General features: G+C 44.3%; 2 protein-coding genes across 3 annotated transcripts in view; both read right to left on the reverse strand.

Annotated features, from left to right (window-relative positions):
• Positions 1-19,925: 19,925 nt before the first annotated feature.
• SGCE (sarcoglycan epsilon) lies at positions 19,926-114,319 on the reverse strand. 2 transcript variants are annotated; one of them, XM_030200655.1, is made up of 10 exons: positions 114,221-114,318; positions 111,701-111,858; positions 100,178-100,250; positions 82,818-83,016; positions 67,482-67,644; positions 47,424-47,635; positions 46,545-46,571; positions 45,541-45,729; positions 36,473-36,516; positions 19,926-20,207 (listed from the first exon to the last, which is right to left on the reverse strand). In XM_030200655.1, exons 2-10 carry the CDS (start codon positions 111,815-111,817, stop codon positions 20,191-20,193), a joined length of 1,041 nt encoding a protein of 346 aa, XP_030056515.1. In that variant the 5' UTR covers positions 111,818-111,858; positions 114,221-114,318; the 3' UTR covers positions 19,926-20,190. The 2 variants fall into 2 exon arrangements, with proteins under 2 accessions (XP_030056515.1, XP_030056524.1); XM_030200664.1 differs by lacking the exon at positions 46,545-46,571 and having other exon boundaries at positions 114,221-114,319.
• Positions 114,320-130,943: 16,624 nt separating this feature from the next.
• LOC115470140 (epsilon-sarcoglycan-like) overlaps positions 130,944-132,128 on the reverse strand; it is a 61,311-nt gene continuing 60,126 nt past the window's right edge. The window contains exon 5 of the mRNA XM_030203120.1: positions 130,944-130,975. Coding sequence (XP_030058980.1) covers positions 130,944-130,975 — 32 coding nt within the window. The remainder of the gene's footprint in view (positions 130,976-132,128) is intronic.

Here is a 132,128-nt window from a genome sequence, read left to right on the forward strand (position 1 = left end):
TTTTAAAACGGGGGCAGTAAATGCTTGTGCGTTGAAATTAAAAGTAGCGCACGACTGTTTACTGCCTGAGTCCTTACCGCCACCCATTGACCTAGAGGTAAGGGCGCATGCGCAGTACTTATGCAGTATGCACCAATGTGGCTGTGCTGCCAATTACTGCTGGGATGCACCCTGCAATAGAAAATAGAAAAATATTTTCTACTGTGGGAAACTGTGTGCCAAATTCAAAATTACCACCGGGTGGGCGCGCTATCCAGGCGGTAGTGTCAATTTGGCGCACACTACAAGCACGATAGTCCTACCGCCGCTTTGTAAAAGCGCCCTATAATACACTGTGAGGGCAATTTTATAACAGCACGCCTATTTTATAAAGGTGCCTACTTTTCTTTCTAAAATACCAGCGCAACAGCATGCTCACACCTAAATTGCTGAAACAAGTATGTAAAATGAAGTATTCTATAATTTACATTTGTAACTGCACCCTGCCCATGTTACACCCATGTACATGCCTTCCAACTAAGCACATTGTCTTTAGGCACATTTTAATAGAATAGCTTGTAGCTGAAAGTTTGGCATTTCCATGTCTATATGCTGGTAGTCTAATCTTGTGTGTATTTGGTACAAAAGTGTTAATGCCTTATTTATAAAATTGCCCCCTATGTATCTGAGCATTATAAGGAGTTAAGAATGTAAGAAAAGCCATACTGGGTCAGACCAGTGGACCATCCAGCCCGTATCCTGCTTCCAACAATGGCCAATCCAGGTCACAATTACCTGGTGAAACCCAATTAGTAGCAACAAATTAGTTGCTTGAGTTTCCTTGAACGGGTATGTATCTGTGAATGATTTTTTTATTTTGTTTTATGGTTTTGTTTTGGTGTTTTTTGTATTCTTTTTTTTTTGCTGGACCTTATACCCTATAAATATTATTTATCTGTTGTAAGTATTGTTTGAAGTTTATTTTTTAATATTTTCAAATATACCTTTCTGCTGTTACTATATGTGTGGTAAAATATGTTATTTTTTGTTATGATTATGTAAAATATGATCTAATTTAAAGATCCAATAAAAGTTTCCTGGATGCTTATTTTTCTAATTAACAAACCTTTGGAGCAGAGCAAATGTTAACAGCACCTGGTCTGTTTCTGCTGTAATTTTCACAAAATGTCTCTTCTTTTTGGTTTCCATATAAACAAATGTCAGTCCTAACTCCCTAGATCAGTGTTTCCCAAGTCTGGTCCTGGATTACCCCTTGCCAGTCAGGTTTTCAGGATATCATAGTAACATAGTAGATGACAGCAGAAAAAGACCTGCACGGTCCATCCAGTCTGCCCAACAAGATAAACTCATATGTGCTACTTTTTGTGTATACCTTACCTTGATTTGTACCTGTCCTTTTCAGGGAACAGACCGTATAAGTCTGCCCAGCACTATCCCGCCTCCGAACCACAAGCCCCGCCTCCCACCACCGGTTCTGGCACAGACCGTATAAGTCTGCCCAGCACCATTCCCGCCACCGGCTCTGCCACCCAATCTCGGCTAAGCTCCTTAGGATCCATTCCTTCTGAACAGGATTCCTTTATGTTTATCCCACGCATGTTTGAATTCCGTTACTGTTTTCGTTTCCACCACCTCCCGCGGGAGGGCATTCCAAGCATCCACTACTCTCTCCGTGAAAAAATACTTCCTGACATTTTTCTTGAGTCTACCTCCCTTCAATCTCATATCATGTCCTCTTGTTCTACCGCCTTCCCATCTACGGAAAAGGTTCGTTTGCAGATTAATACCTTTCAAATATTTGAACGTCTGTATCGTATCACCCCTGTTTCTCCTTTCTTCCAGAGTATACATGTTTAGGTCAGCAAGTCTCTCCTCATACGTCTTGTAACGCAAATCCCATACCATTCTCGTAGCTTTTCTTTGCACTGCTTCAATTCTTTTTACATCCTTAACAAGATACGTCCTCCAAAACTGAACACAATACTCCGGGTGGGGCCTCACCAACGACTTATACAGGGGCATCAAAACCCCCTTTCTTCTGCTGGTCACATCTCTCTATACAGCCTAACAACCTTCTAGCTACGGCCACCGCCTTGTCACACTGTTTCGTCGCCTTCAAATCCTCAGATACTATCACCCCAAGATCCCTCTCCCCGCCTAACACATATGTCTCCCGTGGATTTCTATTCCCTAATTGCATCACTTTGCATTTCTTTGCATTGAATTTTAATTGCCAAACCTTTGACCATTCTTCTAGCTTTTTCAGATCCTTTTTCATGTTTTCCACTCCCTCCGGGGTGTCCACTCTGTTACAGATCTTAGTATCATCCGCAAATAGGCAAACTTTACCTTCTAACCCTTCGGCAATGTCACTCACAAATATATTGAACAGAATCGGCCCCAGCACCGATCCTTGAGGCACTCCACTACTCACCTTTCCCTCCTCCAGGCGAATTCCATTCATCACCACCCTCTGGTGTCTGTCCGTCAACCAGTTCCTAATCCAGTTCACCACTTCGGGTCCTATCTTCAGCCCATCCAGTTTATTTAAGAGCCTCCTGTGGGGAACAGTGTCAAAAGCTTTGCTGAAATCTAAGTAGATTACGTCCCTAGCTCGTCCCTGATTCAATTCTCCTGTCACCCAATCAAAGAATTCAATGAGATTCGTTTGGCACGATTTCCCTTTGGTAAAACCATGTTGTCTCAGATCTTGCAACTTATTGGCTTCCAGGAAATTCACTATCCTTTCCTTCAGCATCGTTTCCATTACTTTTCCAATAACCAAAGTGAGGCTTACCGGCCTGTAGTTTCCAGCTTCTTCCCTATCACCACTTTTGTGAAGAGGGACCACATCCGCTGTTCTCCAATCCCTCGGAATCTCTCCTGTCTGCAAGGATATATTAAACAAATCTTTAAGAGGACCCCGCCAGAACCTCTCTGAGCTCCCTCAATATCCTAGGGTGGATCCCATCCGGTCCCATGGCTTTGTCCAGCTTTAGCTTTTCAAGTTGTTCATACACACTCTACTTGTGTTAGGACATTCTAGATGAAGTTTTCCACATGCCAAAAATAATTGTGTTTCCAGTGATGGGGAAATGGTGCTTAAAAGTCTAACAACCCACTGAAGAATGCTATACAGAAAAAACTAAAATAATGAAATCTCACTGGCAGGCTGAGGGTGCATAGCACACTAGGCTCTTCACACATATGAAAGAATCATGGAAAGCTACAAAGACACACCATATTAAATGCTTGAGGTTACAGGTTAGTGATTTGCCTTATTTGTTTTTAAGCAGAATGAGAGAGATTAACACATACACATTAACACATATATCCACAATGAATATGCATGAACTTGATTTGCAGGCACTGCCTCCATTATATGCAAATCTCTTTCATGCATATTCATTGTGGATATCCTGAAAACCTGACTGGCAGGGGGTACTCCAGGACAGGACTTGGGAACACTGCCCTAGATCAGTGATTCTGTACCAGTGTGTCAAAAGAGCTGGGAAGTTTCACCAAAAATTTGAAATAGATACCAAGCCCATGATTTCGTTAAGAAATAAATGTGCCTGCAGGCTGGGGAGAATTCAAAGCACACAGCTAGGTATTTTAAATCCATATAACTGTTCTCTAATTCTGCTTCCTCTACATTCCAAATGGGAATGGGACTTGATATACCGCCTTTCTGTGGTTTTTGCAACTACATTCATAGTATACATTCATAGTGTATACAGGTACTTATTTGTACTTGGGGCAATGGAGGGTTAAGTGACTTGCTCAGAATCACAGGGAGCTGCAGTGGGAATCAAACCCAGTTCCCCAGGATCAAAGTCTGCTGCACTAACCACGTGGCTACTCCTCCACTGTTGCCTCCAGCCCAAGGTGGAAATATTCAAGATTGATTCCCTCTTCATCCTCACTGGCAATCATCATTACTGCATCCAGAACCTAGCTATGCTTCCACCACAATCACTGCTGCCACCAGCCCAGCCTGGAAATGCTGTATTCTTGATGTTGACTGTAAGTTTAGTGAGAATTAGTTTTTCAATATGTGATTGAATGGTAAACAATGAGGCACATCAGTATCAGATTATTTTTGTGAGAAAAATAAAATTTTATAGCTTTTATTCAATAACAGCTCATAAAGTAAATTTTGTTAAGAACAGTTTATATTTGCCTTGCATCACTTTTAACTATGATTAAATGCTATCTGGGCTCTTCTGTTCAGCTGTAGCTTGCAGCATTCAGTGGGTTACACACATAAACATGGCCTGTCATAGTGAGTCACAACAAGAAGAAAGGTTGAAAACCACTGTCCTAGATTAGATGTTGGGTTGTTTTTTTCTAAGTTGTAAATTTAAAGAGATAGCTTTAGAAAACATATTTTAAATGTGGAAAGGGATTTATAAAATTGTGCAATCACATCCATAAAGAGTATACATATGGAATGTATGTGTGTATGTTTACATGACCTGTCTGTAGGTGTTCACAGGGGCGGAGTTTTAGACAGAATGGAGGCTGAGTTGTTGATGTATTATAAAATACATGTATACATCCAGGTTGGGACATGAGTTTTGCTAGTATTTTAGAACAGGATCTACAGACATATAGAGCCTGTTAAAATACATGGAGGAATGGATGTGTGTGCACTGCTTATGTGCAGCAGTAACATCCGTTAGACAAAAATGAATGTGGATAATATCAGCGGAGGGAACATGGCTACATAAATGTCTGTGTCAGCACATAGAAGTGTATGTAGGTATTTCAGAACATATACATGTTTTCCAGCACATAGATCTGTGTTTGCTGTTTTGGAAACTCACATGTCTTATTTTTCACCCAAGCTGTCACAGAGCCTGATATCATTTCATCTGACCCTTGATTTTCCTGCTTATTTGAATTAGTGGGTGATTGATTTTGTTTGCAATAGCAACAATGTGAGTGAAGGGATGGTAGCATTTGAGAAGCTGTTCCAGAGGGGATGTGTGAGATGCTTTAGGCTCCACTGTGGGTATTTTTTCCTTTATTTTTAATCCAATTTTTAACAGAATTTTTTCAAGTAACATACGTGGGATAGCACAGCACACAAAGAAAACAAAGTATAGCGTAAGAAAAGACAAAATAATGCTCTAGTGACAGTGCTTTTCAGTGTACTATGAAAATGGAGGGAGCGAAATTCCACAATTCAAAGAAACTTGTTCTAAAGGAAAACATAGGAAACTACATGACGGAGTTGCTAAATCTGAGGGGACACTATTGACAATTCAGTAAGCCTGGAGCAGGGGTGGGCAGTCGAGTTTTTAAAATTTCTACAGCGACTATGCTTAAGATCGATTTGCATACAATGGAAGCAGTATGCAGTATATTCATTGTGGGGCAGGCTCTCCACTGAGTGGATGAACACTAAATCCCACGGGGTTATAGATGCACAAAAAGAAGTGGGAAGTGAACCAATGACTTCAGGACGTTGAGACTATGATGATGTGTAAAGGAGTATACTTTATTGTACACTCGACACAGTACTGTGTTTCAGCCATAGACCTGCCTCAGGAGTCTAAAAAATATTTAAAACAAAAATATAAACATAGACATAAAATATAATTTGAGTGGAGGAGTAGCCTAGTGGTTAGGGTGGTGGACTTTGGTCCTGGGGAACTGAGGAACTGAGTTCGATTCCCACTTCAGGCACAGGCAGCTCCTTGTGACTCTGGGCAAGTCACTTAACCCTCCATTGCCCCATGTACGCCGCATTGAGCCTGCCATGAGTGGGAAAGCACGGGGTACAAATGTAACAAAAATAAAAAATAAATACATGTTTCTTAAAAGATGTCTATAGTTATAAAACACATAAAACAATGGAATACGTATGCACACATACAGAATAAAACAATACATCAATGATTCTGAAAAATTGTAAACAGACAGAGTATAATTTGAGTTTTCAGATACAAGTTTCTAAAAAGATGTCTGTAGTTATCAAACGCATAAAACAGTAGAATATGGATATACACATATAAAATAAATCAACACATCAATGATTCTAAAACTTTAAGGTGTTGGTAAGCAAAGCACAATAAATATATGGATGACATATATAAAAGATTAATTAGATTAATAATGTGTAAAGGATGTATATTATTAAAATTTAGAACAAATCTTAAATTCATCAAAATGTTAATATGCTTATAAATATATTGAAAAACTAATAGGACAAAAAAACTATAATATAAGTTCTTATATACCTAGATTCATGTTTAATTATACAAATATGTGGTTGCATCAAATATGGTTAAGGAGAAAATATCAAGACGAATCTTATATAGAGATATGACAAACTTATATAAACAATCCAATAAAGCTACTTGTATTGCCAAAAAAACTTTTTGTAGATTGCCGTGAAATAAGAATTTAAAGCAATCTCATTAAAAAAATTATTAAACAGGAAAAAAAAAGGAAATAAATATATTATGAAACAGAAAACGTTTTTATTTTGCACATCATGCTTGTTTCAAGGATACAGATGTTCCTCCTGAGAAGCAACCAGAGAATTCCCAGCTGTTGTAGTATCTGATTATAGGGATATCTATATCATGTCCCTTTTTAGAAATGCTATTTCTCAAGGTTATTCATCATTGTAACTTGACAAATATTTCAAAGGCTTGATAGTTCTACATATGATAATTAGCAACAGCCAGACATTTGTTTAGATTACATTTTTGAACATTCGCTGTACATGAAGAATTTGCTGTGTATTTTTCTTTGTGCCTTGTGATGCCAATGATATATCTTTAAGGTTATAATGCCAATCATGTATCTTTAAAGTTTGGACATCTTTGATATAAGCAGAATATCTGTATCCTGATTCTCTAGTCTTTTTCTTAAAGCCATTTATCATCTTAATTTAGCCAGTTAGCCAGCCAATATTTTGTGTATAAAAAGAGGAGCTTTGCTATTTGTATTTCAAATGGAATCGGATTTAGAGAGATTCTGTGTGTCCAAGAATTACATGACTGACTTTCTAGTCTAAAGTTCTTTATTTCATTATCATTGAGGATTTTTTCTCCAGAATCTACAATTTGCTGCATTGGCCAGGAATACACTCAATTCCTTTGTTCCAGAAGACAACTTGCACTGACTGCCATCCCTTTTTTTTTTTAGGCTTTTGGATTGAGTTAGGCTTTTACTTTTGCTTTGCTTGTACCCAGGAGGCAGTGCAGTTGTTTTATAGCTTGCGGTATGTGGTTAGAACACAATTTTATATTGCTTTACTGAGTCAGTCAGTCTGTAATTTGCTTTTTAGCTCAATGAGGGGATTTCCCCACTTTGTTCTGTGTAACTGTGTGCTGTCCATAACTCTTTGGGCTTATTTAACTGCTCACTATCTTCTCTGTCTTTTGTCTTTTCTCTGTTCTGAATCAGTCTCTGTCTCGTTTGTCTTTGTTTAACTAAAGTCTCTGCTGCTCGTTGATGTTTTACGCAACACTACCATCTTGTGACTAATTTGAAAATTGAAGTTTCATTTTTCCCTTTCTTTGAAAGTTTATAGTATCTGAATGCCAATTGGACAGGAAATGCTTATTCTGTTACATCCCAAGGATCATGTGATCTTTCTCCAGCAAGTGGAAATAGAGAACTCTAATGAGTTGTGCCTCATAAGCTGCTGCGCTTAGCAACCAAGCCAGTATTCTGTATCTCCAGCAGATGAGATAGCAGCTCCTGAGTGCTGTTGTGACTTCTGTGTGCCCCCCCCCCCCCCCCGTCCTGCTTGCAGGTTCAGTTGAGTTTGGGGTTGAGAATATCCTGTGCCTCAGGTGTAAACCTAGTGTTCTAGGTCTCTCCCTGCTCCCCCGTTGCCTCTATCTTAAAAAAAAAAACCACTGCGGTTCTTTTTGAGAGCAATTGTGCTGTAGGAAGATTATGGGGCTTCAGTGCCTTGGAGGTCAAGAGACTGGCTCTTTTCATTTACATGTTTCCTCCGTGGCCTCTCGTCGGAAGGACATTGCACAGGATTGCGCCTCATCCCAGGAAGGTCATTCTTGTAGCTCCAGACTGGCCCACACATCCTTGGTATGCGGACTTCATCTGTCTTCAAATCGCTCCTCGGTTGACTGTTCCTCCACAGACGGGCTTATTGCACCAAGGTCCAGTACTTATGGAGGATTCCTTCCGCTTTGATCTTACTGCCTGGCTCTTGAGGCACGATTGAGGAAGAAGGGCTACGTGGATGATGTTATTACTACCTTGCTGCAAGCCCGAAACTTTTGAGAGCTGGTCTGCACAGAATCGTGTTTCTCCATTTTGTGCTTCCTTGTCTCAAATTTTATCCTTCCTTAGGAGGGATTCAGAAAAGGCTTGGTTCTCAATTCGCTCAAGGTTCAGGTGGCTGCGTTGTTGTGTCATAGAAGCAAGATACAGAATGTCTCATTGGTTGCTCACCCTGACATAGTGCAATTCTTCAAGGGAGTCACTCTTCTGCATCCCCCTCTTTGCAATAGTGGAGTCTTCAAGTGGTTCTTAAGGCTCTTCAGTTGGCCCCCTTTGAGCCCTTTCATTCGGCAACTATCAAAGATCCTACTTTACAGGCAGTATTTCTAGTTGCCATTTCATCGGCACAGAGAGTTTCAGAGCTTCAAGCTCTCTCTTGCAGGGATCCCTTTTTTCTGACTTGGGAATTTCCATACGGACAGTTCCATTCTTTTTGCCGAAGATTGTATCTCCTTTTCATGTCGATCAGACTGTGTGTTTCTTCCTTCTTTTTCCAGGGAGGTCTATTCTGCAGAATGCGCTTCCCTGCAACTGTTGGATGTAAAGCACGATCTTACCGCTACCAACTATTTCAGGTGGTCTGATAATTTTTTGTCCTGTTTGCGGGACCCTGGAAGGGTTTACCGGCCTCCAAAGTGACAGTGATTTGATGGCTTAAGGAGGCTGTTTCTTCAACATACATTCTGAGGGATAGATCTCCCATGCACATCAAGGCTCATTCTACTAGGTCTTTGACGACTTCTTTAGCAGAGTCTAGGGCAGTTTCGGTGGCAGAGTTCTGTTGGTCAGCAATGTAGTGGTCTTCTCATTCTTTTGTTAAGCATTACTGTTTGGATGTGTTTGCTCGAGCAGATGCTTCCTTCAGGGCCACAGTTCTCACTGCAGGGATATCGCAATCCCTCCCCTCTTAAGGATTGCTTTTGTACATCCCATTTGTCTGGACTGATCCTTGGGATGTAATGGAAGGAAAAAGTAGTTAATTACCTGATCATTTTCTGTTCTTTAATCCCAAAACACCAGTCCAGAGCCCGCTCTTCTGTGATTGTTTGGTTTCTCCATGTTCTATGGAATTTCGGGTGTTTGTATTATTCTGGTTCCATTTCTAAGGTACGAGCTTTGCCCTCTATTTCATAGTTTTTTCTATCTAGAGGCTGGAGTTTTTTCTCTGGAAATCACTCTGTTTCTTTGCTTTGTTAATGAATACTGGCTTGATTACATAGAGGGGCATAATTGAACGGGGCGCCCATCTCTGGGGACGGCCCTGGAAAGGGGCGGAGCCAACCGTATTATCGAACAAGATGGGTGTCCATCTTCCGTTTTCATAATACGGTCGGGGCTGGCCAAATCTCAACATTTAGGTCGACCGAAATGTTGAGATTGCCGAACTTAGAGATGGCCGGCTTTGGTTTTCGCCGATAATGGAAACCGAGGCCGGCCATCTCAAAAATGACCAAATCCAAGCCATTTGGTCGTGGGAGGAGCCAGCATTCCTATTACACTGATCCCCCCTCACATGTCAGGACAACAACCGGGCACCCTAGGGGGCTCCGCCGTGGATTTCACAAATTGCTCCCAGGTGCATAGCTCCCTTACCTTGGGTGCTGAGCACCCCAAACCCCCCCCCCCCCCAAAACCCACTCCCCACAACTGTACAACAGTACCATAGCCCTCAAAGGGTAAAGGGGGCACCTACATGTGGGTACAGTGGGTTTCTGGTGTGTTTTGGAGGGCTCCCATTTACCACCACAAGTGTAACAGGCAGGGGCGGATGGGCCTGGGTCTGCCTGCCTGAAGTGCACTGCAGTACCCACTAAAAAACTGCTCCAGGGACCTGCATAGTGCTGTGATGGAGCTGGATATGACATTTGAGGCTGGCATACAGGCTGGCAAAAAATGTTTTAAAATTTTTTTTGAGTGGGAGGGGGTTGGTGACCACTGGGGGAGTAAGGGGAGGTGATCCCCAATTCCCTCCGATGGTCATCTGGTCAGTTCGGGCACCTTTTCAAGGCTTAGTCGTGAACAAAAAGGGACCAAGTAAAGTCGGCCAAATGCTCGTCAGGGCCGCCCTTCTTTTTTCCATTATCAGCCGACGGCCATCTCTTAACCACGCCCCCATCCCGCCTTCGGTACACTGCCGACGCGCCCCCTTGAACTTTGGCCGTCCCTACGGCGGAATGCAGTTAAGGATGGCCAAAATCTGCTTTCGATTATACTGATTTGGCCGCCCTTAGTAGAAGGGCGCCCATCTCCCGATTTGTGTCGGAAGATGGCCGCCCTTCTCCATCGAAAATAAGCTGGATAGTAACATAGTAGATGACGGCAGAAAAAGACCTGCACGGTCCGTCAGGTCTGCCCAACAAGGTAAACTCATATGTGCTACTTTTTGTGTATACCTTACCTTGATTTGTATCTGCCATTTTCATGGCACAGACCGTAGAAGACTGCTCAGCACCAGCCCCCGCCTCCCACCACCGGCTCTGCCACCCAATCTCGGGTAAGCTGAGGATCCATTCCTTCTGAACAGGATTCCTTTATGTTTATCCCACGCATGTTTGAATTCCGTTACCGTTTTCATCTCCACCACTCTCTCCGTGAAAAAATACTTCCTGACATTTTTCTTGAGTCTGCCCCCCCTTCAATCTAATTTCATTTCCTCTAGTTCTACTGCCTTCCCATCTCCGGAAAAGGTTCATTTGCAGATTAATACCTTTCAAATATTTGAATGTCTGTATCATATCACCCCTGTTTCTCCTTTCCTCCAGGGTATACATGTTCAGGTCTGCAAGTCTCTCCTCATACATCTTGTAACACAATCCCATACCATTCTCGTAGCTTTTCTTTGCACTGCTTCAATTCTTTTTACATCCTTAGCAAGATACGGCCTCCAAAACTGCTAAGCACAGGAGCTTATGAGGCATAACTCAGAGCTCTCTAGCTCCACGTGCTGGCGGATGGTCACAACTAGTGCTGTCCAATTCACGATTCAAATCAATTCGTTTTGGAAAATATGTGGCTTCCCGATTTGGGATTTCTCCATCTCCCTTCCTCCCACCCACCTGCTGTCACCGATGATAAACTATTGGCGTGTTAGCTGAAAAGTGGCCCTGTAGGGTTATGTTCTTTTTTTCCTAATAAAGTGATTGTTACCATACAGCTGTTGACTTCGATTCCAACTCCAGCTTGTGCACATTTGTTGGGATTTGCCTTTTTGTATTTTTCTCGACTGCTCAAACCCTTGGTGCCCTTTTTATTACTACACCAGGTTCAGCATCCTGCATGAGTTGTAAACCCAATTAGTAACTTCAGTTCCCAGTGCCGTGATGAGCCAATGACTACCCTTCAGGTGTGTTCTGGCAAGATGCATTTACAGATACCCGATCCAGAGTCAATTCTGCTCAACTGCCTCCCAGTGCCTGCTGACCTTTGGTAATGGTCGATGTACTAGCTTCTAGCTATGGCGCCTTTAGATTCCATCTCTAATCTCAGGGATACTCAACCAGCAGGGAGAGCCCATCTGGTCTGCTGCAGGAACTAGGGTCACTAAGGGAATTTTTTTTCAAATCAGTACATTTTTATTAGAACTCCAACACTCACCACAACAAATGAAAACATATAATAAAATGTAAATGCCATACTCTAACAGTTGACCCAATCAACCCAATTAGAAGCAATCCCACCCACACCAAACTCTACAGTTATCATGTCAAACTGTACATAAAGCCCACAACCTTGCTCTCCCTTACCCTCCCTAGCCTCAAAAAGTCCCCCACATTCGACTAGAGCACCTTGTTCCTTCAAGGTACTTTCAGCATTATTCTCCCCCCCCCCCCCCCCCCCATCCCTCAACCCCAGAAATTGGAGATCCACTCTTGAATCCTTAAAAAGTCCAGACGATGCCATGCATAACATCCCCTTCTTTTGTCCATGAGACCTTCCAGCTTGATCAGGGTACACAAATACTGTGTCCAGTCAGACAAAAGAGGGGTACTTCTCCATTTCCAATGAGATACCGCCAGTCCCAAGCAGCATAGTTTACTTTCCCAACGATAGATCCAGTCATTAGAAAGCCCCAGTAAGCAACATTGAGGGGTAACCCGTAAGTCCTCCTGAAGAGCCCCAGATAAAGCCTGCATTATCCTTATCCAAAAAGAATGAATCAAAACCACAGTGCCACCAAATATGCAGAAAAGTCCCCACTAGTAAACCAACATCGATCAGATACAGTAGAAAACATTTTATGTAAATAACATAACATTGTAAGTGACAGCAAATAAAAGACCTGAGTGGTCCATCTGAACCGAGGTATAATACCACCGAACAAGAACTTTGTAGGCACATACACAGAGGCCTTTTATTTTAACCTCAGAACACATGCGCTGCCATTCCAACTCAGTGTGAAGAGGATTTGGGCTGTTTTTACAGAGTCATAAATGTAAGTTTCCCCTGATCACCCCCCCCCCCCCCCCCTCCCCCCGAGGTAACAGTATAACACAGATATTGGTTGAGGAACCTTCCGTGGTGTAAACCATAAATTTTCCAAAATGTTCCCTTCCCATTGGATTCTCCCTAACCCCCCCCCCCCCCCCCCCCCAGGGACGCCATAAAATGTTGCAATTGCATGCGAGAGAGAGAAAGTCTCCAGATGGTAACCATGGTGCTTTTGCAACTCCCCGAACAGGACCAGCTCCCCCCCCCCCCCCCCAGCACATCTCTAAAGAGTCCCAATACCAACTTCTCCCAGTGCCCAAGTGCCTTCCTAAAGGTCCCCATTAAAAATTGAGGCTCCAAACTCTTGGGCACCAAGGTGTATATCCTCCCCATTTGTCCCCCCAATCCCCCCACACTGCTAATAAATGCCACACAAATGGACTGGCCATGATGTGACAAGACTATTTAGGTACCAACAACATCCAGAGCAGGTGCTGGAGTGGAAGTGGAATAAAATAGCCCTGCTTCATCTGTACCGCCAGTTTCAATCACCCCATTGACCAGTCTAATAGCATTTGCAACTGTGCAGCTAAATAATACCAGAAAAAATTGGGAACAGCCCTCCGTCCTCAATCTTGTTCTCTCCAAAGTACCTTTTTAGCCAAACATGGGAACTTTCCATTCCAGATAACATGAAAAAAAAAACCATAACTGCTGGAATACCTTCTTAGGGGTACTTAAAGGAAGAGTCTGGAAATGGTACAAAAGTTTGGGAAGAATGTTTATCTTAATAACTACAATTTTACCCCACCAAGATAACCATAAGCCATGCCACCGCCCCAAGACCCCTCAAATCTGGTGAACAATTCCCAAGTAATTAAGGTCATAAAACTGGGACAAATCTCTAGGCAACTGAATCCCTAGGTAGCAAATATCAGACTCACCTGGTGAAAAGCCTTCTCTGCATCTATAGCCAACAAGGCTACTTTCTCCCAGGATCGCTGAGCCTTCCAGAGCAAATGCAGAGTGCGGGGAATATTATCCCCCACCTGTCTACGAGCAGTGAAGCCTGATTGGTCAACATGGAAAATGGCCTGGCAGAACCAGAGCCAAACTAATGGCCAGAACTTTAGCTAGTATTTTTGCATCCACATTCAGAAGCGAAATAGGTCTATACAACCCATCTGAACCGAGGTATAATACCACTGAACAAGAACTTTATAGGCACATCCACAGAAGCCTTTTTTATTTTTACCTCAGAACACATGCGCTGCCAAGGATCTTTCCCCAATTTTAATAATACTGTCACCCCTGCCTCTGACCAAGACTGTAGCAGGGGAGTCCCTTCCAAAACCCCATTACCAACTCTCACTAAGAGCCCCCCCCCCCCCCCAAATTCCCCAGCAAAGGTTTATAAAACTGTCCCATATAACCATCCAGCCCTGGGACTTTCACCAGTTTAAGAGCACAAATAACCCTTATTACTTCCCCCAGTGTAATGGGTTCATCTCATTGGCTCTGATCAGCTGCAGAAAGATGGGAAAGATTTACTGAATCTAAGTACCTGGCTATATCTATGGGCTGCTCTCCAATCTCCCTCTGATACAGCTCCTTATAATACTGAAGAAAACAGGATTAGATAGCTTGATCTGTATAACACCACTCTCCTCCCCTCACTTTTATCTTCTGAATATTTGCTTCTGCAAGCAGGGCCCGCAGGTAACAAGCCAGCATAGCACCTGACATTCCCAAACTCAAAAAACCGTTAAAGTTGAGTCCTATAAAAATTGACATCCGCCATTTGAATGTCATGCAGTTCCAACCGCACCTGATGCAATTCAGATAAGACCTGCGTGTCCTGCGTGCATTTATGTCTGGTTTCCAAATCTAACAATCACTGGTGCAAAAACGGGGAATGCTTGCCCCTCCGCTGTTTCTTCCGAGTCCCCCATTTAATGAGCGCGCCATGGAGAACCACTTTCAAAGAATCCCACAGATTCCATCGCTCACCTTCCCATTATTGTTTTCCTGACAAAGAGAGCCATAACCCTGCTCCCTGCCAGTATTTCTAGCTACTGGAGCTTCAGCCATAGTCCTGTTCTCTGCCTGTACTTCTCCGTTACTGGAGCTCCAGCCATAGCCCTGAACCCCTGTCTTGATTTCAACCCTGTCTGCTTTCTACCTAGTGTGGTATTTGTTTGAGGGTCCTAGTCTAATATTCTGCCTAGCCTCCCTTGGGTATTCTAGATCCCGTGTGTTTCCTGTTGGTATCCAGTTCCTGCCCTGTCCTGAAAATACTCCCGGCCGCCTGCACCCAGGGGTTCAACTCCTCGGGAACGGCGGTCAAGCGCAGGTGAAGTCTAGCTGTTTCTGCTCTGCCTGTTCCAGCTGTTGCCTCTGCTGCAACTCCAGTCCGGGGTTCCAGTCCTGTTTTGCCTTGTCCCTGGTTTGGAGGTGATTTTGCCTGCCACTTCCGCTCCACGGCAGTGGTCCAAGGGCTCACAACCCAGTGCTTCCAAGAGAAGCCTAACACAGACTTACCAACCAGGAACACAAAAAGGTCAGCACGCACATTCCTGAATCTCCAGTACCCCAGCTGCAAAGGACTAAAATATAAATTAACATATGCATCCAGCTTCTCCTACATAAGCACGCAACTACTACTACTACTATTTAGCATTTCTATAGCGCTACAAGGCGTACGCAGCGCTGCACAAACATAGAAGAAAGACAGTCCCTGCTCAAAGAGCTTACAATCCAATAGACAAAAAATAAAGTAATCAAATCAATTAATGTGTACAGGAAGGAGGAGAGGTGGAGGCGAGTTGTTACAAGTGGTTACGAGTCAAAAGCAATGTTAAAGAGATGGGCTTTCAGTCTAGATTTAAAGGTGGCCAAGGATGGGGCAAGATGTAGGGGCTCAGGAAGTTTATTCCAGGCGTAGGGTGCAGCGAGACAGAAGGTGCGAAGTCTGGAGTTGGCAGTAGTGGAGAAGGGAACAGATAAGAAGGATTTATCCATGGAGCGGAGTGCACGGGAAGGGGTGTAGGGAAGGACGAGTGTGGAGAGATACTGGGGAGCAGCAGAGTGAGTACATTTATAGGTTAGTAGAAGAAGTTTGAACAGGATGCGAAAACGGATAGGGAGCCAGTGAAGGGTCTTGAGAAGAGGGGTAGTATGAGTAAAGCGACCCTGGCAGAAGATGAGACGGGCAGCAGAGTTTTAAACCGACTGGAGAGGGGAGAGGTGACTAAGTGGGAGGCCAGCAAGAAGCAGATTGCAGTAGTCTAAACGAGAGGTGACATGGGTGTGGATGAGGGTTTTGGTAGAGTGCTCGGAAAGAAAGGGGCGGATTTTACGGATGTTGTAAAGAAAGAAACGACAGGTCTTGGCAATCTGCTGGATATGAGCAGAGAAGGAGAGAGAAGAGTCAAAGATGACCCCAAGGTTTCGAGCTGAGGAGACAAGGAGAATGAGAGAGCCATCAACAGAAATAGAAAACGGGGGGAGCGGGGAGGTGGGTTTGGGGGGGAAAATGAGAAGCTCGGTGTTGGTCATATTTAATTTCAGGTGGCGTTGAGACATCCAGACAGCAATGTCAGACAAGCACGCTGAAACTTTGGTTTGGATGCAAGGTGAGATATCAGGGGTAGAAAGGTAGATTTGGGAGTCATCAGCATAGAGATGGTAGGAAAAGCCATGGGATGAGATTAATGAACCAAGGGAAGAAGTGTAGATAGAAAAGAGGAGGGGACCAAGAACAGAACCCTGAGGTACGCCGACAGGCAGAGGGATAGAAGTAGAAGAGGATCCACCAGAGTGAACACTAAAGGTGCGGAGGGAGAGGTAGGAAGAGAACCAGGAAAGGACAGAGCCCTGGAATCCAAGTGAGGACAGGGTATCGAGAAGTATGCTGTGATCGACAGTGTCAAAAGCAGCGGAAAGATCAAGAAGAATGAGGATGGAATATTGACCTCTGGATTTAGCCAGTAATAGGTCATTGGAGAATTTAGTAAGCGCAGTTTCGGTTGAGTGGAGAGGGCGAAAACCAGATTGTAGTGGGTCAAGAATAGCATGTGAGAAGAGAAAATCAAGGCAGCGGCGGTGAACAGCACGCTCAAGTAATTTGGAGAGAAAAGGAAGGAGGGAGATGGGTCGGTAATTAGAGGGACAAGTAGGGTCGAGTGAAGGCTTCTTAAGGAAAGGTGTGACCACAGCATGTTTAAAGGCAGCAGGGACAGTCGCAGTGAAAAGTGAGAGGTTGAGAATGTGACAGATAAAAGGAATAAGAGCAGGAGAGATGGCATTAAGAAGGTGGGTGGGAATGGGATCAGAGGAACAGGTGGTACATTTTGAGGAAGAAAGGAGAAGTGTAGTTTCCTCAATAGTAACTTCAGGAAAGGAGGAAAGGGAAGGAGAGAGAGGGGAACGGACTAGTGGAGGGGAGAGGTGGTGAGGTAGAGAAAGCAAGGTTTATCTTTTGAACCTTGTTGTGAAAGAATTCAGCAAGGGTCTGAGGAGATAATGAAGGGGGAGTTGGGGGAGGGGGCACCTTGAGGAGAGAGTTCAATGTGGTGAAGAGAAGTCGAGGATTAGAGCGAAGAGAGTTGGTCAGTTGGATATAATAGTCCTGTTTGGCACGTAAAAGAGCAGATTGGAAGGAGGTCAGCATGAACTTAAAGTGTAAGAAATCAGCAAGGGCCCGAGATTTCCACCAGAGGCGTTCGGCAGAGCGGGTACAGGAACGTAGGTAGCGGATATTAGAAGTCAGCCAAGGTTGGGGTTTTGTATGCCTTACAGGGCGGGTCATCAAAGGTGCAAGAGTGTCTAAGGCAGAGGATAGAGTATTGTTGTAAGAAGAAACAGCCTCGTTGACAGACGTGGATGGTGCCACAGTAGAGAGGAGGTTTGAAACATGGGAGGATAGAGATGAAGGGTCAATATCGTGAAGATTCCTAGATAAATTAGATAAGATAGGACGGGACTGGGAGGGGGGAGATTTAAGTGTGAAAGTTATAAGATGGTGATCAGAGGAGGGAAGATCAGAGGCAAGAAAACTAGAAGGTGAACAGTTGGAGGAGAAGATGAGATCAAGACAGTGACCATTTTGATGAGTGGGGGAGGTGGAGCATAGTTGGAGATTAAAGGAGGACGTTAAAGCGAGTAACTTGGAAATATAAGAGTTGGAAGGATCATTAGCAGGAATATAAAAGTCACCAAGGATGAGAGAGGGGGAGGAAGGATCATGGAAGAAGGCAAGCCAGGCGTCAAAGTCACTGAGAAAGGATGAAAGGGACTTATCAGGGGGACGATAAATGACCGCTATTCGAAGAGGCAGAGGAGAGATAAGGCGGATAGAGTGGACTTCAAAGGAGGAAAAACAGTGAGATTGAGGTGGAAGAAGGGGTTGAAATCTGGAGGAGGGAGAGAGAAGTAGTCCAACACCACCCCCACGGCCAGCAGGGCGAGGAGTATGTGAAAATAGATAACCGCCATGGCACAGGGCTGCGACTGAAGCAGAGTCATCAGGGCAGAGCCAGGTTTCTGTTATGGCGAGCAGATGGAGGTGACGTGAGATAAAGAGGTCCTGGATATAGGGGAGTTTGTTACAGATAGAGCGGGCATTCCATAGGGCGCAAGAGAAGGGCAGAGAAGAGGAGGGGAGTAGAGGAATAGAGATGAGGTTAAAGAGGTCACGGTGAGATCTGTAGAGTTTGGATAATAGTTGGTGAGGAGGGCCAGGATTGGGATTGATGTCACCAGCTGAGAGTAAGAGAAGGAGTAAAAGAGAGCGGAGGAGAGTAGGAGAGGTGTGGCCACAAAGGCGTCGAAGGCGAGAGGTATTTAGGTGGAATGGGGAAGGCAAAATGGAGGGAAGAAAGAGACGGAGATTAAAAGCCAAGAGGGAGGAAGAGGGTAGGAGAGAAGGTGAGATGATGAAGTCAATGGATGGGAAGTGAGTTCCTGTAGCGGAGAGAGGTAGGGGGTGAAGGAAAAGATTAGGAAGGGACAGAGCTAAGAAGAGAATGTGAATAGGGGCCATGAACGATTAAGGTACTTTAGCAACTGGAAAAAGATTAGATACAAAGAGAAAAATGCCCCGGCACGCAGCACCTAGAGGCCCTGAGTGGATCGGAGTGGACCTGGGTGTCACCCCAGAGAAGGCTGTAAGGATATGCAGATGAGCTGCAAGTCCTCCACAACACCTGAAAGGCAGCCGGTGGTAGAGCTGGGCACCTCTCAGCTGAGGAAAGGCTTACCAGGGGTTAGGCCGAAGCCAGCATTCCTCCCCCTGAGGGTCGCCTGATCCTAGCCAAAAAGCACCTGGAAACTCTGTGCACTTGGAGCGAAGGCCCTGGGAAGATCGGGGTGGAACTGGAGTCACCCCGGATACAGCTGTGAGGAAATGCAGAAGGGCTGCAAGTCCTCCACAGCACCTGGTGGGAGCGCTGGGCACCTAGAGCGGAGGCCCTGAGTGGATCGGAGTGGACCTGGGTGTCACCCCGGAGAAGGCTGTAAGGATATGCAGATGAGCTGCAAGTCCTCCATAGCACCTGAAAGGCAGCCGGTGGTAGAGCTGGGCACCTCTCAACTGAGGAAAGGCTTACCAGGGGTTAGGCCGAAGCCAGCATTCCTCCCCCTGAGGGTCGCAGCTATGGAATGCACTACCAAACGCCATAAAAACAATGCACGACCTAACTTCCGAAAATCACTAAAAATCAACCTGTTCAATAAGGCATACCACAATAATCTACCCTAAACACCAGACAACGAAACATACCAGAAATGGACAAAACAGAACTCTCTATACTTGACTACTCCAGTTACTTTGTCACTAATGAATTTTAATGCAATACCACTCTATTTCTCATTCCGAACATGAATTCTCTACACTTATCTTACTCTGTCACTTATGAACTTTAATGCAATACCTCTTTGTATTTCTCATTCCAGAAATGGCGATCACCATTACGGAATAATGTAAGCCACATTGAGCCTGCAAATAGGTGGGAAAATGTGGGATACAAATGCAACAAATAAATAAATACTATCTGATCAGGAAACAGGTTGAAGAAAATGCATATAACTCTTTATAAGATGTGTTATGGCATGAGAAGGCTCTCATTCAGTATTCCAATATACAGAAGATTCTATAAGATCTATGAGCACATATTTAATTGTTTAATAAGATATTTATTCTGAAAGACCACAATATAATAAATGTATAAAGTTAACCAGGAAGGTATTTTATTATTAATTTTGTTTATAAATGGTATATGTTCAAAATACAAAAAAATGCAGCACACTAGTGTATTAGAAATTGTAGACTGTGTTTGGCAGTGAAATAGTTAATGCTGCAATACTGGCATGCACATTATATACTGTGCTGTTAAAAAAACAAAACAAAACCCAAAAAACCCATGCATTAGTTTGTTAAATAAGACCACATCATTTAATTACAAATTCATTGCTTCTGTCAATTTTCTTTCTTCAGGGATACCATTTACCTGTGAACAAGTACAAATTTGACATTTACTTTACTGTAGATTCATAGTATAAACATAGGTGTAGAAACAACTCATTCACAAAAGCATGCTTACACTTCAGCATTAGCAGCAGCACTGCTATAGAAGAGGCATCTTTAACTGGCCCTCTTACTAGGGGCCAGGAAGGGTCATGGAGCAATTAGACTGAGCTGGGAAACCTGGAGATTTTAGTTTGATTCTGCTTTCCATCTTTCACTATGTTATACAATTTTAATGATAATACAAGGCAAAATCTAGTTTTATTAAATGTAAAAGAAAGTACCATAAATTCTCATTCTTGTGTCATTCTATTGTGTTGATTTGTAAACCATTTTGGAAATGTTTCTTTTCATTGGGAAGGCACTCTAGCAATATTGCTAAACAAACAAGTGGGGAAAGCATACATAGCAAGGCTCATGGAATTCTTTTCAACCTCTCTCCATGTAAGTGCATAGGTGTGTATGTCAGGGAGGGGGTACAGATTTGGGTGTTGGTATATATGTGTCTGCTTCCTGTATGTCTGTGATCAAGAGGACATGAGAGAGGAAGGCAGGGTGAAAGGTGAAATTCCTTTAATCACAATGTTACAGTGAAGTACTGTTTCTATGCTGCAGCTGTTGGAGCTGCTTCTCTTATAGAAAAGTACTGTGACATTTTTTTGAGAGTGTTAATTTATCTCCCGCCTGATGTAGAAATTCACTTCCATTGCACAAAAACTTCCTTCAGATCACCTCCTCCTTTTCTGTGGCTAGAACTGCCTTCTAGTCCTCTGCCGCCACTGTCTTCTCATTGGCTGGATCCTACCTACAGCCTCTGCTACTAGTTACAATGGAAGCAGGCAGGGAAGGCTCACTCAAGGATGGGAGAGGCAGGGGGCAGAGGGAACTAGAGAACTGTAGCTTTAGAGGTTTTAAACTCAGAAAAAAATGTCCAGATTCAAAGTATGTGCCAAGTTAGCCAATGGCTTACGCCAGGGGTTCCCACACCTGGTCCTGGAGGCACCCCAGCCAGTCAGGTTTTCAGGATATCTACAATGAATATCCAAGAGAGATTTGCATATACTAGTTCCACTGCATACATAGTAACATAGTAGATGACGGCAGAAAAAGACCTGCACGGTCCATCCAGTCTGCCCAACAAGATAACTCATATGTGCTACTTTTTGTGTATGCCCTACTTTGATTTGTACCTGTGCTCTTCAGGGCACAGACCGTATAAGTCTGCCCAGCACAATCCCTGCCTCCGAACCACCGGCTCTGGCACAGACCGTATAAGTCTGTCTCGTGACTATTCATTGTGGATATCCTGAAAACCCAACTGGCTGAAATGCCTCCAGGATCAGGTTTGGGAACCACTGGCTTAATCTTTATGTTCCATACTGTTCGTGATGGGTATGTGTTATTTGTAGGAGAGGTAGGTGGGGTTGGGGGCACTTGTGGGGCAGCAAATTTAAAGGGGAAGGGGTAGTTTGGGGAACTAGTTTTGGGGTGAAGCAATTGTGGAACAGTGGGTTAGTTTATAGGGAATCATATTGTGGGGGAGGGGCAGTACAGTGGTGTAGCCAGACCTGACTAGGCATATAGGTGTGAGTAAATAATGACACTGAGTGCACTTGATGGATTTCTAGTAAACAGTCTGTCCTGCATCAACATAAACCCCATACACACTTATGGAAATACTGACATTTTTAAATATAGTTGCATTATCCCATAACTTAAACTTTGCCATTATAGTAGACTTGTGTCTGGTCAACATCTCAACACACATCATAGTATCCTGCAATACAAATTACCACAATGGCACACACATATGCTTCAACTTTGCTTTATAACAAACAAGGGCAGACTGACAGTGGTCGGGGGCCCCCTCTTTGGCCACTGCTTACCACCCCACCGCTGTCCCCCTCCCGCACACTACAGCCTCCCCCTCCCACACACTAAAGATCCCTGAGACAAAGTGGGCCCTCCCCAGTCCTATATTGAAGGGCCCTGGTAGTCTAGTGGCTTCTTCAGGGGTAAGAAAGAGCCCCACTCTTTCCTGCCCTCTATTGCTACTGTGCCTGGCACCACTGTGTTTTCAAAATGGATGCCAAGACATCCCACAGTAGAGTTTCTGGTCTCGGCAGTCTCACAAGACTGCCCCAGGAAGTCTCGGCAGCCATTTTTAAAACACATTGGCGCCGCTAAGCAGAGTAGCAGCAGCGGGGAAGAAAGAGTGGGATTCTTTCCTGCCCCCACAGAGGCCTCTAGACCACCAGGGCCCTTCAAGGTAGGACCTGAGAGGGCCCACCGAGGCTGGGAGAGCCTCTGGGACCCCGGACACTGCCCGGTTGCCCAAATGGTCTGTCCGTCCCGATAACAAATATAAATTTTTTATAAAGCTCTTAATAAAACAGGTAAACCTTTGAAGTAGCAGTTTAATTATGTAGCCTGAAAAATCTAATATAAAAAAATACTCACCCCTGACACTGCACACTGGAACATCATGCAGTTAACTTAAACATATGTTTATTTTGCATCTAAAGAAACCCCTACAGCTCCTCCTCTAAGAATGATACAACAAAATTAAAAAAAAAAAAAAGGTTCAAAGAAAGGCGACCAACATGATTAAGGAGAAGGAACTCTTCTCATATGAGGAAAGACTTAAGAAGTTAGGTCTCTTCAGCTTGGAAAAGAGATGGCTGAGGGGGGATATGATTGAGGTCTACAAAAGTGGTGTAGAATGGGTAAACGTGAATTATTTATTTCAAAAAAGTACAATGAAGTTACATGGTAATAATTTTACAATTAATAGAATAAAATATTTTTTCACTCAATGAATCATTAAGCTCTGGAACCCGTTGCTGGAGGCTGTGGATTTTAAAAAGCTTTTGACAAGTTCCTTAAGGAAAGGTCCATAAACTGCTATTAAAGTGGACATGGGGAAAGCCACTACTTATCTTTGGGGTTGACAGCATGGAATCTTGTTACTCGGGATTCTGCCATTGCTGGAAGCAGGATACTGGGTAGACTGGACAATTGGTCTGCCCAACTATGGCTTTTCTTATCTCTATATAATAAAAGGCACCTCCAACGTTCCATGAAGCCTCAAGCCGGAAACTTGAGGCGCCAGAGATATCCGGTACGGTTTGGCCAGGAGTGTCTGGCCCGTCATAACGTCATGACGTCAATGGCGGCGCAATGACACTCGGCCAAACGCCATCTCCCCCTGATCCTCAGTGGCCATTTTCCAACTCTGCAGGACTCCCATCGCCCCGCACAAACTGGGAGACACGGAGGAAGCGATGCAGGCAGGCAGCCTGAATGTCGGACAGACGCAGGGAGCCACCCTGCCTGCCTGAACGTGCCAGGAAGGGAGCCACCTTCAACGTCACAGTCCGGAGGGAGGGTCACGACCCTGAAAGGCGCAGGAAGGGGGCACTCGAACCTGAAGCTGCGAGGGGGGGAGGGGGAAAACGCAGGGCGACGGAGGGACCACCATCCTGAAAGGCCAAGGGAGGGGGGCCAACACCCTGAAGCTGGGATTCCCTCTCGCACACACACACTCATTCTTGCACACACACTCACTCTGTCACACACACACGCACACATTCACTCTCTCTCTCACACACACTCTCTCAAACATACACACTACGATGCAGAAAAACGCTGCCAGACGGAGGGCCCACGATCCTGAAGGCCGGGGGGGGGGGGGGCCACGACCCTGAGGCTGGGAGGGTGGAGGGGGACGAGAAGGAAATGGGAAAAGGAAACACGGGGGGAGCGGGAAGGACGCCAACACACGGAGGGGGGACCCCTGCGGCACACTCTCTTTCTCGAACACACACTCTCACACAGACAGTCTCTCACACACACACTCGCACATTCACTCTGTCTCTCACACACTCACTCTCAAACATACACACTTTGATGAAAACCTTGCTAGCGCCCGTTTCATTGCTCTCGGAAACGGGCCTTTTTTTTACTAGTGTTCTTATATAAAGCAGAACTTGGGCATTTCCCCAGGAACTCACCATACAAAAAGAAAAATTCTGATTTTGGTGACAAATCAGTAAAATATAGGCCCTCTCCAGTTCCAAGCTTATTATGAAGTACATGTAATACAAAATCTATACAAATTATGCAGGACTTAACTAAGTTACAGAAGTAATACAACAAGGACTCTACCTAGGAACACTCAACACAAAATATTGCCATGGGACCTAGAACATCAATATGCCTGTTGGGAAACTGAACAAGCTGAAATATTACAGATGCTTAAATAGAAACTCCATGCATTGCCTGGCCTAAGGCACAAATATTGAACACCAATTGACCCTTGCCGTGTACAGAATAAGTGATCACAACCTTAAAATATGAATATGTAGACAAAAAATAAATATAAGCCACACAGTGCAACACTAGAGAAATAGAAGCAGCCTCAATTCTGCAAAATATAAAGAAATCAGTGTAAATTTCTTGTAAAACTGACATTTTGTCCAGGCATTTTATTTGTATAAATGGCTGGTCCAACTCTGTTTTCCACTTTCTTTGGGTTATTCTTCTCCTAAATTCTTTATCACGTTGGCCTTTCCATCGCTCTCCTCTTGTCTTCTTCCTTTCTTTCTCTACATTTGTCTGGAACTGATCTTTCTTTTTATGTTTTTTTCCCACTTTTATCTTCCCTGTGTTTATATCAGCCCATTTGATTTTACGCGCATTCTCTCTTTCTTTCACCCTACATAAGTATTGCCATACTGGGACAGACCAAAGGTCCATCAAGCCCAGCATCCTGTTTCCAACAGTGGCCAATCCAGGACACAAATACCTGGCAAGATCCACAAAAAATCTACAAAATATTTTATGCTGCTTATCCCAGAAATACTGGATTTTTTCCCCGACTCCAATTTAATAATGGTCTATGGACTTTTCCTTTAAGAAGCTGTCCAAACCTTTTTTTTAAACTCTGCTAAGCTAACCGCCTTTACCACATTTTCTGGCAACGAATTCCAGAGTTGAATTACACGTTGAGTGAAGAAAATGAAGATGCATACCTGTAGCAGGTATTCGAGGACAGCAGGCTGGACATCATGATGCATGGACATCATGGCGCATGGGTCGTCGTCTGCGACGGCCCAGGAGACCGGAAGTCAAACAAAAAAACTTTCAAAAGTTCTAGAAGCGGTGTGGCGCGCACGGGGACAACGCACCACGCATGCGTGAGTGACTTCACGCCCGCGACACCCGTGCGCTTCCCTCAGTTATATGAAAAGCAAACTAGAAGAACAACAACTCCAGAGAGGAGGAGGGTGGGTTGTGATGATGTCCAGCCTGCTGTCCTTGGAGAATACCTGCTACAGGTATGCATCTTCATTTTCTCCAAGGACAAGCAGGCTGGACATCATCACGCATGGGGTATCCCTAGCACCCAGGCTCACTCAAAACAATGAACATGGGTCAATTGGGCCTCGCAATGGCGAGGACATAACTGAGATTGACCTGAAAATAAACACAACTAAGTGAGAGTGCAGCCTGGAACAGAATAGAAAAGGGCCTAGGAGGGTGGAGTTGGATTCTAAACCCCAAACAGAGTCTGCAGCACTGACTGCCCAAACCGACTGTCGCGTCGGGAATCCTGCTGAAGGCAGTAGTGAGATGTGAATGTGTGGACTGATGACCACGTTGCAGCCTTGCAAATCTCTTCAATGGAGGCTGACTTTAAGTGAGCCACTGACTCAGCCATGGCACTAACATTGTGAGCCATGACATGGCCCTCTAAAGTCAGCCCAGCTTGGCATAAGTGAAGGAAATGCAATCTGTTAGCCAATTGGAGATGGTGCGTTTTCCGATGGCAACTCCCATCCTGTTGGGATTAAAAGAAACGAACAGCTGGGCAGACTGTCAATAGGGTTTTTTTTTCCGCTCCACGTAAAAGGCCAATGCTCTCTTACAGTCCAAGGTGTGCAACTTGTCCTCACCAGGGTGGGTGTGTGGACGGGGAAAAAATGTTGGCAAGACAATTGACTGGTTCAGATGGAACTCCGACACCACCTTCGGCAAGAACTTAGGATGAGTGTGGCGGACTACTCTGTTATGATGAAATTTAATATAAGGAGCATGGAGTACCAGGGCTTGAAGCTCACTGACTCTACGAGCTGAAGTAACAGCCACCAAGAAAATGACCTTCCAGGTCAAGTACTTCAGATGGCAGGAATTCAGTAGCTCAAAAGGAGGTTTCATCAGCTAGGTGAGAACGACATTGAGATCCCATGACACCGGTGGAGGTTTGACAGGGGGCTTTGACAAAAGCAAACATCTCATGAAGCGAACAACTAAAGGCTGTCCAGAGATAGGCTGACCTTTTACACGTTGATGGTAAGCACTGATTGCACTAAGATGAACTCTTACTAAGTTAGTCTTAAGACCAGACTCTGATAAGTGTAGAAGGTATTCAAGCAGGGTCCGTGTAGGTCAAGAAAAAGGATCTAGGGCCTTGCTAAATAGTAGTAGTAGTAGTAGTAGTGCTGTCACACCAGACGGCAAACCTCCTCCATTTAAAAGAATAACTCTTTTTTTGTGGAATCTTTCCTGGAAGCAAGCAGGACTCGGGAGACAGCCTCTGAAAGGCCTAAAGAGGCAACTTCTAGGTTCTCAACATCCAGGCCGTGAGAGCCAGAGACTGGAGGGTTGGGAAGTAGAAGCGGCCCCTCGTTCTGGGTAATGAGGGTCGGAAAACAGTCCAATCTTCACTGTTCTTCGGAGGACAAGTCCAGAAGAAGAGGAAACCAGATCTGACGGGGCAAAAAGGTGCTATCAGAATCATGGTTCCGCGGTCTTGCCTGAGTTTCAGCAGAGTCTTCCCTACTAAAGGTATGGGAGGATACACATATAGAAGGCCTGTCCCCCCCAATGTAGGAGAAAGGCATCTGACGCTAGTCTGTCATGGGCCTGAAGCCTGGAACAGAATTGAGGAACCTTGTGATTGGTCTGAGTGGCAAAAAGATCCACCGAGGGGGTGCCCCACGCTCGGAAGATCTTGCGGACAACGTCCATGTTCAGTGACCACTCGTGAGACTGCATTATCCTGCTCAACCTGTCGGCCAGACTGTTGTTTATGCCTGCCAGATAAGTGGCTTGGAGAAACATGCCGTGACGGCGAGCCCAAAGCCACATCTGGATGGCTTCCTGACACAGAGAGTGAGATCCGGTGCCCCTCTGCTTGTTGGTGTAGTACAATGCAACCTGATTGTCTGTCTGAATTAGGATAATTTGATTGGACTGCCGGTCTCTGAAAGCCTTTAGAGCATTCCAGATTGCTCGTAATTCCAGGAGGTTGATCTGAAGACCTGTTTCCTGAAAAGACCAAACTCCTTGAGTACGAAGTCCATCTACATGAGCTCCCCACCCCAGGAGGGATGCATCCGTCGTCAGCACTTTTTGGGAATGGATGTCCCAAGGTCAGATTGGAGCGAATGGTCCACCACTGTAGGGAATTGCAAAAATCGGTGGAAAAACGGATGACATCCTCTAGATCCCCTGTAGCCTGACACCACGGGGAAGCTAGGGTCCATTGAGCTGATCTCTTATGTAGACATTCCATGGGAGTCACATGAACTGTGGAGGCCATGTGGCCCAGAAGCCTCAACATCTGCCGAGCTGTGATCTGTTGAGATGTTCGCGCTGAGGACACTAAGGCCAGAAGATTGTCTGCCCTTGCCTGGGGGAGATAAGCTCAAGACATCCGTGTGTTCAACAGAGCTCCTATGAATTCCAACTTCTGTACTGGACTCAGTTGGGACTTGGGATAATTTATGACAAACCCCAGCAGCTCGAGCAGTTGAATAGTAATCTGCATGGATCGTAGAACTCCTGCCTCCGAGGTGTTCTTCACCAGCCAATCATCGAGATAAGAGAACACATGCACTCCCAGTCTACATAGCGATGCTGCGACAACTGCCAAGCACTTTGTAAAGACCCTGGGCGCAGATGCTAGACCGAAGGGTAGTACACAGTACTGAAAGTACTGATTTCCCTAGTGGAGGAGGTAGTAGCAGAAGGCGTCCGACGAGAGAGAGAATCCATTGCATCATGATGCTTCTTGAGGGTATCGACCATATCCTCAACCTTCTCTCCAAAAAGATTATCCCCCCGGGAAGGAACATCCGATATTCGCTGCTGGGTCTTCTGATCCAGGTCCGAGACATGCAGCCATGAGAGTCTGCGCATCACGATACCCTGAGCAGCTACTCGGGATGCGGCATCAAAAGAGTTGTAAGCCTCCCTGGCCAGGAATTTGCGACACGCCTTCTGCTGCCTGACCACCTGGTGAAAAGGTTCAGCAAACTCCGGAGGGAGAGCTTCAACTAAACTGGACAGTTGCCTCACCGAGTTCCGTAAGTGAATGCTTGTGTACAGCTGGTATGTTTGGATCTTTGCGGCGAGCATTCCAGCCTGATACATATGCCTCCCAAAAGAATCCAAGGTCCTAGACTCTGCCAGGGGGCGCTGAGGCATAGTCTCTAGTACTCTTGGCTCTTCTGAGAGCAGAGTCCACCACAATAGAATCGTGAGGAAGTTGGGCCTTCACCATCACAGGCTCACCATGGACTCTGTACTGGGACTCAGACTTCTTGTTGACAACTGAATTAGAGAGAGGGCAAGACCAATTCCGCAACATCGCTTCCCTGAGCGTATTGTGCAGGGGGGCCGTTGCAACCTCTGCAGGTGGAGAAGGATAATCCAGGACCTCGAGCATCTCAGCCCTGGGCTCGTCCACAACCTCCATGGGAAATGGAATGTCCTTAGACATTTCCCGCACAAAAGATGAAAAAGTAAGACACTCAGATAGAGACTGTCTGACTTCAATAGGTGGAGTAGGATCAGAAGGAAGCCCACAGGAGTCTTCCTCCGAAAAATAACTGGGGTCTTCCTCTTCTCCCCATGAACGCTCCTCTTCGGTATCGGACAGAAGCTCTCGAAGAGCAGCCCGAACCCGAGCCTGTCTCGACTTCGAGGATCGACATCCTCGTGGGGGATGTCGAGAAGTCAATCCCTGCTTGGACTCCAGCGAAGCTTCCTCCACCAACGTCGAGGGAGAGTCGACCCGGGTGGCAACCGGCTCTGGTACCGCAAGCGGTACCGAGGGCGGGGACCTCCTCACAGGAGTTGGACCAGACGCCGTCTCAGCAGTAGGCACAGGAGGCGCAAGCACCTCCGGTACCGAGGCAGATGGACGAAGCAGTCCTTCCAGAATTCCTGGAAGAATGGCCAGGAGACGCTCATCGAGAGCTGCCATCGGAAAAGACTGTGGGGCCGGTGCAGGAGTCGGTACCTGAATCTGAGGGGGCTCGAGAGCCGGTACCAGGCTGCCGGACGACCGATGCATCGGCACCTCCTGAATGGAGGGTGAGCGGTCCTCCCGGCGCCGATGCTTCTCGGGTGCCGACTCCCTCGGCTCCCCGGAGCTCTCAGTACAGTGTCTGGAAGGAGATCGATGAAGATGCTTCTTAACCTTCGCCCGACGCCCATCATCAACACTCCTCGGTACCGATGAGGAGGACATGGAATCCTCACGCCTCCTCGGGGCCGGGTCTGACTCAGGTCGGTCCCGGGGAGCCTGCATAGCAGTAAGCCTCGAGATGGGTGGAGTCCCACTCGATGCCTTGCTGCTCCCAGCTCGAAGTGGTCTCTCGGCAGCCATTACCTGGACTCTCGGTGCTGCTTTCCTCGACATCGACGCCACCGACCTCGGTACCAATTCCATGCCGACGTCAAAGGTCCGGACTGATCCGAAAAAAGTCTCTCGCATTGAGCCTCTCGAGCCACCTGGGTCCTTTTCTTCATTAATTTACACAGCTTGCAAGCAGCTGGAAGATGATCGGCCACGAGGCACTGGTGACATCACACGTGAGGGTCGGTAGACGAGATGGTCCAGTTGCAGCGAGTACTGCGCTTGAAGCCGCTGGGAGTCCTCGTTGACATGGGCGGGAAAATAGCGTCCGCAAAATCAAATGGCTCGATGGTGCCACTTAAAAAGGCACAAAAGAGGGAAAAAAGACGCGGCCTAAAGGCGGCCGCAATGAAAAAGAAAGGAAACTTTTAAAAAATGAGAAAAAATCTAAAAATAAAGGGAAAAAACTACTTTAAAAAAAAATTTTGAAGTAACTATTAGAAAAAGAATAGAAAAAAAGGACGCGATACACGCGAAAAAATGATCTGGGCAAAACCGACGAGCAGCAGTGAAAAAACACCACCCCTTCGCAGTCGCAGAGAAAAAAACTGAGGGAAGCGCACGGGCGTCGCGGGTGGGAAGTCACTCACGCATGCGCGGTGCGTTGTCCCCGTGCACGCCACGCCGCTTCTAGAACTTTTGAAAGCTTTTTTGTTTGACTTCCAGTCTCCTGGGCCATCGCGGACGATGACCCATGCGTGATGTCCAGCCTGCTTGTCCTCGGAGAAAATTTTTCTCCGATTCATTTTAAATTTACTACTTTGTAGCTTCATCGCATGCCCCCAAGTCCTAGTATTTTTGGAAAGAGTAAACAGACACTTCACGTCTACCTGTTCCACTCCACTCATTATTTTATAGAGCTCTATCATATCTCCCCTCAGCCATCTTTTCTCCAAGCTGAAGAAACCCCAGCCGCTTTAGCCTTTCCTCATAGGGAAGTCGTCTCATCCAGGGGCGTAGCTATGGGTAAGCCTGGGTGGGCCTAGGCCCACCCAATCTCAGCTCAGGCCCACCCTATCTCAGCCTGTGCACCAATCAGCTGATTTATAAACTGGTTACCCTGCACACACACACATACGCAGAACTACTTTTTTGCTGCTGTTTGGGCTGCCCTGAAGTCGAGCTGGGATTCAGAAGGGGGAGGACCCTTCACTACAAACTTACCTATGCCAAGTCTGCTCTGCTTAAAGTTCCCCATGGAGGCTGCTGCTCTATTGCACGCAGCACTTCTAGCCTCTGCTCCTGCCCGCGTGCAACAGAGCTCTGGTGCTGCTTTTTAAAACTTAGCTCCCCCTCTCCTCATGCTGTGCCATGCCGCTGAAGAAATTTGGACACTCATCAGCCCCAGACGCCAGCCCCAGACGCCGGGTTCAGCGTCTGGGGCTGACAAGAGTCCATATTTCTCCAGCAGCATGGCACAGCATGGGGGGGGGGGGGGGGGGAGGGCAGAAGCTAAGTTAAAAACAAGCAGCGCCGGATCTCCAAATAAACAACTTCCTGGGCCGATTTTGCTGCAGAGTGGAAGCAGTGCTGTACACAGTGCGTGGGGGCAGGAGCAGAGGCTAGAAGTGCGGCATTCCCCACCCCACCCCACCCCCAGTCATGCCTACTCTCCCCCGTGGCCTCCTCTTCAGCACACTGCTTCAGGGCCTCATCGGGGGTACTGCATTAGACTCTGCAGCGAAGTGCTACGCAGGTTAAAAAAAAAAAAAAAATAGTTTCTGTGTAAAGTTGGATTGCTGGGGGGGGGGGGATTGGTTGGGGAGGGCTCTGCACTGGTCAGGTTACACAAAACAGTTGTATGTATAATGCTGATTTAAAAAAAAGTTTTATAATTTCATTTTGGTGGGTTTGGACTCTGCAATCCTCAGGTAAAAAAAAAAGTTTTATATTTCATGCTGATGTGTTTCTGGTTGGGGGTGGGAGATTGGAAAGGGCACGGCTGATGCTGGACTACAGGGAGTGGTGTGGGGTAGGAAATGGTAGTACTGATGTTGAGCTACAGAGAGGGATGGGGGAGTAGGGAAGGGCAGTGTTGATGTTGGGTTATAGGGAGGGATGGGGGAGTAGGGAAGGGAAGGGAAGGCTACTGTTTATGCCAGGCTACAGGTCAATTTCTAATTTTTGGTCATTTATTCTGTAACTGGCGAGTGTTGTCAGTGTTCTTCATGCTACCAAGGTCAGAGATTCTTCTGGCATGTGGTTTGTGTGGGGATCTATATCAGTCTGAATGATCTGGCTTTTCCAATGGGATGCATATTGTTCTTATGTATATATTCATTACTTCCTTTATAAAGCTATTGCTTTGGGTATTGAGTGTTCAGAATTGATGGTGTTAAGGTTTGCAGCATAGGCTCTGAGAAGCTTCTTCACAGGATTTAGCGTAACTTCACAAAGCGGATCTTTTACTAATAGCTCATGTTTTCTGCTGCAGGGCTCATAGGAATAAAATTAGTTCTATGGCAAATAACACGAGCTAATTGTTAGTAAAAGACCTCCAAAGTATCTAGCAATGAAGGGATTTTGTGCTGCTATTATTGAGGTGCTACCAGATTTGAATAAACCTTTTCTATGGAAAGCTGTACTATGTTCTGTATCCTACAGATTCCACAGTAGGTGGGAAAAAAATCTTGCTGTTGACAGTGTGACAGTATGTGGTTTATGCTGATGCAGAAAAAACAAAACAATAAAAAGCCAACATAACCCTTTTGCAAAACCAAATAGAGAAGAACAACAAAACAAAAAGGGGAACAACCAAGGAAGTGCCAACCAAGGGATTTTTATTAAAAATATCAAAAACAAAGGTTAACTAAAATGACATACAGTTTATAAGGATCTATAAAAATGGTATCAAAAGGTCAGGTCCTCAGCTGTAGCTGTTGTCATGTTGCCATCACAGCCTAATAGTGTGGGTGGCTGTTTGATTGTGTTGTGTTCATATCTGCCCTTTAACAGTACAAAGGACTTACACGTCCGACTGAAGTTGAGACTCCTGAGGCAGATGCCCCATGCACCAAAACACAGGACTGCATCGAGTCTTGATACTTTTTTTTTTTAATAGATCCTATGGACTGTATATTCACCACCATAAACACAACAAACCTGTCCCTTCCAATTTCGGACACCCTGAAAATTCTTGGAGTTACTATCGATCGACATCTAACACTGGAGAACCACGCGAAAAACACAACCAAGAAGATGTTCCATTCAATGTGGAAATTAAAAAGAGTAAGAACTTTCTTCCCAAGAACCATTTTCAGCAACCTGGTACAATCAATGGTCCTCAGTCACCTAGATTACTGCAACGCACTCTATGCTGGCTGTAAAGAGCAAATAATCAAGAAACTTCAGACAGACCAGAACACCGCAGTCAGACTCATATTCGGTAAAACAAAATATGTGAAAAGTTACATTGGCTCCCACTTAAAGAATGCATCACGTTCAAGATATGTACCTTAGTTCATAAAATCATCCACGGAGATGCCCCAGCCTACATGCCAGACCTTATAGACTTACCGACTAGGAATGCCAAAAGATCATCCCACATATTCCTTAATCTTCATTTCCCCAGCTGTAAAGGTCTAAAATACAAGACAATGCATGCAGCAAACTTTTCCTACCTGAGTACCCAGCTATGGAACGCATGGCCGCGCAACCTAAAAACGATATACGAACTAACTAACTTTCGTAAATTTCTGAAGACCCATCGCTTTAACAAGGCATACCACAAAGATCAACAAATGTAATTGTACACATCTCCTCCTCATATTCAGAATTGTTTTCATAATATCTGCTTGTTTTAAACTTCTACTATGATACTCAAGGTCTCTATGTAACACCAAGTGTCTATTTTCTAATCTATATACCACCAAGAACAATACATTGTAAGCCACATTGAGCCTGCAAAAAGGTGGGAAAATGTGGGATACAAATGCAATAAATAAATAAATATCATTTTAGTTGACCTTTGTTTTTGATATTTTTCATAAATATCCCTTGGTTGGCACTTCTTGGTTGTTGTTCTTCTCTATTTATGTTGATGCAGGACAGCTGTTGGGCAGACTGTTTACTTAGATAACCATCAAGAGCATTCTAAGGCATTATTTATATATACATACCACCCCCCCCCAATTTATATATACATACCCCCCCAATATTCAGTGCTATTTAACCAGTCAGCAACATCCACTGACCACTTAAATATCATTTAACTGGCTAACCGCAAATATTCAGCGGAAGATAGCCAGTAATCTCCGCTAAATATTTGCGGCTAGCACATAGCGGCTAACTGGCTATGTCGCCTGTTATAGCCAGTTAGTGCTGATGGTCAGTGCTGAGTTAAGCAGTTAAAAAGTACTGCATAAATAGCAGTCCTATCTAAAGATAGGACCTTAACCATTTAGCGCTGAATATCTGTTAACCATTTTAAGTTCCAGCGGCCAAAAATAAAACCAGAAATTCAATGCCGATTGCCGGATAGGGCGCAACATTGAATTTCCTGGTTCAGCACTGGAAGCAGGCTTTAACTGCATAGCCTGCCAGCAGTTGAATATCAACCCCATGGTGCCCACCCATATTAGCTCTGGGCCCACCCAAAATGTCATGTCTGGCTACGCCACTGTCAAAAACTTATCAAGGAGTTTTCTCTAGTTGTGTTCCAATCACCCAATGTCAAACTTTTTCACAACCTTTTTTTTTTTTTTTTAAATCAAGAAAGCCCCATCTAGCACATCATTGATTTGGAGAATCTGAGTAATGAGAGCAGGACAGAAGCTTTCTGAGTTGAGAATTAGACTTCATTGTTGTAAACATATATTTAAGTTCTCCTTGAACTGCATTACTGCAGACTGCAGAAATGTGGTTGTGTCAGTGCAGACAGCTTGAAACCCAATTTTCCTAGACAGTAGCTGAATATTTTTCTTTTCTATCTGACTTTAGATTCTGATGTCCCTATATGGATTACAAGTTTATGCTTACCGACTGTGCCTGCAGACCTCATAAAGTCCAAAAGTGTAAGCACATAAACCAGTTTTTCTTACTCCACAAATGTAATGCTGTTTGGTCCTTCCACAATCACAATACACAAACCAACTACTTTATACTTGCCTCAAATCTCTGAAATGTTGTCATACGAAATTCTCCTTTAGTTCCCGAAAGCAATAATAAAGAGGAAGAATTTTGAATGAAAAACACCAAACATATGTCTAATGTAAGCTCCAAGCCAGCGTAAACCTTCTTTAATGAGTAGCATTTTTGTTTCCAAGCTGGGTAACCTAGGGGCCTTTTTACAAAGAGGCGGTAGGGCATGCCAAATCGACACTACTGCCCAGGCAGCGCAGCCACCCAGCGGTAATTTCAAAGTTGCCGCACGCTATTTCCCACAGTAGAAAATATTTTTTTATTTTCTACCACAGGGGGAGGGGGGTGTTCCCACAGGTAATTGGCAGCACGTCCACATTGGCGTGTGCTGCTTGAGTACCACATGTGTAGCACATGAGCCCTTACCACTAGGTCAATGGGTGGCGGTAATGGCTCAGGCAGTAAAGAGTCACGCACTATTTTTAATTTTAGCGCATGACAATTTACTGCCCCATTAAAAAAAAAAGCCTTTTTTCCCAGCCTCGGTAAAAAATCACCCAGCACGCACTAAAAACACACGCCCACACTACTGCAGGCCACTTTTTACCGTAGCTTAGTAAAAGGACCCCTAGTTTGGGATCACATCATGGTAATGGTCCCTTGAATTGTCTGAGCAGAGCAAGAAAATCTTTTACATATTGTCTGGCAATTTATAACATTAAGGGGCTCTCTTACCAAACTGCGGTAAAAAGTGGCCATAACACATCCTCACTCGAGTCATTCTTGCATGCTAAGGCCATTTTTACCATTTTTGCTTTTAATGGCCACATACTAATTTTTCCATTAGCACATGGCCATTTACGCATGAGCCCCTACCACCACCCATTATATAGGCAGTATGGGCTCATGCGCTAATCGGTTAGCATGCGGCAATGTAGCTGTGCTAACCAATTAGCACAGAACCACTCTCTGCCCTCAGACCCACCTCCAGCACTAAAAAAATACATTTCATTTTTTAGCACATGGGTAACGCACACATGCAAAAATTACTGTGAGACACCTGAGCGTGCCTTGAGGTAAGGTATTTTTTTTTTTGCTGCAGTAAGCATGCATTAATGCTTACACAGTTTAGTAAAAGGACCCCTAAATTTACTTATATTTCATGCAATAAAAGATGCTAGACTTTAAAGACTTTATTGCTCTATTTAGGCAATATTTGGATCCTATGATCAAGGTTATGCTACTTTTAACTGCAAATTATGTTTTATATAGTTTGCATTAGTTATTTGTGTGGTATTATCTGTTATGATTTATATTCATGATTTTTTATTATATATGCAATACTTTAACTTTGGGCTGGCACCTTGTAAAAGTGGGATAATAATTCCTAATTAAATTAATTGTGGTCTCTTTAACAAATACAATATTAATGGATTTTGCCCTTTTGCAATTATACTGACCTGTAGTTTGCTGTTGTGGAATCCTAGTCTGGTGTGGTAAATTCCTGTAAAATGATAATATAGGTTATAACATGGTCTTGACTGATGAAAGCAAAAATCTGATTGGCTGATCAGCCTTGCGGAAACAGGAAATGAGGGCGGGACCACAGCCAAGAGAGAGAGACGGGCCGAGCCTGCACGCCTTTTACCGCTGCTGATGGCCGCCGTAACCCCGACTTGATAAGTGAAGATGACTTCTAAAATTCGGAGGGAGGGGTGCTGGAACTGGAAGGGAGGTAGTGAGGAAGGGAGGGACAACGACCCTGGAACTGGGAGGGAGGGAGGGGGACCCTGAAACTCAGTCCCCTGGAACTCGGAGGGAGGGGACAACCCTAGAATTCGGAGGGAGGGGACGACCCTGGAACTCGAAGGGAGGGAGGGGATGACCATGGAGCTCAGAGGGAGGGAGGGGAGGACGACCCTGGAACTTGGAGGGAGGGGACGACCCTGGAACTCGAACGGAGGGGGACGGCCCTGGAACTCGGAGGGAGGGAGGGGGGACCCTGGAACTGGGAGGGGGGCCTATGGCACACACTCTCATTCTCACACACACAGTCTCTCTCTCACAGACACACTCGCACCCAGTCTCACTCTCTGTCACACACACACACTCGCACATTCATTCTCTCTCCCACAGTCACTCTCACACACAGTCTCTCAAACATACACACTCCGAGGAAAACCTTGCTAGCGCCCGTTTCATTTGTGTCAGAAACGGGCCTTATTTATTAGTATATAAATAAACTTCTATAGCTACCAACTGGTATTCATGATCTGTTCTGCTGTTTAAGGAAACTATTCTTCCATCAACATGCAAGGCGCAGATAAAGAAGGCCAAGAGAGATTATGAAAAAAAGATAGCATTAGAGGCAAAAAACATAGTAAAAAATTTTTTCGGTATATTAAAAGCAGGAAGCTGGCAAAAGAATCGGTTGGGCCGCTGGATGACCAAGGGGTAAAAGGGGCGATCAAGGAAGACAAAGACGTAGCGGAGAGATTGAATGAATTCTTTGCTTCGGTCTTCACCAAGGAAGATTTGGGTGGGATACCAGTGTCAGAAATGGTATTTCAAGCGGACGAGTCGGAGAGACTTACTGACTTCACAGTAAACCTGGAGGACGTAATGGGGCAGTTCAGCAAACCGAAGAGTAGCAAATCTCCTGGACCGGATGGTATTCATCCTAGAGTACTGATAGAACTTAAAAATGAGCTTGCGGAGCTACTGCTAGTGATATGCAATTTATCCTTAAAATCGAGCGTGGTATCGGAAGATTGGAGGGTGGCCAATGTAACGCCCATTTTTAAAAAAGATTCCAGGGGAGATCCGGGAAATTATAGACCGGTGAGTCTGACGTCAGTGCCGGGGAAAATGGTAGAGGCTATTATTAAAAACAAAATTACAGAGCACATCTGAGGACATGGATTACTAAGACCGAGTCAGCACGGCTTTTGTGTGGGGAAATCTTGCCTGACCAATTTACTTCAATTATTTGAAGGAGTAAACAAACATATGGACAAAGGGGAGCCGGTTGATATTGTATATCTGGATTTTCAAAAGGCGTTTGACAAGGTACCTCATGAAAGGCTACAGAGGAAATTGGAGAGTCATGGGATAGGAGGAAAAGTCCTATTGTGGATTAAAACCTGGTTGAAGGATAGGAAACAGAGAGTGGGGTTAAATGGGCAGTATTCACAATGGAGAAGGGTAGTTAGTGGGGTTCCTCAGGGGTCTGTGCTAGGACCGCTGCTTTTTAATATATTTATAAATGATTTAGAGATGGGAGTAACTAGCGAGGTAATTAAATTTGCTGATGACACAAAGTTATTCGAAGTCGTTAACTCGTGACAGGATTGTGAAAATTTACAGAAGGACCTTACGAGACTGGGAGACTGGGCGGATAGATGGCAGATGACGTTTAATGTGAGCAAGTGCAAGGTGATGCATGTGGGAAAAAAGAACCTGAATTATAGCTACGTCATGTAAGGTTCCACGTTAGAAGTTACGGACCAAGAAAGGGATCTGGGTGTCGTCGTCGATAATACACTGAAACCTTCTGCTCGGTGTGCTGCTTCGGCTCGGAAAGTGAATAGAATGTTGGGTATTATTAGGAAAGGTATGGAAAACAGGTGTGAGGATGTTATAATGCCGTTATATCGCTCCATGGTGCGACCGCACCTTGAGTATTGTGTTCGATTCTGGTCACCGCATCTCAAGAAAGATATAGTGGAATTGGAAAAGGTGCAGCGAAGGGCGACTAAAATGATAGCAGGGATGGGACGACTTCCCTATGAAGAAAGACTAAGGAGGCTAGGGCTTTTCAGCTTGGAGAAGAGACGGCTGAGGGGAGACATGATAGAGGTATATAAAATAATGAGTGGAGTGGAACAGTTGAATGTGAAGCGTCTGTTCACGCTTTCCAAAAATACTAGGACTAGGGGGCATGCGATGAAACTACAGTGTAGTAAATTTAAAACAAATCGGAGAAATGTTTTCTTCACCCAACGCGTAATTAAACTCTGGAATTTGTTGCCGGAGAACGTGGTGAAGGCGGTTAGCTTGGCAGAATTTAAAAAGGGGTTAGACAGTTTCCTAAAGGACAAGTCCATAAACCGCTACTAAATGGACTTGGGAAAAATCCACAATTCCAGGAATAACATGTATAGAATGTTTGTACGTTTGGGAAGCTTGCCAGGTGCCCTTGGCCTGGATTGGCTGCTGTCGTGGAGAGGATGTTGGGCTCGATGGACCCTTGGTCTTTTCCCTGTGTGGCATTACTTATGTACTTATGCTAATTTAAAAAAATCAATAGTGTCATCATTTTCATAGTCTCGCCAACCTTATCATGTTTGGCAAGGTAAGATTATTAGCAAAAAAAAGTGTTTATTTTGGGGTTTGTTGGGATTCAATTATTATGATTGAGTTATAATACAATTGTTTTAAATTCTTTATCATTATAGCACTGTTTTTAAAAGGAATATATATTTTATAGTACGCTGCTTTGAAGACTGATAGTTGAATGGTAGGCAATCAGATTAAATCAAGGCTTCTGGTTGGATAGGTTCACAGATTGGGGTGTACCAGAGATGTGTATTTATTAGTGCGCATTCAGTTTTTTTTAAAGCTCCTTAAATGTAGTGCACGCCAAATCAACTTAACATGTGTTACCCTACAAATTAGCATCTATGAATTTTTTTTAAGCTTATCAATTGCCTTGATCTGTAGAGCCAAAGCGATGTACGAACACACCAGGAAAACACAATTGACCCCAACAAATGTGAGGGAAATCAGTAGCGAGGAAATTGTATTAATCAAGGATGATATCATGAGAAATATAGTTCTGATATTTAATTACACTACTGAAAATGTAAGCCTTATTGCTCACATATGCAACCACAATGCTTAGTTCACTTTCTAAGGTTTTATTTCCTCAGACAACTGTGGCTACAGACAATGAGCTTGTCGGTATTGTAGGTAATAGCAATAAAACTAGTATTAGTTAAGAGTTCCAACACAGTCTGTTTATCTTAACAAAGGCATTTACCCAATAGACTGTGTTAGAACTCTTAACGTAAAACTAGCTTTATCGTTATTACCTAAAAATTTAATATTAAAAACTTTAGCTCAAAGCAAAGACTTCAGCAGACTTCCTGTATTTGAGGAAAACTTATCACCAGCTGAACCCAGAACTCTTATCTGTATTGCTACTTCCTGTTATCACATAGGCGGGACGTTGCAGAGACAATACAGACACAAGACTTCTGGGGTTGGCTGGTGATCAATTCTCCTCAAATACAGGGATCCTCTACAAGTAAATTTGGGCAGATCTTCTTGCAGTGTGTCAAAAGGTAAGTTCTCCACCTGTCTGGTACTGTTCGGGTTACTTTGTCAGAGGCCATATTCTGGCAGGGGCTACATTGTGGACAGGCCATTTTGACAGTGGCTGTTATGTTGGGGGCTATTATGTCAGGAGCATTTTTGTTTGGGGCTTTATTGTCAGGCTATTTTGTGTAGGGGCTATTTTGACCACGTATCCTTTGTAAGATATGCTTATTGGTGGCTTGGTTTATCAGTTAAAGCAGGGCTTTCCAAACTTTTATCTAGTAAGACCCCATTTCAACACTTAAAAATTCATGTGACCCTGGAGGATGATGAAACCAAACTAGGAAGCCTGCACTCCCCTCCCCTTCTCTCTCTCAACTACTTATTCCTTCCCCACTTGTCTAAATATGAAGGCAGCAGTACTGGTGGCAACAGTAGCAGCACAGGACCTGTGTGTCCACGTTTGCTCACAGACCCCCAAAATCTGCATGGTTTCCAGTCTAAACTGGAAGACCATATAGAAGGGGGGAGGGAGGCAGGGCCTATGAACAGACATGTGTGCGGAGGCTATTTCGCTTGGAGGTGAAATACGGTCTTTCATTATTTAAATTATCTATATTCTGGCTTGGATACTGGGGGTATAGCAGAGGGATGCATACTGCATGCTCTGACAATCTCTAGCGGCCCTCACTGGTTCATATTCACACAACCAAACAATAGGTGATGAGTTTCTGCTACATTTTCTGTTTCTCTTAAAAAGCTTCTGACAGTTTCAGTTTCGAATCACACTGATAAAAGCCGTTTCAGTTGACCTCTAGCTCAGACCAAAGCAATTAGAAAACTAAAATGACAACAAAGCAAGAAACAACAAAGCAACAAACCAAGAAAAAATAAATGTATTATCTATTTTGTGATTATGTCAGTTTCTGCAATGTCCATTTCAAAATCTCTGCTGATCAAAGCTTATGGGTATTTGGTTGAAATTTGTTTCTGTTGTGGATTAGGAATTGGTTATTGGACAGAAGGTAGGGTTAAATGGTCATTTCTGTCAATGGAGGAGGTAAACAGTGGAGTGCCACAGGGATCTGTATTGGGACCGGTGCTACTTAACATATTTATAAATGATATGGAAATTGGAATGACGAGTGAGGTGATTAAATTTGCAGATGATACAAAACTATTCAAGGTACAGACTGTGAAATACTGCAGGAAGACTGGGTATCCAAATGGCTGAAGAAATTTAATGAGATAAAATGCAAGATGATGTACATTGGAAAGGATAATCCAAATCATAGTTACCTGATGCTAGGGTCCACCTTGGGGGTCAGCACTCAAGAAAAAGATCAAGAAGGTGTTGTAGATAATTGAAATCTTCTCTCAATGTGCAGCGGCCAAAAGAGTAAACAGGATGCTAGGAATTATTAGGAAAGGGATGGAGAATAAGACCGAAAATACTATAATGCCTTAGTATTACTCCATGGTGCGACCGTACCTTGAGTATTGTGTTCAGTTCTGGTCGCCGTATCTCAAAAAAGATATAGCAGAATTAGAAAAGCTTCAAAGCAGAGTGACCAAAATGATAAAAGGGATGGAACTCCTCTCGTATGAGGAAAGGCTACAGAGGTTAAGGCTTTTTAGCTTGGAAAAAAGACTGATGAGGGGAGATATGAAGTCTACAAAATCCTGAGTGGTGTAGAAGTGAATCAATTTTTTACTTGTTTCAAAAGTACAAAGACTAGGGGACACTCAAGGAAGTTGCATGGAAATACTTTTAAAACAAATAGGAGGAAATATTTTTTCATTCAACAAATAGTTAAGCTCTGGAACTCTGCCAGAGGATGTGGTGGCAGCAGTTAGCATATCTGGGTTTAAAAAAAGGTTTGGACAAATTCCTGGAGGAAAAGTCCATATTCTGCTATTGAAACAGATATGGGGAAGCAACTGCTTGCCCCAGAATTGGTAGCATGGAATGTTGCTTCTAATTGGGTTTCTACCAGGTATTTGTGATCTGGCTTGGCCACTGTTTGGAGAACAGGATACTGGGCTAAATGGACCATTGGTATGATCCAGTATGGTTACTCTTATGTTTTATGTTTGACTTAAGGGGCATCTGACTTGAAGAAGTTGAGAAACACTGTGCTACAGGGTCTTGATCTGGGAGATTATGTTATAAAGGCAAACAGGTACCTATGTTGCCTTTACAAAACAGGCTTATAATAGGCCACTTTCTGGACTTTTCACCTAGTCATCCTTTTATAAAATTACACCCTTTCCCCCAGATTCTATATAGCGCGCCTAGCGTTCTGCGCCGAAATCCAAGCATATTCTATAACAACGTGCGTAACTTAATTGTCTTAACAAGACAATCAGTGTTATTAACAGGACTTAACTAGCAATAATGAGAATTGGCAATAATTAGAATGTACATGCACATTCACTAAGCGTATTCTGTAAATCACTGCGTCTTAAATTTTAATGCACGCAGGCAAAAAGGTGCATGGTTATGGGCATGGAAATGGGTGTTTCATGGGCGTTCCAAATTTGCATGCATTGTTATAAAATATGGCCCTCTGTGCCTAAATCTACCTGCTGGGATTTATGCCATGTTTTCATTGGTGTAAATAAATATGCATAGTTTTAGGCGCTAGGATACTACTACTACTATTAAACATTTCTATAGCGCTACTAGACTTACGCAGCGCTGTACAAATTAACATGAAAAGACAGTCCCTGCTCAACAGAGCTTACAATCTAAATTGGACAAACGAACAGACAGCTAGGGGTGGGGAAATTGCAGTGGTGGGGGTGATAAGTGAGGGTGTTTAGTAAGAAAGTCATGGTTAGGAGTCGAAAGCAGTAGCAAAGAGGTGGGCTTTAAGCCTAGACTTGAAGACAGCCAGAGACTGAGCCTGACGTACTGGCTCAGGGAGTCTATTCCAGGCATAGGGAGCAGCGAGATAGAAGGAACGGAGCCGGGAGTTAGAAGTGGGGAGAAGGGGGACGACAGGAGACATTTACCCAGCGAACGGAGTTCACGGGGAGGAGTGTAGGGAGAGATGAGAGCGGAAGGGTACTGAGGAGCTGCGGAGTGGATGCACTTGTAGGTCAAAAGGAGAAGTTTGAACCATATGCGGAAGCGGATAGGGAGCCAGTGAAGCTAACGTGGAGAGGGCTAACATGAGTATAGTGACTCTGGTGGAATATAAGACGCGCAGCAGAGTTTTGGACAGATTGAAGAGGAGATAGATGGCTGAGCGGGAGACCAGCGAGAAGCAAATTGCAGTAGTCTAGGCGAGAGGTGATAAGGGTGTGGGTAAGGGTTTTGGTAGCGTCCTCGGAGAGGAAAGGGCGAATTTTGTTAATATTATAGAGAAAGAAACGACAGGTTTTGGCAATCTGCTGAATATGAGCAGAGAAGGAGAGAGCGGAGTCAAAGATGACTCCAAGGTTGCGCACAGACGGGACAGGGAGGATGAGAGTGTTATCTACCGAAATAGAGAACAGGGGGAGAGGAGAGGCAGGTTTAGGGGGAAAGAGGAGAAGCTCGGTTTTGGTCATGTTTAGTTTCAGGTGGCGGCGAGACATCCAGGCAACGATGTCAGACAGGCAGGCCGATACTTTGGTCTGGATTTCAGCTGAGATATCCGGTGCAGAGAGGTAGATCTGGGTATCATCAGCGTAAAGGTGGTATTGAAAGCCTTGGGATGAGATCAGAGCACCAAGGGAAGAGGTATAGATGGAGAAGAGGAGAGATCCTAGGACAGATCCTTGGGGTACACCGACTGTTAGCGGGATAGATGTGGAGGAGGAACCACCAGAGTATACGCTAAGAGTACGTTGGGAGAGATAGGAAGAGAACCAGGAAAGAACAGGGCCCCGGAATCCAAGAGAGGATAATGTATCAAGGAGTAAGGTGTGATCAACAGTATCAAAAGCAGCAGATAGGTCAAGGAGGATGAGAATAGAGTAGAGACCTTTAGATTTGGCCAGTAACAGGTAATTGGAGATACTGACTAAGCGTATTCTATATACCACGCCTAAATCTAGATGCCACTTATAGAATATGCTTAGGCAGACTAAAGGGGGTGAATCATGTGCCATGGGGGGATTGGGGGCAAAGGGGTGAATGTGTCATGGAAATGGGAGCAGCAAGCTGAAGGCCAGCCTCAGGGGATAGGGTGGTAGGGATAGCTGGTCATGAAGGGGCGGTGAGGAGAAAGAAAGACACACACACCATCCACTTTTCTCTAGCCCCCTTGCCACCAAGGACATACACACACACACACACACACACACACCACCTTCCTCCAATCCCCCCACTCATGACACACACATCCAATTTCTTCCAACCCCGAGCCATCCTCCTCCCTTAGCACAGACTACACCATCCACCTTGCTGCCCCCCCCCCCCCCCCGTGGCATACACCCCCCCCCCCCCCCCCGCCTCCCTACATACATAACATTCCAGTGCAAGAAGGAGTTGCCAGGCAACAAAGTGGCAGAGAAGGTGGAAGTAGCCCAATGTGCAGCTGGGCAGCTCTTCTTAACTTGCTGAAGTGATGTGTGTGCAGGGAGGGAGGGAGACAGCCAGAAACAAAGTATCTGTGCCGCGAGGCATTGCAGCAGCAGACTAAATGGAATTCGGCGCAGTTTGTGGAGGTTGGGAATTCTGCGTAAAATCTGCATGGCACAATAATGCATAATTCCCCCAGGAGTACCAGTTTTATAAATAACTTGCTGAGCAATTTATAAATGTGCATAAATAAAAATTCTAGTTGTTCAAGTCTGGCTTCTAGATCCTAAGAAACTTTGTCAAGCCCTGTTTTATCCTATATTTATGTATTACATGAGCTTGATATACTGTCATTAGCTTATATACTGTACATAGCACAGCAGTTTATAACATGTTAAAAAGAGAAAGAAAAAACAAGAGGCAGGGACTGTATGGACTTTTCTGATGTTCTGTTTCATTTACAACATTGTATCCTGCCTTGGATAAACTCTCTTTTAAAAAGTGGACAATATATTTTTATTAAAAATAAACAGATACAATAATAATTATGCTAAATATTTTCTGTCAACAATTGGGCCCTTCACACTGTGTGGAACAATGAACCAGCTAAGGTAAATTAGTACAGACTGCAGGGTAAGCTACCTTATGCAGTTATGATTGTGCCAGCACATATACAGAATCGAAGAAGATACTCACTGCTGTGTCTGCATTAACGGCATGCTGGTATTGTCATAGCTGTCGGGGTGAAGTGGCGTTACAATCTCACCAGTCACAGGGTGAAACACGGGCAGGGTGGAGAGCGGCCAAGCTATTTCTCGGTTCTTAGACATGTCACGGAGATCTTTGGTAGATTTCTGAATAGCGCTGTGGTGCACTAGCTGGATGCTACATTCAAATGGAAATGTAGAGGCTGAAATATACACCCTCTTTCCTACCCACTATAATGCTATTATTAAAAAAAATTTAAATAAAATAAAAAACAGATTTCCTTCAAAAAATACAACAAAAAAATCTGTCATTGGTGCATATACAAGGAAAACTGGTTGAACCTTTGAACTAGTGCAATGAGGGTGATATATATTAAAGTCATTCCATTTGGGAAACAAATCACTAGAAATTACCAGCTCTGAGTTGAGGTGTACTCTGCTATGTGTCTACCCAACTAATGCTGTCCTTGTCCTGTATTTATGTACTAATGAGAGACAGGGTGGATTGTCAGTTTATGTGATTCAGTTGCAAGGTAGTTATCAGCTCATTGAAGTTCCTTCTTAAATTAAAAAATTAAGAGTAACGTGTGCAATTTGCCTCAGGGCCCATTTTTATACAATTGGCCCTGCAGCAAATAATACACACTAACAGCATTTCCATGTACTATTAGTAAATGATCTCCTAAGCAAGCAGATGGGCCAGAAGAGGTCATTTATAGTCATGTGGAGACTGGGACATGGCTTAATGCTCATAGACTGCCCTACACTTGGCCTTTCTTTTAAACCCTTATTATTTAAATTTGCTACCTGGGTTAAACCTCCTTACACTAGCAGCAGCTGTCATGTACATAAATTAAACCATGAACTGAGATGAATGAAAAAGAGCAGGAGACATGTGTATGAAGCATGGCAAGTTATTAAGCAAAAAAATAAAAAAGAAACAAGACAGAAAATTAAAATGATGATGAAAATAACAGGAGAGGAGACACTTACTCTGATGTTTGCATGTTTCTCTTTTCCCTAGAAATAAAACAAAATTTATGAATTAATAGCATTGACAGCTTGGAACATTAAAGCTAGGCGGTGAACCGAAGTCTGTGAGAATGCTGTCACTATTAACAGTAAATGCAGGACGGCTGCTCTTACCATGATGGTTCATGGCAAGGCCCAGATGAGAGTGCATAAAGAGAGAGATGAGGTGGATGACAAGAGATAAGACATAGAAAATGGAAATGCACATTAATAAGCAAGCTTCAGGCTAAAATAAAGTCTATGGAACAATGAAATCAGGATCCATGTAAAAGATGGAATTGTTGTGTGCTGCTTTCAACCCATCCATAGCCTTGACTCTACTGCTAGCGTCTTGCCAAGATATACTAATTTAATGTCTTGACTGGGTCTTGTTTAAATTGAAATTTAAGAGATTTTGTTGTTCTTTATTTTACATGTAATTCTTATCTTGTTATGACAAATTCAATTTTTTATTATTTCCACTAAAATATCAAAAGAGTTCCTCAAGTTTCATGGCCCGGAAGACAAGCTTTCCCACTCATGCAGATAGCCATTAGCAACTATAATCCATTCCAACTATAATCCATTTCACTTACAATGAACCTCCCACATTTTCTTCCTAATTTACTTATTTTTTTCTCTTACAGACATTTACCCCATATTTAAAGAATACACCTAGGTAGCATAGTTCTTTTATTCAAAGTCTAGCTGCCATTTTTAATAAGGGTTTAGTAAAATTTCTCCCTGAGGGAAGACTTCTAATGATCCCTGCCTTTAGCATGTGTATGGTTTTAATGTGTTCCTGAGTGCTGTGGCCCATGGAAATGCTCCAGTCATTTCTCAGTGTTCAAAGGTACTCACATTCCTTCCCTTCGGCAGCACATGATGTAACCAAGAATTATAAAAAGCACCAGTGCCACTGCAGAGGGCACTGCCAGGGTGAGCAGGAAGTCGGAGTAATAATCTCTGCTTTTCACTGTGTCAGAAGGGGGCTTGTACTCTCCACCATCAGGTAAGATCCCCTCTCTGGGCATCACTTTTGGGGAGACGGAGACCTCCTTTGTTTTATCAACCTGAAAAAATGAAAGGGAAGACAGCTAATTAAAGAAGTTAACTGATAAACTGCACATATGATATTTTACATTTGCTTTTTTAAAAAAAAGCACAATAAGATTATGTTAATCAGCTGACTTAACTTGCTACTTAGATTTTCAGTACAGTTTAGTGAGCCTTTACTACTGTCCTTGGATTCTATAACTTTAAATGTACACATCATATGATTCATACTTTTCCATTCAGGATTCCAAGCCTCAACAAAATCATGGAACCCCGCACAATATGAAATGATCTCAAATCCATATGCAGAGTTCTTTGCAGCTCTTATGCTGAAACTGTGATACTGTAACCTTTGTTCTCATTGTAAGTAGTCCAGTGATCTCAACTCCAGGTTTGACAATCATTAAAGGATCCAGGCACAAACGTTTCGGACATCAATGCTTTCTGGTATTTCACAACCAAAAGATATGAAAGGATCCAAACAGCAAAGATATTTACCTATAGCAGGTCTTATTTGTTACATTTGTATCCCACATTTTCCCATCTATTTGCAGGTTCAATGTGGCTTACATAGTACCGTGAGGCGTACGCCAACTCTGGTAGAGAAACAAATACAAAATGATGTTGTGGTCGAATAAGGTTCATGTGTTACAGACACGTTAGGGAATCATAGAGAGAAAGAGTTAGGTAGTGACCATTATAAGCTTTGGTTTCGTTGTGTTGCAGGGTTCAGGCATTTATGTTGGATCAGTAGGGTGTGCCTTTTTGAACAGGTTGGTTTTTAGTAATTTCCGGAAGTTTAGGTGGTCATACGTTATTTTCACGGCTTTTGGTAGTGTGTTCCACAGTTGTGTGCTTATGTAGGAGAAGCTGGATGCATAAGTTGATTTGTATTTGAGACCTTTGCAGTTTGGGTAGTGGAGATTTAGGTATGTTCGTGTTGATCCGATTGTATTTCTGGATGGTAGGTCTATGAGGTCGGTCATGTATCCCAGGGCTTTGCCGTAGATAGTTTTATGAACCAGGGTGCAGATTTTGAAAACAGTACGTTCCTTGATTGGGAGCCAGTGCAATTTTTCTCGGAGGGGTTTGGCGCTTTTGAATCGCGTTTTTCCAAATATGAGCCTGGCTTCCGTGTTTTGAGCGGTCTGAAGTTTCTTTATGATTTGTTCTTTGCATCCCGCATAGATTCCATCGCAGTAGTCTACATGGCTTAGTACCATTGATTGTATCAAGTTACGAAATGTTTCCCTTGGGAAGAATGGTTTCATGTGTTTGAGTTTCCACACTGAGTGGAACATTTTCTTAGTTGTAGATTTCACTTGGCTCTCAAGTGTAAGGTTATGGTCGATTGTAACGCCAAGGATTTTCAGGCTATCTGAGTTGGGGAGGGTGTAGTCCGGGGTGTTTATATTTGTGGATATGTACGTATTGTATTGGGATGAGAGGATAAGACAGTGTGTTATTTCTGTATTGAGTTTTAGTTGAAATGCATTTGCCCATGAGTCCATGATGTTCAAGCTGAGTTTGATTTCATTGGTGATTTCTGTCAGGTCATGTTTGTAAGGAATATATATTGTAACATCGACTGATTAGATGAATGGGTTGAGACCTTGGTTGGATAAGGACTTGGCTAGTGGAGTCATCATTAGGTTGAAAAGGATCGGTGATAATGGTGATCCTTGAGGTACTCCGCAGTCTGCTTTTCACGGTGATGATATTTGAATTTGATTTCACTTGGTATATTCTCACAAGTGAGTGATGCCGACCTGCAATGCCCAGTCTGGGACTTATGAGTAGCATAAGTACAGCTTTGTGGAGCGTGAGACAGGCTGCACCGCTCAAGCGCAAGCACCTTCTCACCTGCAGTGAGAGCGCAGTCTCCTCAGTTATATAATACAGCAGAAAGGTAAAAATAAGAAAAGAGACAACTCCAAGGGGAGATGGGAGGGATTGTGAGAATATAAGGCCTGCTGTTCTCAGAGAATACCTGCTACAGGTAAGTATCTTCGCTTTCTCTGAGGACAAGCAGCCCTATTTATTCTCACAAGTGGGGAATCCCTAGCATCCAGGCTCACCGAAAACAACAAACATTGGTGAATTGGGCCTTGCAATGGTGAGGACATAACTCAGATTAACCTGAAACTATATACAAACTGCTCCCAGTATCCCAGGGTCTAGCAGTAGCTTGCTTACTGAAGCTCCCAATGCTGGTGCGATGCTCGACATTGATGCCGACACCTCTGACCTTGATGCTGATGCCAATGTCGAGGAACCGAACTGGGTTCCAATCGTCCGATTGCACCAGATACAGCAATTAAAGCCACTGGAAACCTTCACGGGCATGGAAGGAAAAACTTCTTGGCTAAATTAATTTAAGCGATGGTGCTGCCTGAAAAAGAAGCAAGGCACCGAAAAAAGGAAGGGAAAAACCCAGCCAAAATCAAGGCCTAGAAACAGCTGGATGACAACAGAAAAGAAAGGAAACTTAAAACTGGGCAAAACTGGGGGTTCCAAAAGCAAGAACACAAAGGATGAAAAAATTCACCAAAAGGCACAAACAAAGCTCTTTGGACCAAGCAAACTGAGGAGACAGTAAAAAAAAAAAACACACCCTCTCCTCACTGAAGTAGAAAAAGAACTGGGGTGACCGTGCTCTCACTGCAGGCGGCAAGGCACTTGCACATTCAAGGTGAAGCTTGTCTCACGCTCCACAAAGCTGTACTTATGCTAGTCATAAGTCACGGACTGGGTGACGTGGGTTGGCGTCACACACTTGTGAGAATAAATAGGCCTGCTTGTCCTCGGAGAATTTAATTTTAAAACAGGAGAGGAAAAGGAGTATGAACATAATCCTTCCACTATAAAAGTTCCTCAGAAGGCCACATTTGGTCAGTTTTGGGTGTCCAGATATAAAAAAATATATAACATAGGTCACTAAGCCAAAAAAGGGAATTAAAGAGCTCATGTATACTAAAATATTATAACACAAGGAAAAAGCGAAGGTGACTCAATGAAACGATGATGCTGTATATATATGGTCTAGAAGATATACTGATCAACAACAATGATTCTGCGGCTATGTTCTTCCAAGAAACTTTGTGCAAGGAACAATATATTTACAATCAACAGGCAATGTCTTACCACAGTGATAAAGTAAGGAGGTATCCTCTGACATTGAAAGGAAATAGAAACAGAATATGACAGTGGATTAAGACCACTAGACCTTTTTGTTCAGTCCATTATCCTTTCCCGTAGCAACTGTCTATTTGATCTCTGGCTTTACCTTCACTTCCTTTCAAACCTCTTGTTTTCTTGAACTCTTACTGTTTTGTTCTTCCTGAAATGCTGTTCTATGCAGCCAACCGTCTAAGTGTGAAATACTTCCTCACATTACTTCTCATTCTACCATCTTTGATATCATGACCAAGGACTTCCTTTCCACTGAACCTTGCTTCCTGTATATGCATTATTTAGTCCATTGATGTATTTGAAAGTCTCTTTCTCCCCCACCTCCCATCCCAGGTATTTGAGATGCTGATTCTCAATTCATAGGGCTTAGGGTATACACCCTGAACCATTCTGGTAGATCTTCTCTTGACTAACCCTATTCAGTCTATAGTTGTATTCTTTCCAACCTAACAGTTTGTTGGAATGAAATCAAACATAAGAAACTGAGAATATCTGTCTGTCTATCTTGAGGCAAAATAACTCTAAAAGTTTAATAGAACAGAACCAAATAAAGATTGGGGAAAACCAAAGAGAAGACACATTGAGTTAAAAAAAATGGGCCAGATTGAACTGAGGGTTCCAGAAAAATAAAGTCCCCAGAAAATGGCCTAGTGCATTTATATGGAAGAAGATGTGTCAGCATCTGCATCATAGAACATAGACACACTGAAACATACGAGTCAGGCTAATTGAATCCACTTTTAATACTTTGACCACAGTTCATCAGGTCCTACACTCTAGTCTCCAAGTTTTCTTTCTAATTTCCTAATTCCACATGCTCCACAGCGGACCCTTCGCTCTTCCCAACAGCATCTCCTAACTATACCTTCTCATCATCATATTTAGCTTGATGTTATCAGAAATACTTGCTTCGGCGTCATCACTCTGGAATCGTCAACCATTGTCCTTCAGGACTACATTCTCTTTTTAGAATTTTAAAAGCAACCTCACAAGAGCCTTTATTTAGGCCCTTCCGCAAGCTTGATATAATATCTTCTGCAGAGCCGATGCTTAGTCTGCAATAAACAGCCTGCTGCCTCATGTTTTCTCCTCCTCCTTTTGCTCCTTTCCTTGCTACATAGTTTGCAATCATCCTCCCTCTTGTGTTCTCCTTTTGTTCTTCCACTTTGAGGCTCATTTTCAAAGCATTTAGATTTACGAAGTTCCATAGGTTACTATCAGGCTCATTTTCGAAAGAGATAGACGTCCAAAAAGTGACATAAATCGGTATTTGGACGTCCATCTTACAGAAACGTCCAAATCGGTATAATCGAAACCTCATTTTGGATGTCTTTCTCCGAAGTCCATCGGAAGCATGTCCAAATCACAAGGGGGCATATCAGGGGCGTCTTCAAGGCGGGACTTGGGCGATCCTAAGACCTGGACATCTTTCAGCCATAATGGAACAAAGAAAAACGTCCAGGACTAAAACTTAAGACGTTTTGAGCTAGACCTGTTTTTATTACAAATACAGCACAAAATGTTGCCCCGAATGACCAGACGACCACTGGAGGGAATCAGGAATGACCTCCCCTTACTCCCCCAGTGGTCACTAATCCCCTCCCACCCCAAAAAAGTGTGCTGAAGAACATTATTTGCCAGCCTTTATGCCAGCCTCAGATGTCACACTCAGCAGCATGCAGGTCCCTAGAGTAGTTTAGTGGACTTCAGACAGGTGGACCCAGGACCATACCCCCATTACCTGTTACACTTGTGCAGGAAACTGTGAGCCCTCCAAAACCCACCGTACCCACATATAGGTGACCCCTTCACCCATAAGAGCTATGGTAGTGGAGTACAGTTGGGGGTAGTGGGTTTTGGGGGGCTCAGCACACAAGGTAAGGGAGCTGTGTACCTGGGAGCATTTTATGAAGTCCACTACAGTGCCCCCTAGGGTGCCCGACTGCTGTCCTGGGATGTCAGGGGGACCAGTCTACTAAAAATGCTGGCTCGTCCAACATCCCAGTGGCTTGACTTTGGACGTTTTAGACTTGGACATTTTTTTTTTCTATAATGGCTGAAAATCAAAGACATCCAAATCGCAAAACGAACAAATCATAGGACGTCCATGGTATTTTCAAACACAAAAGATGGACGTCCATCTTTTTCGAAAATAACTTTTTCTCCGCTTCGGAATTTGGACGTCTTTGTAAAATGTCCAAATTCTGACTTAGACATTTCTTCGAAAATGCCCCTCCACGTAACTTTGTAAGCCTAAGTGCTTTGAAAATGTGCCTCTTTGTCTCATTTGCTAAGCACTACCCTACCCTTATTCTGATTTACATAAGTATTGCCATACTGGGACAGACTGAAGGTCCATCAACCCCAGCATCCTGTTTCCAACAGTGGCCAGTCCAGGTCACAAGTACCTGGCAAGATCTCAAAAAAGTACAATACATTTTATGCTGCTTATCCTAGAAAAAAGCAGTGGATTTTCTCCAAGTCCATTTTAATAATGGTCTATGGAAGTTTCCTTTAGGAAGCCATTCAAACCTTTTTAAAACCCCACTAAGCTAACTGCTTTTACTAAATTCTCTGGCGACGAATTTCAGAGTTTAATTACTGTGACAAAGCTAGCACGCGGGGCCCCACAGAGAAGCAGCTAATCCCTGAACTACGGTTCCCAGAAGCCCTTGCAAGCAGGAGAGAGGAGGGTAGCCCCAAAAGGGTGGAACGGATTTCCAACCCCAGCAGGGGGAGCAGTGGCTCAGTGCTAGGGGAGCCAGTTACTCCCTGCCCCACTAGAGGGAGAAGGGGAGGTGAAGCTCAGTCCCTTAGCTGCATCGCTGGTATATAATTCCCTCCAGCTGTGAGGGGGGAGAGATTTCTGGGTGGTTCCCAGCCACCAGGAGGGAGAGGAAACTGAGTGAGAGAGAAGCTGCCATGGAGTAGGTGGAGGACAGAAAAGGCCTGCCACTGGAGCTTCCCTGGGGTGGGGAGAGAGAGTAAGCTGCCATGGAGGGTGAGAATGTAGATGTAACCCTGACCAGCACATGAAAGCAGTGTGAGAGGCCACAGGGGTGTGGTACTGTGAGGTAGGAGGAAAGCTGCCAGCCCTGTTTGGTACAGGGTCCTCCAGGGTGCTGTGAAGAGGACAGGGGCATTAAGTAGTGGTTTCCTTTGAAGAGACTGTTTGTGAAAGGGTTGAATTATTGGGATGTATAGAACAGCAGGCTGAACTTTGACTGAGCTCTTCTGAGGGAGAGGGGAGGTAGTCAAAGGAAGTGGGCCTGACCTGTTAAGGAACTGAATGTTGGCTGGAATTGTGGACCCAGCCTGAACCCTGTTTGTGAACTGCATTTCAATTTTGAGAGTGGAACTGAATTGAGAATAAAGCACTTTAGTCCTAAGTCCGTATGGCAGTCTGGTTCTTTTCTGGAAACCTGTGAGCCTAACCGGGCTGCCGGCCCCAACCCAGAGTGGAGGAAGCGGACCCCTTTACATTACGCGTTGAGTGAAGAAACATTTTCTCTGATTCGTTTTAAATTTACTACTTTGTAGTCTCATTGTGTGCCCCCTAGTCCCAGTATTTCTGGAAAGAGTAAACAATCAATTCACGTCTACCCATTCCACTCCACTCACTATTTTATAGACCTCTGTCATATGTCCCCTCAGCCGTCTTCTCCAGGCTGAAGAGCCCTTGACGCTTTAGCCTTTCCTCATAGGGAAGTTGTCCCATCCCCTTTATCATTTTTTTCGCCCTTCTCTGTACCTAATGTAGAACCTTGCATTACATACTATAATTAGGGTTCCTCTTTCCCACATGCATCACTTTGCACTTGCTCACATTAAATGTCATCTGCCATTTAGTTGCCCAGTCTCCCAGTTTTGTAAGGTCCTCTTGTAATTTTTCACAATCCCTTTGCGATTTAACAACTTTGAATAACTTTGTGTCATCAGCAAATTTAATTACCTCACTAGTTACTCCCATCTCTAGATCATTTATAAATATGTTAAAAAGCAGCAGTCCCAGCACAGACCCCCTGGGGAACCCCACTATCTACCCTTCTCCATTGAGAATACTGACCATTTAACCCTACTCTCTGTTTTCTATCCTTCAACCAGTTTTTAATCCACAATAGGACACTACCTCCTACCCATGACTCTCCAATTTCCTCTGGAGTCTTTCATGAGGTATTTTGTCAAACACATTTTGAAAATCCAGATACACAATATTGACCGGCCCACATTTATCCACATGTTTGTTCACCCCTTCAAAGAAATGTAATAGATTGGTGAGGCACGTGTCAGCTTTGAATACCATTTCTGGCACTGGTATCTCCCAAATCTTCCTTGGTGAATACCGAATCAAAGAATTAATTTAATCTCTCCGCTATGGCTTTGTCTTCTCTGCCCTTTTTACCCCTCAGCCATCTAGTGGTCCAACTGATTCTTTTGCAGGCTTCTTGCTTTTAATAAACCTAAAAAAAAATTTACAATGTGAAAAAAATATTGCGTTGGAGGCAAAAACAAAATCCCTCTCTGCCTTCCTTATCAGCGCTTTGCATTTGACTTGACATTCCTTATGCTGTTTCTTATTATTTTCAGTCGGTTCCTTCTTCCATTTTCTGAATTCTTTTAGCTCTAATAGCTTCCTTCACCTCACTTTTTAACCATGCTAGCTGTCGTTTGGTCTTCTTCCTCTTTTTTTAAATACACGGAATATATTTGGCCTGCGCTTCCAGGATGGTATTTTCGAACAGCATCCACACCTGATGTATATTTTTGACCTTTGCAGCTGCTCCTCTAAGTTTTTTTTTTTACCGTTCTTCTCATTTTATCATAGTCTCCTTTTTGAAAGTTAAATGCTAACGTGTTGGATTTTCTGTGTGTACTTACTCCAAAGCCGATATCAAATCTGATCATATTATGATCACTGTTATCAAGTGGCCCCAGCACTATTACCTCCTACACCAGATCATGTGTTCCACTAAGGACTAGGTCTAGAATTTTTCCTCCTCTTGTTGGATCCTGTACCAGCTGATCCATAAAGGAGTCCTTGATTTCATCAAGGAATTTTACCTCCCTAGCATGCCCTGATGTTACATTTACCCAGTCAATATCAGGGTAATTGAAATCACCCATTATTATTCTGTTGCCCAGTTTGTTAGCCTCCCTAATTTCTGATAATATTTCTACATCTGTCTGTTCATCCTGGCCAGATGGGCAATAGTACACTCCTATCACTATCCTTTTCCCCTTTACACATGGAATTTCAATCCATAGGGATTCCAAGATGTTTTGTTTCATGCAGAATTTTCAATTTATTTGATTCAAGGTCCTCTTTAACATACAATGCTATGCCTCCACCAAACGATCCACCCTATCACTATGATATAATTCGGACTCTAGTATAACAGTGTCCCACTGGTCATCCTCCTTCCACCAGGTCTCAGAGATGCCTATTATATCTAAATTTTCATTCAGTGCAATATATTCTAACTCTCCCATCTTATTTCTTAGGCTTCTAGCATTCGCATACAGATATTTCAAATTATGGGCCCTGTTTACTAAGGTACGTTAGTGTTTTTAGCGTGCCTACATTTAGTGCATGCGCTAAACATGTAGGCGCCTATAGGGATATTGTAGGCACATAACATGGTTAACACGCGTTAAAAACGTTAGCATGCCCATAACACTGCTTAGTAAACAGGGCCCTATGTTTGTTATTCCTATTTACATCTTGCTCAGTAGTTGACAGTGTCAATTTGCAACCTTTTGTCTAATTTTTATTTAAGGACACCTACTATTGTCTCTTTTGCAATCTCACTATCGGGATAACATATCTTCCTTGTTTTGGTGATATCTTTTAAAGATACCTTGTTCCAATTCATGCATTTGTGAACAACTGTCGGCCTTCTCCCAGGTTCTAGTTTAAAAGCTGCTCTATCTCCTTTTTAAATGCCGATACCAGTAGCCTGGTCCTTCCCTGGTTAAGGTGGAGCCCATCCTTCCAAAATAGGCTCCCCCTTCCCCAGAATGTTGCCCAGTTCCTTACAAATCTAAACCCCTCCTCCCTGCACCTTCACCTCATCCACACATTGAAACTCTGAAGCTCTGCCTGTCTCTTGGGCTCTGCACGTGGAACAGGTAGCACTTTGGAAAATGCTACCTTAGAGGTTCTGGATTTGATCTTTCTACCTAAGAGACTAAATTTGGCTTCCAGATTCTCTCTCCCACATTTTCCTATGTCATTGGTACCCACATGTACCAAGACAGCGGGCTCCTCCCCAGCACTATCTAAAATCCTATCTAGGTGACGCGTGAGGTCCGCCACCTTCACACAAGATAAGCAAGTGACTAGGCGATCCTCACTTAGGTATTTCTTTTATGATTTTGTGGTATATTAAAATAAATTGAACTTGAACTTAAGGAATTGCTCCTTTTAGATGGCTTCTCCCTTCTTCTTTTCTCTCAAAGTCAAGGACACACAAAGATACAACACACCCACACACAGAAGCATCCACAGACAAAGCACTAACATGCCCACAAACACAGAGATGTCTTGGTTGAGATGGGAAAATTTCAAGATTAGTCTACATACATGGGCTGCATGGAAGAATGACAAGGAAGTCGCTGCTGAAGAAAAGCCATATGGGGCTAGATTCTATAAATGGTGTCTAAAAATCAGTGCCGAAAAAATATGCTTAAGCAGTATTCTATAAGCCGTGCCTAAAGTTCGCCATGGTTTATAGAGTAATGCCTAAACAGAGAAGTCACACGTAAATTTAGGCACTGTGCCTAAATTTACATGCAGAGCACCAATATTCTATAATTATGCATGTAACTCAAAACCATGCCCCTGATCCACCCTGAAATGCCCATGACCCTCTATAGCATCAAACAAATCTTACCATGAATAATCTACTTCAGTGGATTTTATTTAAAATTGTTGTAGTATGAAAAAAACAATATGTCCTTAAGTATTATTATATCATATAAGAAAAGATGTGTGAGGCAAGGTGGATTAGAAGGCGTACTGGCTCACTATGGACTCTTTTATAACAGATGGTCTAAAAAATGGTTATCTGGTGTTGGAAAAATATTTTGCTTTTTTGTTTTTAGTAGTTGAGTATTAAATGAAGGTCAACTATTTTAAATCTAAACCTAAGAAAACAAAGGTATTATGGTGGCAGGAAGTGAACAACAAACCAAGAAGTGGGAAAGGAGGGCGGGCTAGACAAGCCACAAGTTCAAGAGATAAAATTTATTACACAAAATCAAATGTCAAGACTCGACATGGCAACATGTTGTGGCATAAAAAGTGCCTGCCTCAGGAGTCCAGAAGTAACAACAAAAACACTTCACAAATGTAAAATATAAAAAAAACTTAACAATACAATGTACATAAATGATTCATACATTTTATATATATATATATATATATATATATATATATATATATATATATATATATATGACATTAATAATACATATATGATCAAAATATCATAAAACGTGGTGACATTAAGTTTTAAAAATTAAAATTGGAATTGGAAGTAATCAGCGGTTAGTGAACTGAAGATAATAAATAATATTACCTTACTGATATGCTTATGTAAAGAAAAAGAGAACGTGAGTTCTAAAACAGTCATCAAGAAGTATTAAAACATTGGAATAGAAACATAGAAACATGACGGCAGATAAAGGCCAAATGACCTATCCAGTCTGCCCATCCTCTGTAACCCCCAATTCGACCTGTTCCTAAGCAATCCCACATGCTTATCCCATGCCTTTTAAAATTCTGGAACAGTCCTCGACTCCACCACCTCCACCGGGAGGCCATTCCACGCCTCCACCACCCTTTCTGTGAAATAATACTTCCTTAGGTTACTCCTAAGCCTATTCCCTCTTAACTTTGTCATGTGCCCCCTCATTCCAGAGCTCTCCTTCATTTGAAAAAAAGCTCTCTTCCTGTACATAAATGCCCTTGAGATATTTAAACATTTCTATCATGTCTCCTCTCTCCCTCCTCTCTTCCAGCGTATACATGTTGAGGTTCATAAGCCTGCCCCTATAATTTTTGCATTCAAGACCATTTACTAATTTCGTAGCCGCCCTCTGGACTGACTCCATCCTGTTTATATCTTTCCGTAGGTGCGGTCTCCAGAACTGTACGCAGTACTCCAAATGGGGCCTCACCAGAGACTTATCAACGGCACTATCACCTCCTTTTTCTTGCTGGTCATGCCTCTCTTTATGCACCCAAGCATCCTTCTGGCTTTGACCGTTGCTTTTTTTTACCTGTTTGAAAGCTTTAAGGTCATCAGACACAATCACCCCCAAGTCCCGCTCTTCCTTCGCACACTGAAGCACTACTCCCCCTATACTGTACCGTTCCCTCGGATTTTTGCGACCCAAGTGCATCACCCTGCATTTTTTGGGATTAAACCTTAGTTGCCAAATATCGGTCCATTTCTCTAGCTTCGCTAGGTCCTTCCTCATGTCATTCACATCCTCCAGGGTGTCCACCCTGTTGCCGAGTTTAGTATCATCCGCAAAGAGACAAACCTTACCAGACAGCCCCTCCGCAGTATCGCTGACAAAGACGTTAAAAAGAGCCGGCCCTAGGACCGATTCCTGCGGTACTCCACTGATGACATCCTTTTCTTCAGAGCAAGCTCCATTTACCACTACCCTCTGTCTCCTACCAGTCAACCAATTGTTAACCCAATCCGTTACTCTAGGTCCCATACCGAGGGCACTCAATTTATTTATCAGTCGCCTGTGCGGAACCGTGTCAAAGGCTTTGCTGAAATCCAAGTATACCACATCAAGCGCCCCTCTCACATCCACCTGTTTGGTCACTCAGTCGAAGAAGACAGTCAGATTTGTCTGACACGACCTGCCACTAGTGAAGCCATGCTGCAAATGTACAATTAAAAAAACTGAACTAATGGTGCGGAAATAAAAATGAGATTATGCAGTTGAATGAAAATAATGAAGTGGTCTACCAAAAATGATGAGGGAAAAAAGGGTTATATAGATATAATGGTGAAATGGGCAGTACTGAAGTGATGCACATACAAAATGTGAATCTGAGCCAAATATCTCAGGAAGTGTATTAATAAAGCTACCTTAGGGCCTTATTTACTAAGCAGTTTTATAGGCGTGTTAACATTTTTAATGTGCGTTAACCATATATGTGACTACAATATCCCTATAGGCGCCTACATGGTTAGTGCGCGCGCCAAGTGTAGGCACACTAAAAACACTAACGCACCTTAGTAAACAGGGCCCTTAGTGCATATATGAAAATTTTAGAGTAGGCATACCTTTAAAAAGACTGTGCATGCATGACCAATGCAGTATAGAAAAATGTATGGCAGTTCACACCTAATACTTCTTTAGTTGAAAAGAAAAAATGACAGATTTGGCCCTGAATCAATTAAAAAAAAAAAGAAAACAACTGGAACAAAAGACAAGCCCCTAATATTGTGATGCAAAAAGAGAAAGGTGACTGAAAGTGCTTGTATGTTGCAGATAAAACATTCTCCTTAAATACATAATAAAAGATAATGAAAAAAGTAGTGACAAAAAAGTAACAAGCAATACAAAACAGATCCTGCTGAATTGTGGATGTAACAGAAAATAAAAGGCAATCCAAAATAGAAGGTGTATTGAGGATGAAAACACTCAGTTCCAGCAGAAAATGACGATGAAAAAAACAAACAAAAAAAAGTGAGCGCTCTGTGCTGAACAAGTCTGCTGTGAACACGCCGCATGAAAGGAAGTGTGGGTTGTCAAAAGTACAGCTTGGGAAAAAGAACCACAAACAGTGCGGACAGAGGTGTAGGCTGGCAATTGCTGAAAGTGCAGCTCAGAAGAAAAGAGTTACCATTGGCAGGAAGTGAACAAGCAGGGAATCCAAAGTACAAGAATCAGACACGTGCAAAAAACACAATGAGCCTCCAAGGATGGACAGCACCTAAAATTTATTGAAAAGAGTCCGTTAATAAATTTTAGACGCTATCCATCCTTGGAGACTCACCATGCCTTTGCATGTGTCAGGAAGTGAACAAAATATCCCTGATAATGTTCCTTTTCTGGGGAGTATGCCAATCCTCTTATCTTTATATCTTTGTAGCCCTGGAGTGATAATTGATTCACATTTATCTATGGTAACTCATTGTGGCAACTAAGATCAATTTAGACAGATTAAAGCACATGTATCAGAATAAAATTTGTGCATATTACAAGCAGAAATGATTTCACAGTTGAATTATTGCAATTTGATATATGCAGGTGCTATTAAAAAAAATCTTTGACAAGAAAGCAATTTATTCATAATACCCCAGATTCTATATATCGCGCCAAGGTGTCCACGTGGAAATTGAAGCGTATTCCATAATAATGCATGTAACCCAATTGGTTAACAAGGTTAATTAGCAAGCAATCATTGACACTAATTGACTAATTAGATTTTACGCACAGAACTGTCTAAGCATATTCTAAGTCTCATAGTTGAAAAGTGGGCGTGGAATGGGTAGGTCTTGGGCATTTCTACAACTATGCATATTGTTATAGAATACCTAGTTCGCACCTAATTTAAGAGTCAGCATTTACACCAGTTTTTACTTGGCATAACTGCCAACAACTAAATGTAGTCGTGCGGACTGGCACTCAGCATATTCTATAAACTGCACAGTAATTTAGGCTTATTCTATAAAGTTTGCCTAAATTAAGGAATACTTTATAGAATGCACTTAGGCGAATTTCATTTCAGTGCCGAATTTTTAGGAACAAGGGGGGCATACAATGAAGGTGGAAGGGGACACACTCAGAAGTAATCTGAGGAAATGCTTCTTCACAGAAAGGGTGGTGAAGTCATGGAATGGCCTCACAGTAGAGATGAAAACAGTATCTGAATTCAAGAGAGCTTGGGACAAGTACATAGGATCTCTGAGGAAGAGGAAGGGATGGTGGATGGTATGGATAGGCCATAGGGTCTTTATTTGTCTACATTTTTCTAGCTATGTTTTTATGACAAAAGCAGAAGGCTGTCTCTGTTATTCAGATTATTTTCTGTACTTCAACATATTTTACACAAGGCTGCATCTAAGCCTCTGCACTATTATCAGGAAAAGATGTGTATACTGCACAGAGCAGTGTACGTTGATGAATCCTGAGAGGGTAATCTATCTCCTTGTTATCTAGATTAGATACAAGTAGTATGTCCATAGCATTTGTCAAATTTGACAGGTGCCACACCCAGAAATGAGGACACGCCTAAGCCATGCTCACCTATGCCCCTTTTGATGATGTCACCAACCAAACCACACCCAAGCACCACCCCCAGGGGTAATGTTACTACTATGATGTCTTGACCCCCCACCCAAAACACAACACTTTTGCATAACCACACCCTTTGCCCTACCTTATTTGCATAGCCCCTCCTCAAACTCACTCCTTTTGATGATGTCACAGGAAGTGACATCATAGCTGCACATCTTCAAGATGGCGGCCGCCACTGTATGCATCACATCACTTCCAGTTTCCACTACTAGCCACCATCTTAAATGGGGTAATGTGATAGGAAGTGATGTCAAAAAAACCCCGACACTGCTCCCTACAGCACCAGCAGAATTTAGTCACGCATGCACACCTTAACCTTTTTTTCCTCACAGGAAAGAAAATAGACATTTTTGTTTTGTTTTTCTTATTTTTTTAATTTCAAAAATGATTGTGCTTACTTTTAAAGCTGTTTTTACTAAATGACAGCCGTTTTAGGTTTTAAAACAAAAAGAATATACCAATCGTCCGCCTCCTCTTTGCTTTTAGCTCACATACGAATGCAAGAGGAGGCCCCCCTCCTGTTTTCAAGAGAGATCATGTCCTAAAACGCTGAAGTCAGGCAGAAAAAATGCCAGGGGGTCTGTTTTTGTAAGAGATGAGCTGGTAGTGTCAGGATTTTTTTAATGTCACTTCATATCACATGACCCCATTCAAGATGGCAGCTAGTCGTGGAAACAGGAAGTGACATGATGCATACAGTGGTGGCCACCATCTTGGGAAAGGGGGTGTGGCTATGACACTTCCTGTGACATCCCCCAAAGCGGAAGGGTTGGTGTGGGACTGTGCAAAAGAGGGTGGGGTTGGGGGAGGGGTTATGCAAATAAGGCAGAACAAGGGGCATGGTTATACAAATGCGCAAAGTTTGGACAGGTTCAATACTTCATATCCAGTGATAACATACCTAGGGGCGGGAAGTGGGTGTGACTTGGGCATGTCCTCACTTCTGATTGGCTGAAAACAGGAAGTGGGCATGGGCACCTGTCACATTTGACGTAAGCTATAGACATATACTACTGATGCATTTAGGTTATTTAGTTAGTTAGTTATTACGATTTATGTACCGCCTATTTGAAAGAATTCACTCAAGGCGGTGTACAGTAAATTTAGACTTACTAACTGGATTTCAAGCATGCTGACTTTAGTAAAATGGGGGAATACCTAAGGAAGGAGCTGATGGGCTGGGAGGACATACGAGAAGTGGAAGGACAGTGGTCCAGGCTGAAAGAAGCTATAAATAAGACCACAAAACTTTATGTAAGGAAAGTAAATAAAAGCAAGAGAAAAAGGAAACCGCTATGGTTCTCCAAGCAAGTGGCTGAGAAAATAAAGGCTAAAGAGTTGGCGTTCCAGAAATACAGAAAAACTCAAGATGAGGAACACGGTGAGGAATACCGAAGGAAACTGAAAGAAGCCAAGAGAGAGATACGTCTGGCGAAAGCACAAACGGAAGAACAAATGGCTAGAAACGTAAGGAGGGGTGACAAAAATTTCTTCAGGTATATTAGTGAAAGGAGAATGACTAAAAAGGGAATTGTGAGACTAAAAGATCCTGCAAACCGCTATGTAGATAATGATGAAGAAAAGGCAAATTTGCTAAATAGATACTTTTGTTCTGTTTTTACTGAAGAAAATCCGGGAGAAGGACCATGATGGACTGGCAAAAGTTCATTTGAGAATGGAGTGGATATAGCACCGTTCACGGAAGAGAGTGTGTATCAACAACTAGAAAAACTAAAGGTGGACAAAGCCATGGGACCGGATGGGATCCACCCCAGGATATTGAGGGAGCTCAGAGAGGTTCTGGCGGGTCCTCTTAAACATTTGTTTAATAAATCCTTAGAAATGGGAGAGGTTCCGAGGGATTGGAGGACGGCGGAGGTGGTCCCTCTTCACAAAAGTGGTGATAGGGAAGAAGCTGGAAACTACAGGCCGGTAAGCCTGACTTCGATTATTGGAAAAGTAATGGAAGCGATGCTGAAGGAAAGGATAGTGAATTTCCTGGAAGAAAATGAGTTGCAAGATCCGAGACAACATGGTTTTACCAAATGAATCTCATTGAATTCTTTGATTGGGTGACCGGAGAATTGAACCGTGGACTTTCTATAGACGTAATCTACTTAGATTTCAGCAAGGCTTTTGACACGGTTCCCCACAGGAGGCTCTTAAATAAACTGGATGGGCTGAAGATAGGACCCAAAGTGGTGAACTGGATTAGGAACTGGTTGACGGACAGGCGCCAGAGGGTGGTGGTGAATGGAGTTCGCTTCGGAGGAGGGAAAGGTGAGTAGTGGAGTGCTCAGGGATCGGTGCTGGGGCCAATTCTGTTCAATATATTTGTGAGTGACATTGCCGAAGGGTTAGAAGGTAAAGTTTGCCTATTTGCGGATGATACTAAGATTTGTAACACAGTGGACACCCCGGAGGGAGTGGAAAACATGAAAAAGGATCTGAAAAAGCTAGCAGAATGGTCTAAGGTTTGGCAATTAAAATTCAATGCGAAGAAATGCAAAGTGATGCACTTAGGGAGTACAAATCCAAGAGAGGCGTATGTGTTAGGCGGTGAGAGTCTGCTAGGTACGGATGGGGAGAGGGATCTTGGGGTGATAGTATCTGAGGATCTGAAGGCGATGAAACAGTGTGACAAGGCGGTGGCCGTGGCTAGAAGGTTACTAGGCTGTATAGAGAGAGGTGTGCCCAGCAGAAGAAAAGAGGTGTTGATGCCCCTGTACAAGTCGTTGGTGAGGCCCCACCTGGAGTATTGTGTTCAGTTTTGGAGGCCGTACCTTGCTAAGGATGTAAAAAGAATTGAAGCGGTGCAAAGAAAAGCTACGACGATGGTATGGGATTTGCGTTACAAGACGTATGAGGAGAGACTTGCGGACCTGAACATGTATACCCTGGAGGAAAGGAGAAACAGGGGTGATATGATACAGACGTTCAAATATTTGAAAGGTATTAATCCGCAAACAAACCTTTTCCGGAGATGGGAAGGCGGTAGAACGAGAGGACATGAAATGAGATTGAAGGGGGGCAGACTCAAGGAGAATGTCAGGAAGTATTTTTTCACGGAGAGGGTGGTGGATGCTTGGAATGCCCTCCCACGGGAGGTGGTGGAGATGAAAACGGTAACGGAATTCAAACATGCGTGGGATAAACATAAAGGAATCCTGTGCAGAAGGAAGGGATCCTCAGGAGCTTAGCCTAAAATGAGTGGCAGAGCTGGTGGTTGGGAGGCGGGGCTAGTGCTGGGCAGACTTATACGGTCTGTGCCGGGGCTGGGTTGGGAGGCGGGACTAGTGCTGGGCAGACATATACGGTCTGTGCAGGGGCTGGTGGTTGGGCGGCGGGGATAGTGCTGGCCAGACTTATACGGTCTGTGCCAGAGCTGGTGGTGGGAGGCGGGACTGGTAGTTGGGAGGCAAGGATAGTGCTGGGCAGACTTATACAGTCTGTGCCAGAGCTGGTGGAGGGAGGCGGGAGTTGGTGGTTGGGCGGCGGGGATAGTGCTGGCCAGACTTATACGGTCTGTGCCAGAGCTGGTGGTGGGAGGCGGGACTGGTAGTTGGGAGGCAAGGATAGTGCTGGGCAGACTTATACAGTCTGTGCCAGAGCTGGTGGAGGGAGGCGGGAGTTGGTGGTTGGGAGGCGGGGATAGGGCTGGCCAGACTTATACGGTCTGTGCCCTAAAGAGGACAGTACAAATAAAAAAGTAGCACATAGGAATTTATCTTCTTGGGCAGACTGGATGGACCGTGCAGGTCTTTTTCTGCCCTCATCTACTATGTTACTATTAATGCATACTATTTATTGCAAGCCTATTGTTGTCAGTGGAATCCTTGTACTGACTAGGGGGCATGTTTACTAAGCTAGTTAAGCAGCTAGCACAGCTTTTACCATGCATTAGATGTTAGCATGGATTCGTGCTAACAGCCAGAGCCACCGACAGACAAAGCCGGGCCCAGGGCAAACAATCTTAAGGGCTTCCCCTCTGCCCCTGCTGTCGCTGATGTACACTCCCACGGTCAGCCATATGTCCCTCTCCCCCTTTCCTGCTTTTTGACATCTCTCTCCCTCCCTTCCCTTGTATACAGGCTGGCATCTCTTTTACCCTTCTTCCTGCCCCCCTCGCGGTCCAGTATCGCTTTTGTCCTTCTCTCAACCCCTTGGCGGTCCTCCAGCATTTCTGTGGGCTACCAGCAGCGTTAAGAAGGAGAGCAAGCTGTCTCCAACTGGCCCTGAAAGCAATTCCTCTGCTGTATTTCACCTATGCGGACACAGGAAGTTATGTCAGAGGAGGTGAGACACAACAGATGGAATGCCTCCAGGACCAGCTGGAGGCAGCTTGCTCTCCTTATTGATGCTGCTGGCAGCCTGCAGAAATGGTGTAAGACCACCAAAGGGGAGGAGGGAAGATTAGAGTGATACTGGACTGCGCAGGGCAGGAGGAAGAGTGAAAAAATGCTGATCACATCTACCAAAACCAGGGTGGCAAGCCATTTGTTTGGGGTGGCACTTGCCACCCCTTAGCAACACCTCAGCAACACCTCTGTTTCTATGGCCAGTGCCAGACTGTTCTTGGAGGCTGGGCCCTGGGAATCTTGCCCCTCCCCCCCGGCGGCCCTGCTAACAGCTAACATACATTGTAACAGCCAGTGTGCAGTGTGTGGGTGCGACAAGGGTGGAGCAGAGGCGTGACAGCTAGCATGCAGATCAGTGCTGCATTCTAACTGCCATGACTGCAAAGAAGTGGCTAACAGCAGTGTGGTACCCGGTCATATTTGAAAGAAGAAGTGCCACGGTGCGTACCTCCCTACAGACATCTTCCCCATTCTGATCCTATTTCAAGTGTCAAAATCCCCCCCTGGAATCCCCTGTTCTGATCCCCCCATCATCAAACCCCACCCTCATCCAATCTCCCCTGCCCATCAAAAAGCACCACCTCAAAAAAACAAGCCCATCTCTCCCCAGAGGCTGACCCCACCCTGAGGTCTCCATGGTAGTTCAGTAGCCCAGGGTTGGAGTTCTTCCCCGTCACTTCCACTCTAGGACTACACTGGGTCTAAAATGGTGCTGACAACCCCTAGTGGTAGTCTATTAGTACTACCACTAGGGGGGGCACCCTTCCATATAAAATAAAAGGCTGCCCCTTGAGGTAGTACCATGAAATTAACTGCTATGAATCATCAGCGCCATTTACTGAATCTGGCCCTTAATGCAAAACTTACCACACTTTAGTAAGCATGCCTCAAAGTACCTGATTTGTCTCTTAATTATCTCATGATCTTCACACATGAGCACAGCATCCCACGGGCCTTTGGCAAACATGAAAACACTCACCAAAGAAATTTTGCACCAATCTATATGGAACTGAGCACGAAATTTTTTATCACAGCTGATGAGGGGTTCCATCTCTTGGCTGCACCGTAACTGGTTTTGAGGATTCTTCACTTCCCGTAAGCATGAAGAGAAAGAAGCATCTGCACCAACCGTTACATAAACACTAGAGAACAAAAATTAAGGACAGCAAATCAAGTTTCTCATTCATTTACTGTAATCTTATTCAAATCTTTTAGCCTTACACTGACACTAAATTTGCATATGTCATCTCTGAATAGCTTGACTTAATTAAGAATGATGAAGCATCTTGTGAAGAAGCTGATCCAAATTGTTTTTTCTGCAGCAGCTGGATGTGAAACATTTAGCAACAATGTGTGTCATGCTTTGCGTAGTATAATGCATGGAAAATATTTATGCTTATGCCACAAGTAAATTCATCTTTTAAAATGATATGCCAAATGTAAACAGAGAAAAACAATACAATCCATACAACAGATGGTTTATAAATGCAAAGCAAATACAAAAGTGGCTTAACCAACTAACCACACAACTGTTATCAATAAGTAAATTGGTATATGCAAAAACAAAGAGCAGATACTTATTTAATTAACATATATCTTCAAGCACACATCTATAAATAAAAATAAAAACAGACACAGATTAACAGCTCATACCACACATAAAATCATAATCCAAAGTTAAAAATGTAAAATTACATGCAGCATTTCACACTGGGAACAAGCATAAAGGCACACTGTTTAACCACGAAGTGCCTAGCCCACACAACTACAGCATTCTAAAACTGTTAGTACACTTCAGTATTTCTGCTACAAGGCTAAACTTTAATACTAACTTCTGGCATTCTGGTTTCTAGAGGGGGGGGGGGACGGTGGCGGGGGTTCAGTGCCCTGAAACTACCTGCCAATTGTATGCCTGGAGTTAACAGTCCATGCTTGTCTGTTCTTGGAATTTAATTCAGTTGATCCGAGAGAACCTGGCCAGGAACCTGACACCTAAAGCTGAAACAATAGATTAAGGTCCATAATGCTATACACTGTACCTCTAGCCATGCAAGCATCTTCAACATCTATGAGTATAGTACCAGTTATCAGATATGGTATCATAGAGCAGTGGCTCTCGACCGGTGTGTCGGGACACATTGGTGTGTCCTGAAGAAGTGGGAGGTGTGTTCCTTGAAATATCCATAACTGGTCTCTATTTCTGCTTCTTGACTACCATGCTGCCATCAGTCCCAAATACAAATGCTGCAGGTCTGCTTTCCATATGTTCTGTTTGCTACATAGTTTCTGAGTATTTGCAGGGTCTTATGTTACTTCACAATATCTGGCAGTAGAGGGATCTTATGTTGCTGTTACTGAGGTGACATCAGAATTTGAAAAAAAAAAACATTTGTTTTGTATGATAAGCTATATAGACTCAAGAATGGATAAAAGTTTCTTGACTTGACAGTAAGATTATTATGAAGTTGCTTACTATACAATCCCATATGGAAAAACTGCATGCAACTCATCAGTCCAAAATTTCTCATTGAAAAGGTAAAGATCAAAGAAATGTAATAACTCTTTGTTTTATAAACTGTTATTAAATTCTGTTTAAGAATATTTTATATTTATATTTGCCTTTCATAGGGCCCTGTTTACTAAGGTGCACTAGCATTTTTAGCGCATGGTAAAAACACTAGCATGCCTATAGCACTGCTTCATAAACAGGGCCCATAAATTTTAACAATCAAATATTTAGCTGTGAATTTTAGTGTTCAGTGTGTCACCCTCATGAACATTGTCAGATGTGTCACAACAGAAGAAAGTTTGAGAACCACTGTTATAGAGAAACATATACTGATGGAGAAGTAAACTCGCAGGCAACAGGCCACAATTAAGAGTGTTTTATGATACCCTCCTTCTAACAGTAATATCATTGTTGTTGTCAGTACTGGATGAGAGGTGAAAAGTTATATTTCTTGTTCTGAGTGCTGTTTCCTTATAGTACATTAATAACTAAACACCACACATGACAATTAAAATTGTGAACTCCTTTCTTTCTAAAGGGCAACTACCAACAGTATTGAAAAGGGCAGTGGTTCACCCTTTGTTAAAAAATAATAACCTTGACCTTGACAAACTTGAAAGTTACCGGCCAGTATACAACATCCCATTCCCGCTAGATCTATGTCAATCTGGATTCAAACCCGGTTATGGAACAGAAATGGTCCTTGTATACCTACTAGATGATATTCACAGAAACCGAGACAGGGGATTTGCCTCGGTGTTAGTACTGCTAGATTTCTCAGCAGCTTTTGACCTTGTGGATCATGATATCATGCTAGCACGACTGGCAGAAACACGTATCAATGAAACAGTACTTGCGTGGTTCAGATCCTATCTGTCAGACAGACAACAATCCATAATATTTGGCAGCACCTCATCGCCACCATGGGCACTGACCAGCGTGGTATCACAAGGATTGATACTGTCACCAATTCTGGTCAATATCTACCTCAAGTCACTGGCCAAGTTGATTCGGTCAATGGACACTCAGTTCTACATCTGCGTGGATGATGTGCAGCTACTCATACATTGAACCTGACTTACCTACAGCCCTGAATAAACTGATTACCTGTCTAACATCAATTCAAAAATGGGCTAAGCACAACAAACTTTGCCTGAACCCAAGTAAAACTGAGCTGCTCTGGATGCCTAACACAAGTGGACACATACCTGACATCAAAATTACAAGTCAGGAACCCTGGAATACAGTTAGATTCAACACTTATTCTGATTTCCCAAATCCATTCAACTTTCAACAGCTGCTTCTACTATTTACGACAACTATGCTGCTTCTCTCCTTTCATCGAAAAGGAAAATCTTATCCCAGTTGTGCATGCCATGTTAATATCAAGACTGGATTACTGTAATGCACTCTACAATGGTCTGACTACAAAGGGTCTGCACCAGCTCCAATTGATTCAAAATGCTGTAGCCAGACTCATAAAAGGTTGCAAGCACACCATTTTTGCAAAAACTTCATTGGCTACCAGTACAATACAGGGCTAAATTTAAAACTCTATGTCTGATCTTCAAGGCCCTTAAAGGAAATGGCCCCAAGTACTTGAAGAAAAGGATGACCCTCTACACACTTCCAAAGTCACTAAGGTCCTCCAAGGGGTATCTCTAACCACACCCTCTCTAAAAGATATTACATGACATGATACTGTAGGAATATTTACCTGCTATCTCACCTTTGCTGGTCTGGGGCCTATAGAAGCCTGAACCATTCTCTTATACCAATATGGATTCTACAGCCTGTAGCGTGAATATATCTGTAACAACCAGAAACCAGCTTTTCTACAGAAGAACATTATTGCTGGGCATATCATGATGACTTCATCCAAGGACATTTGTTGCAAACTAGCCTCCGGTTATCTCCTGAAAAGAACAGAGAAGAGTAACAGACACAGATGGCTCCAGGAGTATGAGATCCGTCAGGGAGGTTTGCATGCTGTCTGATAACAGTTTCTTTGCTATAACAAAGCTCTCTTCATGACTATGAATTTGGCTGGACATTATTGCACCATATGTGACTGGTCCATAGGTATCATCTGTCCCAGAAAGATGTCAATGTTGGACTGAAGAGAAAGGAGAACACCAGAAGACTTGTTGGGGATTAGATGGATCTGAGAGAGAGCAAGAGACTGATTTTCTAAACACTGCATACCTTGTAACAAACTGACAAGGTTAGCTCAGCTACAATACATGGCCTCATCCGAAAGACTGTGCCATCTGTATCCAGAATACAGACCCTGGACTTTATTCCTGGACTGAGAGACTCACTGGGGTTTCAGCTTGAGGCTCAGAGGAGGAATCTGATTCTTTACTATTGGAAGTCTGCCACACGGACTACGGGGTAAGAGATATGTAGGATATACTACCTATGGTCAGGGGATAGTTATTCCACGGTTTTATCTGTAATAGATTGGTTTCCAGGACTGATGGTCAGTGAATTATTAGCTGCTAAGTGTATTTTGTACAAGACATATTAGTAGTGTAAGTTTTCATAATTAGGATATCAGTATTGTGATTAGTTGTGTGATCACTTATTTAGATAGTTTCTTTGGCTAATCATATTTCCTTGTATATATCTTGGTGATAATCTATTTTTGTAATACAAGTGTATTTTTGTAAGCTGCTTTGTAATTGGCCACATATTTTTATATATCTAATAAAATAATTTATTCCATCTGTGGCATTGTTCCTTTCATTGGAACAGCTAGCTAGCCAAGGGCCAGTTAGGTAGTCATTCCCCTGAGCAAATTAATCCAGAATAATTGCTTTTGTGGTAATTACCTGCTATAAAAGTACCTTACAATACTCACAAGCAAGCCTTCTCTGGAGTAGCCCCCATGCTCTGGAATGCACTCTCTGAAAAGCTCCACTTAGCACAAGACTATCTCTACTTCAGGAAGCAGGTGAAAGCTTGGATCTTCAAACCAGGCCTTTAATGGAAGAAGTAACTAACTTCTTAGTCTCACACACACATACATACATACATACACACACACACACACACACACAAGGAGTGACATAGGCTGCACATACTGCAGCAGGACATGTTTATTCACTCCTACCCTAGCTGAGATAACATTTAATCACCTCTCTGACCTCATGTGCAACTTTCTTTAAATTAGTCACCTTATTTTCTAACTCCTCTTACTCTCTTACCTATCTATATGTTAACCATCTTTGCTTATACCCTACACTATCTATTAAAATGTTCTATTACGTATTGTGTTGACATTGTAAGTAGTATACTATCAGGCTTATTTTCGAAAGAGAAGGGTGCCCATCTTTCGACACAAATCGGGAGATGGGTGTCCTCCCAGGGTCGCCCAAATTGGCATAATCGAAAGCCGATTTTGGGCGCCCTCAACTGTTTTCCATCGTGGGGACGACCAAAGTTCCCGAGGGCATGTCAGAAGCATAGCGAAGGTGGGACTAGGGCGTGCTTAACACATGGGCGTCCTCGGCCAATAATGGAAAAAAGAAGGGCATCCCTGATGAGCACTTGGCCGACTTTACTTGGTCCATTTTTTCTTGCGACCAAGCCTCAAAAAGGTGCCCAAACTGACCAGATGACCACCGGAGTGAATCGGGGATGACCTCCCCTTACTCCCCCAGTGGTCACTAACCCCTTTCCACCCTAAACAAATTTTTTAAATATTTTTACCAGTCTCTATGCCAGCCTCAAATGTCATACCCAGCTCCCTGACAGCAGTATACAGGTCCCTGGAGCAGTTTTAGTGGGTGCAGTGCACTTCAGGCAGGCGGACCCAGGCCCATCCCCCCCTATCTGTTACACTTGTGGTGGTAAATGTGAGCCCTTCAAAATCCACCAGAAACCCACTGTACCCACATGTAGGTGCCCCCTTCACCCCTTAGGGCTATGGTAGTGGTGTACAGTTGTGGGTAGTGGGTTTTGGGGTACTCAGCACCCAAGGTAAGGGAGCTATGCACCTGGGAGCAATTTGTGAAGTCCACTGCAGTGCCCCCCTAGGGTGCCCAGTTGGTGTCCTAGCATGTTGTAAGAATTGGGACCGAGACGAGACCCCAATATGTAAGGTATGTTCTATGCAAGAGGTACTTAGCTGACAGAACACTACTAAATAGCAATATCCTGTCTAGGGGAGTGTACCCCTTTATCCCAATGACAAGCTAGCTGTGCTGGAAAAAGGAACCATGCCACAGAAGGAATATATATATATATATATATATATATATATATATATATATTATTTATTATGTAAAGAAAAATATATGTATAAAAATAGTTCTGCAGGAAAATGTCAAGCAAAATACAATAACTTGCTATACAAAGAGATTATAACCAAAATATAGGTAATGACGTATGATTATCCTAATGGACTAACTAAATGAGTGATTACACAACCAATTACAGCACTGAAATCTTAATGATTAGCACACATCTTATGCAAAATACCGTAGCAGCTAAATTCACAGACCATAAGTAATGATATAACCCATCTCTCACAGAATAAAGACAAGGATTAATTATCCTCCTGGCCATAGGAATAAATCCTGATCTCACCCTGCAGTCTATGGCAGACTTCCAATGGTTCCGAAGCGGATTTCTCCTCTAGACTCGAGCTGAATTCTCAGCGAGTCTCTCAGTCCAGGAATAAGGTCCAAGATTTGAATTCTGGATGCAAATGGTACAGTCTTAGATAAGGCCTGATACTGTAGCTGAGCACGCCTTGTCAGTTGGTTACAACGCATGCAGTTCACTGGTGTTAGGAAAATCAGTCTCTGGCTCTTTCAAGCGTTCCATTCACCTGAAAAATCCTCTGGTCGTCTCCTTTCTTCCTCTCTCTTCAGTCCAAACTTCTGGTATGCAAGGGTCAGATGATACCTGTGGACCAATCACATACGGTGACATAATGTCCAGCCAGCTTCATGGTCAAGAAGTGAGCCTTTGTTCTACTATTGACGGCAAGCAAACCTCCCTGTCTGCTCAGATACTCCTGGAGCCATGGGTGACTCTCTCCTCCAATCTTCCCAGGAGATAGCAGACTAGCCCACGAAATATGTCTTTGGATGAAATAATCTTGCAATGCTCAGCACTAATGTTCCTTTGTAACCAAGCTGGTTTCTGATGGTTACAGGCACAGGCTAAAATCCACATTGTTATATAGGCCAAGACCAGCAAAGGTGAGATCTCAGGTAAATACCCCTACAATGTCAGGGGGACCAGTGCACTATGAATGCTGGCTCCTCCCACGACCAAAGGGCTTGCATTTGGTCATTTCTGAGATGGGCATCCTCAGTTTCCATTATCGCCAAAAACCGGGGACAACCATCTCTAAGGGCGACCATCTCTAAGGTTGTCCTAAATGTTGAGATTTGGACGTCCCCGACTGTATTATCGAAATGAAAGATGGACGCCCATCTTGTTTTGATAATACAGGTTTCCCTGCCCCTTCGCCGGAACATCCTGCAAGGACGTCCTCAGGAAAACTTGGGAGGGGCGTTCGATTATGCCCCTCTATGCCATACTTTGTATTGCTATTTGAATATTTTTGCTGCTGTAAGTGTCTATTGCTCCTGTTTGATTTATTCTTACTGTACACCACCTTAATTGAATTCTTTCAAAAAGGCGGTAAATAAATCCTAATAAATAAAAATAAATTAATACATTAAGTTCAATCCCATTGTAATTGAGCTCATTTTGATTATTTTACTAGACCTTTTAGAGAGTTTTACTCTTTTCCTTTCATTTCAAAGTTTTAATAATTCATCCTCTCCCCCAAAAAAGAAAAATCTACAGCATCGGTTCCAAGTAGATGGTGAGCACATCTGCAGTGTAATGACTACCTCTGTTACATTCTCAAAATAACCACCAGTATTTTTGAGGCAGTGATTCATGTAATTTTTCTCAGGGGTAATAATACACTTTGCTTCTCATTGTGTCCTCTGAATGTGATTTTTCCAACTGCTTATTTACATCTTACTGCTGCCTGACTACATAATGTTTTTGAAATGTTGAGCTCATTTCAAGAAGCTTTCGCAATGGCAGAAGGATGTTTTTCTCACAAAAACATATAAGTTGCGATTTTCGAAACTCCAATTTGAGAAGGTTTTTTCCACATTTGTCCAAATTTCAAGGGGGCATTTTATTTATTTTTTTTTTTTGGGGGGGGGGGTTTGGACAAGACTTGGGCATTCCCAAAAGTTAGATGTTCTTCTGCCGTAATGGAACAAAACCAAAATGTCTGGCTAGACCTGTGTCAAACACGGTTAAATTACAAAAAGGTGCCCTAAATGACCAGATGACCACTGGAGAGTTTAAGGCATGACCTCCCCTTAATCCCCCAGTGACCATGTTCTGCCAGTGGGCTCCCTCTTCTTCCTGGTGGGCAAGTCTGCTGTCTTCAGGATGTACCTCCTGGGGTCCATTCCCTGCAAGGTTCATAGCTCTTAGCTCATTTGAAAGTCTAGCTCTCTCTGATTCCAGCCCCAATTAGATTCAGGTGAGGAGTTTTCTCTGACCTCCCTCCCCCAACAGGCTTCAGTTACCTTCATTTAGAGTGTGTGCTTTATGAACCCCAACTTTATTCACCAACTTTAATAAATAATCATCTTCATAGTGTGTAATGTTGATCATTAGTTTGCATTTTCTTACTGTAAGCAATTTACATATCCAAGACACTCTGCTGTTCACCTTTCACCTAACTCACTGATGCAAAATGCCTTCAGAAGCACACTTGGTGCTGAAGGCCCAGCAGCAGAAAGACTCCTAGGAGCATAACTGGTGCTCGGAGCCCAGCAGTGGCCACTAGCTGAGGCCGCTGGGAGTGCAATCAGCACTCGGGGTCTAATAGAGGCAAAGGCCCCTGGGAATACAATTGATGTTTGAATTCCAAGATTAGAAAACCAAGACGTGATAGAAGACCACCAAGAAGAGGCATCAAGAGGAGAAAAGTAATCAGAAATTGAAATTTTAGCCAAATTAACAATTTTTCCATAGCATTTCTAATATGTGAGCGATTAACAACTACAGTACAACAGTCAGAACTATTTAAAACAGTACATAAGCCACCTTGTACTGCAAGCAAGTAATCTAAACCCATTCAATTACAGCGAGTAAAAATTGTAAGTTCATCAATTTGGTCTTGTACAGCCTTAAAGGCAATATTCAGTTCATGAGTCAATACATGTAAGACAGCTTGAAGTCGTCTAATAGGCATTCCTAATTCAGCAGTGGAAGCAGCAAAAATTGGAATCCAAGAAGTAGCAGAGAGAGCATCAAATCTAACTTGAGTTAAGGGATAAGTAGAATTAATATATTCCAAAGATTTTTGAATAGCTTCATGCTCAGGGGCTACAGCAGAGGGGACAGAGAGGGAACGTTTAGAATGAGTGGGGAAGGAGAAAGAAGTATTAAGAGGAACAATAACAGAAAAATAATTGAGTGTAGAGAGTATACAAAATGAATAAATGGAAGGTAAAGTCAGGTAAAGGAGACTGTCACAAATCCAATAATGACCAACAAGGAGATAGTGAAAGGTACGGAAAGTAGGAAAGCGATCGTGATAAGGCACAAGGTGTGGATATCTTGGTAAAGGACAAGGATGAGGAGAATGGAAGTGAGATATAGGAGAGAGAAAAGAATGGAAAACACGGGGGTCTGGAACACCTTGAAGACGGGGTGGGTTAAGAACCCGAAAAAGAGGTGTATCTGCAGGACACCTATGCAAACTTTGATTGGTGTAGGGAATGGAGAGGTGACGACATCATTATTACTATAAAAATACCTGCAGACAAAGAAATCCTTAGAATGAGCCTTTTTGCAAGAGAGTTTTCTGTCCTGATATCATTGCTAATTGGCTATTCTCCAGGAAATATATTATTTTCCTTTGTTTCAGCTTGTTTCGGGTAAGAACTATTTCTTTATAACTATTCTCTTTTCTCTTTATATTTTATTTCCCTTCAGGATCTATGATATTTCCTGTTAGTGGTTCCTTTCTCTCTCATTTTCTTTCTCCCACCAGCAGCAACTAGAGGGTGAGGTCTGGGGGATATGGTGAGGATGGACAGGAGAAGGAGCCACTCTGATAAAATAATTTCATGAAGGAAAGGGAGATATGCTCGAGGCTGCTACATTGGTAAGAGTACTGTTTAGAAATTGGTTAGTAGGTTGCTTATTGACCACCATTCACCCTGAATGCTTAGTAAGTTGCTTATCAAAATACTTCTCATAAATAAATGTCTTACTGTTTCTATATAATACAAATTGTAAATAAATTAAATTGTTTAACCATTCAGCCAGCATTGTTCATAGTTGTCTTTTTGAGTTTTTCCAGGGGAAAAAGGAGGGAAATTGCACCCGCTAACACTTTTCTTTCCCAGGTGGAGGCACCAAGTGCCAATCAACAGCCAACAGAGTCTGCCAAAGGAGGACTCCTGCCATGTGGGCCCCAGATCCAGAAACACTAACAAGAGCACAGCAGCTTGCAGATTTCAATGCAAGCAGTATTATTCAATTTATATGCAGTAATAATGAGGTAATTTGCACACATCTCTTAAGAACATAAGCATTGCCATACTGGGTCAGTCCGATGGTCCATCTAGTCCAGTAGTCTGCTTCTGACAGTGGCCAATCCAGGTCACAAGTACCTGGCAGAATCCCAAAGAGTAGTAAGATTCCATGCTATCAACTTCTGTGGTTAAGTAGTGGCTTTCCCCATAGAAGTTTGTGTACTTTTCCTCCAGGAGCTTGTCCAAGCCTTTTTAAACCCAGATATGCTAACTGCTTTTACCACATCCTGCGGCAACAGGTTCCAGAGCTTGTCTATTCATTGAGTGAAAAAATGTTTTAAAAGTATTACCATATAACTGCATGAAGTATCCCCTTTTCTTTGAATTTTTTGAAAGAGTAAAAAAAAAAATCATGTTTACCAGTTCTATTCCACTCAGGATCTTTTAGACATCTATCATATTTCCCCTCAGCCATCTCTTCTCCAAGCTGAAGAGCGCTAACCTCTTAAGCTTTTCCTCATATGGGAGGAATTCCATCCCTTTAATCATTTTAGTCGTCCTTCTTTGAACCTTTTCTAATTCCACTATATCTTTTTTGAGATACAGCAACCAGAATTGCACACAATACTCAGGGCGAGGTCGCACCATGGAGTGATACAGAGGCATTATAATGTTCTTTAACTTGTGTTCTATTCCTTTCCTAATAATTCCTAACATTCATTTTGCTTTTTTGGCTGTCATCACAATCTGAGCAGAAGATTACAGCATATTATCCACGATGACACCTAGATTTTTTTCTTGTGCGATTCCTAATTTAGAACCTAAAATCGAGTAGCTATGATATGGATTATTCTCCCTGATGTGCATCACATTGCACTTGTCCATATTAAATTTCATCTGCCATTTGGATTCTTAGTCTTCCAATTTCCTAAGGTCCTTCTGCAATTTCTCAAATCCACATTCAATTTTACAACTTTGAATATTTATGTGTAATCTGCAAATTTAATCACCTCACTCATCCTTCCCATTTCCAGATCATTTATAAATATGTTAAAAATCACAGGTCCCAATACAGATCCCTGGGGCACTCCAGTATTCACCTTCCCCCACTGAGAGAACAGCCATTTAACCATAGGCGGTCGGTGGCTCAGCTGTTTGGGGAGGATAAAGTGGGCGAGGCCAAGCCTGAGTTCTTAATTGCCTGAAAGCATACAGAAAGGTCAGCAAAACAGTGGCAGATAATACCTTTTGTTAAATTTAATATCTCCAGGGACAGAGAAATATCTAGTGTACCTGAATGTAACTCACACTCAGCTACTACTGAAAAAGTTGTGAGCAAAATTAAAAAAAAAATCCAAATGCCAGAGAATAAAGTGGCAAAGAAAATTAAATAGTGAAAGCTTCAATAGATATATATAGGTCTCTTGGGCAACTGAATTAAAATGGATTTTTTAAAAAGTGTCAGTAGCTGATACCTACATCTCTATAGAGGCCTGCAGTCCATCTACCCCTCAAATCCCACTTTCCCACAGCCAGTCTGCCTCTCTTTTACGCACATATCTTCCCCTTCCGCTCCCACCTTCAGAGAATCTGTTGGCTTTGCTGCCTCATGAGACTGGGAGCTGCAAGGTCAACAGGTTCTTCATGAACCTCAAGTTACTAAAATATGTCTGAGAGCTCCCAGGCTACAAAGTGCAGCTGAAAGGCACTGGGAAGGGGAGGGGAGTGGAAGAGGAAACTGTTGGACCATGGGTAATGGAGGGAAGGAATATACTGGACCACAGCGTAGAAATACCAACACTCTGATGTTATGACAAACTAAATTTAAAGTTTTGATGCCACCTCAGTAAGGCCAACACAATTCCTCCATTGTAAAACACTATACACAAACTTATAGTATGATATTGTTCTCAGTGTGTTTTTGCACAACACCACTAACTTCCAGGACTCAAAAAGCAACAACCTAATGCATGAAAAGACAGCACTGTAAATATTACACCATGCCCTAAAACACAGATACACCATCTAGTAAAAAAAAAATAATTAAACAAATCACTGTAATATGATCTCTACACAGACTCTAAATGCTAGCAGAACACCATACCTTGGTCACACACACACAACACATACAGACCCATAACAAATGTGAAACAAGGGACCAAACATCAGTAATAGAAATATGAAGGCAAAACTGAACTGGAAACCTCAGGAAGTCAGACTCTACACACAGCACTAATAGTGAAATAGACTCTCAAATACAAAATACCAGAGATATGCATTTCTAAAAGCTGACAAATTCCAATTAATAAATTCAGAATACAATACTTTTTCTACCTTTGTTGTCCGAGTATTTTATTTTTCTATTCACTTTGGTCCCGATGTCTCTTTTCTGCTTTCCTGTTTTCCCCCGTCTTTTCAGGGCTCATGTCCATTAGACATTTCTTCTCTCTCCATGTCGTCCATTCATCTTCTCTCTGTCCCTGTTCCTCCTTCCCTCTCTCCCTCCCTCCATGTTCAGCATCTGCCCTCTTAGCATCCCTATTCTCCTCTATATTCATCATTTCTCCTCTGTGTCCCTAGGTTGACCTGTTCTGCATTTCCACTCTGTTTCCATATCATCTCTGTGTCCAACATTGCCCCCTTTTGTCCCTATTGCCTCTCTGTCCAGCATTGCACCTCTGTGTCCCTGTCCTTAAGCTCCCTCCATGCCCAGCTTCTCTGTCTCCCTGTCCCCTTCCTCCCACCTGTGGGATCAGTATCTCTCATCCCCTTCCTCCCACCTTTCTTCCTTCCTCCTCCCCCCCCCCCCCCCCCCCACACACACACAGTCCGGTCAGTGTCTTTCCACCTCTCCTCCAGTACATCTCAGTCCCTCTCTCTCCCTCCCCTCCATCTTCCCCTCCAGTCTAGTCAGTCTCTCTCTCCCTTCTTTCCACAGATCCAGCATCTCTCCTCTTTCCTTGCCCCCTCCCTGTTCCAGTGTCTCCCCTCCCGGGTCTAGTGTCTTCCCCTCTTCCAGTCCAGCAGTCTCTCTTGTCTCTTCCTGGCCCAGTATCTCCTTCTCCCTCCTGGGTCCAGCATCTCTTCTTGTCTGCCCTCGACCCCAGGTCCAATGGAGCAGTACCTACTGCATCTTAATCTCCCTGGGTCCATCACTTCTTTCCTCCTCCGTTACTTCTAGTCTAGCATCTCTTTCATTCCCCCCTCCCCACTGCAGCTTCTATCCCTCTCCCTTGTTTCTCCCCCCCATTGCAGCATCTATCCCTCTCCCTCGTTCCCCCCATTGCAACATCTATTCCTCTCCCTAATCCCCCCCCCCCCATTGCAAAGTCTATACCTCTCCCTCCCCCCCCCCCTTCCATGGTGTCTATCCGTCTCACTCCCTCTTTGCAGTACCTCTAATTTGATTAGATCACTGCCAATAGCACGGCAGTGGCACCATACTAACTAAAACAGCTTGCTTTGGAGCTTCGGCCTGACGGCCTTCCTTGACACATCCTGCTCTCACAGAAGCAGGAAGTTGTGTCAGAGGCGGCAGGATGCGTCACAAGGAATGCTATCAGGCTGAAGCCCTGAAGCAAGCTGTTTAATTAGTATGGTGCCGCTGCCACGCTACCGGTGGTGATCTAATCAAATTATAGAGACCACAGGGAGGGAGTGAAAGGGATAGATGCTGCATCGGAGGAAAGATGAGAGAGAGACGTTGGACCAGAAGTAATGGAGGAGGAAAGAAGTGCTGGACCCAGGGAGCAGCCCTGATATGGACAGCCCGGTACTTCGTGAGCTTGTGGCTGAGACGTGGAGGGGCATAATCGAACGGGGGCACCCATCTCCGGGGACGGCCACAGGAAGGGGCGGAGCCAACTGTATTATCGAACAAGATGGGCGGCCATCTTTCATATCGATAATATGGTTGGGGCCGGCCAAATGTCAGAGATGGCCGGGTTTGAGATGGCCGGCATCGGTTTTCGCCGATAATGGAAACCAAGGCCAGCCATCTCAAACCCGTCCAAATCCAAGGCATTTGGTTGTGGGAGGAGCCAGCATTTGTAGTGCACTGGTCCCCCTGACATGCCAGGACACCAACCGGGCACCCTAGGGGGCACTTCTAAAAATTAAAAATAAAAATAGCTCCCAGGTGCATAGCTCCCTTACCTTGGGTGCTGAGTCCCCCAAATCCCCCGCAAAACCCACTCCCCACAACTCTACACCATTACCATAGCCCTTATGGGTGAAGGGGGGCACCTACATGTGGGTACAGTGGGTTTTGGGGGGGTTTGGAGGGCTCCCATTTACCACTACAAGTGTAACAGGTAGGGAGGGATGGGCCTGGGTCCACCTGCCTGAAGTGCACTGCACCCACTAAAAACTGCTTCAGGGACCTGCATACTGCTGTCAGGGAGCTGGGTATGACATTTGAGGCTGGCATAGAGGCTGGCAAAAAAATGTTGTTGTTTTTTTGGGTGGGAGGGGGTTGGTGACCACTGGGGGAGTAAGGGGAGGTCATCCCCGATTCACTTCAGTGGTCATCTGGTCAGTTGGGGCACCTTTTCGAGGCTTGGCTGTGGAAAAAAAGAGGCCAAGTCGGCCAAATGCTCATCAGGGCCGGCTTTCTTTTTTCCATTATCAGGCGAAGCCGGCCATCTCTTCATCACACCCCTGTCCCGCCTTCTGTACCCTGCCGACAAACCCCCTTGAAGTTTGTCCAGCTCTGCGACGGATTGCAGTTGAGGCCGGCCAAAATTGGCTTTCGATTATGCCAATTTTGCCGGCCTTGAGAGATGGCCGGCCATCTCCCGATTTGTGTCAGAAGATGGCCGGCCTTCTCTTTCGAAAATAAGCTGGTTAGCCTCCCCAAGCCTCTTATACCGGGCTCCTATGCATTTAACCATATCCTCTCTTTTCTATCTTTTAACCAGTTCCCAATCCACAACAGAACATTGCCTCCTATCCCATGGCTTTTTAATTTTCTCAGGAGTCTCTCAAGAGGGACTTTGCCAAAAGTGTTCTCATTATTATGTAGCTCAATGACTTAAACTGATGTGTGCTACAGTAAAATAATGCATGATTTTGCCACTTAACACAAGTTAGGATGCAAATATCATGCGCTATTCCCTTAATGTACATTAGTAACTACCCCCCAAATCCCTGGGAAATAGATGTGATTTGTCATAATATGGCAAAAAAAAAAAAAAGAGGAGTTGCTGTCTCTAAATGGTGGACAATACAAACAGCTCTCGCAATACCTTGATTTAAATGTTCTTACCCCTCCTTCATATCATTGATGGGAAGTGGAACTCTGCCTCCCCTGTCCAGAGCTGAGGTAATGTTTATAGCATTCAGTTTGTCGGGCTGCCACACATTTTTCACTGCTCCAAGAAAATCACCAAGGATCTCACTTGCCAGCATTTCTTCCACATTCATATTTTTGATAAAGAACTCAGCTTGATACGGTAAGAAGAGATCTGATTATAAAGGGAGAAATAGGGTATTTGCATGAATTTAGATTTTTGATTCACTATTACTCACCTTTCCAACCAGAGCTCAAGGTGAGTTACGTACAGATTTAGCAGGTTTTTCAAATGGTCATTGCCCTTGTAGAAGCTGGGCTGTGGAATGTATGAAGCCAAATAAGAGAATCCCATGTACTCTGTGGCTCTAATACAAAGTCTCTACATATCAATGAGCTTAAGATGTGGCACACCTCGCTGTGTTAGCAAAAGAATGTCTTGTTGTCTGATAACAAGCAGGACATTGTTTCTCACATGTGGGTGACATCATCCATTGGAGCCTGGTGCGGATGCTACCCAGTGTTCCATAAATTTAAGAAGCCTTTGGCAGCATCGCACCACACATGCACTAGTGCCTTCCCACCTCACATGAGCACGAAGGACCAGCAGTCTATGTTTTTCTGCAGAGCAGAGAAGTTGCGTTCTCTGAGCTCACCTCAGCATGTCAAACATTATCATTTTTTTCCCAGTGCCTTACCTCACAGTACGTGGGTTTTAACTTCATATTTTTCTACTGTCTTTTCCCTTATCCCCTTTTATTTCATTAGGGTTTTCAGCACATTTTAAGTTTTCCTTGTTTTTTTTCATGGTTCCTGAGGCCCGCTTAGGCCTGAGCACTGGCCACGGTGGATTTTTCTTTTTGGTGTAGAGATTTCTTCATCTCTTATCATTGATCCATTGGCTATTTTTCCCTCAGTGTCACAAAAAAACATCTCCTAGTGGTTTTAAGCATTGCTGTAGGGGCAACAGAGTCATTTCTGGGACTGACCCCCATAAATGGTTTCTGTCGTGCCTAGGCTCTGATCATGAGGCCTCTAACTGTGTTCTCTATTTCACAACACAAATGAAAATGCAGAAATGGATTCAGAAAAGCAGAGAGGCCCTGCATTAGAAACTTTTTGGCACTTCTATGACTGATCGATCCATTTGCATTGGCATTGGAGGCATCAGTGCCTGTGGCTGGAGAAGTTGAATCAGACACTGGGGGTGTACCAGCATTGAGGTCTCGCCCTGCCTTAACATCGGGCACCAGTAGGGCCCCATCAAGGCTGGTTTGCATCAGACCTGACTCTGAGGATAGGTCAGGATTTGATATTGTCCTTGTCAGCACCGAGGGATCCTGATGTCATATAATGAGGGAAGATAAAGACACTGGCATTGGTCCACTTCGAAGCATGGTGCCAGGAGCTATGAGTCCCTGGCACTGTCGGTACCCATGAAGCGTCAGTGCCATAAGAGTTGTTCCCTCACCATACAGTCAGTGCTGATGCACCAGTCTCTTAAGCACCAGAACCAGCCTTCTAATTCAGCACTGGCATCTTTGCAGTATGTCATCAAACTCATACCAGCTCTGCCTTTACCAATGCCTGCCTCTGAGGAACCCTCTGGGCCAAAAGACAGCCGGCATGGTTGAAAAGTGAGGTGAAGGAAGCTATTAGGGCTAAAAGAAACGCCTTCAGAAAATGGAAGAAAGTACCATCTGAAAATAACAAGAAGCAACATAAGGACCATCAAAGCAAATGCAAGGCGCAGATAAAGAAGGCCAAGAGGGATTACGAAAAAAAGATAGCATTAGAGGCAAAAAACATAGTAAAAATTTATTTTGGTATATTAAAAGCAGGAAGCTGGCAAAAGAATCGGTTGGGCTGCTGGATGACCAACGGGTAACAGGGGCGATCAAGGAAGACAAAGACGTAGCGGAGAGATTGAATGAATTCTTTGCTTCGGTCTTCACCAAGGAAGATTTGGGTGGGATACCAGTGTCAGAAATGGTATTTCAAGCGGACGAGTCGGAGAGACTTACTGACTTCACAGTAAACCTGGAGGACGTAATGGGGCAGTTCAGCAAACCGAAGAGTAGCAAATCTCCTGGACCGGATGGTATTCATCCTAGAGTACTGATAGAACTGAAAAATGAGCTTGCGTAGTTACTGTTAGTGATATGCAATTTATCCTTAAAATCAAGCGTGGTACCGGAAGATTGGAGGGTGGCCAATGTAACGCCCATTTTTAAAAAAGGTTCCAGGGGAGATCCAGTTAATTATAGACCGGTGAGTCTGACATCGGTGCCGGGGAAAATGGTAGAGGCTATTATTAAAATTACAGAGCACATCCAAGGACATGGATTACTGAGACCAAGTCAGCATGGCTTTAGTGTGGGAAAATCTTGCCTGACCAATTTACTTTAATTCTTTGAAAGAGTAAACAAACATGTGGACAAAGGGGAGCCAGTTGATATTGTGTATCTGGATTTTCAAAAGGCTTTTGACAAGGTAGCTCATGAAAGGCTACAGAGGAAATTGGAGGGTCATGGGATAGGAGGAAATGTCCTAGTCTGGATTAAAAACTGGTTGAAGGATAGGAAACAGAGAGTGGGGTTAAATGGGCAGTATTCACAATGGAGAAGGGTAGTTTAGTGGGATTCCTCAGGGGTCTGTGCTAGGACCGCTGCTTTTTAATATATTTATAAATGATTTAGAGATGAGAGTAACTAGCGAGGTATTTAAATTTGCTGATGACACAAAGTTATTCAAAGTCGTTTGAATAACTTTGTGTCATCAGCAAATTTAAATTCCTCGCTAGTTACTCTCATCTCTAAATCATCTTAAGTCGTTAATTTGCAAGAGGATTGTGAAAAATTACAGAAGGACCTTACGAGACTGGGAGACTGGGCAGCTAAATGGCAGATGACGTTTAATGTGAGCAAGTGAAAGGTGATGCATGTGGGAAAAAAGAACCCGAATTATAGCTAAGTCATCAAGGTTCCACGTTAGGAGTTACAGACCAAGAAAGGGATCTGGGTGTCGTCGTTGATAATACACTGAAACCTTCTGCTCAGTGTGCTGCTGCAGCTAGGAAAGCGAATAGAATGTTGGGTATTATTAGGAAAAGTATGGAAAACAGGTGTGAGGATGTTATAATGCCGTTGTATCGCTCCATGGTATGACCGCACCTTGAGTATTGTGTTCAATTCTGGTCGCCACATCTCAAGAAAGATATAGTAGAATTGGAAAAGGTGCAGCGAAGGGTGACTAAAATGATAGCGGGGATGGGACAACTTCCCTATGAAGAAAGATTAAGGAGGCTAGGGCTTTTCAGCTTGGAAAAGAGACAGCTGAGGGGATACATGATAGAGGTATATAAAATAATGAGTGGAGTGGAACAGGTGGATGTGAAGCGTGTGTTCACGCTTTCCAAAAATACTAAGACTAGGGGGCATGCAATGAAACTACAGTGTAGCAAATTTAAATCAAATCGGAGAAAATGTTTCTTCACCCAACGCATAATTAAACTCTGGAATTCATTGCCGGAGAACGTGGTGAAGGCGGTTAGCTTGGCAGAGTTTAAAAAGGAGTTAGACGGTTTCCTAAAGGACAAGTCCATAAATCACTACTAAATGGGCTTGGGAAAAATCCACAATTCCAGGAATAGTATGTATAGAATGTTTGTACGTTTGGGAAGTTTGCCAGGTGCCCTTGGCCTGGATTGGCCGCTGTCGGGGACAGGATGCTGGGCTCAATGGACCCTTGGTCTTTTCCCAGTGTGGCATTACTTATGTACTTATGTTGCAGAAGAAGTTGGAGCAAATCTTGGTTCAGTGTGATGCCGAGGCCTCGAGGGTGTCAATGTCAACCATGGCTCCACCCTAGCCGATCCTAGAGGCCCATGCCTTGTCTGTCACCTGTGTGTCAATACCGGTGCCAGGAAGGTGGCAGTTGTCAGCCTCAGAAGAGGCAATGCTCATCTCCAGCCTATCAAGGGAGGAAACTCCCTTGATGTCCACATCAGTGCCTGCCCCTCAGAGCTCATGCCCTGAGCCTAGACGTTAGTCTAGTCACCCGAGGCAGACATAGACTCAGCTTCCCCTAAAAGAGTTCCATGCTGAGTCAGATTTAGGCCATTCCTGGGTATCTGACGTGGAACCAGAGGAGGTATCATAAAATGGCTCTCTCCCCACCTCAGGAAAGGAGAGAGTCCCTACTAGAGAAACTCACCTTATTGGCTTTTTGAGGGAAATGGCTAGGGCCATTCTATTTCATTTGGAGGTTGAGGACAAGCCCAGGGCTACTATCTTGGACAACCTTGATTATGAGGATCCTCCTAAGTAAGCAGGGACAGTGTCCATTCACAACATCCTGCAGCAGTAGGCGCAGATGAAGAATTGGGAGACCCCTCTCTCTGTGCAGCGAGTTCCTAAGAAGGCATACTCTAGGCTGGTTGAATCTGCTCTTGAAAGAGCTAAGAGTTCTAGAATCCATGCCTTGGCACCCCTGGGTCAAGATGCTTGCACCTTAAAGTCTTTTAGGAGGAAGGCTTACCAGGCCTTTATACTTGCATCCCGCATACAGTCCTACCAGCTCCATATGAGCATTTACTTTCAGGACTTGTTGCACAGTGTGTCAGATAAGGCTGCAGAACTCTGCAAGTAAGTAGCAAAGCAGAAGGAGTGCTGAAAGCACTGGGCCCGGGCAACCTATGATACTTTCGATATGGCATCCAGGCTTTCCACTTTAGGTATTGGTATGTGCAGACTCACCTGAATGTATGTGTCAGACCTGGAATCAGCTGTTCAGGAAAAGCTTGCAGATGTCCACTGCCGAAGTGACAACCTTTTTGGGGACAAGATGGAAGAAGTTGCCGACCTCATCAAGAAGAGACCCGACACCATGAAGTCTCTTTCTTGGCCTACTACTTCTGTGATCTTCACTTTCTTGGAGGTTTGCAGGTGGGAAGAAGACCCTACTACTCTCATAGGTGTATGTATGCTCCTCCAGCCTGGCCTTCACAACAGTCCCAGGTGACCCCTGCAGACCTCGGTAGCCAAAGCACCAGAAGGCCCAGCCAGCATCCAAGTCGGAGGAGCTTTTGATTGGCTCCAGGAGAGCATAGCCATAGTAAAATTAACTGTGCCAGACAGCCTACTGGTTGGAGAGAGGCTGAATTTTTTCCATCAAAGACGGCCCCTTATAACCTCCAACCAGTGGTCCGGAAAAGTTATGCCCTACACTGAAGTCAAATACCTCCAAACTGTCCTCCAAGACTGTCATTTTACAGCTTTCAGCACTGGGTAGTGCTTGCAGAGGAACTCTACAGGCCCATGTGGTCAAGCCCATGCCATCTGGGGAAGAAGGGAAGAGATTTTATTCCAAGTACTTCCTAGTGCCCAAAAAGACTGGGGGGGGGGGGGGGTGGGGGTGGAGGGGATTTCATCCCATCCTAGTCCTAAGGGCCCTGAACAAATATCTGGGCACCCTTCTTCCCTGATTCAGGCAAATGATTGGCTATGCTCTCTGGACTTACACCCACATCCTGATGCTCCCCAGCCACAGAACGTATCTCTGATTTTGAGTGTGAAAACACCACTACCAGTATCGGATGTTGCCTTTTGGTCTCCTGTCCACCCCTGAGTTTTCACAAAATGCCCTGCCATGGTAGCAGCGTGTCTATGTAGACTGGGAGTGCATGTGCTTCCCTATCTGAATGATTGGCTATTGAAGAGCTAATTCAACGAAAGAGCTTAGGTTTCCTTGCAGAGAATCATTCAGGTGTTGGAGCTACTAAGGTTTGTGATCAACTACCCAAAGTCCCACCTCCTCCCGTCGCAACGATTGGAGTTCCTACACCTCTCTGAGTCTGGTCTCAAAAGCAACTCTGTAAGGGTTCACCTCAGTGCAATTGGTGTGCACCATCACCGTGTAGAGGGTAAGTCCATGTCTGTAGCTTCTAGATGTTTGAAGTTTTTGACTTGGAAAGTTGGTGGCAGTTACTTCAGCACGCAGGGTCAGTGAGCTTCAGGCCCTAGTAGCTGATCCACTTTATATGAGACTCCATCATACCAGAGTGGTTCTCCATACACATCCTAAGTTCCTTCCGAAGGTGGTGTCGGATTTCCACCTTAATCAGTCAATAGCCCTTTCAACATTTTCCCCAAACTACACGAAATTCCTGGCGAAAGTGCACTGCACACCTTAGACTGCATCTGAGCCTTGACTTTCTATCTGGAGTGGTCTAAAACCCACAGACAGTACACCCAGTTTTTTGTTTCTTTTGATCCAAACAGAATAGGGGCAGCCATCAGTAAACGCACACTGTTTAACTGGCTGGTAAATTCTATTTCCTTCAGGCTGGGCTGACTCTTGAGGGTCATGTCACAGCTCACAATGTCACAACCATGGCTACATCAGTAACTCACTTGAAATCATCCTCCACTGAAGAGATTTGCAAAGCGACAGTTGGTTCGGTCAGAATCTGGTGTTTAGAATCCACTCTCCTATGCCCATTTTTATTCTGTTCTAGACTGCACTCTCACGAGTCTGTGTATATAAGTTCAGGTTGATTGGCTCCTCGTTGGCCTTGTTGTTGCAAGCCCTTATTGTCCTCGAGTTGTTGTTTTCGGTGAGCCTAGTAGTTAGGGATTCCCATATACAAGAAACAATGTTCTGCTTGACCTTGGAGAAAGCAAAGATACTCACCTGTAGCAGATGTTCTCTGAGGACAGCAGGGCATGTATTCTCACTTCCCCTCCCACCTCCCCCAGGAGTTGTATTCTTTTAGCTTTATTACTGTACTGCTGATCCCACGACTTGCACATGAGTAGTGCAATGTTGCCAAAGGCTTCTTAAAGTTATAGAACACTGGGTGGCATCCACACTGGGCTTTGTCGGATGACATCACCCATATGTGAGAATACATGTCCTGCTGTCCTCTGAGAACACCTACTACAGCATGCTGCACCCATTAAGCAGCCTAGCAGATCTGTGTTTTCCTGACCTTTATCTCCACCATACAGCACGTGGTTCCTTTACACATGCATGACTCAAATCAGTGCTGGAGACAGCTCTACAGGCTATTCCTACCTATGCAAATTCTTTGATGTAAATCTTTACATGCATATTTACTTAAAAAATGCTTTCTTTTGTATCATTTAAGTTTCTTTTATTCAAGTGACACAATTGAAGGTACAATTTCATTTTCTTTATAAATTTTTCCAGCTCCCTGCTTCCCTGGACAAGTCAGACTCCCATGTAATGAAAATTACAGCTGATCTCTGTACAGAAATAGCACTGAGATAAATAGTTATAGCGAATGCTACATACCTGTAGAAGGTATTCTCCGAGGACAGCAGGCTGATTGTTCTCACTGATGGGTGACGTCCTCGGCAGCCCCTCCAATCGGAAAACTTCACTAGCAAAGGCCTTTGCTAGTCCTCGTGCGCCGATGTGCACCGCACATGCGCGGCCGTCTTCCCGCCCGAACCGGCTCGTGTTCGTCAGTCCCGTATGTAGCAAGACAAAGACAAGGGAAGACACAACTCCAAAAGGGGAGGCGGGCGGGTTTGTGAGAACAATCAGCCTGCTGTCCTCGGAGAATACCTTCTACAGGTATGTAGCATTCGCTTTCTCCGAGGACAAGCAGGCTGCTTGTTCTCACTGATGGGGTATCCCTAGCCCCCAGGCTCACTCAAAACAACAAACATGGTCAATTGGGCCTCGCAACGGTGAGGACATAACTGAGATTGACCTAACAACTTATCCAACTAACTGAGAGTGTAGCCTGGAACAGAATAAACATGGGCCTAGGGGGGTGGAGTTGGATTCTAAACCCCGAACAGATTCTGAAGCACTGACTGCCCGAACCGACTGTCGCGTCGGGTATCCTGCTGCAGGCAGTAATGAGATGTGAATGTGTGGACAGATGACCACGTCACAGCTTTGCAGATCTCTTCAATAGTGGCTGACTTCAAGTGGGCCACTGACTCTGCCATGGCTCTAACATTGTGAGCCGTGACATGACCCTCAAGAGCCAGCCCAGCCTGGGCATAAGTGAAGGAAATGCAATCTGCTAGCCAATTGGAAAACAGCCACTCCCCTCCTGTTGGGATCAAAAGAAACAAACATTTGGGCGGACTGTCTGTTGGGCTGTGTCCGCTCCAGATAGAAGGCCAATGCTCTTTTGCAGTCCAATGTGTGCAGCTGACGTTCAGCAGGGCAGGAATGAGGACGGGGAAAAAATGTTGGCAAGACAATTGACTGGTTCAGATGGAACTCCGACACTACCTTCGGCAAGAACTTAGGGTGATTGCGGAGGACTACTCTATTATGATGAAATTTGGTATAAGGAGCATGAGCTACCAGGGCCTGAAGCTCACTGACTCTATGAGCTGAAGTAACTGCCACCAAGAAAATGACCTTCCAGGTCAAGTACTTCAGATGGCAGGAGTTCAGTGGCTCAAAAGGAGGTTTCATCAGCTGGGTGAGAACGACACTGAGATCCCATGACACTGTAGGAGGTTTGACGGGGGGGGGGGGGGGGGGGGGGGGCTTTGACAAAAGCAAACCTCTCATGAAGCGAACAACTAAAGGCTGTCCTGAGATCGGCTTACCTTCCACACGGTAATGGTATGCACTGATTGCGCTAAGGTGAACCCTTACAGAGTTGGTCTTGAGACCAGACTCAGACAAGTGCAGAAGGTAGTCAAGCAGGGTCTGTGTAGGACAAGAGCGAGGATCTAAGGCCTTGCTGTCACACCAAACGACAAACCTCCTCCATAAAAAGAAGTAACTCCTCTTAGTGGAATCTTTTCTGGAAGCAAGCAAGACACGGGAGACACCCTCCGACAGACCCAAAGAGGCAAAGTCTACGCTCTCAACATCCAGGCCTTGAGAGCCAGAGACTGGAGGTTGGGATGCAGAAGCACCCCTTCGTTCTGTGTGATGAGGGTCGGAAAGCACTCCAATCTCCACGGTTCTTCGGAGGACAACTCCAGAAGGAGAGGGAACCAGATCTGACGCAGCCAAAAGGGAGCAATCAGAATCATGGTGCCTCGGTCGTGCTTGAATTTCAACAAAGTCTTCCCCACCAGAGGTATGGGAGAATAAGCATACAGCAGGCCTTCCCCCCAATCCAGGAGGAAGGCATCCGATGCCAGTCGGCCGTGGGCCTGAAGTCTGGAACAGAACTGAGGGACCTTGTGGTTGGCTCGAGATGCAAAGAGATCTACCAAGGGGGTGCCCCACTCTTGGAAGATCCGGCGCACTACTCTGGAGTTGAGCGACCACTCGTGAGGTTGCATGATCCTGCTCAACCTGTCGGCCAGACTGTTGTTTACGCCTGCCAGATACGTGGCTTGGAGCCACATGCCGTAACGGCGAGCCCAGAGCCACATGCTGACTGCTTCCTAACACAGGGGGCGAGATCCGGTGCCCCCCTGCTTGTTGATGTAATACATGGCAACCTGGTTGTCTGTCTGAATTTGGATAATTTGGTGGGACAGCCGATCTCTGAAAGCCTTCAAAGCGTTCCAGACCGCTCGTAACTCCAGGAGATTGATCTGCAGATCGCGTTCCTGGAGGGACCAGCTTCCTTGGGTTTGAAGTCCATCGACATGAGCTCCCCACCCCAGGAGAGACGCATCCGTAGTCAGCACCTTTCGTGGCTGAGGAATTTGGAAGGGGCGTCCCAGGGTCAAATTGGCCCAAATCGTCCACCAGTAAAGGGATTTGAGAAAACTCGTGGACAGGTGGATCACGTCCTTTAGATCTCCAGCAGCCTGAAACCACTGGGAAGCTAGGGTCCATTGAGCAGATCGCATGCTGAGACGAGCCATGGGAGTCACATGAACTGTGGAGGCCATGTGGCCAAGCAATCTCAACATCTGCCGAGCTGTGATCTGCTGGGACGCTCGTACCCGGGAGACGAGGGACAGCAGATTGTTGGCCCTTGTCTCCAGGAGATAGGCACGAGCTGTCCGAGAATCCAGCAGAGCTCCTATGAATTCGAGTCTCTGTACTGGGAGAAGATGGACTTTGGATAATTTATCACAAACCCCAGTAGCTCCAGGAGGCGAATAGTCATCTGCATGGACTGTAGAGCTCCTGCCTCGGAAGTGTTATTCACTAGCCAATCATCGAGATAAGGGAACATGTGCACTCCGAGCCTGCGAAGCGCTGCTGCTACCACAGCTAGGCACTTCGTGAACACTCTGGGCGCAGAGGCGAGCCCAAAGGGTAGCACACAGTACTGGAAGTGACGTGATCCCAGACGAAATCGAAGATACTGTCTGTGAGCTGGCAGTATCGGGATGTGTGTATAAGCATCCTTTAAGTCCAGAGAGCATAGCCAATCGTTTTCCTGAATCATGGGAAGAAGGGTGCCCAGGGAAAGCATCCTGAACTTTTCTTTGACCAGATATTTGTTCAGGGCCCTTAGGTCTAGGATGGGACGCATCCCCCCGTTTTCTTTTCCACAAGGAAGTACCTGGAATAGAATCCCAGCCCTTCTTGCCCCGGTGGCACGGGCTCGACCGCATTGGCGCTGAGAAGGGCGGAGAGTTCCTCTGCAAGTACCTGCTTGTGCTGGAAGCTGAAGGACTGAGCTCCCGGTGCACAATTTGGAGGCGTGGCGGCCAAATTGAGGGTGTATCCTTGCCGGACTATTTGGAGAACTCACTGGTCGGAGGTTATGAGAGGCCACCTTTGGTGAAAAACTTTCAACCTCCCTCCGACCGGCAGATCGTCCGGCACGGACACTTTGACATCGGCTATGCTCTTCTGGAGCCAGTCAAAAGCTCGCCCCCTGCTTTTGCTAGGGAGCTGTGGGGCCTTGCTGAGGCGCGCGCTGCTGACGAGAGCGAGCGCGCTGGGGCTTAGCCTGGGCCACAGGCTGTCGAGAGGGAAGTTTGTACCTACGCTTACCAGAAGAGTAGGGAACAGCCCTCCTTCCCCCATAAAAACGTCTACCTGATGAGGTAGATGCTGAAGGCTGCCGGCGAATTTGTCGAAAGCGTTATCCCGCTGGTGGAGCTGTTCTACCACCTGTTCGACCTTTTCTCCAAAAATGTTGTCTGCTCGGCAAGGGGAATCCGCAATCCGCTGCTGGATCCTATTCTCCAGGTCGGAGGCACGCAGCCATGAGAGTCTGCGCATCACCACACCTTGAGCAGTGGCCCTGGACGCAACATTGAAGGTATCATATACCCCTCTGGCCAGGAATTTTCTGCACGCCTTCAGCTGCCTGACCACCTCCTGAAACGGCTTGGCTTGCTCAGAAGGGAGCTTGTCCACCAAGCCCGCCAACTGTCGCACATTGTTCCGCATGTGGATGCTCGTGTAGAGCTGGTAGGACTGGATCTTGGCCACTACTACTACTACTACTTAGCATTTCTATAGCGCTACAAGGCATACGCAGCGCTGCACAAACATAGAAGAAAGACAGTCCCTGCTCAAAGAGCTTACAATCTAATAGACAAAAAATAAATAAAGTAAGCAAATCAAATCAACTAATGTGAACGGGAAGGAAGAGAGGAGGGTAGGTGGAGGCGAGTGGTTACAAGTGGTTATGAGTCAAAAGCAATGTTAAAGAGGTGGGCTTTCAGTCTAGATTTAAAGGTGGCCAAGGATGGGGCAAGACGTAGGGGCTCAGGAAGTTTATTCCAGGCGTAGGGTGCAGCGAGACAGAAGGTGCGAAGTCTGGAGTAGGCAGTAGAAGAATGGTAGGCCTTCCTCCCAAAGGAGTCTAAGGTTCTAGAGTCCTTGCCCGGGGGCGCCGAAGCATGCTCCCTAGAACTCTCAGCCTTCTTTAGGGCCAGATCCACCACACCAGAGTCGTGAGGCAACTGAGTGCGCATCAGCTCTGGATCCCCACGGATCCGGTACTGGGATTTGATCTTCTTGGGGATGTGGGGATTAGTTAGTGGCTTGGTCCAGTTCGCCAGCAATGTCTTTTTCAGGACATGATGCATGGGTACTGTGGACGCTTCCTTAGGTGGAGAAGGATAGTCCAAGAGCTCAAACATCTCAGCCCTGGGCTCATCCTCCACGACCACCGGGAAGGGGATGGCCGTAGACATCTCCCGGACAAAGGCCGCAAAAGACAGACTCTCGGGAGGAGAAAGCTGCCTTTCAGGGGAGGGAGTGGGATCAGAAGGAAGGCCATCAGACTCCTCGTCAGAGAAATATCTGATGTCCTCCTCCTCCTCCCTCGAGGCCTCACCATCTGTATCAGACACAAGTTCATGAACCTGCGTCTGAAGCCGTGCCCGACTCGACTCCGTGGAAACACGGCCACGGTGGGAGCGTCGAGAGGTAGACTCCCTCGCCAGCACCGGCGAAGCTCCCTCCACCGACGTTGTCGGGGAGTCTTCCTGGGAGGCGGCCGCAGCCGGTACCGCAAGCGGTACCGATGCCGAAGACCTCACCCTGGGCAAAGGGCCAGCTGGTGCCTCGCTCGACGGTACCGGAGGCACAAGCACCCCCGGTACCGGAGGAGAAGGGCGCAACAGCTCTCCCAGAATCTCTGGAAGAACGGCCCGGAGACTCTCGTGCAGAGCGGCTGTGGAGAAAGACTGGGAAGCCGATGCAGGCGTCGAGGTCAGAGTCTGTTCCGGGCATGGAGGCGGTTCCGGGCTGTCCAAGGGGGGAGCGCATCGACACCTCCCTTGACAGAGGGTGAGCGGTCCTCCCGGTGCCGATGCCTACTGGGTGACGACTCCCTCGGCGACCCAGAGCTCTCGGTACCGAGGCGGGAAGGAGACCGGTGTCGATGCTTCTTTGATTTCTTCAAACGAAGCATGTCACCGGAACTTCCCGGTACCGACGAGGAGGACGTAGAATCCAACCATCTCTTCCTCGGGGCCGAGGCCGAAGAAGGTCGGTCTCGGGGGGGGTGCTGTACCGCAGGAGCCCTCAGGGCAGGAGGAGACCCACCCGAAGGCTCACCGCCACCAGCAGGGGAATGGACAGCCCTCACCTGCACTCCAGTCGAAGCACCACCGTCCGACGACATCAGCAATAGCGGAGGTCCCGGTACCACCGACGTCGACGCAGCCTTTTGATGTCTCGGTACCGACGATGAAGAGGGTCAAAGCCTCGATGCCGTCGATGCAGTCGATGCCGAGGTCGAAGACTTCGATGCTGTCAACGTCGATGCACTCGATGCGTCCTGTGCTGTTGTCGTCGAAGAGCCCGAGAACAACACGTTCCACTGGGCCAATCTCGCTACCTGAGTCCTCTTTTTCAAGAGAGCACAAAGACTGCAGGCCTGCGGGCGGTGCCCAGCCCCCAGACACTGAAGACACGAAGCGTGCCTATCAGTGAGCGAGATTACTCGGGCGCACTGGGTGCACTTCTTGAAGCCACTGGAAGACTTCGATGACATGGGCGGAAAAAATCACGCCGGCGAAATCAAAATTCGCGATGATGACGAAAGGCACCAAAAATAAGGGAGAAAAAATCTGTACCGAGGCCAAATAGGCCGATCCCGAAAGCGAAAGGAAACTTACGCTGGGGAAAAACCTGGAAACACGGGAAGGGGCAAAGACCGAAAGGTCTCTTTTTTTTTTTTATAGCGAAAATCGCGAAGACGCGCGAGGGTCAACTTGAGGGGCACGAAATGGCGGCAAAACACGACCGTCCCGAGCGCGGACAAAAGAAGACTGATGAACACGAGCCGGTTCGGGCGGGAAGACGGCCGCGCATGCGCGGTGCGCATCGGCGCGCGAGGACTAGCAAAGGCCTTTGCTAGTGAAGTTTTCCGATTGGAGGGGCTGCCGAGGACGTCACCCATCAGTGAGAACAAGCAGCCTGCTTGTCCTCGGAGAACGGGATATAAAAATTCAGGCATATAATACATATTTTACATAATACCTGGAAGTAGATGAGATAAATGATCTTTAAGTTTTGCCCCTTTAATCCATTCTTCTCATATTTGTTTCTAAATTTACCCATTCACTTATAGAATCTGAGACACTCGCTTGTTCAGAGTGTTTGCTTTAAATCAAGGGAGCTGAAATGCATCCAGAAGGGCTTCAATTTGTTCTTACATATACAAAACAGAAAATGGCAAGTCAAACATATAAATTTCTATACATCTTCCATCTTGCTGTGAGCTATGCCAGAAATAGACTTCCTGAGTCAGTGCGTCATGCTCTGTCTTTGGCCTTTTTCAAATCTAGCCTTATAAATAGAAATAAAACAAAATACAGAAAAGAAAATAAGATGATACCTTTTTTATTAGACTAACAATAGATTTTTCGATTAGCTTTAGAAGGTAGCATCTTCTTCCTATGAGACTGTTGTTGGAATGCTTTTATGTTTCACTAATATATTCTGATATTTGTCAACATTTGCTTATTTCTGATCTAAAGAAGAAGGTTTGCCTTCGAAAGCTAATCAAAAAGTGTATTGTTAGTCCAATAAAAAAGGTATCATCTTATTTTCTTTTCTATCTTTTGTTTTATTTCTATTTATTACCTTTAAAAGTGAACTAACACAACTACAACACCACTTTACTCAAATCTAGGCTAAAAGCCCACCTTTTTTTAGGCTGTTTTTAACTCTTAACCCCTTATTCACCTGTTCAATACCTATGTTTGTTTTCATCATTCCCATAATAAACAACTCCCTAATCTCTTGTTTGTCTGATTTGTCTGTCTTGAATAGATTATAAGCTTTGTTGAGTAGGGACTGTCTCTAACATTTATTTATTTATTTTGACATTTATACCCCACATTATCCTGAACATACTCAAGTTCAATATGGCTAAAAGTAAATAAACAACAGACAATGTTTGCAAAGCCATAAACAAAATATCAAACATAGATCATTGATGGCCAGTTGCAATCTAAGATACTCCATAACCTCTCAAAGAGGAGAGTTTTCAGTCTTTTCCGAAATACCAAGTAATCAGGCTGACCCTTGATTGCCATTAGCAGTGAATTCCAGCACTTAGCACCCTGGTATCTAAGGTCAGCAGAGTGAACTGACTTATAACACACTCGCTTGCAACGTGAAAGAGAGTGTCCCTAGAACCAGAGGTTATATTGCATAGGGGAACAGTTATTAAGGGTTGCATATAATCCAGTGTCATTCCATATAATATTTGAAAGACAAAAACACATAATTTAAAAATAATCCTGGCTTTAATGGTCAACCAGTGTAGCTTGCATAATAACGAAGTTACTCTATCAAAACGTGATACCTTGAGGACAAGCCTAGCTGCAGTATTTTGGGCCATTTGTAGCCTTTTTAGGACACCCTCCTTACATCCAGCATAGATGGAATTGCAGTAATCAAACCGAGTTAAAACCAAGGATTGAACTAGCAATCTAAAGACATCTGGCGAGAAATATGATCTGATTCTCTTCACCTTCCAAAGAGATCTGAAGGATTTTTTTACAACTGAGGAAACCTGAAGATTGAACGTGAGGTGACTGTCAATTAATACACTCAGGACCCTAAGCGTAGAGTCTTGGGGGTATGACATGTTGTCAATAGTAAAATTATTATATGCGGTATGGTCAAAGGGGTTAGTTACAAGAAATTTAGTCATATCGCTATTTAACTTAAACTTGGAAGCCCAGGATTCCAACAAATCCAGATCAAGCCTAATCTAAGGGACAATTTCTGGAAAACCAGTCTTGAAAGGGATATAGATTGTGACATTGTTCACATAAATACAAGTGCAGAACCTCGCTGCATCTAGCCTTCAACCTAATGGAGCCATCATAACATTGAATAGGTATGGAGAAAGTGGCGAGCCCTGTGACACCCCACAGTCAGGAGACCAGGAAGGTGAGAGAGAACCTAACAACTTCACCTGATACGATCTAGATTTTAGAAAGCCGCAGAACTATTGGTGAACTTTCCCACACAATCCAAACTAATCCGATAGGCCTAAAAGCAACTCATGATCAACAATGTCAATGGCACTTGACATATCGAATTGCATCACTAAAAATTTAAAGCCTAGACTATCTGCTTTCCTAAAATCAGATATTAAGGTAGTCAAGACTGTCTCGGTACTATAGCAAGGCCTAGAGCCTTACTGAGATTTATGCAAGAGGGAGAAAGAAGAAAGGTGATTTATAAGCTTAGTACCTATTCCCTCTATTTCCTTAGTCAACAATGGGATAGAAGCAACAGGCCTGTAATTAGTAATGTCTCCCAATGAAGTCAAGGTTTCTCTTAGCGATTGAGGTAAGTATTATGGAATCTTTCCACTGAGGAAAAGCCCCTCAAGTCAGCACAAACTAAATATGAGCTTGAAGGAGGTCAATAAATCCTGCTGATGCAGTTTTTAATAAATAACTGGACAAGCATCCAGAAGGCAATGTGAGGAAGAATACTTTGTGAGAAAGGATTTGACAGTCTCTTGAGTGGGTAACAGAAAGGAGGACCACAGTAGTTACTGATGTTAAGTTTTTCAGTCCATACAAGTTAATTAATAAGGTTAAGGAGCTTATGGGTGTTTAAGTGGTTGTGACCAATACGCTCTTTATAGTAGAGAGTTTTAGCTTCTACAATCTTTTTCTTTTAATCTCTGATAGCTTTCCTCCAAAGCATTTTATTCTCATCAGATTTATGTCTGAACCACTTCCTCTCTAATTTTCTACACTGCCACTTCAGGAGGAGAATATCCTGATTGCACCAGAGAGACACACTTTTGGTGCGTTTGGGCAAAACTTTGATGGGAGCTATACTATCCAGGGTAGAATTACATAACTCATCCCACTTAAACAAGAAATCCTTGCTGTCTGTGTCTGGAAGTTGTGGACTATCAAAGATTCCAGACCAGAATTTTACAGGATTAATTCTGCCTCTTGATTTAAAAGAAGGAGAGGTGACAGTGGACTGTTTATCTGCCCCATGACTCTCTGCCCCCTCAAAAGCAATAGCGTGAGCACATTTGGCATTTACCGCATGATGCCTGAGCACATTTTTAAGCTGCATTAGGTGCACATTAATGTATAAAGCAGCTTAGTAAAAGGGCTCCAACATGTCTTTTCTAGAGTTCCAGAAAGCATCAGGTCAAGGCGCTGAATTTCTTACAGTTTATCAAAAGATGCCTCACTATTGAGCCAAACTCAATAAAATGTAAACAGAAGTGTGCTGCAGGCCTTTAGTGCAGGTTAAGCACATTGGCCTACTCCTCAGACATTCCTAGGCCACTTGAAGACAGGCCCAGTGGGTAACCACTAGCTGATTGTGCACTGGTACAACTGTTCCATTACAGAGCTATTTCTTTTTTTTTTTTTTGGGGGGGGGGGGGGGGGGATTGGCCTACTGAACTTGGCAGCTTTACTATGAAGGAAAACAAAATGTATTCTGTTCACACCTACCTTCTGTTGACATTATGTTAATGATTAAATTATGTCTTGCTGTCTCAAATGTACGTCTGTTGTAGGCAGTTATCTGTATAAAAAAGAACATTAAAAATGAAAATTATGCCAAAGGGCAAGATACTGAGTGAAATTACCAGATACAGTACTACAGAAAGACGGCATATCAAATCATGACCTTTAAAAGAGGTAAAGGGGGAAATAGTTTGACCCTCATTTTAGAAGCATCTACACATGCAAATAGCAATTTTGGAAAGTTATTATTTGCTCATGTAGAAACCTGAGGATGCAGAGATTTCAAGGGTGTGTAGTGAGGGCATGGATTTGGCATGGCTTGAGCATGCTTAATAAACAGATCTAGAATTCCCATTTTACTACAGGAAGCCATGTCTATTAAAACAAACAAAAAAAAAACCCATTGGCTTTTGCACCTGCCTTGAGACATATGCAAGTACCAGCAAGTACCACCTACCCACCACCTGTAACCCCAGACCCACCATGACACCATCTCAGATAACCCCATCCCACCCTTTACACCTCCTCCTCCTGGCTCTTACTAGGAACTTCCCTAGTAAGGGCCTCACCCCAAGCGTAATCCAGTTTGCCAGAAAGAATGTTTTGTCTTTACTGCACAAGGACATAGTCCCATTTGTACTGCACTCAGCTTTTGACTGGCTTTCTTATATTAAGCAAGAGAGATTAAATGACCCCTGACGCAGGTGCTGTGTGCCGAAACATGGCCTGTATTGGATCAATGATGAAAGGTTGATGTACATGATGCAAGACTGATGTACAAGATTCATGCTGTGCAATTAAAGGGTGCTAAACACAACACAAATCACCCCTCCCTGGACACAATGGAGTGCATTTAAGATTTTTGTTTATTTGAATTGAATGATAAATATTGTAAAGTGTTGTAATAAACCTTGACTTATGATGATATTGAGTGAAGAAAGTGAAAAGGTCAAAAGCTGTCTATCTCTTGGAATTCTCTCCTGCTGTTTGATGGTCCAGCATATAGTAAAATATATTGCAAAGGTTTTTTTGTTTGTTTGTTTTATAATGGTAGCACAGTAGTGTATCTGTCTTTATAAAACAGGCTCCCAGCATTATCCAAAAGAACACAAACGTGCTCACAAAAACTTAGACCTACTCCTAAGCAGATGCACCCTGGTGCATATGCTGTATGCGAGTGTGCACATATTTGCAAAGTGTACACATGTCTCACAATTCCACCCAAACGTCATCTCCCCCCGACCGGGAATATCCACTGTACCTGCACATGTATAAAGAACTGCACAATTTTATACTAATCATTTTCTGTTTGTACAACATACTTTTCACAAGGAAAATAAATAATAAATATGCTTCCTAAAAGTACCCTCATAATCAGAATACTGGTTTTAGAAATGGGCTTCTTGAAGCTGACCAGAACTACAATTATTTTAAATCTTTTTTATTTATTAGTATTATTGTAACAATATATTTGTGAGTGACATTGCCGAAGGGTTAGAAGGTAAAGTTTGCCTATTTGCGGATGATACTAAGATCTGTAACAGAGTGGACAACCGGGAGGGAGTGGAAAACATGAAAAAGGATCTGAGGAAGCTAGAAGAATGGTCTAAGGTTTGGCAATTAAAATTCAATGTGAAGAAATGCAAAGTGATGCACTTAGGGAATAGAAATCCTCGGGAGACATATGTGTTAGGCGGGGAGAGTCTGATAGGTACGGGCGGAGAGAGGGATCGTGAAGTGATAGTATCTGAGGATCTGAAGGCGACGAAACAGTGTGGCAAGGCGGTGGCCGTAGCTAGAAGGTTGCTAGGCTGTATAGAGAGAGGTGTGACCAGCAGAAGAAAGGAGGTGTTGATGCCCCTGTATAAGTCGTTGGTGAGGCCCCACCTGGAGTATTGTGTTCAGTTTTGGAGGCCTTACCTTGCGAAGGATGTAAAAAGAATTGAAGCGGTGCAAAGAAAAGCTACGAGAATGGTAAGGGATTTGCGTTACAAGACGTATGAGGAGAGACTTGATGACCTGAACATGTATACTCTGGAAGAAAGGAGAAACAGGGGTGATATGATACAGACGTTCAAATATTTGAAAAGTATTAATCCGCAAACGAACCTTTTCCGGAGGTGCGAAGGCGGTAGAACGAAAGGACATGAAATGAGATTGAAGGGGGGCAGACTCAAGAAAAATGTCAGGAAGTATTTTTTCACGGAGAGAGTAGTGGATGCTTGGAGAACTCTTTTATTAAAAGAAACGCAAAACAATACTTCAACAAAAGTATGTACAAGCAATAAAAACCCCCACATATCTCCTAGACCCTACACACCTATACAAACCTATACAAAGCCAACTAAACCCCCCCCCCCTTAAAAACCCCCACCCTATACCAAACCTCCCCTATGGAGGTTTCAAATGAACATGTTTCCACCACACATTTGCCTTCTGTAACCCTTCCGTCACCCGTTCCCATTTAGCCACCTCCTGAACTCCCCTAATTATGTCCCAACTAACCTGTTCAGCCGACCTGTAGTCCTGGTGCAGGGACACCCCACACCGAGCCATCCAAAGGTAAAACCTGAGTATTACCGAAATGATAAACTCCGTCACCGGATCCAAACCCCCACTTCGCTGCTGCCGCCCATAGACCCAATCAGCATATGAGTACGACTGGAAGCTAGAAATGTGCAAAAGCGATGCCACTCTATCCCCCACGGTCCTGGAAAAGGGGCAATCCCGCAAAAAATGGTCCATTGTTTCTTCCGTACCCACACATTCCCCCCTTGGACAATCCCTATCCTGCATAGTCCTATAGTTGAGATTTCCTCTCACATACAATTTCCCATGAAAGGACAGCCAAGCAATGTCCCTGTACTTAGGCGGAATCCGCCTCGATGTAACCAATAGCAAGCCCTGCCGCAGCACCGACCCAGGTGCATCTCGGAGTGTCAGGGGTGCTGAAAAGGCCTGGGCCCGCACCCTTTCCACCCATACCTCCCTGCTCCCTGCCTTAATTTCCTCCACCGTGATCCCCCAGACTCTTACCAACCGAACCAACATCCAATAGTACCCTACCTGCATGGGTGCCCCCTTCTTTAAAGCCGCCACCCTTCCCCCCATCCGCCATGGCATCCAAAATCTTTCCCACCATAACAAGACACTTTGTGCCCACCCTGGCGGGTCCCTACCCACTGCCCGTCCCAAATTAAACTGGAGGAACAGGGAACTGAAAAATAACACTGGGTTCACCATTCCCACCCCGCCATCCTTCCGGGGTAAGTATGTAATGTTCCGTTTAACCGGGTTCAGCCGATTCCCCCACAGTAGTTGGAAAAACACACTATACAGGGTAGTATAACAGTGTGCTGGCACCAAACAAATATAACTGAGAAACAGGAACATGGGCACCAGGTGCCTCTTAATCAGCTGAACCCGGTCAGACATTGTCATCCTTCAGCCTTTCCATCTGTCAACCTTGACTGTAGCTGCCTGGATGCACCGCTGCCAGTTAAAAGATGCATAATCTCCTTGATCAAAATAAACCCCTAACACTCTCATTCTGGCAATTGCGGCCGGAAACCCCCCTCCCAAAGCAAATGCCAGCCCTGGTGGACCCACCCATAAACTCTGACTTTTCTGGAAATTAATCAGTGACCCCGAGGCCCGTGAGTAACTGGAAATCAACTCCTGCAACTTCTCCCCCTCCCTTGGATCCGCCACCCACACTGTGATGTCATCTGCGTAAGCTACCACCCTCAAATGACACCCTGTACTCACCTCCACCCCCCGAAATCCCTCCCTCCCTCCCTGCTCTAAACGCCTAACAAAGGGATCTATTGCGAAGGTGTATAACAGAGGACTTAGGGGACACCCTTGCCGAACCCCTGCTGTGACCCCAAAACTCTTCCCTTTCCAACCATTTACCAGAGGAAAACAACTGGCCCCGGTGTAAAGTAACTGTAACTGTGCCACCCAATCCCTTGGAAATCCATAATGCTCTAACAACCTCCAAAGAAAAAACCACTGTACCCTATCAAAAGCTTTATCTTGGTCTAAAGCCACCACCAACCTCCCATTCCCCTCCCCCCGGCTGTGCTCTAGACCCTCCCTAACCCATGCAGCCGCCTCCAAGACCCCCCTCCCCTTAACCCCACACTGCTGTGAGACTGCCACCACTTCCTGGACCACTGACTTCATCCTTTTTAAGAGCATATGTGCAAAAATTTTCCTGTCCCCATTCAACAAGGCGATAGGACGCCAGTTCAACAGGGACCCAGGATCTTTCCCTTTACTAAGCAAAACTAATGCTGCCTCTGTCAGAGATTGGGGCAGAATCCCCTGCTGTCGTGCGGCTTCCCAGACCTGCAACAGAATTGGAGCCAGATGGACCTTAAAAGTCTGGTAATATTCAGCCGTCAGGCCATCTGGCCCTGGAGCCGTTCTTTTCCGTAAGGCCCCGATGGCCTCCTCCACTTCCCCCAGTGTCCAGGGACGCGACAGGGCCTGGAGATGGGGCCCTCCCTTTCCCACCCCTGGTGTCCCGTCGATATAGTGTCCCATCACCTCCTTATCCAAGTGTCCTCCCGAAAAAAAACGTGCAAAATGTTCTCCTACTACCTTCAAAATCCCCTCCTTCGAAACCTGCACTACCCCCCTTGCGTCCCTTAACCCTCCCACTACCCTACGCTCCCTCCGCTCCTTACAGCAGACAAACGGATCAGGACTAATCAATTTCCCGAAATCACGTTCATAAAGCAAGGAGACATATCTATCGTATTGGACCTTCTCTAACTGCGCTTGCAGTTCCAGGATATCCTCCCGCCTACCCCCTGTGGAGAGTAAATAATCCCTGCGTTTCTTAAGTGCCGTTCCTAACCTCGTCCTTTCCCGTCCTTCCCTTCTTGCCTGTTGGGTAAAAAATCTCCTCGTGCGCTTTTTGACTACCTCCCACCATTCTCCAATAGAGGGAAAAATACCCTGGATGGAGAGCTGATCCTCCAAGAAGGCCCGATACTCCTCCTGCATTCTCGTATCTGCTACCCATTTAAGGTTGAGCCGCCATAAACCCCTTCCTGGCCTATGCCCCGCCCAACCTCCTACCTCAATTAACACCAGCTTATGGTCCGAGAAGTCTACGTCCACTAATCTGGGGCCCTGCCCGCATGCCCCTTCCCGAACCAAAAATCTATCTATCCTACTCTTACACTGACCCCGTGAAAATGTGAAACCCTGTACCTCAGGGGAATGTTCTATGTGCACATCAACCAGCCCTGCCCCTTTCATTATCCCTGCCAAACGTACCCCATCATACCTCACCTGCGCTGTCCTCCCCCCACTATCCTGCCTCCTTAAAATAGTATTAAAATCCCCCCCCCAAACCACCTGACGTGCTGTATAGAGATAAGGTTTAACTTTCCCAAACAACGAGGAACGTTCCTTCTTACTTTGAGGCCCGTAAATATTAATAATCCGCAACGCCACCCCGTGCCACAACACATCTAACACCAAACACCTCCCAATACCTAACTCTATCACTTTTTGAATATCTACATTATGTGTTTTAAATATGATCCCTACCCCCCCATACCTTTCTCCTGCCAAACCCCAAACCGAAGGTCCCCATCTCCAGGCCCGTTGTGCCCGCCTAATCGCTTCTAGCGTTTGTAGCCGTGTTTCCTGAAGCAGAATACAGTCCGCCTGTATCTTAGAGAGGCCATCAAAGGCCAAACATTGCGCCCTCTGGGAAGCCACACTCGCCACATTCAATGTGGCAAACAAAAAAACAATTCCTGCCATTACCATCATTGAGTAGAAGGTATTCTCTGCTCACCTCCTTCCTGCATATCTGCCCTCTGCAGCACCCCACTACCAACGCCCTGCACCCCTTCTGCAGAATCCCTTCCTTCCTCCGCCCAATCCCGAACACCAAGTTTAAAACCCTTATCCTTCTCTTCCCCCTCCCCCCTCCTTTCTTCCTCCCCTTCTTCTTCTTAGAGTCATCCAGACCACCATCTCCCCTCTCACAAAAGAAGGCCCCCCCCCTCCCCTACTTGCTCCCTAACTCTGAGCTGCTCCCCTGCCCCCCCCCACCCCCTTACCTCATTCCCATCACCCCTTTTACCCTGTTCCTGTCTAGATCTGATCCTATCAGACCGCCTCTTAATCCCTTCTCCTTCTCCTGTCCCCTTCTTCTCCACTCCCTCTACTTCCAACCTCCCCCCTCCTCCTTCGTTCCCAACCCCTACCATCCGGACCTTCCCCCCCTTCTTCTTACACCTACCACCCTCTCCCTGTTCCACCTCAAATTTCCTCTTCCCTTCATCCCCCCCCAGGACTCCCTCTCCCTCCCCTCCCCCACCTTCCTCGATCTCCTCCTCCCTACCTTCCTCTTCCAGAATCTGAAAACGGTTCTCCACCCTACACTCCTGTGATCCAAATTCCGAGCCACCCAACTCCTCCCTACCCTTCCCCTCAGCCCCCCTTTGTTTCTTACGAACTTGAACCCAACCCCCTTCTCCCTCCCCCTGTTCCCTCACCTGTTCCTCCCCCCGTACCCCTGAAACCTCTTCCTCCCTCCTCCCCTTCTGCATCTTCCCTACTCCCTGTACCTCCGGGCCCTGACCCTGAAACCGCCCTCCCCCCCACCCCCCCCCTCCTGGACCAAACTCCCCCATCCCCCACCCTCTTCCCCCTCATTATGAAAAGCCCTCGGGCAATTCCGAAAGGCATGCCCCAGATCCCCACAAAGATTGCACCGGATAGAGGAACATTCTTCCGAAAGGTGATCCTTAGACCCACACTTTGCACACTGCTGTACCGGGCAGGACATGCTAAAGTGGCGGAAAGACCCACACCTAAAACATTGTCTTGGCTGTCCTTTATAGAAGCACAGGATCCTATCTCTCCCGATAAAAGCTGCCGAGGGAATATGCTGGACCACCTGACCCACCTGTTTAAGCCTAACTAAAGCCCCCCACCCCCCTGCCCATACTCTACTTGGATCCGGGAGCTTGGTTAGTGGAGTTCTCAATTCAGCATACCGCTGAACCCAGAAGGCCAGGTCCGCCGCTGAGATGGATTCATTCCGGACTAAAAGGGTCACCTGCACCAGATCAGGTCTGCTTATCGGAATCACCCTATAATTTCTCCATTCCCCCCTCCCTCGAACTTCTTCGTACTTTTCCCAAAACACCTCCATCCCCCTTTGAGTCAAAAAACTAACATCATATTCCGGAATGTTAGCCGGGTGGATGCAAGCATATAAATCTACTGGAATAAACCCTAGCCCTAGTACCAACTGCAAAACCTTATCCCGGGATGGCATACCCCCCTCCCCCACCCATTTGAGCTGAACGACATTTCGGCGTTTGGGGATCTGCCCCTGCCCCCTCCCTCCTCCTCCAAACCCGTCTCCCCCCCTACCCGCAAAACCTAACCTCCCCCTCCCCTGCTCTCCTTCCCCCCTTACCACAGCCGCAAAAGATACCGACATCTTCCCCTCCCCACCCCCGCTCTTCCCTGACCTGGAACCGTCCCGACCATCCAAACCCATGCCCTTCTTCAACTGCCCCTTCTGAGCTGTCCCCATGCCCCCACCCCCTCTACCTTCTGCAGCCTGCCCTGGCACCACCCCCCTCCCTTCCTCCCCCCTCCTCTGATCACAGACTGCCACCTCCATAGCTTCAAAAGAACACCCATTCTGTCCCTCTTCTCTTACCAATCCCCCACCCTGCTCATCCACCCCATCCAAAGCAGCCTTCCCCAAGTCCAAACTGAAACCATTTACTAGACTGTCACTGTTCTCCAGATTTTGTCCACAGGGGAGATCCCTGCTTATCTGTTCAGAAGAAACCTTGCACTGCTGCTCCCTCTGAATATCCTGCTGCTCAGGCTCCTCTGCTCCCAGCTGGCTGTCTGTTGCATTCTGCTCAGAAGGGTCCCGCGCGAGACCAGTCTCTGTGTTATGAGAGGAATTTCCCCTTGCTTCCTCCTGATTGGCAGAAACCTCCTGTCTTTCCAGCTCTGGAAGGCAGGATTCGCCAGAGCCTGCTTGCCCAGCTGCAGCTACTCCTTGTAATTTAGCAACAGTTCCTGCACTCAGGGAGCCTGTAGAGTGCACCTGTGTTTGCAAGCAGAGCTCTTCTGCTGGCAACAGTTCTTCCACAAATGCACCTTCAACCAGAGTAAAACTGTCCTTTTTACCTTCTCCTGTCCTGCCTTCTTCAGGAAACCTTCTTTCTGCAAGACTAGGAACACTTGTCTGGAGCTCTTGTATGAAAAAGTCTCTATCTCTGGTTTCCATAGCCTGCAAATGTGTAGGAGCCTTTTGAAGCTCTTTCTCTGTCCTTGTAGGCTCCAGAGATACTATGGACTCCCTGCTGCCTCCTCCCTTCTCATTACCAGAAGCAGCCATCACAGTAAGTGCACCAGAATCTGTTTGACTTACTAAGCCCTTCATAAATTGCAGTGTATGTCCAGTGTTTGTAGCTGGCAAGTCCTCACTCACACACTGTTGTTGTTGAAAAAGTTCTGCTGTATATACTGGGGAATACTGACTCTGAGATTTTGCTGTGCCTTATGCCATTCTCTCCTGGTTTATGTAAAGTTCCCTTAAGGGATTATCAGTATTCTTCTTTAATGAAACCAAAGTCTTTTCTTTGTGTTGAAGCTGCTTTAACAAACGAGATTCTTCTTTCTTGTAAATGTCCTGTTTATCTCCCGGGGCCAGCCTAGTCATGGCTTTTGCCATCTTCAGCCGTTTCCCCTGCTCCTCTATGTCTTTCTCCAGGGCTTTAATCATTCGCACCCTTTGTACCACTTCTTCAGCCAAGTGCCCCGGTCCTTCACTCACCGACCGTACACCATCCTCCCTGTCTTCATCCTCCTCCGACCAATCACTATCATAGTCCTGTACGCCCGGACCCGGCTGAAGCTCCTGGTGTACCACCATCGGCTCCTCTCCTTCCACAGTCTGGAGGCCCGAGGCCCTCCCTATCCACTTCCCCCCTCCATGTTCTTCAGGCTCCCTTTCCGGAAACCGCTGGGTCATGGAGGAGGTACCTGTTACCTCTTCATCTCGGAGACGCTGAGCCCTGCGGTCCACAGGGCTCCTTTCTCTGCTCCCCAAGGCTGGACTGAGCTGCACACAACCCTTCCGGGCCTTCTGGTCCGTAGGGCCCAGAGGCCCCATGTCCTGGGCCTTTCCTGGGAAACTCTTCCCCGGGCCTCTCTGCCCACCTGGGGAAGGAGCCAGCCCAGCACCCTTCCTGCTCTCTAGAGACCGAGCCTTCAAGCACACGTCCTTCTCTCACCAAGTCTAGGCTGGAATGCCCTCCCGCGGGAACTTGGTGGAAATGAAAACGGTAACAGAATTCAAACACGCGTGGGATAAACATAAAGGAATCCTGTTCAGAAGGAATGGATCCTAAGGAGCTTAGCCAAGATTGGGTGGCAGAGCCGGTGGCGGGAGGTGGGGATAGTGCTGGGCAGACTTATACGGTCTGTGCCAGAGCCGGTGGTGGGAGGCGGGGCTGGTGGTTGGAAGGCAGGGATAGTGCTGGGCAGACTTATACGGTCTGTGCCCTGAAGAGGACAGGTACAAATCAAAATAGGGTATACACAAAAAGTAGCACATATGAGTTTATCTTGTTGGGCAGACTGGATGGACCATGCAGGTCTTTTTCTGCCGTCATTTACTATGTTACTATGTTACTATCCTGCTTATAATCGAACGAGAAAAACGCCCAAGTTCCGACCTAAATCGGGAGATGGACGTTTATCTCACAAAAATGAATAACATGGTATAATCGAAAGCCGAACTTGGACGTTTTCAACTGCACTCCATCGCGGAAGCGTACAAAGTTGACGGGGGCGTGTCGGAGGCGTGGTGAAGGCGGGACTGGGGCATGGTTATCACCGAACAGAGATGGGTGCCTTTCGCTGATAATGGAAAAAAAGTATGCGTTTGTAGCTAGAATTTAGGGCACTTTTCCTGGACCCTGTTTTTTCATGAATAAGGCCCCAAAAAGTGCCCTAAATGACCAGATTACCACCAGAGGGAATCGGGGATGACCTCCCCTGACTCCCCCAGTGGTCACTAACCCCCTCCCACCACAAAAAAGTATGTTTCACAACTTTTTATTTTCACCCTCAGATGTCATACCCACCTCCCTGGCAGCAGTATGCAGGTCCCTGGAGCAGTTGTTAGGGGGTGCAGTGGACTTTAGGCAGGTGGACCCAGGCCCATCCCCCCCTACCTGTTACAATTGTGCTGCTTAATGCTTAGTCGTCCAACCCCCCCAAACCCACTGTACCCACATGTAGGTGCCCCCCTTCACCCCTTAGGGCTATAGTAATGGTGTAGACTTGTGGGCAGTGGGTTTTGAGGGGGATTTGGGGGGCTCAACACACAAGGGAAGGGTGCTATGCACCTGGGAGCTTTTACCCTTTTTTTTGTTTTTGTAAAAGTGCCCCCTAGGGTGCCTGGTAGGTGTCCTGGCATGTGAGGGGGACCAGTGCACTACGAATCCTGGTCCCTCCCACGAACAAATGCCTTGGATTCATTTGTTTTTGAGCTGGGCGCTTTCATTTTCCATTATCGCTGAAAAGCAAAAACGCCCAGCTCACAAATTGTCGAATAAAACATGGACGTCTATTTTTTTTGAAAATACGGTTCGGTCCACCCCTTCACGGACCCGTTCTCGGAGATAAACGCCCATGGAGATAGACATTTTCGTTCGATTATGCCCCTCTACGTATAAGTTATAAACGCAGGCAACACAAACCTTATCCAAAAAAAGAATAGCATGTTCCAACAACTCCAAATCCCAGCACCCCCCATCAATACCCAACCCATCTTAGAATCAAACACAGTATCAAGATCCCTATTCCCCCCCCCCCCTCCCCACAACTCCCACCCTCCCACCTATCCCTAACAAAAGGATCAAGTCAAGGCCTGGGTTCTTATGACCCCACAGGACCTTCACTGAAGAAGTAGCAATGATGTTGGTGCTTCCCTACAATCTACACACCCAGGTACCCGCCCAACATGAATTAGTCAATAGCTTGGAGTAACCATTCGACAAGAGTACTAATCAAGGTGATAGTGCAATCACAACACGTTAAGAACCAAACTTCTTCCCCTAGGGGACAGAGAGGACAGGGAAGGATCCCATAGCTTCAAAAAACGAGTTTTACGTTTGTGAGATCCCTCACCTCCCAATTTAGCAATTGATGTACCTGATTACACCAATGCCAGTATACTGGTGGTGTGTCCAATATCCAGAACTGCAAAATACATTTTCGTGCCAATAAGCAAGCTTTCCGAAACAACAAAGTTAACTCCGCTGTGGCTCCCCTCAAAGACCCAGGACAGTTCAATACCATTAGGGACAGAGTTCTTGCTAACTGACGCCGAACAATCAACGACAGATAAGCAATGATCTGATCCCAAAATTGTTGGACCTTCTCACATGCAGAACTACAATTATTTAGAATCCACAGAGAAAGTAAAGATACCTCGATGATGGTTGGCTTGCCCACATTCTCTACGGTTGGTGATCCGTACAGCACTCCGTCACTATATGGTGTCCTCTGAATATAACGAAGCCAGCCTGGTCTGTCAGGGTAACCCATTAAATTTGTGTTGAATGTTATTGGATCATTACTTATCTCACCTAAATGAGAAAGAGGGTTTTAAAAAGTACAAGTGCCAAGATTAACAGAAATATTTCTTCCTGTGACTCTACAAAAAAAACAGAAATCAGCTACAGCTCAGGTAAATTAGAATTAAGAACAAAATGGTAAGCTCTAGACGGCACTGTATAAGTCTATGGGTACCTTTTACTACAGCATGGTAAAGTTTTGCAATCAATCAGTGGTATATGCTTAAATTACCAAACAGGGGCCAATATTCAGACCGTAGGAGTTAACTGGGCTGCCTCTTGCGGTCAACGCTGAGCCAGGATATTCAATGCTGGGCCATTTTTGGTGACCAGAACTGAATGTCCGGTTTATTTTTGGATGATTTAAACTTAACCGGCCAAGTCAATATTCTGAAACTGGCTGGTTAAGTTTAAACTGGCTAAAGATAGGCCTGCTATTTCAGCAGCCCAATTTGGACACCAAACTTAGCCGGCAGCTCCCTGTCAGTTAAATAGTCGTTTAAGTGCTACTTAACTGGCCAGGAGCTGTTCCTGGCCAATTAAATAGCGCTGAATATCAGGCAGGAAGTGTAAAACTTCAGCAGTAATTTGGAGGCATTTCCGACATCTTAAAATACAGTTACCACGCAGAAGAAAACTTTACCATGTGGTAAGTGTAGTTACAGATAGGAAGTGTAAGTGCATTTGCAGTATCTGCAACAGTGACAGCATGAGGTCAGTTAATATGTGCCAACTGCAAGATGCTCCCTGCCTGTGTATACCCAATTCTCGCCCCATATCAGGGCATGTAGACAGTGTGTGAATTGAAACAGCTAACCCCCCTCATTCTATAACAGGGCACATAAAATTAAGCACCATTTGTGCATGCATGCAGGGCTGGTGTTAGACATTCAGGGGCCCAAGGCAGAAACGGGGGAAGGGGTCCAAAAGCTGGCCTTGAGGCTAAGCCTCCTGTACCTTGGGGTGCCCTATGGTATGGGGGCCCAGGGCAATTGCCCTGTTTGCCACCCCTTAACGCCAGCCCTGCATACATGTCATGGAATACTAGCACCTACGCATCTATACAGGGAATTCTAGAAATGGAGTTCAATGATCGGTACTGTACAAAATCGGTGTAAAGCACTATTCTGTAAAGGGCGCTCAAGGATGAGATCCCGTCATAGAATAGCACTCAGAGACAATTCCCGTGCCCAACTCATGGTATTTCGGTGGGTAAATGGCACTATACCGTAATACTGCATGCAACTCCTTGGGACACCGCTGACCGGCCCATTCCCCTCCCCTGGCCATGCCTTCTTCTGAGTGACATGCTATGGAATTTAGGCACCCGATGTTATAGAAGATTGTGCAGGCAGATGTGCACACAAAACCAAATTTGTGCCAATTAACTTCATTGATTGTTGAGGGGTCAATTAATTGATAGTAAAGGCTCGTTATCCAATTTGTTTGCATGCGCATCTTGGATCTGTACTGAAATTTCAGCACCCATATATAGTATCCAGGGGGATAATGTGCAATCACATGTGTAAGTGTGAGCTGTGCGCTCATCGGTGTTCTCAATGTGACACCTAAATGCCTTAGGGGCCCTTTTACTAAGCAACGGTAGAACTAACCAACGAATAGTGCATGCCAAATTAACCCTACCGCCGGGATAGTACGGGCACCTGGCACTAATTCCGAAGCTGCCATGTGCTGTTTCGCATTGGAAGAAAATAATTTTCTATTTTCTACCGCAGGGGCATTCCCGGTGGTAATCAGCAGCAAGGCCACATTGCCACATGCTGCCTGATTACCACATGAGTAGCGCGTGAGCCCTTTCCACCAAGTAAATAGGTGGTGGTAAGGGCTCAGGCAGTAAATAGTCACATGCTACATTTAATATTAGCTCATGGCCATTTACTGCCCCATTAAAAAAAAGGCCTATTAACCCGCCACGGTAAAAAATGGCCCAGCAAATGCCAATTTCATGTGCTTGCACTACTGCAGGCAATTTTTACCGCAGTCCCTTAGTGAATAAATGTGAGAGCAGAACAGGAGCGTGGCGTATCTCCACTTATGTGCACACCTTATAGAATACTGTAAGTTGCAGGCGCTAACTGCTGCATTGAGATGCACTCATTTACCCATGGCATAAGTGGGTACGCCTAAATATACATGTGCCGATGCCGACTTATGCTATCATTCGATAATGCAGAATGATTACTAGACTTACAGTAGATAAAGTGGACAGATGTTTATTTGTGCATTCAAAGTTACACTAAACAGGAAAAACAGCTTTAAACCTACTGCCCCAATAGAAATTCTTCAATACATTATACAGTGTGTTTAGCAAAACAACAGTTTCACAAATAGACAAAATCAAAGCACGCCATACCAGGCTTTGGATAAGGAGGAAATTCTCCCTTAAAATATTCTCTCTCCAAAACGTGAACAAAGAGGACTCCAGAGGAAGGGTAAACATTCCGATCAGAGTGCACCTTAGAAAGAATGGTGTACACTGAAAAGCAGAAAGAAAGAAGATAGAAAACAGCAGAAGTAAGACATGCTCTGGCTCACAAGACATGCAAGGGACTTCAGAAGCTCAGCTTGGGTTGGTTACAAGTGGCAGCAGTGTAGCTTGACCCAACAGCATGCGAAAGTAGCACGTCATGCTGACCTACAATCACCTCTTTCATACATATATTCTGTCTAAAGCTCATGGGTATAATAACAGGCATGTATATTTTAAACCATGAACATATTTGTTATTTGTTGAAGCATGAAATATAAACAAAATTACTATGAATGTTTTATAGTTGTAAAAAGAAATAGCCACAGTAGAAAGTTTTGCAAAGAACTCAGTCTAAGACACGCAGAAGGAATTCTATTTCGGATTGTCTATTTTAGATGCCAAGAAGGTGCCTACTTGGAGTCTGTTCTAAAGAGGGAGGTAGACGTTTACTTCCTCTATAGACTACTAGTATAGAAGAGAAAATACATGTGTATATTTTAGGCACAGCCATTAATACCAGCCATAGAGCTGCTTTAAATGCTCACATCTAGATTCCTAAGAAACACATGTACACTATAGTAGTCTATAATTTGTATACATACCGATGCACCCTGCAGACACTCCACACCAGACTCTATCCATATATCTATCTATCTTCAAACTATGAGCCATCACATTTACATGCCATTTGATAGAATAGAGTAATGACATTTATAAACATGTGTGCATACATATGTGGCTATTCTGGTTATTTACTTTTGTTTTTCGCACCTAGATGTTGACACCCTCCTTACAAAATTACTCCCATTCTATATATGGTGCCTGAAAAATCTGTGCAGAAAAAAATTACACTTAGGCATATTCTCTAAAGTACGCCTACATTTTATAGACTAGGCTTAAAGTTCCGTGCAGTATATAGAATACACCGAGCAGCTTGCCACGTGACCAAATTTGGTTGCATCCATTTAGGCCACATTTTACTTGGTGTAAATCTCAATGCCTAAATTAGGCGCAGAGGGTCAGGTCAGCGCTTAAAAAATCCACATGAAAAACATATCTGCTTAAATGTATTCTATAAGAGTTAGGTGCAATATATAGAATACGCTTAGTTGATATCCCAGCTCCTAAAATTATGCGCCTCCATTTATACTAATGAAAATGTGGCGTAAATCCCTGTGCATAGATTTATGTGGACTGCGCTATATTCTAGGAACGATATATAGAATCTGGCAGACAGCGGGTATATTCTATAATAATGTGCATAGATTTTAGAAATGAACAACAAAGTGAGGTAGAAACCAGGAGGATATCAACCAGTCTTTATTGGTAACAGCTAAAAGGTAACCCGACAGGGCTGTGTTTTGGCATAATTGGCCTGCCTCAGGGGTCAAGTAGATCTTTGCTGTGATGTGGAACTGTTTAACAACAAAGAATAATGTAGCCAAGGCTCTAACTGTAGTATCCTCAATGGATCAATGAGCGTTGAGTCACAAGAGCCGTCCGGCAATGGTATGTCAGGGCATACTAGGGAGGTAAAATTCCTTCACGAAATCAAAGACTGCTTTATGGAGCAGCTTGTACAGGAGCCAACAAGAGGAGGAAAAATGCTAGACCTAGTCCTTAGTGGAGCACATGATCTGGTGCACGAGGTAATGGTGCTGGAACTGCTTAATAACAATGATCATAATATGTCAGATTTGATATAAGCTCTGGAGTAAGAATACACAGGAAATCCAATACGTTAGCATTTAACTTTCAAATAAAAGACTATGATAAAATGAGAAGAGCAATGATTAAAAAAACTTAGAGGAGCAGCTGCGAAGGTCAAAAATTTACATCAGGTGTGATCTTGGAAGCCCAGGCCAGTTATATTCCATGTATTAAAAAAGGACGAATGAAGGCCAGGTGACAGCCGGCATGGTTAAAAAGTGAGGGGAAGGAAGCTATTAGAGTTAAAAGAAAATCCTTCAGAAAATGGAAGAAGAATCTGACTGAAAATAATAAGAAATTGCATAAGGAATGGCAAGTCAAATGTAAAGTGCTGATAAGGAAGGCAAAGAGGGACTTTGAAAAAAAAGATTGCAGTGGAGGCAAAAACACATAGTAAAAACTTTTTAGGTACATTAAAAGCAAGAATCCGGCAAAGGAATCAGTTGGACCGCTAGATGACCAAGGGGTAATAGGTCACTCAGGGAAGACAAAGACATAGAAGGGAGATTAAATTAATTCTTTGCTTTGGTCTTCAACGAGGAAGATTTGGGAAAGATACTGGTCCCAGAAATGGTATTCAGAGCTGATGAGTCAGAGAAACTGAATGAAATCTCTATAAACCTGGAAGATGTAATGGCGCAATTTGACAAATTGAAGAGTAGCAAATCTCCTGGACCAGATGGTATTCATCCCAGAGTACTAATAGAATTGAAAAATGAACTTGCAGAACTATTATTAGTAATATGTAATTTATCTTTAAAATCAAGCATGGTACCAGATGATTGGAGGGTGGCCAATATAATGCTAATTTTTAAAAGGGGTACCAATTGTTATACGGGAAATTATAGACTGGTGAGTCTGATGAAGGTGCCGGGCAAAATGATAGAGGCTATTATAAAGAACAAAATTACAGAACATATACATAAGCATGGACTAATAAAACAAAGCCAACATGGATTTAGTCAATGGGAATCTTGCCTCACTTATCTACTACATTTCTTTGAAGGAGTAAATAAACATGTGGATAAAGGTGAGCCGGTTGATATTGTGTATTTGGATTTTCAAAAGGCATTTGACAAAGTACCTCATGAATGAATCCTGAGGAATTTAGAAAGTCATGGAATAGTCCTTTTATGGAGTAAGAACTGATAGAAAACAAAGAGTAAGGTTAAATGGTCAGTATTCTCATTGGAGAAGGGTAGATTGTGGAGTTCCCCAGGGGGCTGTGCTGGGTCAGCTGCCTTTTAACATATTTATAAATGATCTAGAGAGATAGGATTAACTAGTGAGGTAATGAAGGGTTTTTTTTACAAAGGTGCGCTAGCATTTTTAGTTCACAGTAAAAATCAGCTGGCACTAAAAGCTGAGATGCCCATTATGGGATCTCAGCATTTAGCGCCAGTTAAAAATGCTAGTGCACCTTAGTGAAAGACCCCCTGAATTTGCTGATCACTCAAAGTTATTCAAAGTTGTAAATTGCAAGAGGATTGTGAAAAATTGCAAGAGGACATTACAAAACTGGGCATCCAAATGGCAGATGACGTTTAATGTGAGCAAGTGCAAAGTGATGCATGTGGGAAAGAGGAACTCAAACTATAGCTACGTGATGCAAGGTTCCACATTAGTAATCACCGCCCAGGATAAGGATCTAGGTGTCACCATTGATGATACGTTGAAACCCTCTTCTCAGTGTGCAGCGGTGGTTAGGAAAGCAAATAGAATGTTAGGAATTATTAGGAAAGGAATGGAAAACAAAAATGAGAATGTTATAATGTCTTTAGTTGACTCCATGGTACAACTGCACCTCGAATGCTGTGTGCAATTCTGGTCACTGCACCTCAATAAAAATACAGCAGAATTAGAAAAGGTACAGAGAAGGGTGATGAAAATGATAAAGGGGATGGGACGGCTTCTCTATGAGGAAAAGCAAAAGTGGCTATGGATCTCCTGCTTGGAGAAAAGAAGGTTGAGGGGAGATATGATAGACGTCTATAAGATAATAAGTGGAGTGGAATGGAGCAGGTAGACGTGAATCGCATGTTTACTCTTTCCAAAAATACTAGGACTAGGGGGGCAACTAGAGAAATACATAGAACATATTATTTTGTAGCCCTAGCAAACTGGGGTTCATAAGTGCCAAAGCACAGACTGCTCTTCTCGGCACATTTTGATAGGAATAAAACTGCAATACTGATATCTCTTGATCTCACCATGGCATTTGGCCGTGGGTAGTCTCAACTGAACTGGATGGGCTGTGGGTAGTCACAGCCGAACAGCTGGAAAGCTAAGTTTTTTCAAAATTATCTAAAGAAGTGACTTACAGAATTATAATAAAATAATGTGCCAGGAGGGTTTTTGCCAGTGATGAGTCCACAGGCCTCCCTAAAGTTAATTTATTAACAAAAGGAGTGCCTTAGCGGTTCGTTTGAGGCTTTTTCCTCCGTTTAACATCTATTTTTTCATATTTAGATACCTCATATTTGATTGGTTATTAGAACATATCGGTATTCTACAAACTTCACTACGAAATTTAGATTTGGCATCACAATTGGTAATAACAAAAAAAGCATAACTGTGGAGGATCCAAGATGGCGATTCGAGCAGACATGGCGTGATGGAGCTCCTGAACACGAGTGAGTGGAGTTGTTTTTGGAAATTTTCCCCGTGCTGGAAATGGGGAAAAGGAAGGGGAAACCCAAGACACCTACCTCTTTGGGCTTGGTGGAAGCCCCAACCACCAGACAATCCACCCTGGAGAATTTTGGAGTCCATACGCTGGGACAGAGGATACACGCCTTGACGGAATCTGCAACCTCGGAGGCAGACCGCAGTGTAGAGGGCGTTTCGCTAAGCCCACAACCAGATGCAGCTCCTCTAAGACCAAGAAGTAACTACGTGTCGACGGGGTTACAACGTGGAGAAGCACCTGAGAGGAGTCGGTCTTCCCTAACTGTGAGAGAAGGACCCGTTGAGGTATTGACCCCGGGAAGGTTGTCAATTGAAGAGAGTCAAAGTTTTTTGCTCTCTTCTCCTGCTCCCCGGGATGTTGCTTGTAGACAAAATGGAGGTATAGTGAAACCGGCTGTAGTAACTATGGAATCATTATGGGATGCGAAACAGGGGGTGAATTCCTCCCTTCTTCAGTTATCTAACTCCTTTAGAGGAGAGATTACAGAATTGAAACAGATGTGCCAAACTCTGTCTAGCCAAACTGATAAGCATTTGGAAAAAATTACCTCACTAGAAGCTGAGGTTGTTCATTTGCAGAGCTTTGCTGCTTCAGTTGTCAGGGACAGAGAGTTTCAAGTGCGTAAACTTGAATACATGGAAAATCAGGGGAGGAAAAATAATTTACAATTTTTAAATTTCCCAAAATTTCCTCTCATACCTGCCCTTGACATGCTGAAGAAATATTTTGGGGAAATATTGGGAATTCCCTCAGAAGGCTATCCGCCTATTGTCAGAGCCCAATATATTAAAGGAACTTCAAGATCACTACTACTACTACTACTATTTAGCATTTCTATAGCGCTACAAGGCATACGCAGCGCTGCACAAACATAGAAGAAAGACAGTCCCTGCTCAAAGAGCTTACAATCTAATAGACCAAAAAATAAATAAAGTAAGCAAATCAAATCAATTAATATGAACGGGAAGGAAGAGAGGAGGGTAGGTGGAGGCGAGTGGTTACAAGTGGTTACGAGTCAAAAGCAATGTTAAAGAGGTGGGCTTTCAGTCTAGATTTAAAGGTGGCCAAGGATGGGGCAAGACGTAGGGGCTCAGGAAGTTTATTCCAGGCGTAGGGTGCAGCAAGACAGAAGGCGCGAAGTCTGGAGTTGGCAGTAGTGGAGAAGGGAACAGATAAGAAGGATTTATCCATGGAGCGGAGTGCACGGGAAGGGGTGTAGGGAAGGACGAGTGTGGAGAGATACTGGGGAGCAGCAGAGTGAATACATTTATAGGTTAGTAGAAGAAGTTTGAACAGGATGCGAAAACGGATAGGGAGCCAGTGAAGGGTCTTGAGGAGAGGGGTAGTATGAGTAAAGCGACCCTGGCGGAAGATGAGACGGGCAGCAGAGTTTTGAACCAACTGGAGAGGGGAGAGGTGACTAAGTGGGAGGCCAGCAAGAAGCAGATTGCAGTAGTCTAAACGAGAGGTGACAAGGGTGTGGATAAGGGTTTTGGTAGAGTGCTCGGAAAGAAAGGGGCGGATTTTACGGATGTTGTAAAGAAAGAAACGACAGGTCTTGGCGGTCTGCTGGATATGAGCAGAGAAGGAGAGAGAAGAGTCAAAGATGACCCCAAGGTTTCGAGCTGAGGAGACAGGGAGAATGAGAGCGCCATCAACAGAAATAGAAACAGGGGGAGCGGGGAGGTGGGTTTGGGGGGGAAAATGAGAAGCTCGGTCTGAGAGGTCTCAACCTGATTTAAATCTGACTGAATTCCTAGAAAATTCTCTGGAAGTAATAACGGAAAGGACAACCCTTCTAGTGACATTTGCCTTAGTGCTGGACAGAAATAATATTTTCCCCATGTACTTTCATATATATACATTTTATTTACTTATTTACCTTGTTGTTTCCTTCACAGTATTTGATAGATTCACAAAGGTTATTTTGTTACGTCCAGGCACTTTTATGTGTTATTTTCCTCTTTTTCTTTTGGCACTTAGCGTGTGACGTCATTCATTATGATATTCCTATTTGGCGTTTTTCTTATGTGGTTTTTTCATTCTGGTTCTTCTTTTTTATTTATTTATTATTTCTCTATAGCTTCATACACACACACACACACACACATATATATATATATATATATTTTTTTTTTTTTTTTTTTTTTTTTTTTTTTAGCGCCATATTATATATAGATTTTTTCAGCGACATATTATACATCATATATTTCTTCAGTTTCATATATTTTGTTCAGCGTCATTTTATCACGTGGGTCATTGATATTTCATGATTAAATAATCCATTGCAAAGGCAGTGGACAGTCCATTTTTGGTGTCTATATATATTATACTTATATACATTTTTGTGCCTTTATATATACTTTTAATTTTATTTTTGTTTTATATTTTTTGTTTTTCATTTTCTTTGTTCCCCTGTATACGATTTTATTATTATTATTATTTTTATTTATATTTTCATTTTCATACACATCTAATAAATTCATGTACAGTTTCCCTGAGATCCCTATCTATGTTTTGGGTCCCATATGTGACAAGTTAGTTTGGGTAGTTCCTTTATATTATATTATTTTATGTACAAGATTTATTTATTTATTCATTTGTTTTAGATATCTCTGTTAGCAGTTTATGTGCTGTTATTCATCTGACCAACAAGGTATTTTTTCATCAGATACTACTAGGTATGTTTCTCATTCTTGTTTGATTGTGTTATCATTTCCATGTGAATGATAGTTTTCCCCTATCATATTTTTCCTTTATAATGTTTCATATTTATATATATATTATATTTGTTTTATATTTTATTATATTTTGCTCAAGGGCTATACGTATATTTTTAAGTGTTAATGTATATATTCTTTGCGTATTTTCCCTTTTTATGTATATTTTATTTTTATTTTATAGACCCCTGACGCAGACCTTTACAGCCGAAACACGTCACGTGTCAGGTCATTTGTGCAGATTTGAATAAAGACCTTGTTCAGGAAGACACTCATTGTGAGAAAACTTTTATTGGATCCACTGTTTGTTCGTCTGTCTTTGATTCTCCTGTGGAGAGATCACCTTCTGTGGGTGTTTGCTCCTCATGTACTTTCGTCATATGAATGCAGTTTTTTTAGGGTCTAAAATACAGGTTTTCCCAGATTTAGCAAGGGAAACACAGAAAAGAAGATCTGAATTTCTGGCTATTAAATCCAGAGTTCTTAACGTTGGCGGTTCCTTTGTTTTGAAATTTCCTTGCAGGTGTTTAGTGACTTTGAATTCAACTAATTATGTTTTCTTTTACCCTAAAAAACTGATAGAATTTGTTGATTCTAAAGAAGGCACTAGGGATGCCCTGGTCGCACCCAATAATTGATTAGCTGTATATCGGCTGTGTGTGTCAATTTGCCCACTGCTCTATTGATGATTTCTTAACTTTGTATGTTTTTTTCCTTGTTCTTGGATCCAAATTATGTGGACAAAGCTGAAGTACTTCTTTTCTGAATATAATGATTTTTTTTCTTGTAATCTTAAGTAGAGATATTGCTGAAACATTTATGTTAAATATGTAAATGTAAAATAAAAAATATAATTATATTAAAAAAAAAAAAAAGCACAACTGGGCCTTCAGGAATGAGATGTGTAGTCCTTTTAATTCTGAAAGAGACCCGACACGGGCCGTGTTTTGGCATACAAACGCCTGCCTCAGGGGTCTAGCACCAAAGGTTCTTATAAATATAATAATACAAAGTTGAAAAGAACCACACAGTCAAGGTATATTGCCCAAAACGTAATAAGTGTCCATAGAGTCATCCATATTGAACAGTGAATTTGCTAACTCCCATTCAATTATGAAGAAAGACAATGCTTTTTTTTTATGCTTTTTTTTAATGAGAATTGAAAGAGATAAAGAATCAAAACAAAGGGAAAAAGCATACTAGGAAGAAATTTATTGGCAACTAGAAAAAGAAAGAGATCGCAAAAATGACATCTGCATAGTAGTTCACCCAACGAAAGACTGAAGGGATGTGCAGAATCAATGCCATCAAAGGACATCACTCCCTTGTGTGGGTGGTTCATCTTGCTATTGACAGAGAATGTGTATGATTTAAAATCAGAGAGCACTAGTATCTGTTTTCTAAAAATTAAGAGACTCCATGCCACCTGCATGAGTGGCGACTCTTAAGATGGCACCAGAAGCTCTCCAGCTCATCTTTCTGCAGCACCCCACTGTGAGGAATGCTGCTGCTCACAGTGGTATCTGTAAGAGACCAGAATTTTCTGTAAGATCTATTAATATTAGAATTGGCTGGTTTATGTAAAAATTGTAATAAGTTTAGCAGAATCTGCTTCTGTATTCCAGTCCACTTTTATGAAGTCTCAGTACAGAGAAGCAGTATTCCAAGTGGGTCTAACAAATGTTGGATGCTGAATCACAGAGGGTCAATGGGGTGACCGTGGAAAATTTTTGATCTCGGTTCTAAAGGGAGGATAAGTTTAAGAGGAGGCCATGCTGGTGAAAGCCAGGGCAATCTAAGTACAGTGGTAGTAGCAGAATGAAAGAAACATATTGAGCAGAAAGTCTTGCTGAAAATGCCCAGCATACAAGAATCTTACAATCTGGTAGAAGCTACTGAGGTTGGTGAAACCCCACCTCACAGGCAAAGTCCTGTCTCAAATATTACCAATTGACTCAATGTTGCTGATGTGGTCTTGGGCCCTGTGTCAAGACACTGTACAACACATCCAAATGAAAGACTGAGCACTGATATGAGTTTCATATGAACACAACATAAGAACATAAGCGTTGCCAAACTGGGACAGACCAAAGGTCCACCAAGCCCAGTATCCTGTTTCCAACAGTAGCCAATCCAGGTCACAAGTACCTAGTAAGACCCCAGAACAGTAAAACAGATTTTATGCTGCTTATCTTATAAATAAGCAGTGGAATTTCTCAGTCCATCTTAATCTTTTAGGAAATTAGCCAAACCTTTTTAAACACTGCTAAGCTAACTGCTTTTACCACATACTCTGGCAAACAATTCCAGAGTTTAATTACACGTTGAGTAAAGAAATATTTTCTCCATTTTGTTTTAAATGTACTACTTAGTAGCTTCATTGTGTGCCCCCTAGTCCTGGTATTCTTGGAAAGAGTAAACAAGCGATTCACCTCTACTTGTTCCACTCTACTCAGTATTTTGTAGACCTCTATCATAATATCCCCTCAGCTGTCCATCTTTCATTTCGATAATACGGTCCGGGACGACCATCTCTAAGGTTGACCTAAATTTCGCGATTTGGGCGTCCCCGATTTTTGGCGATAATGGAAACCGAGGATGCCCATCTCAGAAACGACCAAATCCAACCATTTGGCCATGGGAGGAGCCAGCATTCGTAGTGCACTGGTCCCCCTGACATGCCAGGACACAAACCGGCCACCCTAGGGGGCACTGCAGTGGACTTCACAAAATTGCTCCCAGGTGCATAGCTCCCTTACCTTATTGCTGAGCCCCCAAAAACCCACTCCCCAAAACTGTACACCACTACCATAGCCCTAAGGGGTGAAGGGGGGGCACCTACATGTGGGTACAGTGGGTTTGTGGTGGGTTTTGAAGGGCTCACATTTACCACCACAAGTGTAACAGGTGGGGGGGATGGGCCTGGGTCCACCTGCCTGAAGTGCACTGCACCCACTAAAACTGCTCCAGGGACCTGCATACTGCTATGATGGAGCTGGGTATGACATTGAGGCTGGCATGGAGGCTGGCAAAAAAAAATTTTAAGTTTTTTTTTTAGGGTGGAAGGGGGTTGGTGACCACTGGGGGAGTAAGGGGAGATCATCCCCCGATTCCCTCCGGTGGTCATTTGGTCAGTTCGGGCACCTTTTTGAGGCTTGGTCGTAAAAAAAAATGGACCAAGTGAAGTCGCCCAAGTGCTTGTCAGGGATGCCCTTCTTTTTTTCCATTATCGGTCAAGGACGCCCATGTGTTAGGCACGCCCCAGTCCCGCCTTCGCTCTGCTTCCGACACACCCCCGTGAACTTGGTCGTCCCTGCAACAGAAAGCAGTTGAGGGTGCCCAAAATCGGCTTTCGATTATGCCAATTTGGGCGACCCTGGGAGGACGCCCATCTTCCGATTTGTGACGAAAGATGGGCACCCTTCTCTTTCGAAAATAAGCCTGATGTCTTTTTTTTTTTATTATTTTAGTCACGGTGTCTTCAGAGAAAAACAATCTAGCACTATGTGCACTCACACTTACGTGTAAAAATGCACCTAGGAAAAGATTTAAACCTAGATACTGATATATTTCCATCCTTGAGAAGAACCTCCCCAAAGGCTTAAGGGCGTAAAAAAATGTGAACTGTAAGTGGAAGAAAACTGCCAAGAATCTCAAATAAATATAAATAAGGAATTTTTTTAATCTTCCACACCCTCGCTAATATGGTATGCAAGAGAGATCTTAACCAAAGTCTGGCCATATGGAGCCATTCCAAGAAGAATATTCAGGTCCACAGAGAGTACATGGGATGGGCCTTGCTAAATTAAGATGAAAGATACAGGGAGGATGGAAAACAAATACCTCTTGCTTATAGGGACTGTAATTTATGGCTGAAGAAGAACAAATCTCTGGACAACAGCAGCCCATCCTGCATCAACCCCTAAAAACACAGTCTCAAGTAGACATGCTCCTCCACCAATAGCAAGTGCTGATTGCTTTAATAACATCACCCACAGCTTCAAGATAACACATTTCCTTTGTGGGAGCTAACCACAGCTTCAAGATTCATCAGGAAAGAGCGCTGAAAAAGGCTCCAGCTTCGCCAAAGTGCTCCAGCATGCTAGTCAGAGCCCCCTCTCCGTTATGAATGAAGGCAGTGGCTCTTTACCATGTTAGCTGGTATGCAATCAAAGTGCTGCAGCACAGAAGAGGGGAACCCAGTCTGTGGACAATAGTTGATTTCCAAAATCAACTACTGTCCCATGCTGCACAAATTGGCAATTTCAAAAACAGGAGAACATGGACCTGCCATTGGCCAGAGACAATATTCAGGGCACTGCCCGGTTTACTGCTGCTGATATTGGCAGTTGGGTGACTCAAAGCGAAGTAAGCAAACAGGGGCCCTCCTGCCTGCTTAAATCGCCTTGAGTATCGGGCGATCTATGCCTTTTGTTTACGCATCCTGAAAGCTTCTCTCTGTGGGGATTCTACTCTCACGGGCAGCATTTATTTGACAAATGCTTTCCCAACGGGATGCTCTATTTCATTTGCATACTTTGAAAAGTTTAACACATCTGTGCATTGAAAACAAACGGCTTAATCCATTATTTTTGCAAAGACCTTGCATGTTGCCTTACTAATTAATGACCTGTGCCAATGTAAGAAGCTGCTATGACTCATTTGTAAGAGCATCCCTTGGGAGGCTGCCAAAAAACAATGGGGGTAATTCTATAAAATAGTATCTTGTTTGTATCAGGCCTAAGCAAGGCCAGAAACTGAACAAGAAAAAACCAGACAAGGGGGAGTGAGTATATCCATGATGAATATGCATGAGACAGATCTGCATACAATGGAGGCAGTGCATGCAAATTTATCTCATGCACAGTCATTATGGACATCCTAAAAACCTATCTGTTTAGGTGTGTCCCATGGACTTTGTTGAGAACTTCTGGTCTATGCTCAAAAAATTGAATTTGCTTCTGCTAATTCAAAACTTTGCATTAATTTCCAACTCCAAGAAGAGGCTGAAGCAATCACTTCTCATGAATCAGATTAGCTTAGACCTAGACTTTCTCATTTATCTAAGTGACCCCATTTTTGGCTGTAATACTTTTCCAATTTTCTTCTTCCAAGTTCCTCCTCCAGCATAACATGGAGTAATTGTCTGGTACAAATCCTAAGTAATGCAATTATCCTACTAAATTACTCTACCACTAATGAAGAAAAGCCAATGCTGCCAATTAAATTTATACATTGTTGGGAGAAAGAAACAGCCCCAAATATTTGATGTGCAGGGGTGTTTTCAATATGGCATCCAAATTCAATTTTGGAAGTTTTGCAAAAAAAAAATCCAAAAATCCTGTGCCAAACACGGTCATTTTTGAAACAGAAAAATGTCTACCTTTTTGAACCACAAAAATGTCTACTTTTTTGGTTCGAAAATCACCCTATTTTAGACATTTTTGTGGTCAGTGCATCTTTCCTTAAGGGCCATTTTCAAACAAAAAATGTCCAAGGGAAAACGCACAAAAACAAGTCATTGGGATGTGTGCCGGGGCATTTTCAATATGGCGTCCAAATTCAATTTTGGAAGTTTTGCAACAAAAATCCAGTGCCAAACATGGTCATTTTCGAACCAAAAAAATGTCTACCTTTTTGGTTCGAAAATCACCCTATTTTAGACATTTTTGTGCTTCAGTGCATCTTTCCTTAAGGGCCATTTTCAAACAAAAAATGTCCAAGGGAAAACGCACAAAAACAAGTCATTGGGATGTGTGCCGGGGCATTTTCAATATGGCGTCCAAATTCAATTTGGAAGTTTTGCAACAAAAATCCAGTGCCAAACATGGTCATTTTCGAACCAAAAAAATGTCTACCTTTTTGGTTCGAAAATCACCCTATTTTAGACATTTTTGTGCTTCAGTGCATCTTTCCTTAAGGGCCATTTTCAAACAAAAAATGTCCAAGGGAAAAACGTACAAAAAACAAGCCATTGGGATGTCTGGGGGCCAGCAGTCTCACTAGACTGGCTACACAGACATCCCAAACAAAACACCCAACGCTCACATGGATTCTTTAGTATCTTTATATATGAAAATTTTTCATATTTTCACAGTCCGACCGACAAGGTTCTGTTTCAAAACTGCATCAGGAGCAGTCCTACAAATAATAACATTTTCAAAGCTTCACATAAACCAAACATATTCACTAAAATGTTTAACATCAAAAATATGTTTAACATCAAAAATATGCAGGTACTCACATCAAGCCACACCATATAAATTCTTGTCCATTGTTCTTTCAAGATGGTGCTAACGTGAGGACATTAACCTTTAAAAGATCAACTGATCACAACAGACCAATCAGAAATCTACAACAGTGAACCCTGATCTAAATCCATATTCAAGCCCGTTGGAAACACAGTACCCAGCTTAAAGATCCACCATTGTTCCTTATAGTTCAATAAAGCTTTTACATCCCTACTGTCAGACCTGTGAGTTCTTGTACCAAGTAGAGCGCTGCCGAGCCCGGTACTTGGACCAGGTTCTGCTTGGTGGCTGGACAACCCCGGGTTTCACCTGCGCTGACTGCCGTTCCCCAGAGGTTGAGCCCCTAGGTGCGGGTGGCCTGCAGGGCTTACCAGATGGAGCAGGAAGCAGGGTGATGAGCATGATGGCCAGACAGGCAGCAGGCAAGAGAGTGATCCAGGTACAGGCAGAGTCAGTAGGCAGGCAGCAGGTACGAGAGTAATCCAGGTACAGGCAAGGTCAGTAGGCAGGCAGTAGACATGAGAGTAATCCAGGTACAGGTACAGGCAAGAGCAGGCAGCAGACACGAGAGTAATCCAGGTACAGGCAAGGTCAGTAGGCAGGCAGTAGACACGAGAGTAATACAGGTACAGGCAAGGGCAGGCAGCAGACACGAGAGTAATCCAGGTACAGGCAAGGTTAGTAGGCAGGCAGCAGACACAAGAGTAATCCAGGTACAGGCAAGGTCAGTAGGCAGGCAGCAGACACGAGAGTAATCCAGGTACAGGCAGAGTCAGTATCAGGATAACATGACAAGAAAACAGGGTAGAGAAACGCTTACCCCAAATAGAAGCCAAAGCAATGAGACAGAGGGAAAGCGCCCCAAAAGTGGTGCTGGTCTTCAGACTTTAAGAGGAATCAGCTGGAGAGGACAGCTGCCATAGGTAGGTGGTCTGAGAAGGAGGAGTCCGCCCGCGGAGAGGGCCAATCCCCATGGAGCAAGGAGGTGGACCGAAGGTCCCGACCAGTCCCGGAGGCGCGCACGTTCCCACGCCACCAGAACATCCTGCTGAAGAGGAGGTGAGGGGCGTGACACCTACCCTCCCATCCCACAGTAATCTTATCCAAAATGCATCATTTAAGATCAGTTAGTTTATGTTTTTCTAAACCCAATGTGAAACCAAAGGGGCTGTCATATCCCCATTTTTGATCCTTGACTTATGTTCAGTCAATCTATATTTTTATGATCAATTAGATAGTCCCATATATAATAAGTCACAAGGACATTGTATAACATATACAATGTTATCAGAGTTACAGGTAGTATTGTGACAAGCTAACAATCTCTGGCCTGTGAAAGGAACTTTCCATTCAAGCCCTTCAAAGGTAAACTTGCACAATTGGCACTGTCCACACTTAACATGTCCATGTAATACACAGTCAACAGTATCATGAGAATAATCCAGTCTTTTAAATGATAAAAATTCTCCAATGGTCTTACCCCTCTTATAAGCTATCACTGGTTTATCTTGAAAAGGTCATGGAGGGAAAATATTGGTCAATACTTGAAAATTTGTGCCACTACAGATATAGTATGGCTAGTGTAAGGAATAATAGCCACTAGTTTATCCTATGTTGACTTAGATTTATAAGACAGTAACACTTCCCTCTGGGCAAACTTAGCCTTTCTGATCACAGATGTGGTGTAACCCAGAGCTCAAAGTGTTAATTTAAGCCCCAAGCACGGGAGATCTTGTCTCTGTTAGATTGCGTTCAGCTCTCCCAAGCTCGGGACTTATATTAGCACTTTGATCTTTGTTCTTATTTCAGTTTTCAAGGGCTTTATCCAAGTTCTACAGATCCAAAGGACAAACTGATTGACTCCTGGCACAGGCACAATTGCCCAAACATGGCTGTGTTGAGTCCAATTGATGTAATTTTCCATGATTACTGCTAATAAATTGACTTTTTTTTTTACACATCCTTTGTTTTGCCCATTTATTGAACCTCACTTCTTTTCTGGCTGTTTTCCACCCGTGAGGGTCTTCACTCCGTTTTTTGCTTGCTATGTCCTAAAAGATCACTATTGGGAGTTACACCTGCTACCAAGCCATTTAGGATTTGGGAAATAGCTGCTATTGCACAGTATTCCACTGGAAGGATTAAGGGGTTGCTCCCTTAATTCCCCAGTGGTTTTTGTTCCCCTCTCCCAAATGCCAAGCTGACATGGGAAACCACTATGACAGCATTGGGATAATAACTGATTATGTTACCACTTCTGTGCAGACTCTGAACCTGCCAAAATTATATGTTTATTTTTCTAAACTGGATGTTTATGCTGCAGGCTTCCAGCATATAAGGGAAAATTAGGTTCTTACCTTGGTAATTTTCTTTCCTTTAGTCACAGCAGATGAATCCATTAACTGATGGGTTGTATCCGCCTACCAGCAGGTGGAGATAGAGAACACTGAAAGACCATAGTGCCTCTAGGATGGCTAGCCCCAACTGCCTTCAGTATTTGAGATTTCCAAAGCAGAGTGAACCATATAGGCATAATAACATAAACTTTCCTCACAGCGAACAATCGCCCCATAACAGGAGCATCAAAGGAGGGACGATCTCAACCTCCTGTAGTAGAACATCATGTAGAAATTCTGATAACTGTTTTCCAACTTCTCCCAATGAGATTTATATCTGCATGAAAGATCTGAACAAAAACAAAGTCAGACAGGGAGGGATCATGGATTCATCTGCTGTGACTAAAGGAAAGAAAATTACCAAGGTAAGAACCTAATTTTCCATTCCTTGTCATCAGCAGCAGATGAATCAATTAACTGATGGGATGTACAAAAGCAATCCCTACTTAGGGTGGGAACAGGCCACACCACGAGCCAAAACTTGAGCTCCAAAAACAGCGTCCTGCTTCGCTGCAATATCCAGCCTGTAATGCCGGGCAAAAGAGGGCTGAGAAGCCCAAGTAGCCGCCCTACAGATCTCTTGAAGAGAGAGTGCACCCATTTCAGCCCATGAGGAGGAGATGGCTCTCGTGGAATGCACCTTAAACGCTTCAGGCGGAGACCGACCTGAAAGCAGATAAGCAGCAAAAATGACTTCCTTGAGCCAACGGGCTATAGTGGCCTTAGACGCCGGGCCTCCACGCCAAGGACCTGACAACAAGACAAAAAGGTGATCAGAAGTCCTGAAGTCATTTGACATCTGTAGATACTGCAACAGTGCCCTGCGGATATCCAGAAGATCTAACTGCCCAAAGGAGTTCGGGAACGCTTCCCTAGAAAAGGAAGGAAGAAAAGTGGGCTGGTTCAGGTGAAACGCTGAAACCACCTCAGGCAGGAAGAAAGGCACTGTATGTACCATTACTCCAGATTCCGAGAATTGCAGAAAAGGGTCCCGACAGGACAGCGCCTGCAGCTCAGACACGCGTCTAGCCAATGTCATGGCCACCAAAAAGACTGTCTTGAGAGTCACATACTTCTCCGAAGCTTGCTTAAGCGGCTCGAAGGGCGAACACTGAAGAGCCTTCAACACTAGCCCCAGGTTCAATCTGGAGCGATGAGAATCACCAGACCTCGGTGCAGTCGAATCCGCAGTAGGACTCGTCCTATCAAGGGCCAAGGAGGGAACACATACAGGAGGCCCGAGGGCCAGGGTTGAGCCAGAGCATCCGACCCCGCCGAGTGAGGATCTCGCCTTCTGCTGAAAAAGCGAGGTACTTTGGCGTTTGCACTTGGCGCCATTAGATCCATACCGGGAGTCCCCCATTTGGCACAAATCTGAAGGAAAACTTCTTCTGCCAGTTCCCATTCCGCCGGGTCAATTTGATGCCTGCTGAGAAAATCGGCTTGCACGTTGCTCTGACCTGCTATGTGAGCCGCTGACAGAAGCTGCAGGTGGAGCTCGGCCCAGTGGCAAATCTGAGCGGCCTCCGCAGCCAGGGCCCTGCACTGAGTGCCGCCCTGACGATTTATGTATGCCACCGCTGTCGTGTTGTCTGACAGAACCCGGACAGCAAGCCCCTTCAGAATCTTTTGAAAGGCCATAAGAGCCTGGAATATCGCTCTCAGTTCTAAGCGATTGATGGACCACCCCGCTTCCACAGGTGTCCACAGACCCTGAGCTTAGCGTCCTTGGCAATGCGCTCCCCAGCCTAGAAGGCTGGCATCTGTTATCACCAGGCACCAGGAAGGAAGCACCAGAGGCATTCCTTGGCGCAGCTTCCTGTCAGAGAGCCACCACTCCAAACTGAGCCGGGGCACAGGGAGCAACGTTAGTCTGCGTTGATATTGCTGGGACATCGGAGACCATTATTGAAGCAGGGCAATCTGCAGAGGCCTCATAAGCGCCCTCGCTCAAGGCACCACCTCCAAGGTGGCCGTCATCGACCCCAGCAGCTGGACAAAGTCCCAAGCGCGAGGGCGAGGCAT

The sequence above is a fragment of the Microcaecilia unicolor genome, chromosome 1, assembly GCF_901765095.1.
Source record: "Microcaecilia unicolor chromosome 1, aMicUni1.1, whole genome shotgun sequence".
In the NCBI taxonomy this organism is placed as follows: domain Eukaryota; kingdom Metazoa; phylum Chordata; class Amphibia; order Gymnophiona; family Siphonopidae; genus Microcaecilia; species Microcaecilia unicolor.

Coding starts and splice junctions, on each gene's coding strand:
- SGCE (XM_030200655.1), bottom strand. CDS start 111,817: ATGGGTTACCCTGACAGACCAGGCTGGCTTCGTTATATTCAGAGGACA. Junction 47,636..67,481: donor ATTGGTGCAAAATTTCTTTG/GTGAGTGTTTTC, acceptor TCATTTTTTCAG/GTTGATAAAACAAAGGAGGT. Junction 36,517..45,540: donor CCGTTAATGCAGACACAGCA/GTGAGTATCTTC, acceptor ATCATTTTACAG/GAATTTACCACACCAGACTA.